This window comes from Homo sapiens, chromosome X, assembly GCF_000001405.40.
Source record: "Homo sapiens chromosome X, GRCh38.p14 Primary Assembly".
NCBI classification, from domain to species: domain Eukaryota; kingdom Metazoa; phylum Chordata; class Mammalia; order Primates; family Hominidae; genus Homo; species Homo sapiens.
Window position 1 is genome coordinate 109,361,138 of NC_000023.11, and position 144,179 is coordinate 109,505,316.

At 39.5% G+C, this 144,179-nt stretch overlaps 1 protein-coding gene across 1 annotated transcript, besides 3 other annotated features; it reads right to left on the reverse strand.

Annotated features, from left to right (window-relative positions):
- On the reverse strand, nucleotides 11,769–120,949 carry GUCY2F (guanylate cyclase 2F, retinal). The gene is made up of 20 exons (NM_001522.3): nucleotides 120,729–120,949; nucleotides 114,070–114,884; nucleotides 104,005–104,306; nucleotides 92,368–92,722; nucleotides 90,886–90,970; nucleotides 86,932–87,028; nucleotides 80,214–80,345; nucleotides 69,170–69,259; nucleotides 47,855–48,031; nucleotides 43,191–43,347; nucleotides 37,412–37,561; nucleotides 34,204–34,352; nucleotides 31,755–31,918; nucleotides 30,774–30,966; nucleotides 27,352–27,526; nucleotides 24,047–24,145; nucleotides 20,981–21,075; nucleotides 14,942–15,030; nucleotides 14,761–14,849; nucleotides 11,769–11,862 (listed from the first exon to the last, which is right to left on the reverse strand). Exons 2-19 carry the CDS (start codon nucleotides 114,797–114,799, stop codon nucleotides 14,762–14,764), a joined length of 3,327 nt encoding a protein of 1,108 aa, NP_001513.2. The 5' UTR covers nucleotides 114,800–114,884; nucleotides 120,729–120,949; the 3' UTR covers nucleotides 11,769–11,862; nucleotide 14,761.
- Nucleotides 13,301–14,006: an enhancer, noted in NCBI's record as "OCT4-NANOG-H3K27ac hESC enhancer chrX:108617667-108618372 (GRCh37/hg19 assembly coordinates)". NCBI's record gives its function as "activates a minimal SCP1, AML or CMV promoter by ChIP-STARR-seq in naive H9 embryonic stem cells {active_cell/tissue: H9 hESC(naive)}" and the evidence as "EXISTENCE:reporter gene assay evidence [ECO:0000049][PMID:30033119]".
- Nucleotides 110,958–111,459: an enhancer, noted in NCBI's record as "H3K27ac hESC enhancer chrX:108715324-108715825 (GRCh37/hg19 assembly coordinates)". NCBI's record gives its function as "activates a minimal SCP1, AML or CMV promoter by ChIP-STARR-seq in naive H9 embryonic stem cells {active_cell/tissue: H9 hESC(naive)}" and the evidence as "EXISTENCE:reporter gene assay evidence [ECO:0000049][PMID:30033119]".
- Nucleotides 111,763–112,057: an enhancer, noted in NCBI's record as "tiled region #8383; HepG2 Activating non-DNase unmatched - State 24:Quies, and K562 Activating non-DNase unmatched - State 24:Quies". NCBI's record gives its function as "activates a minimal TATA promoter and a strong SV40 promoter by Sharpr-MPRA in HepG2 and K562 cells {active_cell/tissue: HepG2 | K562}" and the evidence as "EXISTENCE:reporter gene assay evidence [ECO:0000049][PMID:27701403]".

The following is a 144,179-nucleotide window of genomic DNA, read 5'->3' on the forward strand; positions in this document are numbered from 1 at the left end:
GGCTGTTTCTCTGGATCTGATTAAGAAGGTATTCGTCAGATCTCCTTGCCATATGTGTCAACCTTGCCTTGATTCCTTGGCTCTGACATGGGATTGGAAGAGAAGCAGAAAAGAAACTCCAAGTCTTGCCCATCTGGCACTACCTCTTTGACACTGTGATTTAAAATAAGACTGGAGAAACTTCCAAGCACATGCCAAGGACTGCCAGGCTATATGAATACCCAGCTGGTCTTCATATAGCATGGAAGGATGCAGATTAGCCAATGAGTTACTCCAGTGAATAACACCTTGGACAGAATCTAGAAGATAGCCTATTCCAAATTATCTCATTGCAGTCAGTTAGGTGGATGGTCTATTAGGCCTCTGGTTAGTAGTCTGTCTCGCTGGTTAGCATTCCATGTATTAAATTATCCTTCTGAAACCTAAGCTTATCTCTATGTAACTGACCAGAGAGAGAAACAGGTAGAACAGGTCAGAACTAAAGTTCTACTGAAGTTAATGTTTTCATTGCCTACAGCTGACTTTGAATACATTCAGTTTTCTCTTTCCCAAGATAGATGACACCACTCTGGTGAATGTCACAATTAAGTGAATTAGCACTCATTGATATAAATACAACATGGAATTTTAAAATCAGTTAACCTAATACAATGAAAGCATTATTTAAAAAAGTTAATCTGAAAAGCTGTTATCGAGTAGATCTGGCAGTTCTTAGTAGACACTTGTACTAATTGTGACTTTTCACAGTCAAAAGATTTGGGTCAGAGGAAAAGGAAACTAGTTGGTCGATATGTGATCCTAAAGCTGATCCATAGATTGGCAATTTCACACCTTTCTCCCATGGGGGAGGAGAAAGCTGAATAAATATATTATTCACATAAATAAGTGAATAATATGCTTACTTCCTTGTAAAGTCTAAAGACTAAGTCCATTTAGAAAATATACGTCAGGACATTCTTAAGAGCGTAGACCAAATAATGAAAAGTTGAGGTCTTTCCTTTCTACTGATGTGATATAACTAACCAACTAAGCTCGTCCAAAAAATAGTCTGTGTGGATTTTTCAATCGAAGCCAAAGAGGAAGAGATAAAATGCAAGATCAAGGAGCAGACTACAAATGATACTGTCACATGAAGACCTAATTAGTCACTAATGATTCATCAGTTTCATAATGGAAACGGTTTGGAATATATGGAACTGAAATACAGAAGTTATTAAGGACACTTGGTGCATTTTCAATAGTGGACACTCTGCTGACAGCCAGAGTTGGAATTTAACTATGCACCTGAAACAGGGAGAAAGGAAGTTCTAGTCCCAGCTCTGCCACTAGCAAGCTGTGCAAACTTTGAAAGGGTACTTTCTTTTCTGGGATTAGTTTCCCAGTCTGTGAAATAAGAAGGTTGAAACAAATGATCTTTGAAATCCCTTCCAGCTTTGAAATTCTATGACTCTATTTATTGGGACCATAAAAAGGAATGACAAGGTACAAAAACTGAATATTTGAAGGCCTATCAGCAGGACATTTTGGTAAATGACATTTTGTCATCAACCACCAAGAATTTCTGTCTGTTAGCCAGAATTCTTGTCAATTGAGAAGAATGGTGTGATTAGTTATTGAAATGTTTACATTTGGCCTTATAATTTGGGGTTGCATTTTTATTTGAAAAGGTGCTCCTAATGCTTCAGGACTTCACACCATAAACCAGAGATAGCCATGTATCACTTAACAATGGAAATACATTATAAGAAAAGCATCGTTAGACAATTTCATCATGTAAACATCATGGGGTGTACTTCCACAACTTTTGATGGTATAGCCTACTACACACCTAGGCTATAATGTATAGCCTATTGCACCTAGGCTACAAAACTGTACAGCATGTTACTGTACTGAATACTGTAGTCAAATGTAACAATGGTAAATGCAGTTGACTCTTGAACAATGTGGGGGTTAGAGGCACTGACCTCCAATGCAGTCGAAAATCCACAAATAATTTTGACTTGCCAGAAAATTAACTACTAATAATCTACTGTTGACCAGAAGCCTTACTGAAACATAAATGGTCATATATACACCGATTATGTATCCACAAACATTTAAAAAAGATTAAAACAGCCAATTAACACTTATTTTGTATGTTATATGTATTATATACTTTACTATTACTATAAAGTAAGCTAGAGAAAAGAAAATGTTATTAATAAAATCATAAGAAAGAGAAAATATATTTACTATTTATTAAGTGCCCTTGGATTATCATAGAGGTCTTCATCCTCCTTGTCTTCACATTGAACAGGCTCAGGAGGAGGAGGAAGAGGAAAGGGTTGGTCTTGCTGTCTCAGAGGTGGCAGAGGCAGAAGAGGTGGAGGAGGTGGAAGGGGAGGCAGGAGAGGCAGGAACACTCAGTGTAACTTTTATTGAAAAAATCCACATATAAATAGACCCATGCAGTTCAAACCCATGTTGTTCCAGGTTCCAATGCATTTGTGTATCCAAACATAGAAAAGGTACAGTAAAAATGTGGTACTATAATCTTACGGGACCACAATCGTATATGTGGACAGTCTTTAACCAAGTCATTCTTCTGCGGCACATGACTGTATTGAAGCTGCACTGTAGAGGGCAGATTTAGGAAGCATTGGGAAGTCCAGCCAGCCCCTCCTTGTTCCCTCTCTGCATGCCGAAGATGGCACTCTTAGAATGATTTATACCAACAGTCTAAAAGAAGTCCCAATCTTCCCACCAGGCTTGCTATCTTTTCTAACCACATTTAACATAAGGTTTTGCCATAATTAACTATTTGTTTCCAAATATATTTATATTTCTAATTCTTGTGGGAAAGCCTAGTTTATAAATTGGAGTTAAAAAAGAATTTGTGTTAATAACAAAACAGGCTTGAAATTGAGTGATTCTGATAATTCATCTGTCCAAAGAATAGACTAAACTTCTATGACAGTGTGATGGGGAGAAAGTTACAAATGTATTTATGTTCACAGCCTTTTCCCTGCCCGAGTGCATCAAGGAGAGTTTGGTTTTTGTTTTTTCAGATTCTCACAATTCCAACCACTCTCTCCTATTATTGGCAAATTTGATTCTTTACCTCTTGGGTGCAGAATCAAGAAGAGAAAAAAAGAACACATGAGAGGTAGGGGGAAAAGATTTAAGCTACAATCTAAGTCAATATGCATAATAAAGTGCTCAGAGAGGGGAGTATTGAGAAAAGTAATTGTTCAATCTGAAAGTACAGGAAAAGTTGGAGGGTGGCAATGAATTGAAGAGAGAGGCACTAGAAACCCCTGGAATATGATGCAAAAAAAAAAAAGAGAGAGAGAGAGGAAAGGAGATTTTAATGAGTTCTCCAAGATTTTTGCTTAATGCGAGAATTTAAATTGTTTTAAAATTACTTTTGGTTGCTAGACTATGTCTTTGATCAAGGCACTACTCTGATACTCATTGAGAAGGGTCCTTACTCCATAAAAGTTTTATTAATTTCATAAATTCATCTCTCTGTGAAGTTGAGTGCCTTGCCCCTGTAGACATGCAATGACACTTCATAGCAGATCTGGCAAATTGGCTTTTCCCAATAGCTAATCACCAAAGCCAGCATGTAATTGGCAGAGACCACACATTCTCCTTGAGGCAACCTTCAGGGAATTTGACAATAAATTTTCTGTGACCCAAGAGGATAACTTGATACAGAAGACACTTGAGAGCTGATAAGGGTCATGTTAACTGTCTATTCTTGTAGGTTCTCTGTGCCAGGTCCCTATAGTAAGACAGATCAACAGAAAACAACTTACTGGAGCCATAATACCTTAGCTTTCTGGGTGGGGGAGACCCTTAATGGCTTAAGATTTGACATTTTACAGCCTTTTATTCCTTTTTGAAGAGGAAGAAAAGATATTTCCATTTGAAGATTGTGTCTATATCTTTTATAAAACCAAGTTGTCCATTATAATAAACAATATCTATTATACAGGATTCACATGATAAATTCCTCCTGGAATTCAGTGGCAGGAAAAAGAAATCTCTCTAGGCAGATGATCGCACAGGCATGTTGCTGTTGTTGTTGTTGTTTTGGTTTTTTTTTTTACTTGACAGAGAACCATGCAACTCAATTTTGTTGTTTTCTTCCCTTTTTGCTTTAACTACCAAGAAACTCAGAGTGAGATTTAGTGGGCAAATACGGTGATTTATAATGGGACTGTCTTAAGCTTCTAGTTATGTTTCTTATAACTTTTTCTGGTTTGGGGTTTGAACTGACCTGTTTTCACGTGTTCTTAACACTTGAAAACCACTTAGGTCTGTTTTAAGAAGGTGTGTCAAGGAATCGTAGAACCAAAAACTCTCAGAGTGGGAATAGAACTTGAAATATCATTTATCCTAACTCCCATACAATGCACAAAATATCTACTCTGTTCCCATTACACCATCATTTAACTTCTGTTTGAATATCTCTAATGACAGAGAACTCACCATCTCTCAGACTCTAACATTCATTTTCAGATATCTCTGACTACTAGAAAGTTCTGCCTTATGTTGATTTTATGTCTCCAGCTTCCATCATTTGATTCAGATTCTGTCTTCTGAAGCAACATAAAACCTGTTCTCCATAGTATCCCTTCATATCTATTAAGAGAGCTATCTTGCCCTTCCTTTGTCCCTTAGTGTCCATTTCTCTTGGCTAAGTATTACAATTCATTAAATTGACTACCCTCAATGCCACAAGTTAAAACCATAGTAAACAATAACTAGATTCTTTTCAATGCACAAATGAGGAATGTTTTCGCTATCAAAGGTTACCGGTCCTCAAGAAAAAAAGTTAACCAATTATGACATACTAAAAATGTGACTTAATTTAGCTCTTTAGTATTTTATGAAGGAAATATAAAAACACTCGAACACTTTTCAGATACAGAGCAAGGTATCTAACCTCTAATAAACACAAGAAATACAAAATATACTTTGTTTTTAAATAATAGCTATGAAGTTAGATATATATGAGTATATATGTATATATATACGAGTATATATATATACTCGTATATATGTATATATATACGAGTATATATATATACTCGTATATATGTATATATATACTCGTATATATATACTCATATATATACTCGTATATATGTATATACGAGTATATATATACTCATATATATGTATATACGAGTATATATATACTCATATATATACTCGTATATATGTATATACGAGTATATATATACTCATATATATACTCGTATATATGTATATACGAGTATATATATACTCATATATATACTCGTATATATGTATATACGAGTATATATATACTCATATATATACTCGTATATATGTATATACGAGTATATATATACTCATATATATGTATATACGAGTATATATATACTCATATATATGTATATACGAGTATATATATACTCATATATATGCTCATATATATGTATATATACATATATACATATATATGTGAGTATATATATACTCACATATATATACTCATATATATGTATATATATACATATATACTCATATATATGTGAGTGTATATATACTCACATATATATATGAGTATATATATATACTCACATATATATATGAGTATATATATATACTCACATATATATGAGTATATATATATACTCACATATATATGTGAGTATATATATACTCACATGTATATATGTAACTTCATAGCTATTATTTAAAAACAAAGTATGTTTTGTATTTCTTGTGTTTATTAGAGGTTAGATACCTTGCTCTTTATCTGAAAAGTGTTCGAGTGCTTTTATATTTCCTTCATAAAATACTAAAGAGCTAAATTAAGTCACATTTGTAGTATGTCATAATATATATATAGTATGTCTCATATATATATAGTATGTCTCATATATATATAGTATGTCTCATATATATATATAGTATGTCTCATATATATATATAGTATGTCATATATATATTTATAAAAATATATATATATATCTCCACAGGTGGTATGAGAGAGGGTGATAGTAGATAGACAGATGGGAACACAATAAAAACGTTAAATAACAAAAGAAGGGGTAAAAGTGCACAGAAAAAAGATACATACACAGAAAGACATGGAAATATTCATTTATTTATTTAACATATATTTATTGAGTGCCTGTCATATGCATCAGGCACTGTGCAGAGTACAAAGATGAATTAAACATAGTTCCTGCCTTCAAGAATCTTGTAAATTTTTTTTAAATCTAGGTCAAATATAGTTGCGACAAGAAGACAAGTAAACAACCATAAAATAAGTTAATGTTACATAACCATCAAAGAAGTATAGGTAGGAATTTAGAAATGGAGACATATGATTATAGTGAACAAGGAAGGCTTTTGATGAAAAGAGATATTTGACTAGACTTTGAAGAATGGGTAGAATTTGGACATGTGGTGGTAGGAGACAGAGAAGGAATTTTAGGTAGAAGAAACAGCATGATTAATGGCATAAAATCAGAAAATGTCAAAGGAAAGAGCTAATAATAGATTTTGACTAGAGAATAAATTGCAAGAAGAAGAGTAGAGAAAGCTAGGTTGGAAATTAACTAAGGAATTTATAAAACTAAAGGAACATTGAAGTTTCTGGAGCAGGAAAATTACAAGAGGTGAACTGTGATCCCAGAAAAATACACTTAAATACAGAAAAGATACATACAGAAGGAAAAAAGTTATTTCTCTGGAGTCGCATAATCATCTTATGATATGGTTTGGAACACTGTTACTAAAAACCATTAAAATAGTGTTGTACTTTCTAATTATAAGCCTAAGTGGGGGTATTTTGTGTTAATGTTTGTCTTGTGGGGTCAGTGACTAAATCAACCCAAATCTGACCAATGAGGCAGGTTCTACAGTTTCACAACCATCCAGAAAATTTAATCTGACCTTAGATTGCTCCTGGACCAAGGGATGTCCCACAAAACAAGTTGGACTTATTTCTAAACCACATCAAAGATGTCCCAGTGAAGTTAAAATACTGCCACTAATAGTGAACCAAAGTGAGTATATAGGTTAATGGTCACCTCTACCCCCAGTCTCTCTTTGAAAGAGATTCATTATTGCTTGGCCTACAGCAAACCCAAACTAGCTCTATCAGCTAGTCCCTGAGAGGGCTCATTCTTATTACCAATGCTGCTTGAACAATTGTTTTTCCGATGATCTATCATTCCAGGAAGCCATGTCATGAGAAGTTCACCTGTGTCTATTCCCCATGATGAGCTCGATCACCCCTGAAGTAAAGCTCTTCTTTGGCTAGTCTATACCCAGTGGATACAAAATTGTACTCACAACTCAGGAAATTTCCTGTCTCTGGAGGAGAAAGTTGGTGTCGACAAGTAGTAATCAGATTCAGTTCTTATCTTGCTTTAAAGTTCGCAGATTTTGTTCTCCCCTGACTTCTCTCACTATAGGAGCTACCATTTGGATATTGGGCACATTGAAAATATTCTTGGTGTTCTCCAAAGTCAGGCATCTCCTCATGTATTTCTGAGACTTTAGTTCTATAGGACCTGGGTCCTGTGCTAAAAGCTACAAATGAATCCATAGGGCCAGGCAGAATTAGAGGTTTATTCTCCATCCACTTGGGCCAGATCATCTTAGATAGGGGCATATATGGATTAGATCCTGTCTGCATGGTAAAGCCGATTTAGTGATCAAGGAATCTGCTATCTTCCTTCTGTACTCTATTTCTTTCTGGATTGTGATGTCAGCAGTCACCTAGCTCAAAACACCCCAAACCAGAGTATTCCTGCCAAGCCCATGCTTGTACATACACAGTTAGGGATCTTACCCCCAGAATTTCTAAGAAGTATTCCTAAGGGTCAGAGGTTTTCCTTGATAATTCAGATCTATTTTTGACTTGGTAAAGCAAGTTCTTATTTACTAACTAGACGGTAACTTTAAAAGGATAGCTTCTCCTCTCAGAATCTTCATATTTTCCTTCATACTATAACAGGGTTGATAGTTTCCAAAGGCCCTGCCAGTTCTATGATTCTATGTGTATATTCATTTGCTTGGAATTAGTCACCTTTGAAAGCTCTTTAGTGGCATCTGGAGCCACTCTAATTTGTAGTGAGCCAAAGTGAATATATAGATTAATGGTCACTTCTGCTTCTCTCTTTGAAAGCAATTCATTATTGCTTGGCCTACAGCAAATCCAAACTAGAAAATAAGTAAGATTGCAGGGGTTTTACAAAGCATTCCAGGAGAAACACAAACAACACACAAATAACAGACATATAATGTCTTATAAAAGGTAAGTTGTGTCTATGTCTATGGTCTACTCGTCAATTATCTTGACCCGAGAAGAAGGCGTGGACCACAGAAGGGGTGAGAGAGAATTCTATTGCACAGACTCCACTATTTTAATGGGCTATAATCAACCAGTCAGATGGGAAATGCATTGATTAGGTACACCAGCTTTGGCTGGAGAAGAGGTTAAAGTAAAATGGTCAATCCCCTGTGGCCTTTTGGCTAATTAATGCTTACTTGATTCAATTGAGTGTTTAAGTTACATTCAATTATTTGATATCACATAGATGTGACCACCCAGTGCATGAAGTATTACTGTTTGGCTGTTTGCCACCTCCTACTCCTTGCAAGTTGATTCCAGTTGGATTAAGGACAAGAATGTAATTAAATGAGTAGTTTGGTAATAAAGTTGTTTATACTATGTCTAAGACAAGGTAGGAAAAATGAGAGTTCTTGCAACAATACTTCTTGTTAGAGTTGCTTTATGTAGTAAACCAAGTTATGGCCCTCTGATGAAGTAGATAGCCATCTGCTATCTCTTCCTGCTTCGCTATCCCAAGTGCAATGAAGAATGACTGGATCGCCTGGGCGATAGAGCGAGACTCTGTCTCAAAAAAAAAAAAAAAAAAAAAAAAAAGAATGACTGGATCACTGAAAGCTGCCCAAAATCTAAACAGATTCAACTTCTACCATCAAAAATATGAATAATATTGCCAACAATAAAATAAAATAAAAGCAAACTGGGTTAATTTCAGAATCAGCTGAGTTCAGGTATTCTTTGGCTAGGTAGATGCTATAATAACATGCAATAATCTATGAAGTGAAGCCAAACAGGGAAGATAGAATAAAGGATCTAAAGGAATTTTGAACAATCCTAACTTCCTGTGTGCCTTTCTGTGTTTTTCTAAATTTTCTACAATGAACATATATTGCTATTGAGGTCCGTAAGGGAAAAAAAATCTAAAGAAAAGGACTTATATAATTCCCCATGGGATGATCATTTTATTCAGTTATGTTGTAAAGTACAGTAAAACCTCAAATAAGCAAAACCTAACTTGCAGTTCTTTCAATTTGGCTTTGTTTTTCCAATAATTTATTTTTAAAAGATAAATCACAAGAAAACAAGCAGATATGAGGGATGTGATAAAACAAATTTAAATTTGTTTGAAAACTTTATTTAAATTGTTTTCTAAATATTTTATTTTATACAAGGAATATAAGGGTACTTAGGAAAACAACTGGGGAGAAATTTTTACTCCCTCTTAATGACCAACTCAAGCCAGTGTGCTAGTAGCAACAGACAAATAGAGAAATAATCAGTTGTATGTGAGAATCATGCTATACCTCACTAAATAAATCAAATAGTATATGAGAGTAGGGAATGGTTTTTCTTCTGATCAAATAATTAAAGCACTAAGAAAAACTGAAGAAAACTTAGTTTTGGTCAATGCAGAAGGCCTTAATGAAAAAGAATCTAAAAATGGATGGACTCATTTTACAAAGGGCCTCATGATAAAATCAAGCAAAGGATGATGTGATCATAAACAAGACAGAATTAGTAGGCTTGACAAGATAAACTTGGTTGACATGCTGGACTAGAGAAATACTAAGGAGGGAAATAGGGGATAGGATCAGATACAGAGTTAGGAATCACTCTCAGTGGGTTTTGTTGCTTAATAAAAGATTTTGGCTGAGCACTGTTCATTTTGCAGGCCCACCCTGGAGCTATAGGTCCTAGGGCTAAATAACTGAACTGTGTTTGGGAGAATACAAATTCATGGAGGCTCTGGAGCTGCAGCCCCACTCCCACTCCCTTGCCCTCAATTATCCTTCCATATGTATTCTGCAGGACAGTGCTACCATCTCTGGAAGAAGTGAAGCTTTTTTATTGCCTCACCAAGAAAAGATTCAAATCTTGGAGCCCTTTGCCCTAGAGCGAGAGAAAGAGAAAACAGTAAGCATGCCTTACATATCCTAGGCCTTTCACAGGATTTCAATACGAATAATTCCAAGCCCCCGCGCCACTACTATATTCCATAAACAGCTTGCAAATTCCTCAACTTTCCTGGATTGTTAAACAAATAAACATTATCACATTTGTCACCCAAACTTCTAGTTAGGTCTTAAAAGCTCAGCTTTTGACTGAGACCTTGTTAAAAATAGAGGATGATATTTTATGTGTCCTTCTCTGGCATGTCTGGAAAAAGGAGTTAGAAACTCTGCTCAAGGAAGTTGAAAGGCAACTTAAGCCTTTTCTGCATCCTCTTAAACAGCTTTGGCATAGCAAGTAGACCACCTGAGGCTGGCAGAAGTTGGATTCTGTTAAGAGATAAGTAGTCCAAGGGCCTTTGACTGAAGGTTGAAGGAAAACTGCTGGGAAGAACTTTTCACTCTAAGCTCAGATTCAGGGTGAGTTGATAGTGGAAAAATTAAATAATAGTGAGAAAGGTATCAAATTATACCTTAGGCATTTATTTCTTTAAAAGGGGTTGTACTAAAAAGAATTAACTGCTTTACTAGCTGATATGTTTGGGTTCAGCTGTTTTAATAAAGAGATTTTTTTAAATATAATAAACGAGAGGAAAAGCTTGCTTAACTATTTTAAACATGCCTGAGACTTAAGCCTTATTGCTTTGGTCCACGTGACTGTGGCAAGCCACTGCCAATAACCCCTTGAAAGTGGAATCTGGAAAACTAAAAGCATAAAGTAAAAACAAATGTTCAAAGGGATTTATTTTAGGAGAAGGGGTAGAGGGTTGAAAGGCAGGGTGGGCAGGAAAAGGGAGGGAAAATACAAAACTTTAAGGGAATCGCTCAGTTCAATCTATGATTTTTATATCTTTTACCCTGACAATATATCTTACATTTATTCTGTCATGTTTAGAATACTACCCTGAGTCCCAGTTAAATACTCATCTAGCAAGGACAATCCAATTATGTTGCCTAACTTAGGAAAAGAGACAGTGACAGTTTTGGAAAGATTTTGAAAAATGAGCAATAAGAAAACAAAGAAACTTCTTAGCCTTCAGTTATCCAAACAACACAATTAACCAGACTCTTCTCCCTCTTTCTTCCTTATGCATTCCAGCCAATTGAGGTCACAATAGACTGGGATTCAGATGTATGTTTGCTGGAAGGCTTTTTTTTTCCTGGAACTAATCTTATAGTATCTGAGTTATAAATTATGTTCATTAAATACTTTCTAGAGATTAAAACGAAATGAAAAAGAAAACATACTGCCTCCTACTTTTTTTCTGTGAAAATAGAGAGCTTCTCATCTTAATCCAAGTTGGGCCTGCTACTTTGGAATGACTAAACTTGGAGGTGGCTCTCTACTCTTCCATAAGGTTCACATCTATTGCAGTTTACATTCATACGGCCTTGCTAGTGATAGCTGGGTATTGAGCAAAACTTTTAAAAATTACTTCCCAAGGTCCTGCTCACACTGGAATTAGGTCATCCTCAGAGGTGTAGTCATTCACTAATTTCTTGCCCAGGCAGAACAATTTCTTGAACTGAAGTGAGCTTTCCCATTGCCTCACCAAGAGAAGATTCAAATCCTGGAGCCCTTTGCCCCTGGGCGAGAGAAAGAGAAAACAGTAACCATACCTTATATATCCTAGGCCTTTCACAGGATTTCAATATGAATGATTCCAAGCCCCACACCACTACTATATTCCATAAACAGCTTGCAAATTGCTCAACTTTCCTGGATTGTTAAACAAATAAACATTATTACATGTGTCAGGTTTGCAAAATTAGACATTGCCATTTACAAGGGTTTTACAAATTTAACAAAAAAGAGAGCATGTTAATATACAGGTGGTCTTCAACTTACTAATGAGGTATGTTCTACACATTTATAAATCAATGATTTGGAACTTGGAGTGGCTTCCTCCATAGTAACAGTGCTATATGTGTGGTGGTCAGGTTTCTAGCCAGTCCACAAAGGCTGATTTAACCCACATGGAGCAGAGTTATATTAAAGCTCTGGTGGGAGTCCTGGGTCCTGATAGCAGAAGGAAAATGTGCTTTCTCTCCATTCGTTGAGTCCAATAAAGACTCAAAAGGTTTAAAAGAGGTGGAATCTAAGCTAACTTTTCCACCTTCATACTTATTTTCACCCTTCTTCTATTTCCCAGGGATCCACTGCTTTTGTGTTATCCCAAGCCTGCCAGTGTGACCCTCTATTCTTCAAAACTGCCAACTTCCCCATTTCTCCTTGTCCTAATCAAAACGAAACTGCCAAGTCCTCCTGAACAGTTAGCTCAGTTCACCTTCATTATGATATGGGTGATTAATTGTTTCTCACCCTCAAAAAAGCACATCTATGATTAAAAGAGGGGGCTTGTCAGCCCAAAATTAACCTCAGTAGGTGAAATTTTATGGAAAGTAACCAGATGATACAAAAACCAGGTTTGAGAAGTAGTGGATATTTGGGGACACAAGATAAGAGTTATCAGGTGACGTGTAGGGCCCTGCTTCAGAGGCAGCCCCTGTAATCACTTCACCAAAGCTGTGCCCCCTTTCATAGCAGTTTTTCTTCCTCCCTGGCCAACCCCACAGGGCTCTCTTAAAGGTTTCAAGTTTTTCCTCAACATCTCTTATGATGGTGGCAGCAAGTCAGTGGCATTCATAGGTATCATAGGTCTTTTGTAAGTTGGGTCTATCCCAGTAAGTGTCAGCCTGTAAATTCACAGAAAGTTGGAAACATTCTGGAATAGGTGGTGTTAGCAAGTAACAGCAACAGAGGAGTGCTTGGACTTAGGACAAGCCTTCTGAAATTTGTCAGGGATGTACTTCTTGGGGATTTTTGTGATTTGTATAGGCCACCAAGGCCATGTGGTCAGTTAACATGCTGATTGAAGTACATGTGTTAATGAGGCCAGGACCAGGGATGGATTTCCTCTCTTGACCCAGTGGCTTCAATCTGTTCCATATATCTACAGTACACAGAAGCTGGCCCTCTGTCAAGGGGTTCCAGATGAGTGAATTTACAAATGACCTAAGCAACATGCATCTGCATGTCAGGAAAGCACTACCAATCACACAGCCAATGATGGTAAGTGAGTTGCAGTATTTTCTGCTGCAAACTCCAACACATTCTTAGGAATGGATGGATTCTTGTACAGTGCCTCCAATGCCACACTACCCTTCCAAAGGGATAAATCCTTCAAGAACTTCCAAACACTTTCCTACAGAGAGAGAGAGAGAGAGAGAGAGGCTAGAGAGTATGTGTCTGGATCTGTGTGTGTGTCTGTCTGTGTCAGAGGTTGTTCCTGTGTTTCCCTAATCACAGGAAAGAATGTTTCTGGAAATTGGAAGACTGTAGAACAAATCCTGGCCCCAGGTGTCAGTGAGTCAGAGGGTGATTCAGGAGGCTGCAGAAGAGCCACACACTCAATACAGAAGCCTTTGTGATGCATAAATGTTTACGACTAGTTCAGAGTACCTGTTATTGTTGTAGAAATGAAGATGCATTGGGGTTTCCTTAGGACAGAAACAGTCACAAAGAATCAACAAAGTCATCAGAGGCCAGTGGGAGAATATGAAAGTATGTGGATGCCTTTAGTAGTGGCTGCTAGAATTGTGATTATTTTGGGACATGTTAGAGAACAAGGGAGCAGGAGTATGTGGAGATGCCTTAATGTTTACCTTAGAATCTTGTGATTTCCAAGGATATGTGGAGGGAGCAAAGTGTTTCAGGGCCAAAGTTTCCATGGAAGAGAGAATAAGAAAGCAAGATTTAAAAAAAAAAAAAGCAAACACGATAAAGAAGAGAAGAGATACTGAAAAGAGCCCAAGAACACAATGGATTCCTCAGAGATAAATACCGATAAATATGTGGAGAGAATTCTTGATAATTAGATGGTTGTTGCTGCTTCAGAATTGTACCATCCTAGTAGGGGAGGAAGGATGGGAGAAATTGTCCTGAATACAAGCCAGGCAGTCAAAGAGTAGCCAGTCTTATTTTGGTTGGCAAAATTGATCCTTTGAAAGGGATCAGGCAGTGCCTCCGGAGGAAATGACATAAACATCCCCTCCAAGGTGGTCTTGTCAACAGATCCCAGGAATAGCCGGTAGTCCTACTGCTATTGCCTAGACAGATGTAAGTCTCTAAAGATCTGATGTGGCTCACCATGTGGCCCAGGTGCTCAACAATAAAAGAGACAGGTGTACCTGCCTGATAATTGGATAGCAAGGCCAGCTTTGTTAGCATTCAAATATGTTGTCAGGGCAAGAGGTAAGGGTCTCTCTCGGGCCAGGGCAGACAATTTCCCACAGGTGCAGCTCACCCTGCAGCAGGCCTCCCCACAACAAGGTTTTCACCCATTTTATTAGAGCTTGGAAATTCTCCAGCTCCATCACACTATGCCAACAGAGTATAGGCTGACACTGGCACGCATGCCAAAGGAAGCCCCAGATTTGAAAATTTGGCAAGCTGCTGTGCTCTGTTTTCCTCCTGGCCATTACCTTATGGCTTGTTTCTCACCAACTGCCTTTCTGCTTTTCTTCTTTGGAAGGCTGCAATCTCCACTGGTTGCAGGCCATGGCCCACTTGCCTGCAGGGCAGGGGAGACATCAAATAGGTAGTGAAGAAAGTGTGGCAGAGTATGGCATAGGAAGACTCCAATTAAATGTGAACTCCACTTACCCATCTTTGTCCACTGGTGGGGGCACAGGAAGGGGCTTCATGAAGCCTTTTTTCCCAATCAGCCAGAAGGTTTCCTCTGTGCCTTTGCCCTTATTATAGAAAACATAAAAAATCTTAAGCCTGCTATAATCAATTTTCCAAAAGAATATAAGCATTCAGGTTGGCTCAGAAATTGCCTCACCACTCCCTGGAGTCTTCCTCCCTACGGGGCTGAGCCAGAGCAGCCAGATGAAAAGTGAACACTATATCAAGCTGTCATCCAGATGTTTTGTCTACCGCCACCATACAGCTTCATCATTGGGAATGTGTGGATGTTTGGCTTGACAGCAACCAAATGTCTGGATGCTCAGTTGAAGATTTTGCTTATCATTTGTGCCCTGATCTTTTGGCATTAGGTAAGCCATTGTCTTCTGTATCTAGAGTACATATATTCAGATTCTACCTACCCGCTTACCGTCTCATTCAATGGCTCTCACCAAACCCAAAAAGAGAGTAGAAATGGAAAACAGGCTGTTAAATTTTAAGCCTAAATTATCCTGGCTATTTTGAGAGGTCTACATTTGTGCAGTGTTCTTTTCTTCCAGCCAAGGGACTCTTACAGGTAGGGTAAGACTCCAGGTTGGCCTCCATCTATAGGTCAGTTACTTGGTTGTCAAGAACCACAAGTCTCAGAAGAGAAAAGGAGTGTAAACTCAAGCTAGTCACCCCAGGGCCTGAGTGATGACCTCAGAGGAGTCAAATTTTCTGCCTCTGTTCTGCCTTTCTCTCTTTCCAGTAAACTTTCCTCTCAATGTGCTTCTCTCTCCTCCTTTCAATTCTCTTTCATCTGTTCTCTCATTTCCTCTAATCCATAAGAAAAAAATGTGTTTACCAAGACTGAGAAAAGTAATGGGATGTGTTTCCAACTCATTAATCTGAAATATGGTCTCACTCACAGCAGCTCTCATTTGGAGCAGTTCTGAATTGTTTAACTTAGAAATTCCAATTAGATTTACCCCTTTAAATATCAAGTCCACTGTTCCCTATTTTATATCACATATATTTATCCCTTAACAATAATGACAAAAACCATAATAATTAGCACATTTAATTGGAGAATCTCAAAGCATTTTGCAAATATTTGATTCAAGGCTTGAACAAGCCTTCTATGAGGCAAGTAGAAAGAGCATACCACTATAGTCCAACCTCCATTAACTGGCATCAGACTCTCCCTAAGCCTCAAATAGTTCAAATAATTGGACTATTTGAGCCCACTCTGTTTTCAGAAGAGGTAAGCAACTTGAAAATATATTCCATCACTCATTCTTTCATTTATTCCACTCCTCCTGTACTAGGGCTGGGAATACAGAGATGGTTCCATCCTTAAGGAACTCACAGTACAGTTAAACACAACCATTAGGCCATGTTATAGGTTCTAAACACATGAAGCCCAACTCCTCTGATTCCAAAGCTTTTTCTTTTTACACAGTACCTAGTGTAGTGTCTTATACAGACAGTTGCCCAGTAAATAATCAGACTGTTTCATTAATTGAAACTCTCAGCCCTTGTGCACTTGGAATACTCAAGACACCACTGGATCTTATTTTGGAAAAACATGCTATTAAAGTTCAAACTCAAGGGCCCCCCACCCTCAGCCATATTTGACTGTTTGTCTTGAGATCTAGAGGCTAACAGAACAGCATGCCAATCCCCAAGGGAGCTTTGTAGAGGGATTGTCCAAAGATTTGGGTGGGTCTTAGGACACACTGGGATGCCAAAACTAATGGTTGCAAAAGAGGATAGAAGTGTTATGGACTCAGGCAAGCTTCCAAATCAAAGAGTATGCAGGGGAGCTCCAGGGGCTCTCTGAGGTTTTGGAGTCCATCCAAAAGAATTCTTAGAATCCCAGTTCTCTGTTTACCTACCTGACTTCCACAATTTTGCTAAAGGGAGAAAAAGAGAGAAAACAAGTATGGCAACAACTAAAGCCTGAACCAAACTCTTTGACCCAATATCAATCCCCAAGCAGTCCTAGAGATCCCCCATATAAGAGCATCTTACTTTGGCATGATGCTTATGAGACATTTTGGTATCTCCTATCTTATTTAATCCTCACAAAAATCTGGAATGTAGGTTAATTATTAATCTCATTCTGCGAATGGGGACACTGAGATTCCTGGAGATTAAATGACTTGTCAATAAATAGGCACAGCTGGGACTTGAAACCAGCTCTACTAGACACCAAATTTTAAATGCTCTTCCTTCCATACCACAAAGCTTCTCCAACACACTGGAGTCAAAAGGCAGATCTAGAGGCCAAAAAGCAACTATTGGGAAATTTGAAGCTTGTGAGATTAATGAGCTTCCTGATAACCACAAGTCAGATGAGGCCTCTATGTGGACAAACGAAAGCACAGAGAGAGGGTGAAATTACTTGTCTGATGTCAGACATTAAGTCAGTGATGGGGCAAGAATTTGAGGCAAAACTTTCTGACCTTCATGGATCTGTCAGTACAATCTCACTATTTCTTAATTGCCTGTCTGTGTGCATGTGTGTGCTCATAGACATGCTCATACACACACTGCTTGTGTGTGTATGCTGGGGTTGGGATATGAGTGGGAAAGACTGGGGAAAATAAAACAAATACTAATACTTAGGAACCTGAGAACCAAATACTGTTTAACCCCAGAATTCAAAGACAAGTTCAGAAAGTGCCCACTTCTAGAATGTAAATTAGTACAGCCATTATGGAAAACAGCATGAAGATTCCTCCAAAAAGTTAAAGTAGAATTACCATATGATCTAGCAATTCCACTTCTGGGTATTTACTCAAAATATTGGAATCAGTCTGTCAAAAAGATATCTGCACTCCCATGTTCATTGCAGCACTAGGCACATTAGCCAAGTTATGGAATTAACCTGTTTATCAACAGATGAATGGATAAAAAAAATTTAGTGTATACATACAATGGAATACTATTCATCCTTTAAAAAGAAAGAAATTCTATCACTTGTGACAACATGAATGGAATTGAAGAATATTTGCTAAGTGAAATAAGCCAGGCACAGAAAGGCAAATACTGCATGTTTTCACTTATATTTGGAATCTAAAACAATTGAATTAATAGAAGCAGAGAGTAGAATGGTGGTTACAGAAGCCAAAGGTGGGTGAAATGAACAGATGATGGTGTAAGAACACAAAATCTGTTCAGTGAGGAAGAATATGTGTGATTTTTTCAGCTCTATTGCATATCATGGTGAATATAGTTAATAATGCTGTACATTTCAAAATCACTAAACGAATGCATTTCAAATGTTCTCACCACAAAAAAAAAATGTTAAGTATTTGAGGTGATGGCTATGTTAACTAGTTTGATTGAATTATTCCACATTGTATTAATAAATCATAACATCACTTTGTACCCCATAAAGTACACAATTATTAATTGTCAGTTTACAATAAAAAATTACAAAATATTTTTAAAGTGTCCACCTCTGGCAACAACATAAACTGGCTGAAGAGCAGTCATTTGAGAAAGTCTCCCCAGAATGTAAATCTACCTAAAAGTTTCTGGTAAATACAGCTGATAAGCCTAGATATATACAAAAATCTCAGCAAGGAGCCCCACACTTGTCAGAAAAATAGTGACTGAAACAGGACTCATGTACGAGAAAAGGTAATACAGTGATTTATCACTAGCCCACAAGGCGAGAAATATTGAAAAAGTAGAACTGGCCAGTTAGGCATTGATAATTTGTTGCCTGTATAGTACAAGAGGGGCTTGAAGTGGGCAATGGGCAGTGGGCCCAAGAGGCTGAGCTTCTCATCTCTAAATGAGTCCTCCCCCAAGCTACTTCAGCTTCCTCACTTTGGTCTCTTTCTTTGTAACCTCAACCCAGCCAATTACTCAACTGCCCTATGTTCTCCTCTCTCACCCAATTAATCCATGTTTTTGATTCCACTAAGGGAAATAACGTAAAGTGTCATCAACCTAGTGGAGGAGATGGCGTGGAGGGAAGAAGGTTCTTACTGGATATAAACCTTGAGCCCAAGAGAAAAGGCTTTAATGGAGGAATTTCAAACATCAGTCAGCTGGAAGGAAAAGACATTTCTAGCCATCAACTTTGAAATCACACCGGGCTCACCATCAAATGTGATATTTCTGCCCCATGTACTAGAGCAACTCTTGCTTCCAGTAGCACAGAGTGGATGAGGAGTGAAAATATTGAATCAGAATTTCTGAAGTGTGCTGGCGACATGGTCTTATTGGGGGTATATTGCATGTCCCTGGTGGACCAGAAACCCCATGTGCCCCAGCCCTTATGATGCAAAGTACAACACCTGTTTCTGGTGGGGAGGTAGAGGGTACAGACACAGAAAGGATCTCTCCTCCTCTCCTGACCTTTCCTTGGGCCTTACTTCCTCTCCTCTTCCTTGTTCCCTTGCCCCTTCCTTTCCTCTGAGGCGCCCTCTTCTCTTCCCTCTTAATGTCTCCTCCTCATAAGGACCCTGCCACAACAATAATCCAGGCCCAATGTGGCATCAGAGAAAGGCTCTTCTTCCAACTTGCTGTGAAATGTTCCCAAATTCCCTGGGGTTGGGGAAACCATGAAGCTGCAAAGGGCCCTTTTGAAGTTAAGTCCTGATTTTGTACTTGAAACACCCAAAGATGTGAGTGCTCCTGAATTGAATTTGTGGGACAATAAAAACCATTGGGACAGGGATGCATTTTCGTTTTTCAGTTTCAAAAGTGGCAACCCTTCAGCTTTTAAATGAGGGGCCTCTGCCCAGCAATGCAGAGGAAAAGGTCTTCAGGAAACCAAGCTGCATTTCTACTCCTCTGTTGAAATATGACAGAATGTATAGAAGGATCACAAAAGCTTTGGACAGTTAGATTCGCTGCCCAAGTAATATCCCTGTCCCCAACATTTTACTGTCTGAGTTCTCTGCAAGAGGTGGGAAAGGAGCCTCTGTCCCCTTGTAAGTGACTCATCCAACCTCCTGGAAGATACTAATGACCTATTGGAAGGAAAAAACTAGGACTAGCCATAGGAGGAAGTTGTCAACTAGAGTTAGACCTTCCAAACTTTAACATCTGAAATCTAGCTACATGTAACTTGCCACTGTTTAGAAAAGGAATGCCAAAGTCAGAAGCTAATTGTGCATCACTTAGTGCCCTGCTCTTGCTTTGCCCAAAAATAGTCACTGAGAAAATCATCTTTATGCAGCATGGTGTCATGGAAAGGTCACTAAAAAGGAAGTCAGGCTTCCTGAGTCTTGACCTGATTCTGCTATCAGTTGACTGTGTGACCCTGCTCAAACTACTTCACCTCTCTGGACCTTGGTTTTCATCTGAAAATGAGGGAGTTACATTATTTTATCACTGAGCTCTTTTACAACTGGGTCAACCGGTGGTCTTTGGTCATTCAGAAATAGATAAATAGAACACAGTGGAAATGGCAAAAAAAGAAAACTAAAATTATTCTAATCCTATATCTCAGGTCTAGTGATAACTCTAACAGGGAAAAAGGGGCTACAAAATGTTTGCCTTTCATAGAAACTGACTTTGTTCCTCCTGGTTTCTTAGGGAAAGAAAAAGTCTCTCTGCAAATAGTGTGCCAATGGGTGCCTTTCACCCAGGAAGGGTGGCCACTGAGAAAGTGAATAGAAAATCCAAACTCACAATTACTATGGCTTATTGAACAATGTCTGGCACTGCCAAAGAGTGAAAAAATGTAGGTTAGAAAATGTAAATAATAGTGCAGCTCATTGGAAAGCCAAATTCTGTGCAGTTCTTTAAGAGAGAAAGATACAACTTACAGTCTGAAAAATGCAGAAAAAATCTCAATACTCCTCCCCACTGTAGCCATATTTTAAAGAGAAGAAAATTGAGGCAAAATGGAGCAATCTTTTGGGAACCCCAAATGGGGCTGAAGATTCTGCCCAAGTTATAGCTCTGAGTCTCAGACTCCCAGGTAAACTCTTTCAGCAGACCATGACCTCTCCAGAAGCAGGTGTATCCAAGTAGTCTGGCTCAAAAAACAAAAAGACATTATACCTTGAGCTCTGTTCTTCCTCGAAGCTCCACTTCATAGCCCTCACTCAGATTTTGAAGAATTGTAACAGTGCTGAGACTGACATGAATGCGATAAGCTGCAAAAGAAGGAGAGACATGATTTGGGCTCCTTTCTCACTGGCAAAATTAATGAGAAAATGTCAATGTAATAAATGTCTTCACTTGTAAATGAACTAGACCATTAGCAACGTCCTGAGAGAGGTTTACTTAGGGTTTCACAAGAGGAGGAGACGGAGTGATGGCCTTCTTCACCAGGCCGAAATAAGGCATTAGTTGTAGCACCTATCAGCCTCCTAGACACTATCTTAAATGAAAGGCCATGCAATAGAAAGGTGTTAATTTAACTCAAAGGTTGAGATGGAGAAACCAGCATCTACTGTGCTCTCAGCTGAAACGTGACGTCATTTGAAGAAAGCTTGACTTCAGCAGCTTCTTTCACAGGCTGCTACTATGGCTGAACTCTCATGCTTTACATATCTTAGGCAAAATGATGTCTTTTCCATATGCATTCTTACAACTCTCTCTCAACATTGCTACACTTAAAAATAAAACATCAATGAGAAATATCCCAAGAACTCTTTCAACAAATATTTTATGAAGACTGTACATTTATAGCTGACGTTTGGGTGGGGGCACCTAGCTGTGTTTACACATGAATGTACTATTTTCTAACCAATGATCTCAATCTGGGATAAGAGATTTACATAGGGAACTGCCACGTTAAAATTTTATTTAGAACCTAAGGGTAATTATTTGATTAAGAATAATCACTTGTTCACTCAGGTAAGATCCTTGACATTTCTAAAAACTGTCACCCTATGAAGTGAGACCTTGTTGAGGTTGAGTCTTAAATAAAAGTCCAAGGCTAGTTTTCACACATGCTTGAGAAAATCATTTTTTTTAAAAAAAAAGCTGATTACAACCTGAGTAGGAAGGCATGGCGGGAGAGAACTGCAAGGAGTTTCTGCTGTGTATACTCACAGTGACTTTCTTTCTCTTGATAGCTCAGTACTGTTGTTTGTTTGTGCCTTCCTCATTAACTCATGATCATCCAAAGCCCTTACTCAAAAAAGGTTGACCTATTCCTAAAATACACATGCCCAGCCAGTATATTCCTAGCCAGTCCTATGTGTGCATCCCACAAGCATCTGGTCTTCAGGGAGCCTTTCAGTAGAGTAATCTTGATGGTAGGGAACACACAGCTTAAAAGAGAGATAGCTCATACCAACCACCATCCACTTGTATGGTAGGGAGAATCACTCCAGGACTGGGTCACGAGTCACTTCCATTCCAGAATCTCAGTGGTTTCAACTGAGCACAAAGGAGATATTGATGAAATAATTTTTTTATTAATAGATATGTGACATGTCCTGATTTCATATCCAATGTGAGGAGAGGCTACCTCTCTACAGATCTCCATTCAGTTGTGGAGCTTAATGTCATATTTGGGTCATAGTCATTAGCTTTTAGAAAAGCACATTAACCAGCTCCTTTAGCACAGAGAGCACACGCGTATACTTCTTTGTATGCTTCACAATAACTTCCTTGCACAGTCAGTGCTTAATAAACACCTGCTGTGGGTGATTCACTCCATTTTCTTCGTTCTAGCTGATCACTGGGCAAGGTGCTGTCTACATCTCAAAATTCAATTTCTGGTCTCAACTTTGTATTTCCAATGTGAAATGTGTGGAGTTTTCCCTGGTTCAGACCAGAATATGACTTCAGCCTTCTACAAGCTTACATCAGTCCAGAATACTGTGCCAAATCTGCATTGCAGTTCCATGATAAATTTCACTTCATCTTGGGTTGCACTTCAAGAGTAAAGTCATATGCAAAGTTATATTAATGCAGCAGTTCCTGGATGACTACTTCCATGGCCTCTGCCATATCTAAGGAGTTTGAAGACTTTCCCAGATGTCAGAAAATTTATTCTGACAACAGCTTCTAAGTTCCATACTGCCTCCTTAATCATGGCAGCACAGGCTAGATTGACTAAGACTGGACCCATTGTGTAAGCCTGTTTCTACACATGAGTGATGGGAAGTGGGGTCAGACAGGGCACCACCCACTGTGATACAGTCCACCATAACATCAGGGACTAGTTTGAGTACAGTGCTGAAGCTTGGGAAGAACTCGTCTTGCCAGAGTTAAGCCCTTCTAAGGGCTTAAGTGGTTTCTTCCCTTTTTTGGTACAAAATCCATGAAAAATGAAAACTGCATATAGAATTTAATGTTATTCTCTATGCTTTTCCTATAGTAGCATAAAAAATGCTTTGCTCAACCATGATATAAGCAAAAGGCACATTGTGATTCTGTAGTGGTAGTAAATAACCGAGTAAGAGTTGAGCCAGCATCTTACAAACAACAGACAAATGGCATATGGTTTGTACAGTTTTCTTTTCAAAGAAGCAGAGAAGAAATGGTATCTTTGATAGTATGTCTGTTTTGATAGAAGCTAAGGGTTTTATATACAGGGAAGTTGCAATAAATTATTTCAGAATTCCAAGCTACTTGGATTGAGGGATTATTGCTAGCTAAATTGTAGAGGCTATTTGATGAAGCCAGAACTCCTGGGGTCCTAACTGGTTCAAAAAGGGGACTGCAACAGCAAACAGCAGCCAGCTGGGAGGCAGCTGGCTTCAGTGCGTCTCCACAAACTAGTTGAAAAATGGAAAATATTAGTCCCTTATGTAGTTCTTTTCTCAACATGACTCCCACAAACCCACAAGCCCGGCCAATTTTTTTCTTTACCCAAAATACTATTTTAGCTGTTTTTATCAAATTGAGTGGCTGTTTTGGTGTCACTTAGCTACAGCTTCATTTCTAGAGAAAGAAAGGTACATGTTCAGTCCAACATCACCCCCTACTGGTTTGCCATTAGAGACCAGGAAAATCCGTGATAAATCTTAATCTTCTCAAATTATCTTTTATTTTTCTTTAAAACATTGAAACATCAAGTATCCTGCTCTCTTTCACCTCTCTGAAGAAGAATCACCTTCTCAATAGCAGAGTGGTGCCATCCTATCCATCTCTCTATTAGGTACTCACGTAAGCCTGTAGATTCCATCCGAGAAGCTGTGTTCACAGTGTCTCCAAACAAGCAGTATCTGGGCATGGTGAGGCCCACCACTCCAGCAACAACCGGCCCTATAGAGTATCAGGGGGTTGGAATTACAGTCAACAGGTATGCACCCAATGCTAATAGAGGAATAGTGCAAAGAGGAAGGAATGTATCTTTGTAAAAGAATAAAAGTTGCCATCATATAGCTCTGTGAATCTGAAGAAAGACACAATGAGTAGTGAACTCTTTGCCCTACAAGAAAGCAAATTTATAACAATGCAGACATGACTGCCCTTCTGATGTATACCTTTGTTCCACGTAACAGTTACACCTGAGATGCTTATATTTGTCAACAGGGACAAACAAGTATCAAACCCAAACCAGAAAGGCCTGGGCAGGGATTCAGGGTCCAAACATGTTTGTTGTAAGGAAAAAAATGTGACTTTTTCTTGTGCCTTAGGGTTGGAAGAAAGGCTTTCATGGGTTTATCTGGTTCCCAAACTGTGTCTATCAAGAGAATTATTCTAAAACATTTCAAAAATCTGAAAACAAATAGAGCTGACTTTCAATTATCTGTGTTGGGGCATGGAAAAGCAGTATGTATATATAATCAAAGGATATTTTGCATTTAGCATTTTTTGTTCTTACATTTTAATATGGCTGTGTTAAGTGTTCAAGGTAATTGAGAAAACTTCAGCAGCCGTACTGAAAAGTCAGTTTGGGAGTATCCAGAAAGTTCTTCACCTTCAACTTTCTGGTTTCTGCTCTGATTTTGTTTTCCTAAAAAGAGATAGGGGGTCTCACCATATTTCCCACGCTGGTATCGAACTCCTGAGCTCAAGTGATCCCCCCACCTCGGCCTCCCAAAGTACTGGGATTACAGGCATGAGCCACCATGCCTGGCCTTCTGCTCTGTTTTTACGGCTAGGCACCAAGGGGAATAAAAAAGAAATGTAACACATAGTCTCAGTTCTCCAGGAATTTATAGTCTAATTGAAGAGAAGATACTATCAAAGAGGAAGCAATTAAGCAGTAACCCAAGACAACATATGGCTGAGGCAAGAAGCACAGACAGAGGTGCTATAATAACTCAGAAAATGGGAGGAGGTGCTTATTAGGACCTGACTCAATCAAGAAGGGTCCAGTGGAGAAGGTAGGATTTGATCTAGGTCTTGATGGGTGAGTAGGATTTGAACAGTGGAAAAGGGACATAAATCAAAGGCTTGTGGTTGGGATTGTACAGGGAATTTGGGAAGCTCTTAGAGAGAACAGTCTGCCTAGTTCACATGGCTCACGAGAAACTGGAGACAAGGTTGGATTAAGTGGGTTGTACAAGATGGAGGATCTTGAACCACTAGAGAATTTTGAGCAAGGAATTGCATGATCTTTTTTCTCAGATCAGTGTATAAAATGCATTGAAAGGGGAAAATGTAAAACCAGGAAAACCCTCCAGATGGCTGCTGCAGTAATCCAAGCACAAAGTACTTAAAAGGAGGCAATGATAAGAAGTGGATGGCCATGAAGAAGTAATAAGAGAGACGTAAAAGAATCAACAGATTTATTGGCTGTCTGATTGACAACCATGAGAAAATTGCCATGAGCTTGTGAGTTTATGCTGATTTGTGGGAAAAGATGACTTGAAGTTTTAAATATGTTAAATTTGAAATAATGGTGAACCCTACAAGAAGAGGTATGCTGAGGGGGGTTGGAAATGTGAAACTGAAGCACAAATGACAGATGAGGGCTTTTCTCTAAAAGAAAAAATCAAACGCCTGCTATGTGCTAAGAACTCTGGATACAAACATGAGTAAGATATGCTTCCTGCCACCAAGGAGCTTAAAGCCTAATGGAAGGACAGACAAGGAAACACAGATTATGCTGATGACTATGAGAAGGATGGATGGTAAGAGGCAAGAGTGAAAGCAAGAAGATGCTATTGCAGTGATCCAGGCAAGAGATCTTGGTGTCCCAGGCTTGGGTTGTGAGAGTGAATAAGAGACAAGAGAGATCAATAAATATTTAAAAGGTAAAGAGTGTTCAAGACTTAGTAGTTAGTTGAACGTTAAAGGTCAGAGTAAGGGAGGAGTCAAAGAGAATGACTCTCAAGACTAACTGGAGTAACTAGGTCAATGGTGGTACCACCAACTGAAATAGAGAATAAATATAAGAAGAGCAGGAAGTTTGTATGGGTAAAAAAATAATTGTTTTAGATGTGTCGAGTCTAAGGTCCATGTGGAACATTCAGGTGGGCATATCAGCAGGAATTTTGATATAGAAGGCTGAAGCTTAAGGGAGAAGACTGCACTAAAGCTGTGGAGTTGGAAGTCATCAGCGTACAAGTGGTAGTTAAACCACAGATATGAATGAGATCACCCATGAGAGTATGTAGGAGGAGAAAAACAGTGGATCCTGACAGAACACTGGAGAAGACCAATATAAGGGACAATTAGAGACAAAAGGAATTATCAGACAGTGGTAGGAAATGAAAGTCAGGTTGCTGTGGGTTGAGTAATAAATTAGAGGTGAGACATGCAGACAGCAAAAAGATCACAAGACTGAGAGCTTTGCAGAAAATGTTAGAGAACAGGAAGAGTCAAGAGAACCAGTAAATAAAGTGAAAAGCAGCATTCACAGAGTGAGGAGCATGTCATAAAAGCCAATTGAGGAGCATTTTAGGGAGGCTTGTCATGAATTCCAGATGCTGCAGAGGTAAAGGCAGACAAGGACCGGGGAAAGTGGTGAGAACTGAAGTCAGATTGCAAAGGGGCTAAGGAGGGAGTGGACAGTGAAGAAATGGCACAGTGGATGTCATTCATTTTTTTAAAGAAGTTTGGTAGGAAAGGGGTGAAAAGGATGGGGGAAGGAAAGGAGCCTAGAAGAGCAGAGCAGAGAGAAAAAGGTGGGGAGTGGATACAGAAGCAAGAGGAGCTAGTAGGTAATGAATGTGGGAGGAAAATAATTCAGAAGTAGGGATTTTAATTAATTAAATGAATTATCCTAACTACAACATATACCTGTTGATCTTGTAGCATAGTCAAACATGGAAATATTGCCTCTAACCAAAATGGTAGATTAAAAGAGTTTAGTACCTGGAACAAGGAGCTGCTGCCCACTGTGTTAGTGCAGGTACTGGGAGGAGAGTAAATTTGGGTAGGCATAAAGGAATTATGCAGCCCGGACACCTGGATAATCCGGTGGCCAGGAATCAGGGGAGAGCTATCTTTTTCCCTTTCTTTTTTAGTCTTCCTAGAGGCGCATTAGAATGTTTCCTCTTACTTTAACTGGTTATTACCTGAGTGAAGGCCAATTCGAATTCGGACCGGCACTTCTGGCATGTGCCGCATCTTGAAAGTGCCCACAGAGCTCAGGATATCTAAGGACATGTTTGCAATCTCAGCTGCATGCCTACTGCCATTCCTCTTTGGGAGGCCTGAAGCCACCATGTAGGCATCTCCAATGGTCTCTACCTGGGAATTAGGAAAAATAGAATTAGCAAACAACTTATTTGTGCTTCTTTTTAGCACAGAGCTGTAAGGGTATAATGGAGGCCAGGTGGTCTTGTTGTAAAGTGAGAAAGGCAGAGAGGGACTGTCAATGATCCACAAGTCTGGCTGCATGTTAGAATTGCTTAAGGAGCTTTATTAAAAATACTGAAGTCTAGGCCCCACACCAAGAGATTCTGAAATAAGTGTAGCTACCTCACAGGCTCCTGATTGACCTTAGAAAAATACCAGGCTCTGAGACATTTGGGGAGAAGAGAAAAGGGAGATTTCTGGGACTGTCCCTAGGGTGTCCATGGGGGAGCATCTTAGGAGAAAGTGCCTATGATGCTTCCCAGCAAATGTTTCTATAGATTATTTGGGGTAAATAAGCTAGGGTAGCCTTAAGGAAAATATAGGGAAGGGGAAAGGAAGAACATTCCCTCTGCTTTGCCTTGCTAATACGATGAAGTTAGTTTTGCAGGCCTATTGGGTATGAGAACTGAGTCTCTTTCCACCAGTTACCTCCTCCTCTCCTACTGCTACCTCCCTGAGGAGCAGCAGTACTGGCCCTCAACTGCTTTGCAGGGGACGGTTAGGGCTGGACACTTGGAAATAAAGCCAAATCTATGTTCCTCACCTTCCCCACAGAAGTGTGCTCACTTTTAGATAACCAGTAAGTTGAAACTTTTTGGGTAAATCCAAAAAATAACTAAGCTGAAGGGACTTTTTATGAAATGCGCCAGTCAGACTGTGTTACTACAAGTTTGAATCCAGTTAAAACCCATGTGTTCCCAGAGAACTGCACTCACAGAATACAACAGTTAAGAACATGAAACTCTGAAGTTATACCATCTTGATTAGCATTTAAGATTCAACACTTACAAACTGTGTGGCCATGGGCAAATCACTTAATCTCTCTGTACTTCAGTATCCTTATCTGTAAGATAGTGATAATGATAGTAAAAACTTCGTAGGGTTTTCTAAGGAATAAATAATTTAATATATGTCAAAGCATTTAAAACCTGCCTATTGGATGATACTATATAATTAGTTCAAGCTATCACCATCATCATCATCAACATTATCATCATCATCATCATCATTATCAAATAGGTACATCTTGAAACCAGCCCTGGAACTGTGGGTATGATTCAGCTCCAGAGAAAGAAGTTTAGCAATCAGCAATAGGCTCCTCATCATGAATTACTATAGCCAATAACAATAATCCTTTCAATCTATAGGACTTTCTGCCTCAACATGTTTCCATCCAAGGTCTCCCTTACCTTGTGCAATTTGAGGAAAGGATACCTACCCTCAGATAGGCATGCCAGCCTGCACACAGGAAGGAAGGATTACAATGTAAATGCTACATGCAAGGGGAAGTCAGTGGCTGGCCATTATCAGAGATTAGTTGTTGACCCTTTAGCTTTGATGAGTCAGTCACCCAGGAGGCCCCAAGGATATGGATGAGGAGATTAGAAGAGCAGGGAGTATGGGCATGCATGGTCTTGGTGTACAGACTGCTGTGGAAAATTGTGGGTTGTGTCAGTCAACACAAGGGTGCTGAGGGAAAAGGAGGTTTAGAAAAGGGTGCGATTGGGATGCAGATAGTGGCAGGAAAACTGAAACTGAATCACTAACTTCATAATTCTACAGTAGCCTTCTCACTTCCATTTCAGATTATCAAGTACCAGGGGAGGTGATTCAAATTTTACAGGTAAAGAAAATAAAAACACAAATGAGTTTGGTCATTTGCTGCTGGTTCAATTTTTATTTCCTTTGCACTGTGCTGTTTTTAATAAATAGGGCTGAAAAAAATAAATTTCATTTTTGGATTTATATAGCCCTGCTCTGTTCTGAGAACAGCCCATTAACTCCCTACTGCAACCATTAAGTACCAAAATATCTAATGGCCTATTGCTAAGACCCCCAACAATTGTCTGAACAGAATCAGCTGGATTGATTAAACCAGTAGCTGTGTTACAGCCCACGCTGAATCATCTTTGATTTTAGTTTCAACTGAATTAGCTTTCAGTGATTTGTTTTTCTCTTCAGGCTGCTTGAGTTCAACAAGTTAAGACAGGTACTCTGATTCCATGGATTTTTCCTGCATCGTGGTTTCCATGTGTGCTTCTTGATTAGCTTGCAGCTCCTGCTGATTGACAGGTATGATGTTTATTTCTGAGCCCTATTTAGGTGGCTTGGCCTAGCCCTGAGGCTCTCTATCTGACCTGAAAAGGCCCTGTCTAATCTGAGATAAACACACTTTCTTGTGTGTGATTTGAGAGCTAGAACATTTCAGACTACTGTGAAGAATCCAATGAATGGAGCTACTCATTCTCCAGCTCTACTTTGGTCCTGGGACAGAGAAGCTGTCTAAAGTTTAGGATGCCTGGGGCATCTTTCTCCATCAATAAGACAAGTATCCATGATGCAGACAATGTAGAAATGTCCCTGCACAGCTATGAGATTTTTCGTCATTTTTGCCTAGAGACAAGACAACATATGTAAAAAAAGGTAAGGAGGCATGGCATCAAAATTAGTCAATGCAGTCATTTTGCAAACTCTAATAGAAAGAGTGAAAATTCAAAGGCTGGAGGAGTGAGAGAAGGTGGGAACAGGGGCTTGCCACCCCACAATTAATCACTTCCCCAGACCTCAGACCAATAGGCAGCTTTTCGGTTACCCTGTAGCAATCCCAAAGAGCCTCGAGTCTAATATTTCCCTGCTATAATGTCAAGTTCTCTCCATATAAAACAGTACCTGAAGGAGGAGACCAAATTTTTATAGCATGTATTAGATCTACACAAACCTTACCAAGATGAACTCTGTAGCAGTCACCACCTATGGGCAAAACACCAATACTTCCTCTTTATCCCCTTCAGTGCCTAGTACAGTACTGCCTACACTATTAGTACTCAGCCACTGATGTGCAATAACTCTCTTGGTCCCAACATCTTCTTAGTCCCAATTCTAGAAAAAAAGTTCAAAAGAAATCTGACTGGCAATCTTTTGCTGGGTTGAAAGTTGCTATTTTGTAAATTGGGAAATTACATGCATTCTACCCGGCTCTCATTTCCAGTGATATACCAATGGAAGGGGTGTACTATTTAATTTGTTATTCCTAAATAACAATATTCCATAAATTTTATTCTTCAATTTTAGAATACATATGGATGGGCCTCATATAAAAATTTCACTATGGAATATATTTTCCTGCTAATTAACCTACCTTGTAGACATCATGACTGCCAATTATTGCATCAAAGAGTGTGTACAGGTCATTCAGAAGATCCACGACCTCAATGGGCTCACTCATGGCTGAAATGGTTGTGAAGCCCACAATGTCGCTGAAGTACAAGGTGACCAAGTCAAAGCCCTCAGGTTCAACTGTGCAGCCCTTTTTGAGAGATTCAGCAACTGATCTGAAAAGCAGACACAGCTATTCCTAAGATGACACTGGTCCCCCTTCATGCCACATACACCTGCTAAAAATACACCAAATAAACCTCTAAAAATCACTGCTAATAAATGATGAGGAAGAAAGTGTTACATGGATGAAAACATTAATTCGTTCATTTATTCTACAAATAAGTGTTAAGTGCTTACAATCGGTCAGGAACTGTGCCAGGTGCTGGAATACAGCACTGGACAGACCTGGTCTGTGCCTTCATGTGGAGGGTTTTCATCTCTCTATACTTCTAACTCAGACCCCTGGGGAATGCTCCCAGGTGATTGCCCTTTCATGAGGCTAGTTTCCTTAATTATCTCCTAGAAGATCATGTTACAACATAATAAGTAAGGTGCCCTGGAAAACTTGGAAACTGTAGCAACAGATAAGGTTTTCAGCTAAGAGAGGAAAGACCTGGAAAAACGACCTTGCTACTTTCCTCTAGGAGCTCAAAGAACTGCTTTCTTTTAATCGGTCAACCTCCTAGCAAAGTCACGAAGTGACACACAGAAAAAACAAGCACAAAAACTTAAATGACCAGCATGATCTACAGGTAGTGGAAAATTAGGATGTGTGCTCTGCTCCCTTGGTTTCCAATTTTACTTTGATTTAAAGGTGTGACTAAAGCCCACTAGGAGAAGAGAAGGTGCAGGACAAGGGGAGGCAGCAGTTAGTTGATGGGTAATTTTTTTCTTTCTCTTTTTTTTTTTTAACAGAACACACTGTTATAAGGATTCACACTCCTCAGGTGTTCTCACATACGGTGGTAGCATCTGTGTTAGAAGCTTTTCCGTTTTCTGTTTTTCAATTTCCAGCTCTTCAGTCCGCTCCCGAATCAAATCTTCCAAGTTGCTAGAATATTGCTCCAACATCCGAAGCATAGAATCAATAATATTGGTCTTCTTCCCTTTATTAAAAGTTTTAAACTGGAAGTAAAATAGAAAAGGGAACCAGAAAATGCTTACTCATCAAACTCAGAGATGATGGAGCAGGTCCCCTTATCACAAATCCATTCCACCAAAATGCCAGGGCAGGAAAGGTGAACCCAGATATAAATAGGAAAAGTCACCACCCATCCTCACTGTCACCCTGACCCATTTACAGGGCACTACCACTGCACCTCTTCCCCCACCCCCGACCCCACCAGTTCTTCCCCTACCCTTCTGGTTCTTTCAAGCCTGAGCAAAGGTGTTCTGAGCCGGCTCCTTCAGTTCTGAGATGCTATCACGTGAATAGTAGCCACTTCTAAGACAACAGGATTTGGTCTTGAGCCCAGGCCAATTTTGTGTGAGGTAAGGGGAGAGAGGGCCCAAAGTACCATTTTACTCTTCTGGATCATCAGTTTACTAAATCATTCTTATCCTCAAATGCCACTATGTTGCCAGTTTTTGAACAATGAGAGGTTCCTTGACCTCTTACAGAGGGCTCAAGATCCACGTGATAAAATCAACCCCTATTTCTTACCGTGGAGTCCAAGAATAGTGGTGTCCTCTAGCACCTGTCCTTTGGTCAGTCAGAGTGATGTAAAATTCAACTGATTTTGCCCCCATTCTATGCCCTGATGCCTTAGAGATGTCTGCATGTCACAAATTTTCAATACGCCTTTTTGGGACCTTGTCTATCTACAGTAACAGGGAGCTAGGCATAGTATTAGAATCATGAGGGGTAGCCCCTCTGTACTGCTATAGTCAACATGCACATGACTGTGTTCACAACAACAAAAAATCGGAGGTGGTTTTGCTAAACAGACATCTAGGGCTCTGTCCCAGTGAACCTCTTATATATAGCTGGGCCACACATGCTCCACCTAGCACCCAATGCCCCAAGGCCAACACTAGGAGTTTCCCTTCTGAGCCTGGTTCACATCTGCAGGTCCATCAAAGTCCTGAGGATAACCTCGTAGCCAGTTTAGATGCTTTGGGCTCCCCCTATTGCCTAACCCAGGGAACCTCCCTCTCCTCCTCCTCCTCCCACTTAAGTTTTATTAACTGCAGGAAGTTAGGTGGCTAGCCTTGTCATCAGACAGCCTAAACTTCCACTGAAGCATTTCAGTGAGGGCAGCTATAGCAATGTCTTGTTTGAAAGTCTCATGATGTACACTCCCCCTATCTATCACTGGCTTCTCTGCTGCCTTCTGAAATAACATCTCTAGCATCAACACAGGGGCAAATGCTCTTTCTCCTGCCTCATGGTAAGGTTTTAGAAATTTGACCTTCATGGTCCTTCGCCTCTTCCATACTATTGAACACCTGTTTGAGTGTCCTCAAGAAACTCAGCCGGGCTAATGGAGGCATTGTTAGCTGGGGACACGGATGACTTCATAAGCAGGGCCCCTCAGGCTTTCAATCCAACTCTTTCTTTCTTTCCGCCTCAGATACCTGCCACTCATAAAGCATCTCATTGCTGTACTCCAGCCAGGCACAAAAGCCTCTCTGCCAGAGCTGACACAGCACTCATGGTGAGCACCCTCAGTTTTGGTGTCCTGTAATTTCAACAAAGCCTAAACTGCATGCTCCAACATTGGAATTGCGCCTTAGCTTCCACAGCAGGGCTCACTCTGTCCTTTCCTTCACTCCCCTTTCAATCCCCACCTCTAGGGAGAGAATCACCCCCTTTAGAAATTCAGTATCTTAAGGAGGAAGGTTATCACTTTTCATGTACCCCATTGCCTGGAAACTTAAGGAATCTCCTGCTTTTGCACGCCACATTTGCACTTTCTCTTTCTTCCATCTTGAACACCCTTTCAAACACTCCATATTTTTCCTGACCTTCCAAAAACAACCTGAAATTACCTAATTGGTACACTCATGAGAGTTCTCTGGTATCCCCAAAGTAAACATGGCTCTGTGAGGAGCCCCATCTATTCCATGATACCCATCATCTAATAGTTTCAATGCCATTGCCTTACAAATGCCTGATGGTTCAATTCCATCTCTGAAAGGTTGATCAGGTCAGATTGTGGATGGTCTGGAACAGAGGTTCAGACACAGAAGAACACTAGAACCAATCTTTGGGCTCTTGAAGGATGTGCTGATGACACTCCAGCACCAAGAGCCTCAAAGTAGCCACTCCCAGGCTGTTCCTCCAAGAGGAGTGCCCTTACCCCTTGCAAGAGGTTCCTTCCACAATATGACAAGGACCCAAGGAGTTAGCCTTGTGTAGGCTGACTTCAGGAAGGCTCCTGGGCAATGATAAGATTCAGAGTCCTTACCTGGTTAAATATTTCATCAAAAGTTGGTCGTTGTTCTGCAGCCTCAGCCCAGCACTGCTTCATCAGCTGGAGACATTCTGGAGGGGCATGCTCAGGAGGAACTACTGGTCTGTACACAGGAGGAGGCTTCTTAAGTCTGTTTATGATTTCTGTCCAGATGCGAGAAGAGAACCGTTTACAAATCATGGAAAAAATGACCAAGATTTGGCAAAGATAACTGACTTTTAGCCAAGAAGGGGGTAGGTTAGGAGATAACACAGAAGGGCCATCTCCTTTGCTCTCTCCTTAGGTGGCCTGAATATAGACTATATTTGAGCAAAAGCTGCATTAGGCAATGGGGGAGGAGTGAGAAATTAATCAGTTGGACTCTTGGTATCATTTAGGCACTTTATTCTGCTTCTGCTAGGTTTTAGATACTGCCTATCTGATGGCAATTCTAATGCTCTAACTTCAGGGACCTGGCTCCCCTCACCCATCCCCAATCATCTAAGCCTTCCAATCCCCACAATAGACCCACTTAACTCTTCTTACAAGCCCAGGCCCAGCCCAGGTCCAGGTCTCTACCTGGTGTCTAGGCAAAGGGAATTAAGAACTGCAGTAAACAGTTCAAGGCCTCATCAAGATCCTCCTGGTTGACGGTCCATGAACTCCACTTCCAGTGGAATATTTACTATATACCAGTAATGTGCTGAACGCTTTGCATGCATTATTTCACTGGATTCTCACATACAAACAAGTGAGGTAGGCACTCTTATTTTAATTTTATAGCTAGGGAAACTGAGACATGAAGAGAGTAAGTAACTTACCCGAGGTCACATGGCTAGTAAGTGACAGAGTTCAAATTTGAACCCAGACAATCTCAACCTGTTACACTGTCCTGCTTCCAAATGTCTCAGACTTCACGTGGGAATTCTTAGACTCCCTATTCAGACCCAACAGCCATTAGTGACAAAAGGTCTAGAGCAGTCAGACTGACCTTTTTACAAAAAGAAAACTCCCTGGCAGCAGGAAAAAAAAAAAAATCATTATCTCTCAATATCCCCAGCAACCCACACTGGGGCCTCAAACTGATCTCTCTGCTTCCAGCCTACCCTTCTCCAAACCTTTCCTAAAACACAGATCTGGCCGTATCACTTTCTTGCTCAAAAGCCTTTTATGACTCCCCATCACCCACAGAGTAAAATCCAGGCTCTTGTCCCTATCTCTTCAGGCTCATTTCTCATCTTTAATCCCCTCCCCACCACCTCCAATTCTAACTGCCACATCAGGAACCAAGCTTTGCTTGCCCCACCAGTGTGACCTTCCCACCCCTGAATTGGCTATAACACTCCAACAGTGCTGCTTTATCCCTAATACGAGCCCCTTGCCTCCATAAAAGAATTCCAGTTGTTGCCTCTGACTTCTCAGCTCCTTGTGACATCACACATTCTGTTCCTTTAACCCAGGTCAGGCTGTACCAGTAATGATTTCTCCATTACAGCATCGTGCTCTCAGTACAACAGATTCCATGAGCATGTACTCCCTGAAACTTGACTGCCTCATCCATTCTCTGGCAGATGAAGTCTTTGTCCCTTTCTCAGAACACCATCAAGTTGAATGGGCCACCTCTCTGCTTAGGCACAGCATGATTCATGCCCTTAAGGATCTCACAGTCCAATTGCAATAAACAGTGGCAAACAATATAAGTGCTCTAGCTGAGATAGGCACTTGTGAGTATAGAAAAGGCAGCTGACCCACACTAAAGAAGTCAGAGAAGGTTTCCCAGAGAAGGTGACATGAGTTGGATGAGGCAAGATTGGGAGGAGGTGGAAAAATTCCACCTCCTAGTATGTGAAAAGGCACAGAGATGGGAGAGACCATGATACTTTCAGGGCCCGGCCAGTCATGTGGTTTAGCTGGGATATAGAGAGTGACAGAAGATAAGCCTGGAGAGGTAGCTAGGGGCCAGATTGTAAAGGGCCTTGTATGTCATGGGAGGAGTCTCACCTTCACTTAAAAAGTGATGAGGAACAGTTGGAAGGCTTTAAGTAGAGGAATAATGTGGAACCCTGAGTGGGACAAAGCCTAGCTAAGTGGTTCTAGTTTTTCTTTCTTTTTCATTTTTAAAAGTTTTTATTTTGAAAAAAAATTAAACTTCCAGAAAAGTTGTAAAAATAGTACAATTGCCTGTACACCTTCACTCAGCTTCCCCTATTGTTAATAACTTACAGAAAAATAGTACAAAGGAAATTAACATTTGTACAATAATATTACTAGGGTTCTTATTTGAATTTCATCAGTTTTCCCTTAATGTCCTTTTTCTGTTCCACAATCCAATTCAAGATCCCATATTGCATGTAATTGTTGTGTCTTTGTCTCTTTCAGTCTGCGATAGTTCATCATTCTTTTCCTGTCTTTCATGACTTAGATGCTTTGGATTAGTCCTAGCCAGTTATTTTGTAGAATGTCAGCTGGGGTTTGTCTAAAGTTTTCTCATTATTAGATTGAGGTTATGTATTTTTTTTTTTTTGTCAAGAATAACACCGAGGTGACATTATGCCCTTCTTAGTGTATCATGTCAATGGGTACATAACATGGGTGTGCTGTATTACTGGTAATAGCTTATTATTGGTAATCTTGATTGCTTGTTTAAGGTGGTGTCTACAGGATCCTCTACTTGTAAACTCTGTTTTTTCCATTTGCAATTTGTAAGTATCTTGTGGGTTCATACTTTGAGAATATACAGATATCCTGTTTCCCCTCAAAGTTTTGTCTACTGATTTTGTCATTATTGATGGATATTGCCTAATAGCCAAGTGTCTTGGTGGGAGATTTGGATGGAAGCCTGGAGCATGTCACAGGGAAACAGTGGTAAGGCCTTGACATCCAGAAGCATCATGAGGGATACTAAAATACTTGGCAGGGAGTGTCTCAAAGGAGTAGAGGGGACTGTGAAATTAAAAAGAAAAACAAAAGGGACTGGCATCAGTCCTGTAGGCCCTTGTTTTACATCACAGTCTGAAAAAAGGCCAGCTTCTTGGGTGGCGAAATTTCTTCCAGATGCCTAAAGCTGTCTGGCTATAAGTCCCACCTGTACATAACTTGAGCTGCTTGCAGACTATCAGGCTGTTAGCACTAACACTCTTCTGGAAAATCATGACAGCCTGAGTTGGTCTGATGATCTCGGTCATGGTGGACCCCTGGGGCCCTTTTCTCACCTCCCGCTTACCTTGAGCTGGCAGATCCATCATGCAGAATGGGGTACCCCGGACCATCACTTCTTGCATGATGATGGCAAAGCTATAGACATCTCCTGCAAAAGAACCTAACCTGCTGCCTCTTGGAGCTCTCAACAGTTCAGGGGCCGTCCACAGCAGCTCTAAAAAGAAAGCATTGTGTAATGAATGCAGGGAGGATTAACTGACAATATCTGCAATGCCCTCAAGGGCTCAGAGGGTACTGTTTTATTGACTGCCTTATATTTTTATTAGACAGACTGCCATGCTAGTGCCCCCCATCCCCCAGGGTCTGAATCTATTCTTCTAAGGAATTATGAACAGAGAAAACATACTACTCTCTCCACCCCAGGACCACGCAGGCAGACACAGCAGCGATGTGGGAAAGGGCACAGAAGCTCAAAGTATAGAAATTCTCTGGTGCTTGCTTTCTTGAGCCTGCAAGTAGCAGTTGGCAGGTTTCCAGGGAAAGGCAAGTGTGCTACCACACTGGTTGCCATGGATTTGCTGTTTGCTGAGATCTATATGTGTCTGGTAATTTGATTGTGCTGGGGCTAAGAGATTCACAAGTTGCTTTCTCCAGGTCTCCTCTAAAAGGATTAGAGTTACCCCAGCCTTCCTATTCCTTGCAGTGCAAAAAGGTGCAACAATTCCTTCAACTCAGTTCTGCAAATATTTATTGATGGTCTACTATGTACCATGCCCTGTGCTAGGCACAGAGGTGGTGCTAGAGATGAATCAAACTTGAGGAGTTCACAGACCAGTCGGAAACACAGACATATGCACCCCTAACTGCAATAAAAGAGAGGGAATGATGAGGGCCACTACATAGTAAAGGGAAATGAATCCATTAAAGGTCAAAGTTAAACACCCATTGTGTGCTCTGCTGCATTTCAGGCCCCGTCAGGGACAAAACATTATTTCTGCATTCAGAGTTTATGGCAGTGAGAATGTCAGAAATTTTTCTTGGGTGGGGGGCACTGTAAGCAATGTATAAAGAAATATAATTTAACAATAGAAATACAGTACTCAAAAGCTGGAAGAAGAGTGTTTTAGATTGAATTATATAAAGTTACCATTTCTGTGAATCAAAAACAGTTAGATATTGGCAATTTCATCAGGTTCAAACTAAAAAAAAAACTGAGCTGATCAAATTAATCCAGGAAGACTTCCTGGAAAAGTTAAATTTTAAATGTGCTTGTTAGGAAGGTCAAGGATGCAACTTTCTGGAGCTGAGAAGGTAAGGGCTTTTTTCTCCCTAGAAAGAACAGCATGTGCAAAAGAACAAGAGGCAGAAAGGAGCAAATTGCGGGTGGGGGGATGCCGGGTGGTGGTAAGCAGATTAGCTTGACTGAAGAGAAGGGCTCTGTTAAGGAATAATGAGAAATGAGAAGTGGGGTTGATGAAGTGGGGGAGGGCGGGTGTCTGGAAGAATGGGGGCAGAAGGTGAGAGGCCCTGAGAGCCAAATGAAGGCATTTGGAGTGAATACAAAAGGCAGTAGGGGTGCTGGAGCTGGAGAGGGATTTGATGAAAGCCCTGTTTGGGAAGATTAATCTGGCAACCTGCACAAGCTGGATTGAAGGAGAGAGGCTGGAATCAGGGAGATCAGCTAGGAAGTTATTGCAGTAAGAGCAGGTAGTGAGGTGAGAGGGGCCTAAATGGGGGTGGGGGTAGTAGCAGCAACACAGTCAACCAGATACACTGGAAGGCTACAATGGAGAAGGAAGTGACAGGGCTAAGGATAGGCTCCCTGTGCCTTGAGAATGAGAGGGAGTTGGAGTAAACAACAAGGTGACATCCAGATAGTGAGGTTGGAGACAAATGTCTGCTAAGAGTGAGGGTATCAGGGAGAAAGTAATGGCTAACTTTTCATCTTGTTAAATTTTGGGTATTGGGAAGAGAGTCCAAGAAACAAAGTCCTATGAAATAGGAAGAAGGGTGAAAGGTGAGAGATTATTTTGGTTTGTTAGCAAAACCCAGGAAAGAGAAATCCACCATGGAAATTCTTATTTTCAGCCAATCCTGATCAAAATGGTGAAATAAGAAATTCCAGTTTCACCACCAATCATGTACCCATCTTCTCTCTTTGCTCTTTAAGTGTCCCCAGGCTTTGTCCCCCAACCAGACCCCTCTGAGCTTCCACCCACCATCCACCACTCACTCACACCCATGAAAGTCTCCAAAACACTCACTATAGTGATTTTGCCCCTATGTCTCCCTGCCTAGGAAGATTTATATTTACAAATCAAACGGAAAACAATGAATGATACTTGAATGATTGAATGTCAAAGGAATACATTTATAGTTGCGGGATTTTAGGCACCATGGTTTTGGAGAGGAGTGCAAGGATGAATATTTGAGAGCAGGAAAAATGGCATGTGGCTGCTTCTTTTTGGCATCCTTTCTCCCTGCACATTTAAAAGCACAAGATGGAAAAAGAGGGCAAAACTCTCTGGTAAAAGCTGGGTGATTAAATACAATCATTACAAAATAGTATTTCCAAAGAGCACTTACATGTATGTTGTTAATGGCTATAATGAGGCTTTTCTGCACTATACTTATATAATCGAGAGTGGACAGTAATGAATACATTTACAATCCGCCCCCATTTCCTCATCTCCACTCCAGAACCAAGTAAGAGCCACTAACTACCATTAGAGTTGAACTCTCGGGAAAACTAGAGAAATTACTTTGGTTTGTTTTTTATCTGCTGGAGCCACTATTAACTCTGAGCTTTGCTAGGGTGATAGAATTGACTTTGGAGAGCTACTGTGGTATAGTATAAAAGAACACAGAACTGGAAGTCTAGAGACCCGGGTTCAAAATCTTAGCTTGGTCACCAAGTAGCTACCTTTCTGAACCTTGGCTTCCCTATCTATAAAATGGAAGTTGGGTCAGATGACATCCAATGGCCTTTCAATTATGAGATTCATTTAGCCTCATATCTAAGGTAGGGAGACAAGTTCCTTTATTTCATTTTATTTTGTTCTTTTGTTGATTCAACAAATATTCTGTCAGGAACTGTGAAAGGCACTGAGAAAGGCAAACCTGTTTCCTGCCCCCACAGAGCTTGTAGTTTGGGTGGGGGGAGACAAGGTTAATTGAATGAGTAATGCTAATGAACTATGGTATCACAACAAAGTTCAGGGCCCTGAAGGATTATAAAGAGGGCAACCTAGCCCAGCATAGGGGTCATGGAAAGCCTCTTGAGGCAGTGGTACTTAAGTTGAACCCTGAAGAAATAGAATTTAGCCAGACCCAGATGAGTATATGAAAGAGTGGGAAGAGAAGAGTGTCCCAGGCAGAAGACACAGCTTGTGTGGAGATTTAGTAGTAAGAGACAGCCTGGTGTAATGTAAATAAACAACTAGAAGCAGTTCAGCATGGCCAGAGCATAAAGCAGGGGGGTAGTGGTTAGCATGAGAGGTCAGCAAGTTCCAGGCCATGCAGGGCTCAGCTCGTAAGCCATGTAAAGGAATTTGATCTTTATCCTTAGAGCAATGGGAAGCCATTCGATAGATTTAGGCACAGCTGTAACATGATCAGATTTGCAGTTTAGAAAGCTCCTTCTGGCTGCAGTGTGTGAAGAATGGACTGACCATCCATACTGCCACTGCAATTTGGAGAATGGAGTAATATGATAAGAGGGAGAGACAGAGACAGAGACAGAGGAGACAGACAGACATAGTCCACCCAAAAGCACAAAACCAGAAAAGAGAGCCCTGCAGCTATCCTTTACCCACCCTAAGACTAGATTTTCTTAAGTTTCAAAGTTGCCCATCTGGAAATTAAATGGAACTCTGAGAAGCTAGGCGTTTTGTTTTTTTTTTTTTTGAGACAGAGTCTCGTTCTGTCACCCAGGCTGGAGTGCAGTGGCGCAGTCTCGGCTCACTGCAACCTCCGCCTCCCAGACTCAAGCGATTCTCCTGCCTTAGCCTCCTGAGTAGCTGGGATTATAGAAGCGCGCCACCACGCCCAGCTAATTTTTGTATTTTTAGTAGAGATGGGGTTTCACCATGCTGGCCAGGTTGGTCTCGAACTCCTGACCTCGTGATCTGCCCACCTCAGCCTCCCAAGGTATTGTGTTTTATAGAGAATTGATTTTGACAAAATACTAAGTACTTGCCCTCTCTACAGGATAGGGGCTAGAATTCAGAAAACCTGAATTTGAAGTCCTAGAACTGCTGCTAAGTCACTGCAGGTTTGGAGCAAATCATGAGCTTCAGTTGTCTCATCTGTAAAAGGAGGGAATTGGACTAGATGACTCCCTAAATTTAATAACCCACAAGTCTTATAAAGAGCAAAGTCTTATAAAGTCCAGATACCACCAATGACTGGACTCTCTGTCTATGCATGTGTCTCTCTCTCTCTGTGTGTCTTTCATTCTTCTTTTCTTTTATGTAGTAAAGTCAGCAGTTTTAAAACTTACGCCAAAGGTAATTTTAAGAATATGGATATATGATGTAGTTTTGCATCTCTCTGTCTCTGTCTATCTTTTTTTGGGCTGTTTGCTTTTCTGTCTTTTGTGTCACTATCTCTCTTCTTTATGCTTGCAATATTGGTTAAAACATTTAATGCCCACATTTCCTATACGTATTTCATCATATTTGTTCTCTTTCTTTTTCCTCTTTCTCCCCCTCATCTATCTGCTCCTTCTTCCCTGGTTCTCACCCACCCACCCCCATCTCAGATTTCTCCTATTTCTTTGATCTGTTATAACTCCTACTGGCATTGTTTAGTGCTACCACTGGTGCACTAGACAGAAGACAAAAACACAAAATGGACGTTGTTGGTGTGAAAATTGATGATATGAACTGGAGTTATCTTATTATATCCAATTAAATTGGAGTCCAGAGACCATGGGAGAAAAAGAAAAGCACTTGGGGCACAAGTGCCTGCCCAGGGATAATCTTGCAAGCCAGATACCGAAATGACCTTCTATAATCTTAATATCAGTTTTACCTAGTAGCTGATGAAAGAAACTGTCATGACTCTAAGACGAGTTTTACCTACAGCCATCACTTACCAATCGGAGCTTTCCTGCTCCCCAAAACTTTGGTAGTGCCAATGAGTTTTCTTTAAAAACCATATATAACATTTCTCTTTCCAATAAAACCCCCAACTTTTCTGTGTTCTTTGGACACACCAAGGACCACCCTGGTCTATGTGCATGCCACAAAATGAAATTCTGTTTTCCCAAATAAAATGTTTCATTTAAAGATTTGTCCCTATATTTTTATTTGACTTTGACACAGGCATGGCTACTTATTTGCTAGAAGGCCACAGTTCTGCCTGAAGCCTTCCCACATAAACCACAGAGCATTTATTTGCTGAGAGATCACTCCTCGCTTCTTCCTCTCTGACAGAGACTGTGCTGGTATGCTCTAGTGACGTCCCATTCTAAAATGTACGTTGTGGGGGTCCAGCTTCCAAATTACTCTCCATTCAACTTGACAAGTATTTATTGAGCACCTACTGTGTGCCTAGTGCTCAGCAAGTTTTTCCAGGGACTGCTGGGGTCTCCAAACAATACATCCTAATCCTGCCACAGCAGGAACTGAACATTATTACACTGGCTTTGTTCAGAAAGCTTGGCTGGGCCGAGGTTACAGCAGGCCTACTTCATTCAAGTCCCTTGGCTTGGAAATGAGGCTGGATTTTCAACAAAAGTGGAGAGTTGAAATCAGCCTGAGGCTTTAATTCAGTGCATATTTTCATTTGAACTTTGGAGTTACCTCGTGTGCATCAGAAGGGTACAATTCATTGCTTACCTTCCATAGAAGATTCCTCTTCAGAGAGTCTCAGCATTTCTAAGATGTCGTTAAAGCCATAATCTGTCACTTTTAGTACAAAACGCCCATCTACCACACAGTTTCGAGACTTTAGCCTCCCATGAACAAACTCTCTGTGGTGTAAGTACTTCATGCCCTGTAGATGACACAACAGGATTTATTTAGCAACTCATTTAACTATTTTGTGCTTTTAACACCAATTTCTGAGATTGTTAATGGCATGAGCTATTATGATCCAGAACTCAGCTTTTTTCTCTTCTATGCAGGCAAAGTAAACCTTTGACAACCTGAGTCAGTTTTCAGATCCCTCGTAGCTCTAAAATTTTATGCTTTGATAAAGAATGTTATCTTGTGTGTGCAGAGAATTATGTGTTACTAGATTTATTAACATTTCAGATACAGAATGGATCCATATACATATAATTACCAGGAATTTGGAGATTTTGATTTTCCCCAAAAGTTCTAACCCACTCTCACCCATTATTGGCAAGAATGGAAACTGGGACAAACTTGTGCATGGGCAATTTGGCAATAGCTATCAAAATTTAAACTATGTGTACCCTATGATCCAGGGGTTCTACCTCTCCTCCAGAGAAATGCTTGCATGTATACACAAAGAGACAAAGATAAGAATGCTTGTTGTAGCTTTGCTTTTATAATAGTATATAATTGGAAATGCACTAAATATCAATAAGGGACTGGCTAGAGTGTGGTACATTCACACTAGGGAATATTCTGCAGCACTTAAAAAGAATAAGATAGATCTGTATGTAGCTGACATAGAAACAACTCTAATCCATAAAGTAAGTGAAATATAGTAATTACAGAACTATGTGACAGCATGTATATTTAACAAACAAAAAAGTCATCTGTAATGCATATAAATACACAAGAAATTAATTACAAGGTGGGTTGCCAAATTGTTAGCAGTAGTTAACTTTGAGGGGGAGTATGAAGAAAGAGGGTTGAGTAAATGCGAGTATTTTTCCAATATATGTCATTTGCGTTTTACACTTAATATATTATTTTTGTAATTAAAAATAGGCAACCAGAAAGAAGAAAGCTGTCTAGTGCCGATCTCTGCACTTGCTTGGCAGCCTTCATATGGTATTCAAATGTGACCAGGACTCTCGTTCAGATGGATTTATTCATTCTGTATATACATACATTTATATTCTAGTACAGTCATTTCAGAACTTTGTTTGCTAAAAGTCTTTTTAAGTATCTGGCTCTTTTGCAGTGTGACACCCCTTTGTACTTGGAATTCTTTTCACCCTGTGCTCTTGGATAGTCTGCACTCTTCAGTACTTCTGAGTAGAGTCTACAGTGGGCAAGATTCCCCCCATGTTGTCTAACGGTTGCTTTTCATTCATCATGGCCTTGAGGGGATTGTCATATAGAGGCTCCTCCCTTAACTCACTGGGCTTAGCTTACAGTGTGAGCAGAAAAAGTACTAGAATAAGAATCAGGAGATTTGGATTTTATTATCAGCTCCGCCACCTAATAGTTGGCTGAGAAATATTTATTGAGTACCTACTATATGTGCCAGACACTCTATAACAACGAGTACCTCATTTAACCTCCCTGAGCCTCTGTAAAAGGAGGCTAATCACACCTATCTTAAAGGGAATTGGCATGAGAGAATGTCTTTCCCTTTCAAGGCCCCTGAAAAAGGATTAGGCTAGCAGAAAAAGGTCAAGACTATGATCAGTATGCAGGAAGCCCAAAAAGTCATTGAGTATGCAGATCAGCCCTGTAAAAAATGCACATATACACAATTTGCATATCATTCCATGGCGTTCATGGGATCCCCAGAAGCTCCTCCATGGGACTCATCTATGAACCCTACCTTGGCTGTCAGGAATCTTTGGCTCAGAGAATAAAGGTGATGCCTGATAGATCCACTGGTCTTTTGGTTTTCCAGTGGCACTGAGTTCCACATACACAGCCATTGTATGTAAAGACCTCTCACCTAGTTCTAGACTGAGCCACCATTTAGAAGGGTGAAAACTAGGAGGTAGGGCTAAGTAGCACCAAATAATCTGGGAATGAGCACTTTCCCACATCCACAAAGCAGAGAAATTGGATGAAAGAAAGGATCGCTTAAGGCAGAAGAGTGCTTAATGGCAACAGGAAGTAAAGAAAAATCTGGACCTCAAACTGGGGAGAGGACAGGCAAACCTTTTCCATATCTGTATCATATAACAGATATGGACAAAAGGACTGTGAGAAGGGTGGTGGGGTAAAAACTTGGGAAGGAAAGTGATATGGTTTGGCTGGGATCCCACCCACATCTCAACTTGAATGGTATCTTCCAGAATCCCCATGTGTTGTGGGAGGGACCCAGGGGGATGTAATTGAATCATGGGGGCTGGTCTTTTCCATGCTATTCTCATGATAGTGAATAAGTCTCACGAGATCTGATGAGTTCATCAAAGATTTCCACTTTTGCTGCTTCCTCATCTTCTCTTCCCGCTACCATGTAAGAAGTGCCTTTTGCCTCCCATCATGAATCTGAGGCCTCCACAGCCATGTGAAACTATAAGTCCAATTAAACCTCTTTTTTATTCCCAGTCTTGGGTATGTCTTTATCAGCAGCATGAAAATGGACTAATGTAGTATGTTGGTACTACGAGTGGGGCATTGCTGAAAAGATACTCGAAAATGTGGAAGTGATTTTGGAACTAGGTAACAGCCAGAGGTTGGAACAGTTTGGAGGTCTCAGAAGAAGACAGGAAAATGTGGGAAAGTTTGGACTCTCCTAGAGACTTGTTGAATGGCTTTGACAAAAATGCTCATAGTGAGATGAACAATAAGGTCCAGGCTGAGGTGTCTCAGATGGAGATGAGTAACTTGCTGGGAACTGGAGCAAAGGTGACTCTTGTTATGTTTTAGCAAAGACACTGGTGGCATTTTGCCCCTGCCCTAGAGATTTGTGGAACTTTGAACTTGAGAGAGATGATTTAGGGTATCTGGCAGAAGACATTTCTAAGCAGCAAAGCATTCAAAAGGTGACTTGGGTGCTGTTAAAAGCATTCTGTTTTAAAAGGGAAACAGAGCATAACAGTTTAGAAAATTTGCAGCCTGACAATGCAGTAGAAAAGCAAAACCTATTTTTTTAGGAGAAATTCAAGCTGGCTGCAGAAGTCTGCATGAGTAGCAAGGAGCCTAATGTTAATCCACAAGACCATGGGGAACATGTCCCCAGGCCACATCAGAGACCTTCATGGCAGCCCCTCCCATCACAGGCCTGGAGGCCCAGGAGGAAAACGTGGTTTCATGGGCTGGGCCCAGGGTCCCCATGCTGTGTGCAGCCTAGGGACTTGGTTCCCTGTGTCCCAGCTGCTCCAACTGTGGCTGAAAGGGGCCAACATAAAGCTTGGGCTGTGGCTTCAGAGGGCGGAAGCCCCAAGCCTTGGCAGCTTCCATGTGGTGTTGAGCCTGCAGGTGCACAGAAGTCAGGAACTGAGGTTTGGGAACCTCTGCCTAGATTTCAGAAGATGTATGGGAATGCCTGGATGCCCAGGCAAAAGTTTGCTGCAGGAGCAGGACCCTCATGGAGAACCTCTGCTAGGGCACTGAGGAAGGGAAATGTGGGGTCAGAGCCCCCACACAGAATCCCTACTGGGGCACTGCCTAGTGGAGCTGTGAGAAGAGGGCCACCATTCTCCAGATCCACCGACAGCTTGCACTGTGCACCTGGAAAAGCCACACACACTCAATGCCAGCCCATGAAAGCAGCCAGAAGGGAGGCTGTACCCTGCAAAGTCACAGGGGCAGAGCTGCCCAAGACCATGTGAACCCACTTCTTGCATCAGCGTGACCTGGATGTGAGACCTGGAGTCAAAGGAGATCATTTTGGAGCTTTAAAATTTGACTGCCCCACTGGATTTCGGACTTGCATGGGCCCTGTAACCCCTTGGTATTGGCCAATTTTTCCCATTTAGAACAGCTGTATTTACCCAATACCTTTACCCCCATTGTAACTAGGAAGCAACTAGCTTGCTTTTGATTTTGCAGGCTCATAGGCAGAAGGGATTTGCCTTGTCTCAGATGAGACTTTGGACTGTGGACTTTTGGGTTAATGCTGAAATGAGTTAAGACTTTGTGGGACTATTGGGAAGGCATGATTGGTTTTGAAATGTGAGGACATGAGACTTGGAGGGGCCAGGGGTGGAATGATGTGGTTTGGCTGTGTCCCCACCCAAATCTCAACTCAAATTGTATCTCCCAGAATTCCCACGTGTAGTGGGAGGGACCCGGGGGAGGTAATTGAATCGTGAGGGCTGGTCTTTTCTGTGCTATTCTCGTGATAGTGAATAAGTCTCATCAGATCTGATGGGTTTGGCAGGGGTTTCCACTTTTGCTTCTTCCTCATTTTCTCTTGCCACCACCATATAAGAAGTGCCTTTCACCTCCTGCCATGATTCTGAAGCCTCCCCAGCCATGTGGAACTGTAAGTCCAATTAAACATCTCTTTCTTCCCAGTCTCAGGTATGTCTTTATCAGCAGCATGAAAATGGACTAATACAGAAAGTAAGGAGTGAAATGATCACAACAATCTGAGGAAAATAAAATATCCCAAAACATTAAAGTTCTAATCTACAGAGAAAATCCAAGATTTCCTCAGTCTTCCCATTAACCTTTATGAGATCCAGCAAGAGTGATGATTTAAACATCCAGTCAAGTTTCACATCTTGATTTGTCAGTATGTCTTCTAGGCTCCCTCGGGAACAGAATTCTGTCACAATGGCAAACATCCCCGAATCATAGAAGAAACCCAATAAAGGGTTAATATTCTCATGACGCAAGTCCTTCATCTGGAAATGAGAGACAGAAATGAGAGTCACAGCTGTCCTGTCTCAACTGGGGACCACAGTTGAGGGCACATAACCTTCTCTTGACCCTTCTTATGATTGGTTGTGTGGTTGACAGAATTTTGACTCCCATGATGATCTCCAACCCCTAGTGTTACTCCTGTGATTGTGTTTTGTTATACAACAAAAAGGAGATTATCAGGGTGAGCCTAATCTAACTAATCACGTGATCCCATAAAAACAAAAGAAGAGTGCAGAAGATAAATCAGAGAGATTCAAAATATGAGGACTCAACAGACCATTGTTGGCTTTGAAGATGGGGGAAGGAGGCTATAAGCCAAAGAATGTGGGCAGCCTCTAGAAGCTGGTAACCACCCTCAGCTGACACCCAGCAAGAAAGCGGGGACCTCAATTAATATAGTTTTGCTGTGTCCCCACCCAAATCTCATCTTGAATTCCCATGATTCCCACATATTGTGAGAGGGACCCACTAGGAGGTAATTGAATCATGGGGGCAGGTCTTTCCCATGCTGTTCTCATGATAGTGAATAAGTTTCACGAGATCTGATGGTTTTATAAAGGGGAGTTCCCCTGCACATGTCCTCTTGCCTGCCACCACGTAAAACATGTCTTGCTTCCCCTTCACCCTCCCCTATGATTGTGAGCCCTCTCCAGCCATGTGGAACTGTGAGTTCATTAAACTTCTTTCCTTTATAAATTACCCAGTCTCAGGTATGTCTTTATTAGCAGCATGATAACGGACTAATACATTGATCCTATGACCCCACTGAACTGAATTCTGCAGGCAACCTGAAGAAACCTAGAAATGGTTCCCCCTCACCCCAGCCCTGCCCCCTGCCACAGGTCTCCAGATAAGAGCACAGTGCAACTGACACCTTGACTTCAGAGTTTTGAGATGCCAAGCAAAACACCCAGCTGAGTCGGCATTGACTGCTGATCTACAGAACTGTGGGATAATAAATTAGTGATGTTTTACGCCACTAAGTTTGCACTAATTTGTTACAGCAGCAGTAGAAAACAAATTCAATGGCCAAAGGGGAAAATTTCAGAGAGGGATCTCTTTTAGCATAATTATAAGTGAAACTCAAGCTGCAGATTTCTCTCTGATTCCTTTGGGACTTTCTGGAATGGAGCTCAGTGGCTCAAGAGGACTAAAGAGAGATGATACCGTAAAATGTAGAATAGGTTGTCTTTCTATGAATACTCATCTACCTAGCATCTATTAAAATAGCTTCCCTATATAAACATCAGGCCAGAGCTTATACAATTTTTTTCAGAAGAAACATTTAGAATTTTGGCCACACTTTCTCTTTGCATTCATTCATTTTATTTCACTAATGTGAGAAGCATTTAGTGCATGTTCACAACATCCAAGACACTGGAATGCATGCTAGAGAAAAAGAGACAAACAAGATAAAATCACTGTCCCGAAAAAGCTCACATTCAATGAAGGGTGATAAGCAAGTAATCCAACAATTGTATTTTGTTGTGAAATGTGTTCTGAAAAATGGGGGCATGGGATGCTGTAAGAGCTCAAATGTTAAGTATCTAATTCACCCTAGGGTAGTCAGAGAAGGCTTCCCTAAGGAGGTAATATGTGGACTCTCTCAAAGGACAATTAAGAGTTGATCAGGTGATGATGACATGATGAGAGGGGTTGAGAGTGATAGCACATTATGTGGAGAAAACCACAACAGGTTTAGGGTGGCCACAGTGGAGTGTAAGGAAGAGAATATTAAATACCAGACTGGAGAAATGGACAGGAGCCATATCCCATGAGACTTTATGAACCATGCTATGGAATTTGAAATTTATATTGTGGGCACTCAATAATTATCATTTATTATTATTACTACTTAAATGAGGGATGAGAGAGAGGAAAAAAGACTCCATGATCACTCCCAGATTTCTACTTGGATACCTGGGTAGACAGTGGTGCTACATATTAATATAGGGAATTCAGGGATGAGGTAATAGTGGATATGCTGGTGCCCCACCCATATGCCTTTAACCATGCATCCCCCAACTGCTGTGAATGTTGACTGATAACTCATAGTTACTCCATTTTCAAAAAAAAAAAAAAAAAAACTGTCCTAGAGCCCAAATTAATGGTGAGCCACCTTACCTGAGAGGTTAGGTCCCACCCACAGGCCTCAGGCAGTAATTTACTCACTGAGGACAGTACAAAAGTCCAGCTTCCTAGCCTCAAGGTAAGATTCATGGTATAACTTGTGCTCCAGCATTTCCCCATAAGATCATACTGTTGCTAGTTTCCAGCTGAAATCAAATACTTGCTTAACTTTTACCCTGTCCTATCCTAATTCCCTCACTCTTTACCTGAAAGCATTTTCTCCATAAATAATTTGAACAAGAATTTCCATCTCAGGCTCAGATTTTGGGGAATCTGACCTAAGACAGATGGAAAAGCACATTTGGGGGTGGAAAGGCTGATAAATTCAGTTGGAGACGTATTGAGAATGAGGTACCTACAGAACATCAAGGGGGAACTATTTTAAAGACAGTTGTATATTCAGGGTTTGAAACTAAGGAATGAGTTCTGACCAGTATAAATACATGTGGGAATTGTAAGCAATTAAATTTTAGGTAAAATCAGTGGGAACAAATGAGATTACCCAAGGAAAGTATAAAGAAAAAGAGAAAAAGGAAACATCAACATTTGAAGAGCGGGAAAAGGAAGAACAGCCTGCAATAATAAGACTTAGAAGAAAGGCCAGGAAGTAGAGAAAAGCCTATTTAAAACCATATTGTTAAAACCACAGGATTAGTTTCAGGAAAGTGAGAAAAATGCCTGCCAGAAAGAATTTCAGGAAAGTGTGATAAATACCAGAGAGGTCAGGTAAGATGAAGAAAAGTGTCTGGTGAATTTCACCATTAAAATTTATTAATTATAGAAACTTACAACATGTTTACACAGATATGTATATCTATATCTATCTAAATAGATAGAGAGATAGGCTTAGAATGGTAACAGTGTACATGAACAGCAAAAGGCAGATCTGAGATGTATTTTGGAGCTATAAATCACGTGACTTCTTGTGTGGGGAGGGGAGGAAAGAATGAAATAAAGAATTATTCTATTTTGAACACGGAACGGATGGTGGGCCATTTATTGAGATGAATTACACTATAGGACTTAGAATATGAGCTTGCTTCTTAGAATATGATCCAAGCAAAGGTTAAATTATCCCTGGTGGGAATGTCAGCTATTGACCACCAAGGTTGCCTTCTAAGCATAAGGGCCTGGCACCCATGACAATTCTCTTCATCCACTGCAACCTAAACCAGTTAAGGTGGACAGAAACTCAGCCCACAAACAGCAAAATAGGCATTGCTCCTAAAGTTCTATTTTCTTATGAAGCAAGCAGCCAAAACTACTGGGCTCTGGAACTCTGTTGGAAGAAAAAGTAAAAAGTTGTCATATTCAATGCTACTAGCTGTTCAACACAAATGTATTTTCTCTTCTTCTTGGGCAGAGAGCTAATCCATATTTTCCAGTCTTTCTTGGACCTAAGTGTAGCCATATGACTGAATTCCAAGCAATGGAATAGAAGAGGAACCGATATATGCCCCTTCCTCTAGGCAATAAAATGGGAGAGGAAGTGAGACGTGCCATTTCTAGGCTAAGGCTTTTATACCCTCTTCCATATTATTTTCCCACTTCTATGGGTGAATGCAGATGATGACACGGCCCTAAGACATAGCAGAGCCATGAGATGGTTATAGCCTGGGTCCCTGAGTCATGATATTGGAAGAGAGTCACCTGCCAACAGTACAGGAATACCCACCTTGTGCTGTTATTTGGGTGAAAATTAAACTTCTGCTGTGTTTGAGACATTACATATTTGAAGGTCTATTTGTTAAAACATCTAGCATTACACTAATGGTACTAGCATGGGAATAATTCTGTCTAGATCTTTGATAGATCTTTATAGGCATCCATCCTCAGCTGTAACCAACAGAGAAGATCCCATATAAAGAGCAGGTAGATGCCTACATGCAGTCATGTCCTACCAAGATTCTGGACAACCCCAGGATGCAGAGAAAGTTTGCAACATCAGCTTTAGCAAGATGAGCATTTACAGGGTAGACATATACTTTACCTCTTCCATAATACCTATCTGGCTGGCTACCATCAAATGTTTAAGAGTTGAATGTGTCCTGTCTCTCAAGGATTTTGTTAGCTTCATATTTGACAAGACACCTTTTTTTTTTTCTGAGATGGAGTCTGACTCTGTCACCTAGGTTGGAGTGCAGTGGCGCAATCTCGGCTCACTGCAACCTCCGCCTCCCAGGTTCAAGCGATTCTCCTGCCTCAGCCTCCTGAGTAGCTGGGATTACAGGTGCATGCCACTACACTCAGCTAATTTTTCATATTTTTGGTAGAGACAGGGTTTCACCATGTTGGCCAGGCTGGTCTCGAACTCCTAAACTCAAGTGATCCACTCGCCTTAGACTCCCAAAGTGTAACACGACACCTTTAAGCATACAGCCACCAGAGACATCTGTTCCTAAGTCAAATACTGACCTAAGTTATCTGAAGGACTCCTTCACCCACTTGAAAAAAGTTCCTAGGATGTCATAACACCAGAATTAATCTCTACGTGTCCCTCTTCCACAGCAGCTGAAATCCCATCCTAGAGGTGGGTATGTATACCTTTATGAAAATGTCATTCTCCACATAAGTGCTCACCCGCAGCTATATCAGCAATTGCTGTCTATTTTGACAAGAAAATTTTCTTTCTTCTTTTTTTTTTTTGAGGCAGAGTCTCGCTCTCGCTCTGTCGCCTAGGCTGGAGTGCAGTGGCGCAATCTCAGCTCACTGCCACAACCACCTCCCAGTTCAAGTGATTCTCGTGCGAATCTCCTCCCAAATAGCTATTTCTCCTCCCAAATAGCTGGGATTACTGATGCGTGCCACCATGCCCAACTAATTTTTGTATTTTTAGTAGAGACAGGGTTTCACCATGTTGGCCAGGCTGGTCTTGAACTCCTGACCTCAGGTGAGCCGCCCACCTCGGCCTCCCAAAGTGCTGGGATTACAGGCACGAGACACTGTGCCTGGCCTCGACAAGAAAATGTTGTACCTCCATGAGTTAATTGGTGATTCATGTCTGTTTCCTGCATTTCTTTTTATTTTTATTTTGTTGTAAAGAGCTATTGTTCAAGACCTCCTATCCCCGTATCAACCTACCCACTATCTAACACCCAGAAGTCAATGGTCATATAGAACACATTAACCAGGTACTAGTGAAAGACTTCTGATCCTATATTTCCCACTAGCAATATTTTATTCATTTAAAAAACTTTTTAGTACCTATTATTTGCCAGTCCCTGAGAGACAGACCGGGGACAAATGATGAACAAAATGTTACATGGTTTCTGACCTCTTGTTTTAACCAGATGATTACACAATGATACAAAATTTGCGACTCTGACAAGTCCTATGGAGGAGAGTTACATAATGTGAGTATGTATAATTGGGGCTTTGACCAATCAGAGAAGTTGGGACAGGCTTCATGGGAAGTAAGAATTGATCTGGGAGTTAAAAGATGAGTGGATTAAACCATGCAAAGAAGGGAAGGAAAAGTATTTTAGGGGTTGTAATAGAACAGGTAAAGGCTTTGCGCTGGGAGCATATCACAACCCAAACACTAAGTAAAAGCCAGTGTGCCTTAAGCAGAGCGGTTGAGGGAAATATGATGGTGATATAAGACTGAAGAGACAGGGAAGAGCCAGATTATACAGAATCTAATAGGTCATTTTAAGTAGCTATTTATTTATATTAAAAATGATTATAGGGACATTGAATACCAAGTAGGGTGTAGTAGGTTATGGCAGACCACCATTCCTGATGCTACAGCTTTTAACAGCTAGAAAAATTGAAAAAATATATTAAAAAAAAAACCACTGGGGACATGTAGGTGCAAAAAAAGAATCTAAAACTCAAAGATGCAAGAGCCCTTCTAAGATAACCAGGCTGTTGTCAGCCATTTTCTTCCCTGAGGACATCTGCTGATTTCCAGCACAAGCCAAAGATTGGGCTTAGCCTAACAGAAAGAATTTGCTGGGAAAATGCAAAAACTGGTAATGCTTTTGGCAATTGTAGAAGACTGGTATCACAATTAATAAATTTCAGGAGGCCTAAATGTGAGCTAGTTTTCTCCCCACAGCATATTTTCTGAGTCTGGGGGCTATAGAGGAGACTAGAAAGCTTCTGTAAAATTGTTTGAGATCTTCTGTAGTTTCCAAATATTTAGAAGACAAAGTCTCACTGAAGAAATAGGGCCTGCAACAAACATTCGGTTGGTGTCTTCCTCAAGAAATTTGCCAAATTTGGAAGCAGCATGGATTGAGAGTAGAGGAAAAAGGTTATGAAGTACAGTCTGAATATCCCAATCTTTCAAAGTGGAGGAGAGAGACTTGTAGACTTTTGGAAGGATATGCCTGAGAAACAGTAGAATTAGTGGTGGACTGAGTCTAACTAAAACTGCAACACAGCTTCAATCCTGCTCAATCTTTGATTCGATTAATGTGATTAGTTCCTTACCCAATCCACCTAACAAATGAAAAGAGAAAAGTCCTTGCTGGTAGAAATTATGACCTGGAGCTTCTACCATTTATTTACATAAAATATCTAGCATAAAATAAAAAACATTAGATACTTGGGAATGCATAACAAAGTCAGAAGACAATTGAACACTGTCTTTAAATACTCAGTAGACAAAGAAACCTATAAAATATGAATCAAATATTCTAAAAACCATTTGAAGACAGTGAAGAGTGACCGAAAGCAGAAATGGAGGTAGAACTATATTTGAAAGACAACTAAAATGAGTAAAATTTGGGTTTACCTACAAGAACAAAAAAATAGTTCTTTAGAGCAACACCACAGGATCCAGAGTTTCTAAAATGTATTATTGATAATATTCAGTAATGAACCAAAAAGCCTTAGATGTACAAAGAAATAGAAAAAAATGTGACCCATACTCCAGGAAAAAAAAAGGTCAATAGAAATTCATCCCAAAATGACACAAATCTTGCAATTAGCAGAAAAGGCCTTTAACACAGATTTTATAAATATATTTGAAGATTTAAAGGAAAATATATGCAAAATGAATATATGGGTATAGAACATGGCAGAGAAAAAGAAACTATAAATATGAACCAATTGGAAAGTATATAGCTGGAAAATATAATAACTGAAGTAAAAAAATTTGCTAGGTGGGCTTAGGAAATGACATAAGAGTAATGAACTTGAGGAGAGATCAATAAAAAATACCCAGTCTGAAAAACAGAGGGAAAAAGGATAAGTGGGGACAATATCAAACAGACTAACACATAGGTAACTTGAGTTCTAGAAGGATATAAAGAAAATGCAGCAAAACAATTTTTTTTAGAAATAGTGGTCAAAACCTTTGTGAATTTAGTAAAAGACATCAACTTAAAATTCTAAGGAGCTCATTGAACTTCAAACAGAATAAACACAAAGAAAATGCCCTGCATATATCATATTCAAACTCCTACAATCCAAAGATGAACTTAAAGATCTCAGAAGTTCAGTGACCCACCAAGGAGATTAAATACAAAGAAAGCAATACCTAGACATTTAACAGTCAAAACCCTGAAATATGAAAATAAACTTTTGAAGGTAGTCAGAGAAAAACAGTACACACTACATACAAAGAAATGAATAATGGCTGACTTCTCATCAGAAACAAAGAAATGCAAAAAAAAAAAAAAACCAATGAAACGAAATCTTTAATATGCCAAAAGAAAATAAACACAGATAACTCATAATTCTGTACCAAGCAAAAATATCATTCAAAATCAAAGACATTATCAAATAGACGAAAACTGAGAAAATTCATCATCAGCAGGCCTGCAATACAAGTAATGCCTAAGGGGAGGATCTTCAGGTTGAAGAGAAAAGATGCTAAATGGTAACTTGGCTCTATTAGGAGATAATTAAAGTTATCAGAAATAGTAAATATGTTGATAAATATAACAGAATATATTTTTATTTCATTCTCTTAATTTGTATGAAATGCATATGAATGTTTAAAACAAATTTTAACACTATATTATATGGTTCACAATAAATGTAGGTATACATATGATAACAATAGGGCAAAGAATAGTAGGCTAGTAAATGGGACACTGCTGTTACAAATTTCCTATGTTTTAAGTAAAGAAGTGGAATATTAATTCTAAGAAGACTATGATAAATTCAAGATGCATTTAAGCAATTCCTAGGACAGTCACTAAAACGTGCAAAAATGTATCGCTAAAATGCCAATATAGGAAACAAAACGGAATATATGAAAAACACTTTTATCCCAAAGGAAAGCAAGAAAAGGGAAACAAAGGAACAAACAGAGACATAGATGAGTCAAATAGAGAACATATAGCAAAATAGATGATGAGAAATCTAACTGTATCAATAAGTGCCTTAAATGTAAGTAGCCTAAACATTTCAATTAGAAGACAGATTGCAGAATGGGGAGATAAAAAGCAAGACACAAATGCCTGCTCCCTAAATAAGATGAACATTAATCCAAAGACACAAATGCATGGAAAGAAAAAGTACAGAAAAAGTAAATCATGCAAAAAACTAATTAGCTAAATTGGCTATGTTATTATTGGACAAAATAGAAATCAAGAAAAAAGTATTATCAGACATAAAGAGGGACATTTCATAATGATAAAATAAGACATAATAATAAAATGTATATGTGCAAAGATGTGCTGGATCATAAGAAGAATATTTGATGTGCTGGATCATAAGAAGAATATTTTGCATATTTCTTACCATCTCTGTGTTCAGTGACATCACATGGGTAGCCCCAGATTAGTTACAATGGAGGTACTCACAGCACAGAAATCAGAAAATGCTCCAAATTAGGGATCTTTTTCAGAAAGCCTGTTGTTAAACATTTACTAGCACACCAATATGTACGTACTTAATAACAGAACTTCAATGCACCTGAAGAAAACACTCACAGAATTAGAAAATAGGAAAATTTTACGGTAATTGATAAAGCATATTGACAAAAATGCAGTAAGGATATAGAAGATCTGAATCACACTATCAACCATCTTGACCTAATTGATATTGATAGGACTCTATACCAAACAACTGTACAATATGCATTAATTTCAAATGTATGTGGAATGTTCAGTAACACAGACCACATGCTTGGCTATGGCCAAAGTTTTTGATAAATTTCAAGATTAAATTTGCAGATAATATTCTTTGACCACAACAGAATTAAATGAGAAATCTATTAATTATGATATCTAGAAGGGCCACAAATATCTGGTAATTAAGCATATATTTCAAAATAATACATGGGTCAAAAAAGAATAATGAAATCATAATTACTTCAAGCTGAAAGGTCAATGAAAATATAACATAAAATTTTGCAGGATGCAGCTACAGCAGAGCTTAAATGTAAATATGTCGCTTAAATTAAAAAGAAAGAATGTTCAAAAAATAAGAATGAATAAACCAAAAATAAGCAGAAAGAAGGAAATAATAACAATAAGAGCAGATAAAAATAGAAAATAGCCAAAATGTGGAGAAAATTAACAAAATCAAAACATTGTTCTTTAAAACAAAGTAATAAATTTAATAAATCTCTAAGAAGACTGATCAAGACAAAAAGAAAAAGAAAAAATTATTAATATCTAGAATGAAAGATATGGTATCACTACAGATCATACGGATATCAGTAAGATGATAAAGGAATTTTTAAACAACTTTATGCTAATAAAGTCAATAACGAATTTGACATTTCTTGAAAAACACAACTGATTAAACTTGGCACAATATGAAATAATAATCCTAAGAGCCCTATATTTAGCAAAGAAATTGAATTTGTTTTCAAAAACATCCCCACAAAGAAAATCCAAGGACCAAATGATTTTATTGATGAAATTTATTAAAAATTTTAATAAATAATACCAGTCTTACAGAAACTCTCAGAAAAAGGCAAAGACTTCCAAACTTGTTTTATGAAGCCAAACATAACCCTGACAAACATTAAAAGTATAGACTAATTCTTCTTAAAAACATAGATGCAAAATTCTTTTAAAAGATTAGCAAATATCGTCTAGCAATATATTAAAATGATAATATATCGTGACCAAGTGGAATTCATCCCGGGGATATTAGGATGTGCTTAATATTTCTTTCAAAAACTATGTAATTCACCATGTTAACAGAATAAAAGAGCAAAACCACTGAATAATTGCAATAGGTAGCAATATAAATATAAAACCTCTTTATGATTAAAAGAATCATAGAAACTCAGAAATGTGAAAAACTTTCAGGTAACATCAAACCTAAAAATAAAACATTGATTCCTTTTCCTCTAAGGCCAGGAACAAGGCAAAGATGTCTGCTCTTACCATTTCTACTCAACATGTATAATAGTATCAAAACTTTGATAAGAAAAAATAAAGAAAACTTAAATAAATGGTGACATATACCACATTAATGGACTGAAAGACTCAGTATTATTAAGATGTCCATTTTACCTAAATGTCTCTATAAATTCATTGCAATCCCCATCAAAAATTACAGAAAACCTTGTGGAAGTAATAGACAGGCTGATTTCAAAATTTATTTTAAATTTAAAGAATTTACAATGTCCAAAACAATCTTGAAAAAAAAAGTTAGAGGCTTACACCACTTGACTTTAGGAGGTACTCTATAGTTATGATAACCAACGGAGTGTGATATTGGCATTATGGTTACACTAATGAGTGAAGGAAACAGAACAGAGACTCCAAAAATATATGCACACATATATGGTCAGTTAATTTTTCACCAAGTTACAACATTAATTCAATGGAAAGCTTTTTAAAAACAATTGTTACTGGAACCCTGGGTATCTATATGCAAAAAATGAACCTTGATCATTGTCTCAGTCTCTACACAAAAAGTAATTCAAAATGGATCATAGGCCTAAACCCAGAATCTTGGACTAGACAAGGATTTCTTAGGCCACCAAAAAAAAAAAAAGAAGAAGAAGAAAAAGAAAGAGAGAGGGGGAGGGATGGAGGGAGGGGGAAAGAGAGAGAGAGAGAAAAAGAGAAAGAAAGAAGAAAGAAAAGAAGAGAGAAAGAGAAAGAAAGAAAGAAAAAGAAAGAGAGAGAGAGAGAAAGACAAAGAGAAAGAAAGTAGGAGGGACAAAGGGGGAGGAAAAAGGGAGAAGGAGAGGGAAAGGGAGGGGAGTTGGAGGGGAAAATAAAATGATAAATTGGACAATTGGACTTCCTTGAAACTAAAAATGTTGCTCAACAGAAGACATCATAGACAAGCCACAGATTGAGAAAAATAATTACAAAATAAATAGTTCAGCAAAGGCTATTCAGGATATATAAAGAATGTCTGTAATTTAAAAACAAAAATACAAAAAAGTCCCAATGTTTAAGACTGGGCAAAAACTTGAACAGGCTCTTCACACAAGAAGATATACAAGTGAATTGTAAACACATTAAAAGGGTGCTCAAAAACTTTAGTCATCAAGAAAATGCAAATTAAAGTATAAGATACCATTTCACACACACTAGAAAGGCAAATATCAAAAAGACAAATGTTAAGAATTTAGAGCAACTGGAATATTTCCGATGGAAATGTAAAATGTCAAAACTGATTTGGAGAACAGTTTGGATGTTTCACATAAAGTTACACATACAACTACTCTATGACCCAGTTTTATTCTTATGTATCTACTCAAGAGAAGTGAAAATATATGTTCACAAAAGACATATATAAAAATCTTTATAGCTTTCTATGAAAAGATGGCCAACACCACCAATTAATAGAGAAATGAAAATCAAAACCTCTAGGAGATATCACCTTAACCCCATTATGATGGCTACAGAAAATAAGTGTTGGCAAACATGTGGAGAAATTGGAACACTTGTGCACTGTTGGTGGGATTGTAAAATGGTGCAACTGCTATGGAAAACAGTATGAAACTTTATAAAAATATTAAAAATAGAGCCATCTTATTAGCCAGCAATCTTACTTCCAGATATATGTACAAAAGAAGTGATAGCACAGTCTCAAAGCGGTATTTCTACACCCATGTTCCTAGCAGCACTATTCACGTTAGCCAAGAGGTGGATGTAACCCAAACATTTAACAATGAACAAATGAATAACATACAATGGACTATTACTCAGCCTTAAAAAGGAAGGAAATCCTGTCACATGCTACAACATGAATGAACCTTGAGGACATTATGCCAAGTGAAATAAGACAGTCACAAAAACACAAATACTATATGATTACACTTACATGAGATATCTAAAGTAGTCAAATTCATAGGAACAGAAAGAGTGGTAGTTACCAGGGGCTGTTGGAAATAGAAAAGGGGAGATTTTCAAGATCAGATTTGCAAGATGAAAAAGCTTAAGATTTGCAAGATGAAAAAGTTCTGGAGATATGTTTCACAACAATGTGAATATGCTTAACACTACTGAACTGTATACTTAAAAATGGTTAAGATGGTAAATTTTATGTTATGTGATTTTTTTTACCATAATGAAAAATGTTTATAGTTGCCTTATTCATAAAATTGTCAAAAAAAACTCTTCTAAAAAATTAGAATCAAGCCAAATGTTCAACAGGAGAATGATAAATTGTGATATAGTCATAAAATGAAATACAACTAGGCAATTTAAAAAGTGACCTACAGGTATATGCAAAATCATATGTTAATCTTAAAAAGCATTGTGCTGACAGAAAGAAGACAGGCACAAGACACTGTATCATTCCATTTACATAAAATCAAAGAACAGAAAAAAATACTAATTTATTTTAATAGATATCAGAATAGTGATTGCCTATGGGATAGGATAAATTACTGAAAAGGAGGACAAATGAACTTTCCGGTGTAATGAACATATTAGTAACTTTTTTGGAGAATGGTTACATAGATACATGCAATTGTCAAAATTCACTGAACAGAACATCTAGCATGTGTACATTTTATTTTATGTTGATTATACCTGAATAGAAAACATATTTTATAAACACAATGAAACATTATGCTAAGTTAAATGAGTGAGTCACAAAATGACAAATACTGTATGATTCTACTTATATAGGATATACGAAGTAGTGAAAATTCATAGAAAAAGAAAATAGAATGGTGTTTACCAGGAACTTCAAGAAGAAGGAAATGGAGAGTTGTTTAATGGGTACAGAAATTCAGTTTTTCAAGGTGAAAAAGTTCCAGAGATATGTTGTACAACAATGTGAATATACTTAACACTACTTAACTGTACACTTTAAGGTGGTAAATTTTATGTCTTTTTAGCAGAATTAAAAATAAAAAACACTATGAGATAACCTCATCAAGTCACTAGAATGACTAAAATTAAATTAACTGACAACATCAAATATTGGCAATGATGTAGACCAAAGGGAATTCTCATAACTTGTGTGCAGGAAAGTAAAATGAGAAAATATTTCACAGTGTGTTATAGAGTTAAGTGTATACTATTCTTTAACCGAGAAATTCCCTCCCTGGTATTTCTAGGAGAAATTCTCAAGAGAAATTCAAATATGTGTCCATAAAAAGACTGGTTCAAGAATATCCATTGCACTTATATTGACAATAGCCAAAATTGCAATCAACCCAAATGTCCATCAGCAGGAAAATGGATAATTAAATTGTGCTATATTTATGCAATGGAATACTACTTAGCAATAAAAAGGAACAAGCTACTTATACATGGATGAATATCACAGTCTTTCTGTTGTCTGTTTCCACTTATATGATGTTTTAGAAGGAGCAAAATTAATGCAAGTTAAACAAACAAACAGAAAAACAGAACTGTGGTTGCCTCTGGTTTTCGGTGAACACAAATTTTCTAAGGGACACAAGTGAAATTTTGGAGAGAAGGGAATGTTTTATATCAGGGTCAGCAATCTTTTTCTATAAACTACAGATAATAAATAACTTGGACTTTGCAGATAATACATGGTTTCTGTTGTTGTTTTCTTTTGTCATAACCCTTTTTAAAATGTAGAAAATATTCTTTGCTTCCAGTCTGTAAAAACAGGCTATGGGCCATAGTTTGCTAATCCCTATTTTATATCATGATAGAAGTCTAGATTGTAGGGGTCCTTTTATCAAAATTATAGAGAAATGATATGGGCATTTCAACGTGTGTAACTGTACCTAAAAATACAGAATTGAAAATTAATAATAACCACCACCAAATTAGGGATGTGAGAAATGGGTGAAGGTATAGATGAAAAAATACAGGATAGTGATGATTGTTGAAGGTGAGTTTTGGACACATAAATGTTATACTATTTTGTTTATTTTGCATATGTTTCTTCTTTTCCTTTTTTTTTTTTTGGTTTGGTAGCGATGGGGTCTCTTTATGTTGCCCAGGCTGGTCTCCAACCCCTGGGCTCAAGCTATCATCCTGCCTCAGTCTCCCAAAGTGCTGGGATTACAAAAAGTGGTTTTTATTAAAAAAAAAAAAGAAAAATTTCTGGGTGGTAGCTGAAGCAGTGCTTAGAGGAGATTTTCTAGCCGTAGGTGACTAAATTAGAAAATAAGAAAGGTTAAAGTCAACCATCACAGCTTCCCACTCAGAAAACTAGTAAAAGAGCAACAAATTAAATACAAAGTAAGTAGAAGGAAGGAAAAATAAGAATATAGATCAATGGGACACAAAGCAGGCATACAATAGAGAACAATCAACAAAGTTCAAAGTTGATATTTGGAAAAGATGAATAGAATTAATAATCCTCTAGCAATGCTGATTAAGAAAAAAACATAAATTATCAGTATCAGGAATGAAACAGAGAACATCATTACAGATCCTAAGGATATCTAAAAGACAGCTTGAGCATATCATATACAACTTTGTGCCAATAAGTTTGATAACATATATGAAATGAACAACTTCCTTTAAAGCCATAACTTACCAAAACTGGCACAAGAAGAAACAGAAAGTTTGAATAGTCCAGTATCTATTAAAGAAATTGAATCTATTATTTGAAATCACCACACAAAGGAAAGAACAATAGGAATCTATTAAAGAGATTTAAGCAGAGAAGTGATAAAATCAGACTCAATTTTGAAAAGAGTAGTTTGCAATGTGAAGAATGGATTTGAGAGTGGATGTGATTAAAATACTTAAAAGACAATTGCAAGGTGCCAGGGGTTAGGGGGAGAGAGGTGTGAACAGGTGGAGCACAGAGGATTTTTAGGGGACTGAAACTATTCTGTATGTTGCTATAATGGTGAATACATGCCATTATACATTTGCCAATGCTCGCAAGATATATAACACCAAGAGTTTACCCCAATGTAAACTATGGACTTTGGGTGAAAATGATGTGTCAGTGTAAGTTCATGATTATAATCAGTGAGCCACCCTGTTAATAGTGGGAGAGGCTGTGCATAGGTGGGGACAGGAGATACATGGGAACTCTCTGTGCTTTCTGCTCAATTTCCTGTGAACCCAAAATAGTTCCAAAAAATTAAGTCTAGATGTTGGTGTGGATGTAGTGAACAGGGAACACTTTTTTTTTTTTTTGAGATGGAGTTTCACTCTTGTCACCCAGGCTGGAGTTCAATGGCATGATTTTGGCTTACTGCAACCTCTGTCACCCGGGTTCAAGCAATTCTCCTGCCTCAGCCTCCAGAGTAGCTGGGATTACAGATGCCCACCACCACACTCAGCTACTTTTTGTATTTTTAGTACAGACAGGGTTTCACCACGTTGGCCAGGCTGGTCTCGAACTCCTGACCTCAGGTGATCCACCTGCCTCGGGCTCCCAAAGTGCTGGGATTACAGGCATGAGCCACCATGCCCAGCTGAACAGGGAACACTTCTACACTGCTAGTGGGAATGTAAACTAGTACAACTACTACGGAAAACAGTGTGGAGATTTCTTAAAGAACTAAGAGTAGAACTACCATTTCATTCAGTTTTCAATCCCACTACTGGATATCTACCCAGAGGAAAAGAAGTCATTATGTGAAAAAGATACTTGTACACGCATGTTTACAGCAGCACAATTTGCAATTGCAAAAATATGGAACCAGCCCAAATGCCCATCAATCAACGAGTGGATAAAGAAATTGTTGTGTGTGTGTGTGTGTGTGTGTGTGTGTGTGTATAGATATGATATATATGTATATATATATATTATATGTGTGTACATATATATCACATCATATATACATATATTTATATATATGATGGAATACCACTCAGCCATGAAAAGGAATGAATTAATGGCATTTACAGCAACCTGGATGGAACTAGAGACTATTATTCTAAGTGAAGTAGCTTAGGAATGGGAAACTCAACATCGTATGTTCTCACTCATAAGTGGGAGCTAAGTTATGAGGATGCAAAGGCATAAGAATGATACAAAGGACTTTGGGGACTCGGGGGAAAGGGTGGGAGGGGGGCGAGAGATAAACGACTACAAATTGGGTTCAGTGTATACTGCTTAGGTGATGGGTGCACAAAAATCTCACAAATTGCCACTAAAGAACTTATTCATGTAACCAAATACTACCTGTTCCCCCCAAAAAACTATGGAAATAAATTTTTTTAAGAAATTAAGTCTATGAAAAGAAAAAAAGACAATCTTAGTAGCTCTAGTGGGAGATGATGGTGCTTGGACCAGGATACTAATAGTAAAAATCGAGAAAGAGAAGGACATTGGAGCTTCAAGGAAAATGGAGAAGCTTTGATGTATGGGTGGTAGGAAGTGAATTAACCAATGAAGTATAATGGAATTATGAGGTAGTAGTAAGGGACATTTAAATATAAGAAACCATGAATTTATAGTGGAAACAATATACTTTGCTGCATAACTTTCTGCTACAATATTTGGCTGTTCAAGTGCAAGCACAAAGAAAGTTAAGAGTTGGGATCATACAGAACTAGAGTTTTGCAAGTGTGTCTGACCAAAAAGACAGAAATATTAATAAGAACATGTTCAAATGATAGACTATAGACTCTGAATTGGACAATAAAGTAAATAAAACAAGGGCTTGTGAGTTTGGAGAAAGCAGAGGTCAGTAGACTGGAAGACCTGATATAGTCAAATATAGGCACAGTTGGGATAAAAGGAGGTTGTAATCAGAGAGTGTGATGAATTCATAATTTGGGAGGTGAAGCATTTTCTTTTTTCTATTTTTTGAGACGGAGTCTTGGTCTGTCGCCCAGGCTGGAGTGCAGTGGCGTGATCTCGGCTCACTGCAAGCTCCGCCTCCCGGGTTCACGCCATTCTCCTGTCTCAGCCTCCTGAGTAACTGGGACTACAGGCACCGGCCACCACGCCTGGCTAATTTTTTTGTATTTTTAGTAGAGACGGGGTTTCACCGTGTTAGCCAGGATGGTGTCGATCTCCTGACCTTGTGATCCGCCCGCCTCGGCCTCCCAAAGTGCTGGGATTACAGGCGTGAGCCACCACACCCGGCCAGGTGAAGCATTTTCAGTAGCAGTTATAGAAGATGGAAAAGCAGAAGGTATTAATATAATGGTAGCAGTGTTTGGCCAAAGTAGAATGGAAGAGAAGATTATTAGGATGATATGGCAAAGAATGAAATAGTCAAGATATATAGTTGTCCACAGTCCATGTCCAATTGATGTCACCAGCATAACAGCAGGTCTTGGAGTAGAGAGGAGGACCATGATACATATCCCAAAATATTCAATAAATTAAGGGTAGCGAATATGGAGAGTAGATGGAAGTAACAGGAGGTGTAGAAGATGCTAAAACAGAGAATGGCATTAGCCTCAAAAGCTTGTGAATGTGTTTAACAAAGGCAAAAGAATCATTGTTTGGGAAGCGTCATCAGTAAGCAGGGGATACAATTTCACCACATGGTCATGATCTTGAGGTACTGAGGCATAATAACAGCCCCACTGGAGAAGAAATGGCTACAGGGAAGATAATATTCTCAATAGAGGCTCTAGAATGGCCCCAAATATTTTTTCACAAAGTAAACACTTTGTTTCACAGCAACTGCAGTTTCCTTCTCTTCACATTTCTTAAAGAAAGAGACACTCTCTAACAACTGAGAATTTCCTTTAAAGAACTCCAGGATACTTTCCATTTGCCTTTATAGGAGTACAGGGAATATGCCAATCAGTTCCACATTATGGGGAAGAACATGAGACTAAGAGATACAGCCTAATTTTCCTGCACGCAATTTTGCAGAAGTTGTGATCTTAAAAGATGTTGGAAATTATCAGCTCTGTGGCCTTCTGACTCCAGCTGTTTGTTTTTCAAGGACATCCATCCCATTGTGCACTGCTCCTTTCTATATCTGGCTCACAAAGATCTGCTTTCCATCTGGATCCTGGTACCCAGCCCTAACGTTTTGAGGTCATGAATACACATAAGTAGTCAAGGCAGTGCTGGACTCACAGTGACACTATGATCAGATCCACCTCCAGCTTCAAAAAAGCATTCAACTAAAAAGCATTAAAGCACATCTACATGGTAAATTCTAGAAAATCCTGGCTTTCTAAGTTTGAGTTACACTCTATACCTGACATGGCCACCCAAGTCAGTGAAGGAAACACATAAACAGATGTCATGAGGATAATGGGAAGGCAGTTTTTTCACTGTCAGAGAAGGAAATTACAAATATGGAAAAGTTAAAAAAGAAACGGAATTAACACTGTGGCACTGGATTAGAATTAGAGAGTTTAGTATGAATTTATGGTTTTAGATAGACAGATTGATTGATATGAATATTATAGATACTAATTGAATAAAATAAAAATCCATATGTGCACACTGATATAAATAATTGAATGAATAAATAAATGAGGAAGAAGAGAAGATTCTTTCTTATAATAAAATGTCAACCAGTAAATGCAGAAACAATGATGGAATACGACATTTATCAATGGATGTCAAAATTATTGGGTAAAACTTTGATGAAGAACAGGATATTTACATAGATTAAAGTATCTCCCCCAATGTTATGTATTAATTACAATGAGATAAATACAGTTACTCTCCAGTGGAGGAACTTGGCAGACACCACCTAAATTAAGTAATCAGGTTAACATCACCAGTAATGGGATGATCAACATCATCCTGATAAAGTGCCTCCTGATAAAGTGCACTGAAAAAGACACATAACTTCTGTAGTATTCCGGCTGAAGATGCATAGTCTAAATCGATCTTGAGGAACACAGGCAAACTAAAATTGAGGGACAGTCCATGAAATAATTGATCTGAATTCATCAAAAATATCAAAATGAAGAAAAACAAAGAAAATCTGAGAAACCGTTACAGATTAAAAGCAACTAAAAAGATATGACAGCAAACTGAATGTGTGAGACTGGATTGGAAACTGACCTGTGGGAATATTAGCTGTATTGTATAAGACCATTAGTAAAATTAGAATATGGGAAGTAGTTTAGATAATAATATTGTAGCAATGTTAAATTTTCTGATTTTGATCATTATACTGTAGTGTTTTTAGGAAGTACACACTGAAGTATTTAGAGGTAAAAGGGCATAGGGTCTACAACTTACTCTCAAATGGCTCAGAAAAATAATGTGCATAAATATATAAATAGATAATAAAAAGCAACTAGGCAAAATGTACACAATTGCTGAATCTTTGAATTATTATTGAAGCTTTTTGTAGGTTTGAAATTATGTCAAAATTAAAAGCTACCCCAAAAAAGATGTCATGGACACACTCTACCTTGGGTCAATACTTCTAGTGTATCAGCTGTCTCAGGTTTGGCCTGTTTTGGCACCATAATTTGGATTACGAAACCAGTGTAGAATTGTCTATTTTAGTTCTGACCTTGATCCCCCTTCTGGACTCATGTCTCATTATCTTGCCTTCATCTCCAAGCATTACAATCACGTGTAAGAAAAATACCAAATTGGCTGGGCGCGGTGGCTCACGCCTGTAATCCCAGCACTTTGGGAGGCTGAGGCGGGCAGATCACCTGAGATCAGGAGTTCGAGACCAGCCTGACCAACATGGTGAAACCCTGTCTCTACTAAAAATACAAAATATTAGCCAGGCATGGTGGTGGGCACCTGTAATCCCATCCACTCAGGAGTCTGAGGCAGGAGAATCGCCTTGAACCCAGGAGGCGGAGGTTGCAGTGAGCTGAGATCGCACCATTGTACTCCAGCCTGGGCAACAAGAGCGAAATTCCAGCTCAAAAAAAAAAAAAAAGAAAAGAAAGAAAGAAAAATACCAAATCATAACATCTCTTCCTAACCTATAGGGCATGTCCTATCTTCCACAGGCCACATGTCTTCCATTTCCTTTGTTTTCTCACTTGTTCAGTGCTCTGGAAGTAGCAGTTGCCTCATTCAGATTTGTTGGAATGATTTGAAATTGCTCACTTCATAAATGTAGAGCAATCTGTGATTGCCTTTTAAAATTGCACTTTCAAGAACCTGAAGGGACCCAAGATAGTATTCACAAGTCTTGTATGGACTCAGTCTAAGGAGGAGCCAAGATTTTAAAATGGCTTAGGAAGGATCATCAGTATCCCTGCCTTATCTACAGGCTGCTTTCTTAAGCAAGCCATCCAAGGACTCCTTGAACATAATTAGTGGGATTAGGGAAATAACCACTTTTCAAATAGAAATTACCAGGTGACTGGAAAATGAAGATTTGGAATGGTGATGGGATATTTACTTGATAATAATCATAATAGCTACCACTTGATAAAGAAGCTATGTGCCAGGAAATGCGCAAGATGCTTTACGTGTATTGTCTCTTAAAATCCTCATCCAACCTAAAGGGTAGACATTAATATAACCCTTTTGTAAATAAGGAAACTAAGACTTAGGGAGTTTAGATGACTTGCCCAAGTTATTACAGCTCTTACATGGTAGAGCCGAGATTTGAGTGCTTCATGTCTCTTTGACTCCAGAGCACATACCTTTGCCATTGCATGATATGATCATACCAACCCATTAGCAACCCTGCAGTTTCCCTGCACTGATTTGTTAAGGGGTCTTCCTAAACAGCTCTGATGTTAGTTACTTTGGAGAACAGATTTATTTTAGTGGGAATTTACATAAACGAAGATTTCTCATACCATTTCGAACACATCACTTGCTCTTGATTTGATGGACTTAAGGTCTCCAAAATCTCCAAGGGAGAACTTTTTCAGCCACACCCAATCACCCTAGAAAGAAAAGGAGGAGAATGAATAGTGATGAAACTTAGTTGCCAGCAGTTTTAGAAAAATGTCCCTTCCACATAAAGGGTTTATACCTATACCAGCAATCCAAATAGACATTTTCCTTCTCTCCCACCCTCCACCTCACAGACATTCTGCATTCTGAGCTGAAATGAGGTCATGCACAGAAGTTAAACTTAAAAATTACAGTTACTCAAGACAGGGAAACAATTGCAAGTATGTAGACTCCAGAAACGGAATGATACCACTCTTTGCAAAGCCTTTCTTAACTAACTGCAGGAAGTGCTAGGTCATTTCACTTTTTCATAGCTAAATGATGTAGCACCAGGTTCCCTGCGATTAATGGTGATAGTTAGTGGTTGCAATTCCCACTGCCTTGAGGCGTCTGTAGAGGGAAATGTAGGGTGGGAGATGTAGTGCAGCAAATGTTTCCTGCATTTACCTTGATCCATTTTTCTCTCGTGGGACAGGCCATTCGTGTGTGTGTATGGAGGGGGGGCTGTCTTATGCTTTAGTCACAATCCAATTGTCTTTAATCTAGATTAAATATTTTTTATTTGAGTGCTCAATGTACTACCATAGTAATGTGAGTAATCTAGAGTCTTCCAAAAGTCTATTTCTGACTTATTAAGTAAAAAACTGCTATTTTAAGGCTTCTGTCAAGTTAAAAACAACAACTATTTTATTGTTTTCACTTCAACACCAGCGCCTGATAGATAACCTTTTTCTACGTGCATAGCCTCAAGGATTCATCAGTCATAAAGCCCTATTTAGTTTCCGTCCAACCCAAATTGTTTTAAAAAAAATATCAATATAGATTCTTTTTTCTCCATAATAGTAATAATGCCTTACATTTGCACAATGCTCTCTACTTTTCAAAGTGCTTTCACATCCATTACCTACAGCCTGGAGATTCCATTTCGGGCTGCACCAACTTGTCATCAAGTAGAGATAATAAAGCAGAGGGCACTGTGCAGTCAAATTCCAAAAATAAGAGTGTAACCGGGCCGGGCGCGGTGGCTCACGCCTGTAATCCTAGCACTTTGGGAGGCTGAGGCGGGCGGATCGCGAGGTCAGGAGATCGAGACCATCCTGGCTAACATGGTGAAACCTCGTCTCTACTAAAAATACAAAAAAATCAGCCGGGCGTGGTGGCGGGCGCCTGTAGTCTCAGCTACTCAGGAGGCTGAGGCAGGAGAATGGCGTGAACCTGGGAGGCGGAGCTTGCAGTGAGCGGAGATGGCGCCACTGCACTCCAGCCTGAGCGACAGAGCTAGACTCTGTCTGGAAAAAAAAAAAAAAAAGAGTGTAACCACTCTCTTATTAAGGAATATATCCAGCTATGGCACTGCATCTGGAAACCTGCCAGAGGCAAAGGCTAATGGAAGCTGCAGGCTTCCGAGTTACCTGCCAGCACTTTGTATTAGCATTTACTAGCCAAGGAGCTCAAAGTCCTTTAACTAAGAAATGGCCCTCAGAGACCTTCAGCAGCTGGAAAAAAAAAAAAAAAAGAAAAAAAACTGCACTGGCCAGGCTCAGTGCCCAGAGAGTTCAGAAGGGTAGTACCGGATCAGTGCCTGCCTGCAGCAGAATGGTCAAAGCATTTGATCCAGTAAATCTCCAAGTGTGGTCCCTGGACCAGCTGCATCAGCATCACCTGGAAACCGGTTAGAAAGGCCAATTCTCAAGCCCCACCCAACACTTAACGAAATCAGAAATCGTAGTAGGGTGAGGTCCAGCAAACTGTGTTTTAACAAGCCCTCCACGTGACTCTAATACAGGTGAAAATTTGTGACCCACCATCCCAGCCTTTGCCTTTTCCTCGTATTTATGGAACTCTCCTCACTCACACTCTCTTCATTTACCTCTTACTACGTTTCCTTCATCAAAATCTGCTCTCAGTCAGGGATCGAAAAGTCATTCACAGAAGTCAGGAGGGCCTGACACAAGCTTGAAGTTTTACCCTTCAGAGAACTTTGTCCTTTAGCGGGATCAAAGGCTACCTATTAAGCTGAAAGAATAAAACTCTAACCGAAAATTTATGGAATCAGCCTATGTGTGGGAAAGACTGGTGAACAAAAAAGCCTTCCCGGCACCTTTGCAGCTATGTTACTGAGCCCATGGTCACTGCTAGCCACTATGGCACCTTTGTGCTAGTTAGAAAGGGTATTTTCTCTCAAATTTAAAAAATCTTAACTTTGTGAGTATATCATCATACAGCCTGTGGCAGCCCTGTGATGTTAGGCAGCACACCCTGGCTGTATACATACAAGTACCATACTCTCATTTATGGATACATCCCCCAGACACCAGGGAGCACATTCCACTAGCAGCATGGATGCTCTGCACATCACCAAATTCTATCTGCCCAGTGAAGCCTCCTTGTCACCTTTGGAGTCAGGCTTTAGGAGAGGGGGTGAGAAGTCGAAATTGGTTCTCTGAGAATATTAGGCAGGAGAGAAAAGCAACCTCAAGAAACTTCTGGAACATAGTCAAGATAGTACATACCCAGCTACACATGAGTTTACCAGTGATGATGTATGTGCATAGCTGGGAGTGCCAGTATAGATGTAGATGTGAGAAGGCTCTTCTACCACCTCATTCCAGAACTAGGCTGGGAAGCCAGAATCTCTGTGCCCACTTTGGTACCACTCACGCATAAATTGGCATATGTTACAATGTGAATATTACCCTCTTAGATGTAGTTCCCTTTTGCAGTACACAACCTGAACATCAGTACTCGCAGTCCTGACTCTGCCTCAAACCTGGTACCTGATACCTTCTTCCTAGAGCCAGCCCTATTGCAAACATGGGCTAGCCTTCTGTCTGGCTTATTAAGTGCCACGAGCAGCTAAGCAGAGCTTTTTCATGCCAAATCAACAACTGTGAGAGCTGGAAAGGGTCATAGGTATCCATAACACAATCCCTTCATATTTTGATAAAGAAACTGAAAACTTAAGAGATTAAGTGACTGTCCCAAGGTCAGAAAACTAGGTAGTAAAAGAGCCGCAAATTGACCCAAGGTCTTCCATCTCCTACTTTGTTGCTCTTTCCTCTCGTTAGGCTTTCTTTGGTTTGGGAGATTTGTGTGTGTTTGTTTTAAGATTTAAATAATTCTCACAAACTTTGTAAGCAAATTTTTATTGAGTCTGTGTGAGTTCTACTTCATGAATAATGAGGAAAAGGGAGGAAATGGGCAAGTTTTATCTTCACCACACATGCACTATTTGTTTTGTTTTTTTCTTTTAAGAGAGAATGATAAAATACTTCACTCATCACTCACTTTTTAATTAAGAGCAAGAAACATCAAACTCTATTCACTAAACTTTTTAGAAGTAATTTAAAGTCCATCAGTTTTGAACTAAAGCCACGGTGTATTAATAAGGGGAAAGAGCACTAGATCCTAGACCTGGCCCTGCTTCAAACTCAAGGGTGGCCTTAGAACAGCCACTCAATCTGCCTGAGCCTCAGTTTCCTCACTGATAAAGCTAGACTTACTAGATGATTCTTTAGGACTTACTAGGTGATTTCTGGACTTACTAGATGATTTTTTAGCTCTGATGATCTGCGATTCTGTGATAAGAAAGAAAAGATGGTTGACGGAAGGGAGGCGGCAGGGAGAGAGCTACAAGGGATATAGAATGTGAGAAGACAGAAAAAATGATCTGAGAAAGAGAGATGAATGGAGAGAGAGAAAGATGAGACAAAGAGGAAAACACAGGGAGAAGCAAAGAGGAAAGAGTAGTCAGAAAATGAAGAGGGAAGATGAATTCAGTGGGTTCTCTCTGAATGTGTCAGGGTTACACTGCTGCCCACCACACCCCATCTCACCCAGACTGTAACTATTAGAGCAGATCCTGACATGTCCCCACTGCATCTGCCATTCACAGCTCTTTCTGCCTGGCAGTCCGCTCATCTGGCTTTCCTTTCACATTTCAAAGGCTATCTGTGAAATAAGGGCTGATTTTCCCACACAATTCCAAAGGTTATGCATCTGTGTGTACAATAAAAGTGTGAATTTGTGTGAGCGTAGTACAACGTGATGGCATGTCCTAAACCTGTCTTTTGCTATATCTGCTACTCCGGGCACCTTATCTGGAAATTCCAGGTCTTCCAATGACAATTCTTATGAAAATTTAATTTATTTTCTCCCATTTTGCAGGTTGCCTGTTCACTCTGATGGTAGTTTCTTTTGCTGTGCAGAAGCTCTTTAGTTTAATTAGATCCCATTTGTCAATTTTGGCTTTTGTTGCCATTGCTTTTGGTGTTTTAGACATGAAGTCCTTGCCCATGCCTATGTCCTGAATGGTAAAGCCTAGGTTTTCTTCTAGGGTTTTTATGGTTTTAGGTCTGACATTTAAGTCTTTAATCCATCTTAAATTAATTTTTGTATAAGGTGTAAGGAAGGGATCCAGTTTCAGCTTTCTACATATGGCTAGACAGTTTTCCCAGCACCATTTATTAAATAGGGAATCCTTTCCCCATTGCTTGTTTTTCTCAGGTTTGTCAAAGATCAGATAGTTGTAGATATGTGGCGTTATTTCTGAGGGCTCTGTTCTGTTCCATTGATCTATATGTCTGTTTTGGTACCAGTACCATGCTGTTTTGGTTACTGTAGCCTTGTAGGATAGTTTGAAGTCAGGTAGTGTGATGCCTCCAGCTTTGTTCTTTTGGCTTAGGATTGACTTGGCAATGCGGGCTCTTTTTTGGTTCCATATGAGCTTTAAAGTAGTTTTTTCCAATTCTGTGAAGAAAGTCATCGGTAGCCTGATGGGGATGGCATTGAATCTATAAATTACCTTGGGCAGTATGGCCATTTTCACGATATTGATTCTTCCTATCCATGAGCATGGAATGTTCTTCCATTTGTTTGTATCCTCTTTTATTTCATTGAGCAGTGGTTTGTAGTTCTCCTTGAAGAGGTCCTTCACATCCCTTGTAAGTTGGATTCCTAGGTATTTTATTCTCTTTGAAGCAATTGTGAATGGGAGTTCACTCATGATTTGGCTCTCTGTTTGTCTGTTATTGGTGTATAAGAATGCTTGTGATTTTTGTACATTGATTTTGTATCCTGAGACTTTGCTAAAGTTGCTTATCAGCTTAAGGAGATTTTGGGCTGAGACAATGGGGTTTTCTAGATATACAATCATGCCGTCTGCAAACAGGGACAATTTGACTTCCTCTTTTCCTAATTGAATACCCTTTATTTCCTTCTCCTGCCTGATTGCCCTGGCCAGAACTTCCAACACTATGTTGAATAGGAGTGGTGAGAGAGGGCATCCCTGTCTTGTGCCAGTTTTCAAAGCCAATGCTTCCAGTTTTTGCCCATTCAGTATGATATTGGCTGTGGGTTTGTCATAGATAGCTCTTATGATTTTGAGATACGTCCCATCAATACCTAATTTATGGAGAGTTTTTAGCATGAAGGGTTGTTGAATTTTGTCAAAGGCCTTTTCTGCATCTATTGAGATAATCATGTGGTTTTTGTCTTTGGTTCTGTTTATATGCTGGATTACATTTATTGATTTGCGTATATTGAACCAGCCTTGCATCCCAGGGATGAAACCCACTTGATCATGGTGGATAAGCTTTTTGATGTGCTGCTGGATTCGGTTTGCCAGCATCTGACAAAGGGCTAATATCCAGAATCTACAATGAACTCAAACAAATTTACAAGAAAAAAACAAACAACCCCATCAAAAAGTGGGCAAAGGATATGAACAGACACTTCTCAAAGGAAGACATTTATGCAGCCAAAAGACACATGAAAAAATGCTCATCATCACTAGCCATCAGAGAAATGCAAATCAAAGCCACAATGAGATATCATCTCACACCAGTTAGAATGGCAATCATTAAAAAGTCAGGAAACAACAGGTGCTGGAGAGGATGTGGAGAAATAGGAACACTTTTACACTGTTGGTGGGACTGTAAACTAGTTCAACCCTTGTGGAAGTCAGTGTGGCGATTCCTCAGGGATCTAGAACTAGAAATACCATTTGACCCAGCCATCCCATTACTGGGTATATACCCAAAGGATTATAAATCATGCTGCTATAAAGACACATGTACACGTATGTTTATTGCGGCACTATTCACAATAGCAAAGACTTGGAACCAACCCAAATGTCCAACAATGATAGATTGGATTAAGAAAATGTGGCACATACACACCATGGAATACTATGCAGCCATAAAAAAGGATGAGTTCATGTCCTTTGTAGGGACATGGATGAAATTGGAAATCATCGTTCTCAGTAAACTATCGCAAGGACAAAAAACCAAACACCGCATGTTCTCACTCATAGATGGCAATTGAACAATGAGAGCACATGGACACAGGAAGGGGAACATCACACTCTGGGGACTGTTGTGGGGTGGGGGGAGTGGGGAGGGATAGCATTAGGAGATATACCTAACACTAAATGACGGGTTAATGGGTGCAGCACACCAGCATGGCACATGTATACATATGTAACTAACCTGCACATTGTGCACATGTACCCTAAAACTTAAAGTATAATAATAATAAAAAAAGAAAAAAGAAGAAAAAAAAGAAAATAAACAATAATGAAATAACAGCAAAAAAAAAAAGAAAATTTGATTTATTTTAAACAGAAACTAGACAATGGGTCTTCTTTAAAACATTCCTAATAGAGTACTGTTTCAGAAGACACACTACTTCTTTGTTTCATCTGTTAATGCGATTGGCTTATGTTCCCTCTTTGAGTCCTCTTTAACCTCTTTAGTCAGTCCTCTTTAGTCAGGCCAGTTTTCTAGCCTCAGCTGCCTTCCTTCACACCCTGCCATCAGCCTAATATTGACTTCACCGTGTAGGTATTATTCTCATAACACCCTCCTTTTGTAAAAATAAAGTCCCCATTTGGCCTACACGATTTGGCCTACACCATTTAGAAATACTCATGATCTGACTGACCAATAGTCATTCTGGGAACTAACTTAGCTCTCTGCCTCCTTCCAAAATGTGAAAAGATCTGACAGACTCTTAAAGGCCAGTTACATACAGATGTTTATTTTTTCCCCTTCTCAATTCTACACTATAACCTTCCAGCCCCACCAAGTAAAACATACCACAATTTAACACATAAATTATTCCACAGAATCAGAGAATGATAGCATATTCAGCCAGAAAAGGCCTTAGAGATCTGTTAGACCAGCAATTCTCAACCCAGGCTGCACATATCAGAGAACTTTAAAAAAATACCAATACCTGGCCCCACCTCATGCCAACTGAATCAGAATTGCTGAGGGTGGGGCCTGGGAGCAGGTATTTCTTAAATTTCTCCAAGGAGATTCCAGTAAGCAACCAAGATTGAGAACTTAGTTCAACCCTTCATTTTACAGATAAAAACCAAGGTTATGGAGATTTACTTCAGAATCCCAGAGGTGTCAATACATTTCTAAAGCCATCAGCTCATTCCATTTGACATTCAAAAGCCATCTGATTACCCTATCTTAGGTCTTTGAGAGAGTAGAGCTGACAATTCCCCAATACCTCAAGTTTACATTTGAAGCAGTTCTCCTCTTTGATTGAATTAAGTCCAAGGCAAGATCCAGAGGTTTCCTGCTACTAATTTAAGTCAAAGCCCTCACATAGACTGAACAAACATACACCATGCCAATGTTGGTGTTGAAGGCCTATAGTCCATTTGTGCTGCTATAACAGAATTCCTATGACTGGGTAATTTATAAAGAGAGGAATATATTTCTCACAGTTCTGGAGGCTGGGATGTCCAAGATCAAGGTACCAGCAGGTATGGTGGTCTGGTGAGGTCTGTTGTCTGCTTTCAAGATGATGCCTTGTTGCTGCATCCTCTCCCAAGAGGAGGAACACTATGTCTTCGCATGGCAGAATACAGAATAGCAAGCTAGCTGAAGGCTGCATTAAGCCTCTTTTATAAGAGCCTTAATATCATTCACAAAGTAGAAGCCCTTGTGGCCTAATTACCTCTTAATGTCCTCACATCTTAATATCATCACATCAATCTGTGAAATCAAACAAATCATGTTCTTCCGAAATACAATGTTGGGATATGCACAAGATAAACATTTCTATTCCAAAAATGAGAAGTAGGCAAGAAGAAAGAGGTAACAGGTCCAAAGTAATTCCAAAATCCAACAAAACAAACAACATTAAGTCTTAAGTCTTGAGAGTAATCTTTGACTCCATGTTCCAATTCCCAGACACACTGGGGTGGGTGTTGGGCCCCCAAGGCCCCAGTGGATTCCACCTTCATGGCTTAGCTGGGTGCAACCCATGCCACAGCTCTCACAGGTTGGAGCCAGTATGACTGCAGCTCTCCCAGACTGGCATTGCATTCTGGTGGCTTTACAGGTCTGGGGTGTCAAGGGTGGCCATGTCCCAAAGCCCCACTAAGCATTGTACTAGTGGAGGATCTTTGTGGTGGCCCTGACTCCACAGTTCTGCTGAGTATTGCCCTAGTGAGGACTCTTTGCGGTGGCGCAGACCCCAAAATTCCACTGGGTATTGTTCTAATGGGGACTCTCTGCAGTGGCCCTGCCCCTGTGGCAAGTCTGTGCCTGGGTCCTGAAGCTGTACAAGACATCCTTTGAAATCTAGATGGATGTATCCATGCCTCCATACCTCTTGCACTCTGAGAGCCTGCAAAGTTGGCACCGCGTGGATACTACCGAGATGTATGGCTTGCATCTTCCAGAGCAGTAGGCCAAGCCACACCTTGGACCAGCTGAGTCACAACTGGGAAGGCCAAAGAGCCCTGCACTGAAATATGGGAAGCAGAGATTTGAGTCAGCCCCAGGCAACAAGCCCTGGGATCTCACAGGTGCCCTGGACCGCATCAGTGTCCTGGGCCTCTACTTTGAAACCAGTTTGACCCTCAAGGCCCCGGCACTCTGGGCCTGTAATGGACATGACAGCTTTGAAGATCCCTAAAATGTCTTTGGGGTCATTCTCCCATTCTCCCGTCATCTTGATGAATAGCATCTGGCTTCCTTCTATCCATACCAATCTCCTTATCAAACTTTTTTTTTGTCACACTCTTGGTTTTCTCTCCTAAACATACTTTTTCATTCTTCACATGGCAAGGCTGAGAATTTTACAACTCTGTATGTTCCGATTCCCTTGTTTTTTTTTTAAATACATTCTGTCTTTAAGTCATTTCTCACTTTTTGCATCTTACTATAAGCAGTTAAGCTATTCAGCACCCTGAATGCTTTGCTGCCTAGAGATTTCTTCCACCAAAAATCCTCATTCATTGCTCACGAATTCTACATTCCACAGGGTCCTAGAACATGGACATAATTCAGCCAAGTTATTTGCCAATTTATAAAAAGAATGCTTCTTTTCCAACTTCATTCCTCATTTCCATCTAAGACTTCCTCAAAATTGTCTTTAACGTACATATTTTTACCAATGTGGTCATTCTGTTCACGACCACTTAAGTAATCTCCAAGAAGAATCAGGCTTTCCATACAGTTCATCTCTTCTTCCAAATCCTCACCAGAATTTCCCTTAGCACTCCACTCACAGCAATCAAGACTTTTTCCAGCATTCCCTTCAAAAGTGTTCCAGCCTCTCCCCATTACCCAGTTCCAAAGCCACTTCCACAGTTTTAGGTATTTTTTTGTAACAACCCACTGCTCTGGTACCAATTTCTGTCTTAGTCTGTTAGTACTGGGTAATTTATAAAGATCAGAAAATTATTTTTTACAGTTCTGAAGGATGGGATGTCCAAGATCAAGGTGCCAACAGGTTTGGTTGTCTAGTGAGGGCTGCTCTCTGCTACAAAGATGGTGCCTTGTTGCTGCACCCTCCAGAAGGGAGGAATGCTGTGTCCTCCCAGAGCAGAAGGTAGAAGGGCAAATTAGCCAAACACTGCATGAATCCTCTTCTATAAGGGTTTTAATTCCATTGATGAGAGAGGAGCCTTCATGGCCTAATCACCTTCTAAAGGCCCCATCTCTTTATACCATCAATTGGCCATTAAGTTTCAACACCTGAATTTTGAGAGGGACACATTCAAACCATAGTAAGGTCCCTGTCAATTATTTATCTAATGGAGAAGAGTATTCACTTGAAAAATCCAATGTGGTTGACAATCTAAAAACTCATTCTGTCCTGTTTTGGACTTTCTTTGTAGTTACTGTTAAGTTGAGAGTGTTTGCTGCTCTTGGGAGTATCTTCAAACAAAACAAGGAAACCACACTGAGAAGGCCTCACTTAGAAGGAACAGAAAGGCAGTCTAGTTTCCCTTTTACCCCCTGCTTAACTCATTCCTGCTGAGAAGAAACAGTTCATCTCTCTGATGCAAGATTTGTTCTGGTTGCCAAATTCTAGTATCTTAGATCAGGTGGTACAGGGTGGCCTCTTAAAGCTTGAAACACAGAAACCTCAGTGGAATAAAAAGGATTTCTATTTTCAGCAGCAGAAAGTAACCTGTTACTCCAAGAGGCAGAACAGGTGAAGAAAAATAAATAACTGAATAAATTTTAAAGTCTCAGTATCAGAGGATAACAAGTACAGGAAGAACAACTAGAATTTGAAGAGAAGGGTACCCCAAACCCTGCCATGCACACGCATGTCTCTAGACATCTCATTACAAACAATAGACTCAGGGAGTCATTTCTTCTATTGTTATCTATATATCTTCTGGAGTGACAGACACATTTAAATGTTTGGGTCTCAAGAACTTTTTTCTACATGCATAGTAAATACATGGAGTTGAAAGATCAGTGAAGTTATAAATAAGTAGATTTGTTGCTGAGGAAAATAATTGCTAAGAATGTCAACCAAACGAGTCCATAAGCAAACACAGACACCAAACTGGAAAGACTTGCCAAAAGCCCCAGTATTTTTACCCAAAGACTAATTACTAAATCATTGCCTCATTTTGAAATCCAAGAAAGCAGTAGATTAGACAGCTGTTGAATATCTTACCTCATAAATCGCTATGTTGGAGTTTTCATAGGTAGCTGGAGTTAGACTCCCTGAAGAAAAGGAGAGTCTTGGGGACCTCCCACTTTGGACCTCTGAGGTAATCTGGAAGCTTACACTGGCACGACTTCCTCTCTGTGAAAGGATTAGGAAAGAAAAGTTATGACCAAAATACTCATGATTTGGCACAGAGCTTATCTGAATTTTCTTTTTTATTCCTAAGAAAATAACCATATGAGTTGAACCCTGTAAACATGAGATTGATTCATTTTCCCTATCCTTCTGAACTTTTTTTTTCAGTTCAGTGTTGGTACCCTGTTTAACCACCATGCAGCACCAAAAAATTATAAAGGTGCTTCCACCTCCTAGAGAGGATTAAAATACAGATGGGGGCAAGAAAGAATGCCAGTCATAATTTAATCTGGGACCCTCACTTTATAGACAAAAAAGTAAGACCAAAAAAAAAAGATGAAATAAGTTTCCTAATATCATATAGCTAGTCAATTATTTAGTTACAAGATTATTGTTTGTAAAAATCTGACATTTAAAAAAAATCTATAGCAGACCTAGGACAGCATCCCACCTTGCTGACTCTCAGGAGTGGCTCTTTTTGTGATACTATGCTGAATGGCATACTTCTTTGTGCAGATAAGATTAACGGCAGAGGGTATCCCAGAAAGCAATAATAGTAGAGAGTGAGCAGATCACATGCCTATATATAATTTATGAGTCTGATGCTTAAATAGGTCACATTCTCTATTTCTTGATTTTTGAACTTGCACACATAAGTCTGGTAGGAAAGGGCTCGGAACTGCACAGTTGAATGACAAGAGGAAGAGTTACCTGCAATCTGTGTTAACCTTTAAAATTGAACCTCTGTATCTTCAATTGAACCAGTAGACTTATTTCACATGAAGACATATAAGTCAACAGGTTCCTCATATTCTCCATACCTCCAAATGTGCCTTTCTTAGAATTAAAGCAATCCAGAGCTAGCCGTTACCTTTTGGTATTGTCTAGGAGTGCCCCTACCCTCAACTCCAACATCCTTATTTTATAATTAGGAAACAAAGACCTAGAGAAGTACATCGGGACTGGGACAAGAATCTTGGTATTATATTTTCTAGTCCTGTGCTCTCTCTACAACTACATTATGCTTTATTTTACTTTGCTTGCCAATAAAAATTAATCTTAACTACTTCCCAACACTCTACCCCTTAATAGTCTTTGATCAACTAAAGATTACACCTTAGTAGTCTTTGATCAACTAAAGATTACACCTGAGTTAGCCCAGAGTTAAGCTCCTTCTATGAAGACTATCACAAAGTTCCAAGACAGTGGTAAACTCTACCCAGCCCGCAATGTGCTGAAATCTCAACAGCTCAAAATTCAGACAAGATGTAAAACTTGACTCTTCACATAACCTCTGTATCAACCTGAACACTCCCCAACAGAGCAAGGTCAGGGAGGAATCTATTTCCCTTTCATTCTTTATTTTCATATCTCAGCAGGAGTACCTAGATCTGTATATTGAGATATAGACCTCTCCATGAAGGGCAAAGGAGAAAGTGAGAGAATTGCCAAAATCCACACACATTTTGACTTCAGATTCATTTTCTTCTAAAAACTTCCTTTCTTAACCTGACTTCTCCTAACCTGCCAATTTTTCTAGACAGAATTAATTTTATATTCACTAAGAGTTTACACTTTCAGACATTCCGTTTGGATGGAATTCTTGGCTTGGCTTCTTGACTGATTAGGCACAGCCAGCTGCAAGTTTGTGACTACACAGCAATTAAGGAAAATGTATGCTTCCCCTATCTTTTCCCATCAGAACCTCCAATACAAGCCAAATGCCAAAAGGGATCTGGAGGCCAAGAGCTATGTTCTTCTAGGGTAATGCCATCCTTTTCCACCTCGGCCAAAATAGTAAAAAAAATAAAATGAAATAAAACAATTTATTTTTTTTTATTTACAAAAGAACATTCCCTACTATAAGGCTACCCATCCCTTATAAGAGTATACCAATCCCTTAGTAACGGTAATAGCCCTCTTACTATTCATTTTTCTCACTCATATGGTAAAAAGTGATGACTTTTTATTCTCATGTCAAAATTTATGCACAAGTGAAAAAAACTATCATGGTGAGCAAGATTTTAAAGCCCTAGGTACTTTGTTTACCTGAAGGTAGCACTGCTTAGCTATTTATGGTAATTTTGTGAGGCCTGGTATGCTTTAGTCACCCAAATATGGTTTATGTCCCAGTATAAAAAAGAGGAGGCATAGGTGGAGGTCTTATAGACTACACTGGACTATTGCAAAGCCTATACAAATAAAAGCCTCATTCAATCCAAAATTGAGCTATGTGTATCATTTTGATATGTTAGAGCTAAAACATCTAGGCAATTGATATGAACTGTCATTTTGACATGGATACCACCAAAGAAGTGGGGATTTTACAAATAGGTTTATTGCTTTTGACTGAAACTTTACTATATTTTGCTACATTTAGACAATAACTTCTAGTCATCTACTTTTACTACTAAACATCCATTTCTCGATAAAACATCCTGTCACAAAAGTGAATACTTTTTTCTTAGTATTGGGTTATATATTAGGATTGCTTCCTAGCTTGTATTTTAACATCTATACTTTCTACTTAAGGCAGGAAATTTTATACAAGGCATGTTGAGTATGGCAAATCCAGACAAATTCCACTACCATGAGTCCTAGGGTCCTTTGGTGTCTCCAAAAATGGGGACTAATATCAACAAATTTTTATGTCACAAGGGTGGAATGTAGGCTTCAGCCACAGTGACAGTTTTGGCTTTCAGCAATATGTTTCCAGGAACACAATATTAACCTTACAAAAAGATCTGATGATTTAAATAAGTAAGAATTAGGGTTATAATTGAAAATTAAATCAAACAGCTGAACAATTAATTTGACTCCAACTGCTCAGGGTAGTACCATGTAAATCCATTCTCACCCAGCCAACTAATTAAATATACCTTTCAATTTCACATTCAGGCAGAAGAGCAGTTTGGTCACTGAGACAACAATTAATTCTCAAATCTGGCACAGTTGTGTAGCAAGAGTAAACGGCACATGAAGACAACATAATGTATTTGTATACTTTTCCTACATCCACTACCATACTATAAATTACAGTCTAGTGTCTTTACTGTGGCCACATATACTAGCACAAGAAGACACACTAGCTAGCTTTGACAGTACTCTTCCCTACATATTCTCTTCTCCAAGCTTCTGTTTATACTGTTTCCTCTGCCTAGGACACCTCGCCTATGGGGCCAGACAGGTAATATAAAGACGTGAAATATGCTGAGTATAAGACAATATAGAGTGGTGGGAATTGTATCAAACTGCAAAGAACACGCCTTTTCCACAAAACGCAACTACTACTGAGTTATAGCCGATTGTCATGATGAGATCCAAGGTTGACAGATCTTAAAACTTTTAAAGAAAACTCAGAAATCCAGATTTTTATATGTAATTTCACAATTTCAAAATTCTGGCTTTTTTTTAAATAACTGTGAGGGTGAAACAAAGGTGGTTACCAGTTTGTGACCTAAATAAACCCTATCATTCCTTCATTGACTCAGTTTTTGTGCTGAGTTTCTGAAAAGCCTCCCTCCACTGATATGCCTCCTCTGAAGTCCTACCACATTCTAGTTTCTTCGTACAACATGGTGCTCATTGTCTCTCTTGTGTGGTATGATTTGTCTCTCTAACTTAACTGTAATCCTCTTGAAATCTGGGACTACATGTCATCTTTCACAAGGCCTAGCCCCAGGGGTAGGACATAGAGGCACACCTTTAATGAAGATCACCAATTACATTACAATCACAACCAGAGAAGACCTTTTGGTGAAATCCAACTCTTTCACTAGTTGTTTAATTCACCAAACCTTCACAAGCACCTACTATATTATAAGCATTATGTCAGGCTAACATTTTAAAAAATATATTGTTGCCCTTGAAGAAATAGCCATCAAATGTTGAGTCCAAATAAACAAAGAACTACATAAAGTCAAAGCTAAACTATTGCTCCAAGTGCACTGCATTCACTTCCACAACACTGTTCTAAGGCTGCACTATTTAATAAAAGTGTAACATGAGCCATATATGTAATTTTAAGTTTTCTAGTAGTCACAATTAATAAACAAAAGGAAACAGGTATCCCAGGGATGAAGCCCACTTGATCATGGTGGATAAGCTTTTTGATGTGCTGCTGGATTTGGTTTGGGACATATCTCAAAATAATAAGAGCTATTTATGACAAACCCACAGCCAATATCATACTTAATGGGCAAAAACTGGAAGCATTCCCTTTGAAAACGGGCACAAGACAGGGATGCCCTCTCTCACCACTCCTATTCAACATAGTGTTGGAAGTTCTGTCCAGGGCAATCAGGCAGAAGAAAGAAATAAAGGGTATTCAGTTAGGAAAAGAGGAAGTCAAATTGTGCCTGTTTGCAGATGACATGATTGTATATTTAGAAAACCCCATCATCTCAGCCCAAAATCTCCTTAAGCTGATAAGGAACTTCAGCAAAGTCTCAGGATACAAAATCAATGTACAAAAATCACAAGCATTCTTATACACCAATAACAGACAAACAGAAAGCCAAATCATGAGTGAACTCCCATTCACAATTGCTTCAAAGAGAATAAAATACCTAGGAATCCAACTTATAAGGGATGTGAAGGAACTTTTCAAGGAGAATTACAAACCACTGCTCAACGAAATAAAAGAGGACACAAACAAATGGAAGAACATTCCATGCTCATGAATAAGAAGAATCAATATCATGAAAATGGCCATACTGCCCAAGGCAATTTATAGATTCAGTGCCATCCCCATCAAGCTACTGATGACTTTCTTCACAGAATTGGAAAAAACTACTTTAAAGTTCATATGGAACCAAAAAAGACCCTGCATTGCCAAGAGAATGCTAAGCCCAAAGAACAAAGCTGGAGGCATCACACTACCTGATTTCAAACTATACTACAAGGCTACAGTAACCAAAACAGCATGGTACTGGTACCAAAACAGAGATATAGATCAATGGAACAGAACAGAGCCCTCAGAAATAATACTACACATCTACAACCATCTGATCTTTGACAAACCTGACAAAATCAAGAAATGGGGAAAGGATTCCCTATTTCATAAATGGTACTGGGAAAACTGGCTAGCCATATGTAGAAAGCTGAAACTGGATCCCTTCCTTACACCTTACACAAAAATTAATTCAAGATGGATTAAAGACTTAAATGTCAGACCTAAAACCATAAAAACCCTAGAAGAAAACCTAGGCAATACCATTCAGGACATAGGCATGGGAAAGGACTTCATGTCTAAAACACCACAAGCAATGGCAACAAAAGCCAAAATACACAAATGGGATCTAATTAAACTAAAGAGCTTCTGCACAGCAAAAGAAACTACCATCAGAGTGAACAGGCAACCTACAGAATGGGAGAAAATTTTTGCAATCTACCCATCTGACAAAGGGGTAATATCCAGAATCTACAAAGAACTTAAACAAATTTACAAGAAAAAATCAAAAAATCCCATCAAAAAGTGGGAGAAGGTTATGAACAGACACTTCTCAAAAGAAGACATTTATGCAGCCAACAGGCACATGAAAAAATGCTCATCATCACTAGCCATCAAAGAAATGCAAATCAAAACCACAATGAGATACCATCTCACACCAGTTAGAATGGTGATCATTAAAAAGTCAGGAAACAACAGGTGCTGGAGAGGATGTGGAGAAACAGGAACACTTTTACACCATTGGTGGGATGTAAACTAGTTCTACCATTGTGGAAGACAGTGTGGCGATTCCTCAAGGATCTAGAACTAGAAATACCATTTGACCCAGCCATCCCATTACTGGGTATATACCCAAAGGATTATAAATCATGCTGCTATAAAGACACATGCACACGTATGTTTATTGAGGCACTATTCACAATAGCAAAGACTTGGAACCAACCCAAATGTCCATCAACGATAGACTGGATTAAGAAAATGTGGCACATATACACCATGGAATACTATGCAGCCATAAAAAATGATGAGTTCATGTCCTTTGTAGGGACATGGATGAAGCTGGAAACCATCATTCTCGGCAAACTATCGCAAGGACAGGAAACCAAACATGGCATGTTCTCACTCATAGGTGGGAATTGAACAGTGAGAACACTTGGACACAGGGTGGGGAACACCACACACCGGGGCCTGTCGTGGGGTGGGGGGAGGGGGGAGGGATAGCATTAGGAGATATACCTAATGTAAATGACGAGTTAATGGGTGCAGCACACCAACATGGCACATGTATACATATGTAACAAACCTGCACGTTATGCACATGTACCCTAGAACTTAAAGTATAATAAAAAATAAATAAATAAATAAACAGGTAAAATTAACTTTAATAATATACTTTAACCCAATATATCTAAAATATTTAATTTTGACATTTAATTAACATTTTTAATTTTTTTAATTTTTTTTTTAAATTTAATAAGATATTTTACATGTTTTTATACTGTTTTCTAAACCCACTGAGTACTTTACTCTTATAGCACATCACAATTCAGACTAGCCACACGTCAAGTGCTGAGTAATTATTTGTGGCTTGTGGCTACCATGTTGGACAGGGCAGCAAAAGAAGAGGATACTCCTTACCTTACTGCCAAAGTGGGGATTGATAAACGTTACATCCTCCAAAGTCAGTAGAATTCTATTGGGTCCTTTGATCAACTGGATTTTATTTATACGACGCCTAAAACAAACATGAAATCAGAGGGTCACAAGGGACTGGGTGTTTTGGCAAAGCCAGGGTTAATTTGCCCTAAGATAGCACTTAAAGAATATACAAGGTATACAAGGTAATTGGGAGGATAATCACACATGGATTTTTACCATAGTACCCACAGGAAAAGAAGGAAGCAACCCTGGCCCGCACAACTTGCAGTTACAAAGACCAAAAAAGAAAAATTAAAATGCTCTTGAAGAGGCACCAAAAGAGAGGTGCGAAGGCTCTGCATGGGAATGGTATCTCAGGCTAATAAAATGGTGATCCCACATCAAGGACACATTCAAAACAACACCTCTGAATACATTTAAGGAACTCAACACCCTTTCTCATATGCCATAGTATTTATCCTAATAATACCAGGGCCAAGAATCATTAATCTCCATTTTATAGACAAAAACACATTAGAGAAACAAAACAAAATTGAGCAAATTGGCATGAGATCTCCTAGCCTGAGGCAGAGCTGGAACTTGAATCCTTACTCCCTGGCTGTGGGCCCAGATTTCTGCCCATAAGACACTTGTCTTGTAAAGTTGCATCTATGTGTTGCCAAAGCAACAGGTTGAAAAGTGGAAAAATTCAGTCAGTTGGTTGCTTTGTCTACATGATTCCAAACAAGTAGGCTGACTGAGTTTTTTTCTTTTACTGAATTGGTCTCTTGTCTGAGCATTACAGACACAGTTTAAACCCGATTCTCTCTAAACATGCCCATTAATTTGTAGTGAATGTAATTATTTTCTACAGGTCAATTACTAGACATATAGGAGTTTATGATGTGTATTCACGCAGTCAGGTAGGTCTGACTGGGTAACTTGAAGACCTGGAGGGAATCTTGATTAGTCGGTATGCTCGTTTTGTTGTTTTGTCTTGGGGGCTCTGACAGCTACAATTTGGCTTTGCTTTTTCCATAACCCCATAATGGTTACTCTGTGGAATGTGTTAAAGCCAAGAGCCATGGTGGAGAAAACAACCACTGAATCAAAATGCTTCGTCAAGTTGCTTTAAGGAGAAGTTTACAATGTCACTGCAGCTTTAAGTATCAGCAACTCAGTTTTTCTCAGTGATTCCACTGGTTTGTAAACAAACAATTAACGTGTTTCTAATTGTCTGCCAACAAATATGTCCCTTATCACTGTGGGAGCTGCTGCCCTGCAGAGAAAATTAAAAGAGCCCTGTAGTGGATTCTTGGGTAGAGCACATGAATCTTTTGGCAAAGTACAGCATCACTCCCTAACTGATCTGTTTCATATGTGTGGTGAATTGTCTTAAAACAGGCACACCTGTAAAAATAATCATGCTACAGAGTACACTCTAGTAGAAAGCAAACTGGACTCCCAATCCAGAGACCTGGGGTGTGGTGCAGATTCTGCCATTAATTAGCCAGGTCCAGGTGACCTTGGATAAATAATTTATCCTCTTCATGGCTCAGTGTCCTCATCTATCTAGCAGGATAATAGTCCTTGCATTACCTGCTTTATAGAGTTGTTTTGAAAATCAAATCAGATAATGTATGTGAAAGTGCTCTGAAAAGCATAAAGCATTATAAAAGTATGAGGGATCGTTATTATCATTATCATCATTAGTATAACAAAGCGCGGGAGAGCTTTATAGAAAGGCGATGCAATCTGGTTCCAGAGGAGTAGAGAGAAAGGAGGAGTTCAAAGAATCCTTTGTTTTGGGGTGGTTGGGTTCTTTGCATGTCTTTCTTTCTGAAAAAAAACTTAAACAATCAAAACATACAGAAAAGGAAGGAACAGAGAGTTACTCTCCTGCAAGTAATCACCGTCTATTACAGAATCTCATCAGCTGCTCAGCTCTTCTGATTGCAGCCGTGGTGGGCAGAGAGAGGGAGGAAGGCAGCAAAGAGGGGGTATCTTTTGTGCTTTGTTAGCTGAAGAACCAAGGACCAAGTGAGTCTGGGAAATGATGTACCTCTTTCCCATCTCTGAGTTTTCTGTGACCATTTGAAGTACGAATTGTCTCAAACTCATTTTCCTCTCCAATCATTTTCCTCTCTAATCATGTCCCTCTCCAATAATTTTCCTCTCCAATCTTTGCCCTTCAGCCCACAAGCTTCAAACAAACCCCTCCCCACTGTTTTTTTCTTTTCTTTTTTCCTTCCTTTTCCAAGAATTGCAGACTAGGCTCACTCAAAGCCCAAAGAACCAGTCCATACAGTGGGAAAGACCAGTGAAAACTGTCAGTTGCGGCGGTTGACAAGTAACATAAACAGCTGAGTGATTCCATTTCCCACATTGCCATGGGATGTTTTGGCATTAGGTAGACAGAGTCTGTCACTCCTCAAATCTCTCTAGAGAGGGAAGCTTTTTGATTGGATAGAGTTTATTTTTGCTAAGAATCTAATGATGTTAATTAAATACTTTATTCTTTGGCAGCAGCTAAGTTAAAGATATTAAATTTCTGTTCTTAGCAGGAATATGTCCCAGTTACAGAAATTAAAAGAAAAACTTCCTTTGAACTAGTGTCTTTATCAAGTGTTTTAACAATTCATAAGTTACCTACGACTCTGTGCGACTTTATCAAATTTCTAATACTGGGGAAATTGGATAATAGAAGTTTTCACAGCTATGCTAACATTTTAAACACTAAGAGTAACAACTGTTATGGTTTCAATCCAGGATTTCCCAGACTTATTAAAATATCAGAGCTGGGAGGGCTCTTAAACATCATCTAATCCAATTTCTTCATTGCGCAAATAAGAAAATTCCGGCCAAGAAAGGTTAGGGGGCTTACCCAAGGTCACACAGCTATTTAATACACTATAGAAATTTTTTTCTTACAACTCACCAAAACAGCCTCACTCCATTCCCTACCAATCCATGACATATTGTTGTCAGGACCACCCTTACTAAGAGGTGACAATGATGTGGTTTGCAGGGTAGCAATGGGAAAATGGGATGGTTATAATTTATTTTATTTTTCACTTTCCCCCAATTATTCCAGTATGGAGAGGGTCCAAGTGTTAAAATGCAAAGTTTATAGGAAAGAGGTGTCATGTTAGGCCATCTTCAGCCACTTATCCCTGATTCTGAAGTAGCTCATTAGATTATTTGATCATGTACTAAGGGATCTGAGAGAGGAAGACAAAACTTGATGATAATAAAGATGTTGATGATTAGACAGGATAACTTTTGCCCAAGGAAGCAAGATGGTAGAAATCTAGAATGTGATACCCTGGACAAAAGGCATGAGTATCAAAGTGAAGATCCTGAGCTTCCAACAATCAGCAAGAGAGTTCCTTGTGTCTGGGAAGGGGTTGAGATTTTACCATTTATTGAGCACCTACTATGAGTCACATATCGTTCTAGGTGCTTTACTTATTTTAGTTTACTTAATCCCCATTATAATCCTATGAGTTCATACCATTATTGCTAGAGCTTGGATTCTAGCAAAATCTGCCTAATTCTTGGAATTCATTAAAATATCTCAATTCCATTCCCTATCATCACATATCATTTGGGCAAGGAGATGGTTATAGGAGACTCTGCTAGGAGAAAGGAGAACAACGATAGGGAGTAGACAGGCCCTAAAGTACTAGTTCTCTTATTTCACCATTGTGTTGAGAGCCAGATCTATTCACAGGCAACAACACTGACAACACAGCTGAGGAAGTTATTCTTGGCATCATGAAAACACTTCACTCTAAATGGGGCCTGTAGGAATGGTAAACCACTGTGGAAAAAAGAAAATCAGTGGGTCATGTAATGAGGCAATTGTACCGAAACAGGACTTCCTGGAAATCAGTATTAACAAGGCTAATATGGGCTTGTATTTTTTATATACAAAAATAACAAAAAATGTACCTTATAAAGTAAGCAAATCCATTAATAGACAGCAGGGCTATAAGCAAAGTAAGGCAGACCATCATGGCAAAGGCAGGGTCGATGCCTGCAGAGAGTGAGAGGAAGAGGAAGAATGGCATTATCAGAGAGAGGCAGTAAATAAAGGGCACCACAGAGTGACTCCTCATGCTTTCTGGTGACTCTAATATCAAGCCACATCTACCTAACCTAATTCCATTTTTTCTCAGCACAGTCTGTCTTGTTGACTTTATGGACACAGAAAGCAATTTCACTGTTGTGAAGCAAAACCACTAACCACTCTGACAATAACAAATCACATGAATTAAGGCTGACCAGAGTGTTTCTTTGGAGGAAAGAGTCCACAAATGGAAAACTTTGAGTACCTTAATTTAAGTTGGACAGCAATAGAGTTCTTGAGAATAAATATGTTATCTCACCTGTGAAAGTTAAGTATTATCTTGCCTTCATAAAATAAAAGGCCTTTTTAATTCACCTGAGCCCATATGAGTTATAGATGAAAAACGTGGTACTTCTCCTTCAAGGGTGAGGGTAAGTCTGGTTTTGATAATTAGTGTTTTCATCAGAATGTAAATTAGTCTCCATAAAATCTAAATATTTGGATAGATTAGTAAGATTTTTTAGGGAAATATGATGTGAGTGAAGAGGTAGTTGGGTATATCATGTTAAAGCAAAGTAGAAATCAAAGCCCCTTTCAAATAGATGCATTTGGTTTTAAAAGTGTATGGTATACAGTTGCATAATAACAATATGGGTCCTTCCAATGATCCCCTCTGGCTCTGAGAGATTGGACAAAGTTTCCCCTCTTCCACAAGCTAGAGGAGTTCCACCAGTCAATCAAACTGCAAGTATTTACTGGATACCTACTGTGTTGGGCAGTTGGGCAGCATAAAAATTATTAGCTATGGTCCCTACCCTCAACAAGCAATATATTTGGGAGTGGAAGTGGAGAGACAATCAGTACACAAGAAACAATTGAAAAGCAATTTTGTGCTAAGCTGTGAGGTACAGACTTTTACTTCAATGGGAGTTCAGAGAGGAGAGAGTATAGGTACGGTATTTCTGTGGTAGGACCTGATTGGCAGGATTTGGAAACATCAAGGGATGGATAGGGGACCTTGAAAGCAGGAGAAACAATCATAGGTCATAGCCTACAAAAGAGCAAGAAGAAGGCTAATGTCTTCCTCTTTTTAGAGTAAGCTCTTTGGGAAAGAGTGGGATTCTTTTTGAAAAGAGTGGTGGGGAGGCTTTTAAATTGTGGATGGTTATTCAAGGCTGCAAAGTACCTCTCATTGTTCTTATTATTTTAAATTAACTAGATAGAGTGCCAAGAAGTGTATGTCACTCGAATGCAAATAACTGATTTTATGAGTGTTTCAATATTAAAATGTGCCTTCTCCTAAAGAGGTTCCCTTGTAACCCAAGCTGAGCCAAATTGACTACTAGTGATTTTGCATTCCTTACCTCCATGGCAGATCTTCCCTTCTGCAAACCAGCATTTTGCATCTGCTCTAGGGGGCCTGCCACCAGGGAAGTGAATAGGGGTCCCTCCGAAACGTAGCAGCTCCATTTCCATGTCCACAGTGTAGGTGCTATGGAGTTCCCATTCTTTCAAGTTGGTGTCCAGGATTACATATTCTGAAATTCCATTTCCATTTGAATCTGTCCTCATCAACTGGTTGAATCCATGGAACTGCATGTTTCTGGAATGCTGAACCAGGCTGGCAGCACCAGCCTGTCCATTTTCTTTCATAGCATTATTCATGGCTTGTGCGATAAAGTAAATTGAATTGTAGATGGTTCCAAACAACGGTGAAACCTATTTTTAAAAATTACAATTATCTTGAGCCCTGGTCGCCCTAGAGCGATCTCAGAGTATATTCCAAGCCTGTGTTCATTATTATGGTCTGCACATCTGAGTGAAGTAGAGCTATGAAGACCCAGAGGAAAAAAATTGTTTCTAAGGACTTGCTTGGTTTCTCCCCTGAATTTTTCTGTTTTTTTTTCCCCCAGGCTGTCACATCTTTAAATATATCAAATATGACAATTTTATGAGCAAACCAAGTCATACATAATATATTTTTATGCTCCTAAACTAAGAAAATGATTTGGAATTATAAAGGGCACTTAAGAAAACAAGTATAGAATAGACAAGGGGAGTTCAAAGTAAATATGCCAGGTTAATTACTGGTGCACTATGCATGGTAAAATCATTTTGCTGGCACTACTAGAGTGGTAGGTGTGTGTGGAAAGACTGTAAATAATGTGTCTCCACAGTCCATGTCTGTATCCTGTCTTAGTTCAAAATGGCTATTTTTCTAGACACATGCTCCCCAGAGAAAGTGAACATTAGAATTCAGTTTTAAACACATACCTACACATACACACATGTATGCACACGCAGACATCCACCCTGACACATACGCACCCAGCTATCTAGAGCCAAAGTTTGTAGAGTATAGAGAATGTGAATTTTAGTCAGAAAACCTATTGGTGTGCAAAGTGGCAAAGCTTCAACAAGAAGCCACTTTAAAACAGTAAGACTGCTAAGGTGGATAGCATAACTATGCCTGCTAAATAAATATGGTAAAAGCAACAATGTTTTTGTATACTATGCCCAGATGCACTGCCCATTAACCTTGTAAGTTTATTTTTGGATAAAATCTTGTATCTTTTTTTCCAAAAAGGTAGAGAGGATGAGCAAACAATTCCTCCCTTCTCTGTACCTCCCCCGACATGGCCCCTCACACACGCGGCCATGGCTTCATGGTTTTCCATGTCACTTCACTTCTAGGATGGAGTTCAAGAAAGCTATGGTCATGCCATTTTACTGAGCATCAGGGAAAGCTGATACTTGCTACTTTGGTTTCACAAGATCTAGAAAGCTAAGCTCCTGTAACAACCTTCATGTGAAAAAAAAGGGCTTAAAATTGAGTGAATCATTTTTTATTAGAAATAAAAGTCAAGATGCAGAGAGGTGTAGCAGATAGCAAGACACTGCCATGTCTTGTTAATGTAGAGTGGGAGTTTTCAACACCAGCTGCACATTAGAATTACCTGAAGAGTGTCAAAAATAGCAATGCCAAACCGAACCCAGACCAACAAAAAGAGATGCTTTTAGTTTGATACCCCAGTAATCAGCATTATTAAAAGCTCCTCAAAGATTCTAATATGCATGCAGGATTTTAAGACATCAGTATAGAAGATGATACCCTGTCCTGTGATCAGTGCCTAATGCCAGAATGTTTGAGAAAGTCATTTATCAGCTTTCTCTGTGCTTCCATTTCTTCCTCTGTGAAATGAGAATACAGAATCATGAATGTCTAAACTTTAGAAGTCATCTTGTCTAACTATCTTACTTTATAAGTAAGAAAGGGAGACACAGAGAAGTTACATGACCTGTCAAGTTCACCTACCTGAGCATAAAATAAGGAGTAAAATCCAGGTCTCCTGTTTCTTAGTTTAGCATTCTTGATTGGAATATATGTCCCCTGTGGTCCCTTCTGGCTCTGAACTCCTGTGAAAATTCCTAATACTTGGTATAGTTCAGGGACAAAATTTAGCTTGTAGACATTTTTATAGCCTGTTTAAGGGTTCTTCATCTCGCTGACGTCTCTCTTCATACTGGAGTGCCCCACAGCTCAGTCCTTGGTCCTCTTCTCTGTCCACACTAACTTCCTTGGTGATCTCTTTTGCTCTCATGGCCTTAAGTACTAGATCTATGCCATAACTCTCAGATTCATACTTCCAATTCAGACCTATATCCTAAATTCCAGATTGATATAGTCAATGGCCTACTTTTATATCTCCACTTGGATGTTAAAAATCAACATACCCAATGTTGAACTCATGATATTCACCCCAAATCCTCCTGATCCATCTACAACGAGTCTTGTCAGTCTACGTTAATAGCTACTCCATTCTTCTAGTTGTTCAGGCCAAAAGCCTTGCCCCACATAACAGAGTTAACTACTAGCAGAGCAGAAATCAATACCTCAGTCTCCAGAGGGTTTTATTCCAATGATCTTCCTTCATCACCCTGTCTCAAGATGTACTCTGTAGAAACAGATCATGAATGGATGGCATGTGCTGCCACCAAGGTATCCACACTTAGTTGCCTAGCACATGCTGAGCTCCCTTAAGAGGTTTTCACTAATTCCCTCTCCTGACATTCTTGGATGCTGTATTTGATTGTCTTTGTAATTTCTGCAAAACCCTGACTGTTTTCTGGGGGCTTTGGTAGGTTATGACAATAAGTGAAGGATGGAAAGTGGAGTATAAAATCAATACTAGTAAAACAAATAAGTGAAAACACACACACACACACAGGGCAGCAAGCTCCTGAAAGCAAACAGAATGCTAGTGTTCTGTTTTGAAAGGCACAGAGCCTTCTGAGAAAGAAACTGCATCTACCTACAGCCAAAAGTGAAGATTAAAACTCAAAAACAACATTCCCACCTCTGAGTTGATCCAACACACTGGGTTTTCAGCTGGCCAGGCTGTGCTGGTCTTTGTGCTCTGATTGACCCATTGGAGCTGACTGACAGAAACTCCCCAAGACGACTGAAACCTGAAGCCTGTTCTTCAGGATTCTCTAGCCTAGACAACACATGTACTCACAGCCACAAAAGTATGGTAGAGAGACTTATAGCATAGCTATAGCAACAGCATTGACTTGCAAAAGAGGGGCTGTCACGATGGTCCACTGTCACTTCAAGGCCTTGGAGTTGTGCTGTAGTTGGTTTGAGTTCCTGCTTCACCCATGGTGCCCTTCAGCAAAGGGAATTGCCTCTTCCCAAACATCAAGGGCACACAATGTTAGCATCACTCACAAAAGGTCTCTAGTTGCACTTGCCACAAATAACGAGAAAGAGAAAAGGTAAAGGGTGGAACACAGGAAGAAGAGGCATTCTCTACAGGCCTCTATCCAGCTTCTCACTACAGCTCCAAAAAAGTAAGACAGAATTGGTAAGAACTTCTGTCAGAGAGATGACCTTGTTGACATCACAGTCCAAAATGGTGAGACCACTGATGATTAAGCCCATTGTTTTTGCCTACTGTATAGACCTGAACCTGAAAGAATTAGTTATGAATGATAATTAAAACATATCATTGGTTTTTATTCTGTTACTTTAGATAGCTCTACCTGAGGCTTTTAAAGTTTTTATCCAAGAGAATAAGGTCTGGATCAGGAACAGTAATATATGAATTTGTTCAGCATAATGGTTCGTGCTGTTTTTAAGTTGACTACCATCAGTTCAGATTTACTGTGTCTGAGAAGACACAAAACCGCCTTCCAAAGAATTTTATCCTCAGAAGTGTACATTAAAACATGCCTAGCTTGAAAAGCCATCACTTGAAGGACAAAATGGCACATCAATTTTGAACAAAAAGTCAGGCACATGCACAGATCAAGAAACCAAAGGATAATTGAATTCTTGTTATTAACGGCAGTACCTCCAATAATGCATGATCTCAACCCTTGGGCATAGTCAAGAGATGGATAAAAGACCAATGTGTTTGATGTGATGCACATCAACACAAAACCCTTATTTTGTATAGAATGGGGTAGAAAGACAATCTTAGCCACTGTGAGCTGCAGGCAACCTTTTCTGACAACCTTGTTTGGTGGGCCCCATTCTGGAATGTTCCAGTCCTAACCACATCTGCTGCAGCCTAGAATTCCCCTGCCAGGCACCCATATTTAGGGTAATAGAAAACAATAGCAATAAAGAGCATAAGGTCCCCAAGCTTTCTAAGAAATCCTGAGGATTTCCTTTGCTTAATCAAATAACTGTACATTTGGAAAAATATCCAAAATATGTGTTCCAGCCATATACATTTGTGGCCAATAGAATTTAACTGAAAACAAGCATTGGGAATACAATGAAAAGGAAGAATGTAGGCATCAAACCCTAATTCAGAATTCTAATTTGGCCAAAATATAAAGGTACAAAGTTATAATCCTTGCCCAATCATCCTGAGACTAAATTAAGAAGTTCATCACTGGTGTCCCCACCCCTCAGATCTCCCTATTCTGATTTATTGTTCTCTTTTCACAGGTTCTCATAAGGCCCTAGTACCTCCTATATTACAGGAAAACAATTCAATAAATCTATTCAAATCAAAGTATTAGTCACTTAGCAATGTTACTTTGCCTGAGTAAAGCATTGGCATTAGATATTATTAGCACAGTGGAATAAAACACAACAAGCCTAATGTGTGGTTAAATGATCAGGATCTGGTAGCAGACTTGGGTTGGAATCCCAGCTCTGCCACTTCCCAGCTGTATGACCTTGAGCAAGTTACCTTGAGCCTTAGTTTCCTCAACCACAAAATGTAGATATTAATATCTAATTTGTAGGTGTTGTCTGAGGATCCCATTGGATCATTTATGTAAACGACCTGGTACAGAGTAAACACTGAATATACAACAGCTGCTATTATTTGTATTTCAGAAGAGGAGCACAGGGCTCTGGAAACATTATCCTGGAAGTATAATGTTCAAGTCCCTTGTCCTAGTTTTGAACTGGTGATCAAGAAGTACTAGAGTCCCAATTTTAGATCCAATTTCCTTAGCACCTGAAATGGAAAAACTGTTCTCCTTCATTGGGGGAAAGATCTCATTTCTATTTTGATCTCTATTATATCCCCTGCAGAGTGCCTGACCCACAATAATAATAATAACCACAACTTTAATAATAATAATGGCTAACATTAATTGAGGGGTTATCAGGTGCCAGGCAAACTATTTAGTGTGTTAATTCATTTAATCCTCACAAGAACCCTATTAGTTAGGTACTATTGTTATTTTCAATTTTAAAAATGAGGAAAAGAAGACATGGAGAGCTTAAGTAAACTTAAGGCAGTCTGCCTTCAAAACCCATGATCTTAACCTTCATATTAAATCTGAGCTTAATAAATACTTACTAACTTAATTAATAGGCTTTGGTGAACTCACCAGTAAAATAATATCACATGCACCCTTTTGTGACTTATTTTTTCCTTCATGACTTTCCATAGACTTCCTGATTAAAAATAATGAAATCAAGATTTTTTTTTACTTCACTCTCTTTCTCCTCTCAAACATCACTCTCAAACAAAGAGAACAAGGAACAGAAACACTAAATCTCCATATCTAATGGTATTAGGAAACATCTGTAACCCTGTACCACAGAATCTGAAAATAAAAAGTTGCTACAAACATGGCAACTGATTTAGCAAAGTGGGGAACAGTCAAACCTAAGTGCTTGCAGAGGGAATTACTGATAAGCAACAAGCAGATCTGCCCCTTAAGAATCCTGGAAAGAGTAATTACAACCACCAAGTACTGTAGAAGTGAAGGTGAGGCCAAACACTAAAAGAGCGAGGGCTCTTTGAATGTCTGTGTAATAAACATGTAGACATCCCCCATACCCACCTCTACCAGGAGGTGCAGACGTCTATAGGAAACAGATTAAATTGATTCAGAGCAGCTCCAGAGCTGGGGCACTAGACGAAAAGGAAGTTGGAAATGAGGTGGAGCACAAAAAAACAGTGATGAAGTTAAAGTTTTCATGCTTAATGGTGAGAATCCCAGTCTCCTCCCAACATTGCTTCCGGAATACTGACAGCTATGATTATGACTCCCAAGAAGATTAGAAGACTCTTCTCTGAAGAAAAAGACTAGCTCAAGAGCCAAGGCCTACAGATATTGACCAAAAGAAGCAAACAAAAAGCAACTGTTTAGCCAATTGCCCTGTACTGAAGCCCACTTGTCAACATATCCATCATGCACATAAACCTTCAAATCTGCAGACATCTAAGGAAAACTTTCAACATGAAATAAAAACATGAAAAATTAGGAACTGAGGAAAAAACGGATAAAATAGAGAGCAGAAGAAAACTTCAAAAAAACTATAATGAGTACCTCAAGAAAATAGGAAAAATACTATATTGATAACAACAAGAATGAACTCTTGGAAATTAAAAATATAACTAAATCATTCTTAAGAATTAGTAAAAGTGTTAGAACACAAAGATGAGAAACTCTCCCAGAAAGGAAAACTAAAAACAAAAATATGGACCATATAAGATAAATAATAAGACAATTAAAAGATCAACCAAGGACATCTTATATCTTATATATCTTATAGTATTTCCAGAGAGAAGAAAGACAATGTTGTTGAAGAAATTATCAAATAAACAATAGAAGAAAATTTCTCAGAAGGAATCAGCTTCTAGATTGAAAGGCTCCACCAATACAGCATATCATGTGTCAAAGACTCATACATCATCATGAAATTTCATAGCATCAGAAATAAACAGAACATTTTAAAAGTTTCTGAGAGGACAAAGAGGAATGGAAATAGGTTGTATCAAAAGATTAGGAATAAGAATGACATTGGTGTTCTCAACACCAACAGTGGAAATTGGAAGACAATGTGACATGTCTTCAAAGGACTGAGGGAAAATGATTTCTACCCTAGATTTGTATACTCATTCAAACTATCAATCAATAGTGAAGATGAAATAATGACTTTTCGGACATGCAAAATCTCAAAAATTTACCTCCTGTAAAAAGCTACTACAGGATGTGCTCCACAAAAATGACAGATTAAACCAAGAATATAGGTCATGAGATTCATAAAACATAGATCCTGCAGAGAAGAGAAAGAAAGAGGCGTTTAAGAATTATGAAAATAGAAAACTAGCATAATATTAATAGCTGTGCAGCAGCCTTAGGGAGCAAAATGTTTAGATTGGAATAGGAAGACAGAGAGCCCCAGCAAAAACAAATGAAATTCATAAGGTATTTAATAGGCTTTACTATGCATAAAATTGTTTTGACAGGATTTTACAGCCTTATCAGAAAGTATGGAAAGACTTAGACATTCAAATTAAGGTAAACAAATTAAAAATTGAAGTAATTATTAACCCCGGTAAAAATGAAGTTACATGTGACAAGAATTATAACCATATTATTTCATGTGGATTAGCAATAAATGATATTTACATAGTTACTATGTTAAAAATACTAAATATGGATTTAACTATAAATTGGGACATAACCATATTTAAGGTTTAAAGGAGAGTAAGGAAGTACAAAAAGACTAAGAGTGCTCCTCAACTATAATAGTAATACAACAAATAATGCTCAAAATTGATTAATCGAGAGTCACCAGTAGCAGCATAGCATTTAGAAACATAGAAGTAAATACCAGAATAAAGAGCTAAAAAAATATGAAAGTGGTTGCTTCTGATGAAGGGAAGAAAGGAGGCCTTATAGACTGCTTTGTTATTGATATAAACCTTTTAGCATTTCTTGACTTTTAAAACTATGTGTTTGTATCGCTTTGATAGCTTTTTGTTCATTTCATTTTTTACTTGTTAAAGAAGCAAGGGTACAAATTAAGAGATGTTGCAGACCACTGCTGTAGGCAATGCTCCTTGTACATAGAAATCTCTATTTCATTGAAAGTTATTGGGCAAGGGAGAAATACAGCCATCTTGTTAATGCATTTGCTTAACCATTTATTATCTGTCTCTCTCACTAAAATCTAAGGTCTATAAGGGTGGCAATGAGTGATGTGCTAGTAAGTGTTTGACAACAGCTATATGGAGAGGGAAAAAAAACTCTTATTTGTAGCATTTGCCTGTTTCTGCGGTGTAACTACTACTATCATGCCTGATTTCAAGCTACCAATTGATGTCACTGAATGGAGAGCTGGGAAAAGATGCACAGAATCAACTTTTCTGGACTGGCTCTAACATACCATTGCTAGAAACCCTGTCTGTCTTGTATAGTGTTCTATCTTGGGTTCAACATATTGCCTAGCACATCAGAGGTGCTCAATAAATAGTTGTTGACCTGTTGACCAAATAGGGAACAAACAACAGAAGCCCAGGGATAGGCAAATATCAAACTACATAATTTGATCTGAGAATATGCCATTTATAATTTTGAAAGCTGGAAATATTGAGAGACTCTCTGCCAGTAATCAGAAAACTTCAAGAGAGTAGGAAGCTAAAGATTGTAACTTAGATGCTAGGTCACCACCAATCAATAAGGTCATCCTAGCCTCAAAGGAGAAAAAGTGGAAAGAAAGGTAGCTGTGAGCCAGGCACTCTGACAGTCACTTTTTACATGTTACTTTGTTTAATTTTCACAGTAGTCCTAGAAGATATAGCTCACTTACCCATTTTACACATAGAGAAACTGAGACTCAAATGTCTAAGTAACTTGCCGAAGGGCACACAGCTAGTAAAAGTGAGAGCTTAACATGCAGTTTCTGCTATACTGGCTGCCTTCTAAAGTACCTTTGAGCAAGATAATTTAAGGAAAATTGGGGTTTTGTTTATCAGAGACATGAAGATAATTATCTCACCCTTTTATCATTCTTCAGTTATGAAGGTCCAGACTGGGCACCTGCAAACTGAGGGGTACAAATGCATCCAAACAGGCTTTTTCATAAGCTCTGGATTCTTTGTTGTAGCTATTCTATTTCCTTGTGTAAAGCAGAGTGCAGGCTGCCTAGCAACCAAGCTAATGGCGTCTTTTTTTTGCCTTAATTACCTTATGTTTTCCACAAGCTCAAAAGGATTGATGCAAATATCAAGAGAAGAAGGTCTGAGTTTTTATATCAAAATACCTGTTCATATATATGAACAATATACATACACATACATACATGTGCACACACACACACACATACACCCTCTCCTTCCTTCCTTTGATCCTTTGATTAAAATAGAAATTTGACTTTAATTGTATCTATGTGATGCCATATCATTGGCTAAAAAGTACAAAAAGTTACCATCTTGTTGCTTGCCTATAAACACATCAAACAACTGGTTTGACCGACCATTTTTAGCAATTTGAGTTTTGCAATTCTTGACTAAACTGACCAGTTGTTTTCAGTTATGTGTGTGTGTGTGCATGTGTGTGTCTCCTAAAAGACAGTAATACTTATTATAAACTTATCAGTAACAATAAAGTCCAAATCCAGCATTGTTAATATCTCTGTTATTAATTTTTTTATTAGAACAAGAATCAGCAAAATATTTGATATAAATCCTCCGAGCAGAAAGAGATACATAAACCTAAATTTCATTTGAATCACTATTCAGACAGAGAAGCAGCCCACAGAATGATGAAATAAAGGACAGATAAAAAAGAATATGAATATCAGACACAATCAACTGCCTACCTAAGTCTTCTTTCTTGCTAACAGAATCTCAATTTTGTTCACATTTTTCCAGCAGCTATATATTTTGTTCACACTTTTCAATCACAGTTGTCACATTCCTCCTTCCAGATTATTGGTTTAGGCATGGGCATGGGACACAATCGTGACAAACAAGGTATGGGAAGAAGTCTACTTGGGGAGATTCTGGGAAAGATTTCCTCACTCTTTTTTTTTTTTTTTTTTTTTGGAGATGGAGTCTTGCTCTGTCGCCCAGGCTGGAGTGCAGTGGCGCCATCTCCGCTCACTGCAAGCTCTGCCTCCTGGGTTCACGCCATTCTCCTGCCTCAGCCTCCCGAGTAGCTGGGACTACAGGCGCCCGCCACCACGCCCGGCTAACTTTTTGTAGTTTTAGTAGAGATGGGGTTTCACCGTGTTAGCCAGGATGGTCTCGATCTCCTGACCTCGTGATCCACCCGCCTCAGCCTCCCAAAGTGCTGGGATTACAGGCGTGAGCCACCATGCCCGGCCGATTTCCTCACTCTTAAAAAGAGACACAAGGGAAAGACAGTCTCTACTTTCACCTCTGGACATTGCCACCCGTATGTGATGTCTGGAACTGTGGCAGCCACCTTGGGACCATAAGAGGAACCAGCTCATGAGGGCAAGCTTAGCATGCTATGGCTTGTAAAGTGGAAAGATGAACATGTTTCATTGATGACATCATTGACTGCTGAATTAACCAACCCTGAAGCCCTATCTTCAAATTTTGAAAAAGAATTATTACTTAAACCATTTTGTATTGAGCTATTTCTTACAGCTGGAAGCAATATGACTAATGCAGTATTCTAGCAAATGCCAGAGCTTTTAAACTTATGTGTATGTTGTTCTAAGTACTTTTGAAAATGTCTGCTTTCTACATCTGACCTCCAGTGTACAGAAACGTCCCTCTGTATTTTTTCCAATCTAAATGGCTTCTTTTGTCTCCCCATCTTCCTCTCATATTCCTCGTCTTCTTTGTATTCATCCTCTTTGTTTTTGTCTTTGCTCTCCATTGTTTTCTCTACTTTCTTCCCCTCCTCACTCCTTTTTCTTTCTCTAAGCCTTCAGTGGCTATGATTGGAATCTGAAATATGCCTATACATACATTTATCTACACACATATAAATACTATTTCTTGTATATCAGAAGGGAGGACTTCTTCCCCATTCCAAGTGGCCTGTCTTCACCCACTTACTCATTCCTCCCCACAAAGGAAAAATGAATTAATCTGACTGGTTAGTTTGGAAGGAGAAGTAAGTATGTGTAGCTCAGCCCCTCCTGTCTTCTTTCTCTTGGGAGCAGACTACCTAAAAGAAGCAAATGCTCTGCTGTTCCTCTCCAGACTACACATTTTAAAAAAGACCTGCCCTCATGGGGCAGGACTGCAGTGGTCCAGCAATGCCATTGGCCAGATGGAGAAGTTTGTTTAATCCTTGGGTTCAGTATTGGGAAGCTCAAATGCCTACAGGTAGAAGCCGCATCCTCCAATACCAGTGTTATCAAAAATAAAGGAAATAGTTTCTTATATACTAGCTCTTTTGCCTTATTGTTAAATTAATTCAGAACTTACACCACAAACAGGACTTATTTTTATTAGGCTCCCTTGAACAGCACCAGTATATATTAAAGTTTTGTTTATCTGTTCTTAAATACATTTATTCTTCCTGACTATATAATGTCATCGTGGGCTGCTTAAAGATAAAAGAACAAAATCTCAAATAATATGCCTTTGTTTCACAAATGTTTTCAGCAAACTAAAGATGTTTTTAATTTGTCTGTGGTTGCCTGCCATTGACTGGGCCTCCTATGGAATTGAGACTGTTGGTCTGAAAATAATTTACCATGCTGATGTTTTAGGTTCTCAGCTCATGACAACCTATGAATGTGTACTTACTTGATCGAACTCCAGCTTCTCAGGAATTTCACCTCTTGCTGCTGCCTCTGTGAAGGCTTGATAGAAGGTCTTTTCTTGGGACTCCACTGTAATGGTCAACACTGCATCATAGGCTTCCCGGAGCTTTGGGTTGTTCCTTAGGACCCGGTAGGGGGTGTGCTTATAAGGTAAACTGTAGAGCAGGGCATCATAAGGAACAAAGACGTAGGTTCCATCAGTCATTTTCAGATCATGAGCACATTCCAAGAGATGCATCTGAGTCTCTCCCCCAATCAAAGCTGAATGCATACACATGATGATTACTGAAACCAACAAAGCAAGGAGGTTATGGAAGCAAACTGTTAGTAAAGCACAGTACCAAAAACTACAGAGAGGAAAAATAAATGTGTTCTAACCAATTTGTAAGTGGTTTCTTATGCCTCCAAGATAAGCAAGATGTTGTCCTGAGCTGAGGCTGAGGTATGCTCATGGACTCTGGATTGGGGATAGTGACAAGAGAGAGATGCCTACAGGCTGCAGAGCCTAATACTCAGACAGGAACAAGAACTAGTATAATCAATGGGGAGTAGCATAACAAAAGAGGCTTTAGGGTTGGAAAAATCAGCTTTACATCGTAACACCACCAGTTTTAACTGTGTACCCTTTTTTAAATTACTTAACCGCTCTCTGTCTCGTCCATAAAATGGAGATAACAATATATACTTATGGGATGGTAGTGATGATTGAAGAAAGGAGACAAGTCATTTACTTAGTACATAGCACACAATAAATAGTAGCTACTATATACCTAAGAATTAGAAGAGAGAATAGTAAGAGAGGATGGGAGATGTTACCACAGCCACTATTGCTTTTTATTGTCCATCTCCTACAAACATGCACTCTAATACATTTTGACCAATTGTTCTCATCCTTACCAAGGTCATTATAGACAATGAAAAGCACTAACTCACTCACCTATAAATGTTACTACAGGTTGAGTACTCCTTATACAAACTATTGAAGACCAGAGGTGCTTCAGACTTCAGACTTTTTTTAGATTTGGGATATTAAGTATAATATTTGCATTATACTTACCTGTTGAGCATCCCTAATCCAAAAATCTGAAATCTGAAATACTTTAATGAGTATTTCCTTTGAGAGTCATGTTGGTGCTCAAAAGTTTTCAATTTTGGAGCATTTCGGATTTCAGATTCTCAGATTAAGGACGTACTCTGTGTAATATTATGGGTGAGATGTCCAACTTTTTAAAATCTAACTTCCCTGTAATTGAAATTACTATGGACTCAATTTAATTCTTCCTAGACTTATGAAACTATGTTGTTTGGCAAGGTTATGCTAGAATAGAGTGGATTCAAGGGGGCCACGGTTGAAAAATGGCAGCTAGATCATGAGACTGAAAGTCTTATATCCAATTTTACCCTTGGCATGCTAAATAAGTTTAGTTTAAGCCCACTTGTGCTTCAGTGCCCACATCTTTAAAATGTAGATTCCAATGCATTTTACAGGTACACTGAGTAGTTTAATTAGATAATGCCTGGCAAGCATTCTGAGCTCCTTGAAGAAAGGCAAAGACTCTATTGCTACTGGTAAATATTAATTATACATGTTTATATGGAACCTTTAATCTCAAGAACTAAGGGTGCTTAACTACATTCAATGACTTGTCTTTGGCATTTGCATATTGTTTCATCTATTTTCAAACACCTTTTTACACTTGCTAAGCACCCCTAGAAAGTTTCCCTTTGAGCTAGAGCTGGTACCTTTTAGTTTTTAAAGTGTAACTAATAAGTTATGAAGTTTATTTAAACATACCACACACATATGCACACACCACAACATGACATGAGTTTTCAAATGACCATTAACTCCTTCAAAATAATTACGCTAAGAGGTTCTACATGTATTCTGATGTTCAGACCTTCCTTAGAATTCTCGAAGGATATCTTTGGAGCTAGTTCATGAGCCCCACAAGGAATTCAGCCTCACTTGTTTATAATCACACATTGTATCATGGGAAAATGGAGTGCCAGAGATGTTTGACAATGCAAGAGTTGGATTTAGAAAAAGAAAGTAGAACTGAAGACCTCTCACTCTCTACATTTGGCTGAACCATTAAAAGTAAATTAGTTTGGTCAAATTAGTATAGTCATAGGTCCATTGAGGCGGGGAAAATGAGTTTAGTCAGAGGCTTCGGTTGGCCAGTTTGTCCAACAGTATCCTCAGCAAGTAGATCAGTATTAGCATCTTTCTTCTGCAAATCAGAGATTGAGTGATTTGTTCAAGGTTACTCAACAGTGATACAATTTGATTTAATTTACTTAAAGGAATATTAAAATGACTTTACTGCATGGAAAATGTTAAATAGAACTAGTGTTTGGTGCTGATTGCAATACAGCAAATACTTTAACATACATTACACGTAGTAGGTGCTATGGTGATGTGCCATCAAGATACACACTTCAGCACTGAAGCACTCATTCCACCAGCTGCTGGGTGTGTTAGTAGCTGATAGGTGACTTTTCTCTGAGAGTTGGCCTCAGCTAAGGAAAGGCACCTCTCTCAAGGTTACATCCTCTCAGTAGTGTGCTGGGGTTCGCTTTTGCTGGTTCAACTTTCAGAGATTTTGTGAGCCAGTTAACATCATGTTATTAGCTTGAAATTGACCACTGTGGGAGTGATTACACTATGGAAATCAGCAAACACTACAAATCAAAACTTTTTTCCATCTGAAGATCTGACTGTTAAACAATTATTATTACACACTGTGCCCCTTTCTGTGGGTGAGACTGAACCTAATGACAATTCCACATGGAGGTAGAACAGCCCAGACTCCTTATCTCAATTCTGGACAACTCTGAAGGGTCATACCAGCTCTAGAGCTCCCCTCTAAGACTGGCTGAGGCCTTTGTTGTGGCTGCACTGCAGTTCAGTTCTCTCTGCCCAATCCTACTGTCTTCTCTTCCTCACAGGTGTTCTCCTTGAAAATACTCATTCAGTAAGCTTCCTGCACTCAAAGCTCCATCTAACAGGCTGCTTTCCAGGGAAACTGACTTGTGACACTGGATTAGAGCCCCCACCTTACCCTGAGATAATTTTTATCCTGGCACTTACAAGATTTATTGCTGTTATTTACCTATATCAGCTTCTACTACCAAACTGTGAGCTCCTTGAGGTCAGGAACTGTGTCTTATTTATTTCCATATCCTTGTACATATTATGCACACAATGAATGTTGTTTAGATGAATGTTTGTAAACTAACAGCCTCTTCAGGAAGAGAGCTTGTACACTTGGGTATTTTTTGTGGGTTCCTTGAGATATGAGATATGGGCATATATTGATTGTTAGGATGGAGGAACAATTGGAAGTGATATTTGCTGGGCAGGTAGATACTGCCATGCCTGTTGTTCATGCCTACTATCATTAACTATGCCCAGTACCTTACCCTCAACCCTAAATCTCTCCTCTTTATTTTTCTTTCATTGACCCATACTGACCATATTTCAAAGGGTCCGAATTTTTATAACTGAAAAGACCCTTTAAGACCAAGTAGGCCAACCTGTCCCCATCATTTTATAGAAGAAGAAATAGGAAACTCAACAGGGAATAATCACAGGCTCCTCTATTTTTTGCCTGGCAAGATCTTGCCATTGAACATGATTAAAGTAGAAAGCATAAATACTGAATTCAAACAACAGCATCTTAATTTAATAGATTGAGTGCTTCGTGAACAGGGATTTGTAGATACATCTGTTCTACAAGATAATTTTACTAAATAGTTTTATTATGTTAAAATTACATTCATTAAAATGGGATTTGACCTGTAAGTTGTTGTCAGGAAAGGATTAGTGTACAGAAACCTTAAATCCTAAACAAGGCCTGGGTCAACAGGTGGTCACTGAATAATACTAATTTGTAAGTTTCCATCCTATCAAGCTACTTTATAGTCAAAACAAGGACCAGGAAATACACCCTTCTGAGATCGCATCTCACCAGGATATGACACCAGCACTTTCTCTGAGCTACTTGAGCTGTCTAGTGTCTATGTCTTTATATTGTGGCACCAACCATAGCAGGCTGTCTAGGACCCTTTCTTTCACTAGCAGCAGGAAATGCCATGAAACTCCGGGAGAAGCCAATTTCCATGTCACTCAATTCCTATTTCTCTTCCTAAATTAAAATATTATATCAAATATTTTCTTGAGAGAGAGTAACTGTGTTTCTGAAAAGGCAAAGGTCACTTATTTCTCTCAGATTACTGGCTATGGTGTCCTCCATGGAGGAAACTGGGCCCAGTTTCACACCTTGCAAGATGGAAATGATTCCACTTGCTGCTGCTAAAGGAGTCCTTAGGAGCCATATTCATATTTGTGAGCCATCGATATTGCTCACAGTCCACAGAGACACCCCCCCATTCTACTGTCTTTGCTCTTTATTGTAACCCCTTTGTGATATTTCCTGCCACTGTCATTCATTTGAACAGTTGCTAACAGGGCGGGGAGGGGAGGCAGACCAGAGGAGGAGGGCAGCATGCAGATTTATCCCAAGTCTCATCTTCTCTCAGGATTCTTTCCTATCTGGCCATATTGTGAAAGAAGCACATTCCTACACTCTCCCTCTCAGTTTTCTCCCACCCAGCCTAATAAATGGCTGTGTAAGAGGAAGGTGGGAGGCTCTGGAAAGTGCATGTTTCCCAGGCCCCATCCCCAACTGTGACTCAGTGCAGGAGGCTCTCAAAGTAGACTTTTGGAACACTATACTAGGTGATGTGTGGCTATCTCTATCAGCTAAGGATACCCCACACGTTTTTGGCCATAAGTCCTGAAGCTACCACTTACTTAACTACCACTGGTGTTGAACTGGTCCAAGTAGCTCAGCATGATGGCACACAAATATAACATTCAAAGACTATTCCATCTGCATCAGACCATGTTTTTTTCCACACTCAAACTTGTATTGCAATTTGTACAGCAATGTTGCCTTAACATTGCTGCCCAGCTTGAGATAAGGTTTTATATTTCTCCATACCTTGAAACATATGTTTCCTCCTGTTTTTCCTAAACTGCTATGTACATAAGGCCTCTTAAATGCAAGAAGTCTAGATGTTTAGAGATTTCCTCTTGTGTCAAGCCTTCAATAATTTGATCATTAGTGATCATTTGCCATTCATGAAAGCCAGTTGTCCTCTTGCCATTTATATTTACTTACATTTGGTGTTACATTATACCAAATCCTATACCAAATTCCCTATTGATGCTAAGGCTCCTAGTCATAGTATTATCAGTATCACTGTTGTTATCAGTATAGGAAAACAGGGCTGACACCTGGTACGTTGAGGCACATAAAAGAATTGTATCTATGGGTCCAAAAGTTAAGAAAGAAAGGTGGAAGGGCTGAATTATATGCCACATATAGAACACAGGATCTCAAGTGAGTATGCTTCAGGAGGTAGTATAGTATTGGTCTATCAATAGACCAGTGGTTCTCAGTGTGGTCCGTGGACCAGCAGCAGCAGTGTCACCTGAGAATGTGCAGTATTAGAAATACAAATTCTTGGGCCCCACACCAGCATTCCTGAACCAGAAACTCAGGAGGAGGAACCCAACAATCTGTGTTTTAATAAGTCTTCCAGGGGATTCTGATGCCCACTGAGATTTGAGAGCCACTGCTTTAGACTACTCCGAATATATATCCTGGCTTTCTCATTCACCAGTTGTATGACATTGGGTAAGTTATTTAACCCCTTTTAGCTTCGGAAGTCTTATTCATAAAGTAGGTAAACAATAATTGCCCTTACTTAATAGGGGTGATGCAATAATTGGATGACATAGTCCATACAAAGCCCTTGAAAAATTACTAGCACATAGTAAATTCCCAATAAATATTAACTATTACCATTATTTTTATTGCTATCTTTTTCTTATATACAAGAATCTTCAATAAATGAGAAGAAGCCATTCTGTCCCAGGCAATAAGATAGCAATCAGGTACCTAATTTTGGAAGAGCAAGAGAAGGCTATTCCAATGGTGTCATATTTACTTAACATCATGTTGTAATGAAGCATTCCCAATTTGGAAGGATTGAAAGGAAATCCCAAATGGTCCAACATCCCGGTAAGCCCAGATTGAAAGGATTATACAATCAGCCAAGCACAGGGCTGATCAGCAAGAAGGCGAGGAGAAGAGAGGGCTTAGAATAGCCATTTGAAAAGTTCTCTAAAGAGCTGCAGGTAGGGCCTCCTGCTAACCTTCGCAGGAATTAGAAGAGGAACCCCTCCTGAATGAATGCAACCCTACAGGTGCCCTGCTTGGTAAGTAAATGACCTTTTGTGCCATTGGACAAAAACTTCCAACAGGGTTCATGGTTTGAGGAGCAGAGACTGGACTGGATTTTGGCCCTCAAGTCCAATCAGCTAGGTTTCCTTGTGCAGGGCACAACCTACATAACCACACACAGCAGCCCTGACTATAAATTAAGGCCTTTGTCTTTGATTAATAACTCTCCTATTTGACTTTGTCAAAGCAAAGAAATAGTTGCTCCCAAGGCTTAAGAGAATTGAGTTGAGAATCTGGGAGAGGCTGAATCCCCCTACTCTGAGACTTTATTTATTCCTTCTTTAGTGTTGATAGTGCTTACACATATGTACTTATTACTGTGAGACTCACAGGTATTGTAAAACTTGAAAGAAAATGCCTATCTCCTGGATAATCCTGAGAATTAATTGAGATCTATGTGCAAATGCCTTGTAAAATGTAGAGAGCTGTTTACACGTAAAGTAATAGTATGGTTGCTTTTATTGTCTCTATGGCAGCATATAGTAACACCTCTGCTGTTTTCCCACCCAAGAGTGCATGGCTATTATTATTGCTATTATTGCCTACTATTAAATCTATCATTGCATTGATATTATGTAAGTGCAAATTAGACCTGTTTCTGAGAAAGGCGCTTCCTCTAACTCCAGTAAGTTGCCAATGAGAGTTCCTAATTGGAAATATTAACTTATAAGAACCAGAAGTGTCATACCAGCCAGTAATAGGCTGCTCTTCTCTCCCCTCCCACACCATCACTACAACCACCACTGCTACGGCCACGTGGCAATGCCATCACTGCTTTTGCGAACAGATCAGGAAAAAAAAAAAAAAACCTCCCAATTATTCCTACTACTTCCAAATATTTCTAGGCCCCTCCAAAGGAAGGGGTCCCTTTCCACTGTATTTTGTATGTCACAAAGTGTCCTCTCTGAAGGTTTGCTTGGGGGTCCACAGTGTTAAAAAGTAGCCTCAAATCCAGCCAAGTAGGGAAGAAGTCAGGCTCTGCCTTCCTCAGACCTTCTCAGCTGAGATCACACAAAAAGTTTGTTGTCTTTTTAGTTCTTCTCAGTCCAGATAGATAACATCCAGGAATACTTAGCAGCCTCAGTCCCAGCAGTTGAGAGGAGCTGGAAAATTAGCTAAAGATTTGATCCGGTATGTGCTACGGATGGTGTGTTGCAGTCTTCCTCACTGATGTGTTGACCCAATCTGTACTCACTGGCTTCTGGCTTGGTTTCTCACCAAATCTCCAATTTTCTAATGGGACAAAAGATGTGGCCTGACCCTTAGGCCACTTAGCTAAAGCTCTGATAATCTATTTTTGTTCATTCTCTGGATCCTGCTTTACATGTTCCCATGGGTTGGGGCATTGTTTCCAACAAATGATCAAGTGGACAACAAGGGCAAGGTCTATCTTACTTTAACACTCACTCCCCTTCCACCATTCCCCCTGTCACACCTCACCCACCAGTTGGCATGCCCTCAGATACAGACATGTGCCTGTACCATGTATGGGTATTACACACTCCTTTGAACAAAGCACAGTGAGCTGCCTGAGGTTGTACTCAGGCCACAGCCCAACCAATGGCTCAGTTCCCCTGCCCCCACCCCACCCACATTCTGACTCATGTCACTGAGGTCCCAGCATGCCTCATCTGAATCTGCCTATGTTTTGTCAAAAAACAAAGGAAAATCCTGCAGTGCAGAGCTTTTGTCTTCACTCCCTTTAATCTCTCTTTCTGAATCCCTCCTCCACTTCCTGTTGCTGTCCTTGCTATTCAAGGTCTTCGTTTGCTCCATAACCATCCTCTCTGGGTTTTTTTCTCTGCATCCTCAAAATTTCCATTCCCTTAGTGAGCAGATCTGTACTGTAATAAAGAAAACAATCTGACTAAGCGAAGTCATATTAAAACAATGGGAACTTAAAGCAAGAAATATTTATTTGATTATTATTAAGTGAAAGCAGCATTTCTCAACTCTGGCTGCACGTTACAAGCGCCCGGGAAGCTATTTAAAATACCTTTGCTGGGACCCACCACAGACCAATTCTAGTAGAATTTCTGGAGGTGGCGCTGTGGCACCAGTATTCTTGAAAAGATGTCCAGGTAATTCTAGCATGCAGCCACACTGAGAACCCTTGACGTAAAGGAATCTCTAATGGTAGGGCAATAATATGTGCATTTGCTCCCTCCCTGCCTCAAAGGGGTTGTGGGTGGTTAGCACTCAATCCTAATTCTTCTCAGTCTGGCAGCCCAAAGAGCTTCAGGGCCTGGATTTATTTAACATTTTATGGTAGAGGCCAAAATGTCATTTCAAAGTATACAAATGGGTGGGATGTGAAACATTCATGGAATATAAACTTGCAGGAGACATTGGGCTTCAAGAAGATTTGTAACCTATTATAAAGTTATGATACTAAATATATTAGCCTGTTTCTGGCATGGCTCCTCCTGCAAATGATTTTATGTCTTTCAAAATAATTCTATGCTCTGCTTTGAAAGTATCAAGCTCTATTATGAAGTAATCAGAGCCATACTGATTGCTAAACATCACGGAATCTTGTCAACTGGAGCTGGAGGCAGATTACTGTAGTTCTGGAACTAAAAACTCCTCTTGCCCTCATCCTCTTGTGATCATCATAATTAAGGTCCAATACTGAAGCCACTTGAAACTTAAAACAGGCTTCTGATTATAGGCCAGGCCTAAGCTGGACCATTCTCTAACAAACATTTCCTTAACAATGGTTAAGGAAATGACTGGGACCAGGACTAATCCTTGAAGGAATCAGTTTGTCAAATAGTTTCTGAGATATCCATCCTAAAGTGGTGGAGTGGCTGCAGTGGGGGAATGAGCAGCGTTCCCATGAATCATAGCCATCTCCAGAGGAAGGTAAAATGGAGGTTAAAAAATTGGAATAGAAAAAATCAAAACTAGGTGTCACAAGGGCTTGCCATAAGTGTGAGTAAAAGAGATCTGATTCAAGAGGACCAGAAAGGGCCCCCTTTTGCCAAAATGCACCCAACTAACTTTGAGAATGATAGCTTTAGTGGGTCAAGTCCTTTGCTTCACATTTTGTCTATCGTCTCTGCAAGAATCGTCTTTGAACATTAAGCTTCCATTGGAAGGGGAAACTTAAAATTTAGACAGTCTTTTCATTTTAATATGCTTTCATTCATCAGCTAGGTGCCCCCCATATCAACTAACTGTGTGCTGCAAAAAGAAAAGCCCTGCTTTGAGAAAAGGCAGAAGGTATGGACATTTCGGAGTCCACAGAAGACAGATTCTAAGTAAGTGTCCCACAAGGACACTGGGTACCGTTGAAGGAAAGTATCCAGAAGGGAGTCAAAAGTAAATCTCTCCTCAGTGACTAGAACAAACAAAAATGAAGCCATAAGAAGACCCGCGCCTCCCCATACCATTTTGGCACTTTCGAAGCTACCAAGGTCCTAAGGGCAGAAAGAAAGGATGTATGGCTACAGTGCTCTTGACACCATTCTTCACTCAGGCGCTAAGAGCAGGCACTAGCATTCACAGGCATATGAAGCACAGAGTTCTTTGTACTGTTATTCAGTTCATAAAATAGGCTCTGTTGAAGCAGGGCAGTCTTGGGACCTGTGTGTGAGTGAAAAAGGGCAAATGTGTAAAGAAATGGGAAGGGATGTGCTACCCTAGGGTGTGAGGGTAGGAAACCTTTTGGAGATTGTAATCTCTTTCCCTGAAGTCACGTTTAAATTTCAGCGGGAGAAAGCACTCACTGCGAATTCTGTCTGCCTGGTGAATCCTCTGGAGGGCTTTCCGCATGCTTTGGCTGTCTTGTCCTGTGGTCAGGACGACCCCTACAGGTAAGCCGTGGCTCCGAAGAGCACTTGCGACTCGATTGGCTGTATGCACCCAAATGTCTTCATCTGAGGAAATGACTCCAGCATGAGCCCACTGGAAATATTTCATGACAGTTACAAGCACCCGGATGGGAGAAGGGAGTGTCCGAGAAAAGGTCGGGTAGCTAATTTTATTGTCTAATTCATAATTCACACAAGCCCAAGAGAAAATTCCTTTGTCCCAGCTGTTTCCCAGGAGCGAGGCTGCCTCGCAGTAGCCAGGGTTGGTAGGTCCAATAAATCCTGAGGCCATCTGGTGGTGGGAAATGAAACTGGAGAGAGCCCTCGAAGTCTGGCAGTCTTCATTGAGAATCACGTATTCAAAAGAATAACTCAGGTCAAAAGATGGGTCCCGGTTGATTCGCTCAATGGCTAATCGCGCAGCAACCTCAGGCAGGGCCTTTGAAAACAGCGAATCACAAGCCCAAGGGCCCACCACCCCTATCTTGTAGGGGAGTGTCCACACCTGCTGCGGAAGGGACATGACAGACAGAAGGCACAAGCACCACAGGAACTTGGCAGATGCAAGGCCATGGTGTCCCAGCAGTTTCCTGAAAGCCGCAAACCAGAGAACAAGGCGAGAAAAGCGCCCGAGTCCCAGGAACATAGCCCTCCTGCTTCCAGCAAGCTAATGACGAGATACTGGAGAGTTATTCTGCTTTCCCGACACAGACGGTGGTGTTTCCAAATGCCTGTCAATCAGAGGAAAAGGTTTGTTACTCACATTATTTCTGAAGCTTCTGGAAATCATCGGTTGTGAAAGAATGGCAAAAAAAAAAAAAAAATGGCAGTGCCCAAACTAAAAGTTTCTTTCCCCCATCCTGACAAAACTCCTCCTCTTCCTGTACCCCGTATCTCAGTACATGGCACATCCATCCACTGTTTGCCCACTTGCTTCTTTCAGAAAACTGGAAATCACTGAGACTCCTTCTCTTCCCCCACATTCAATCTATCACCAATTCCTATTTATTCAACTTCAGTAATAGCTGCCCACCTTACAGTGTTTTGAAAATTACATGAGTTAACACACGGCAAGTGCTTATAACAGAGCCTGGCAAGTCATTGGCATTATATTAGACATAGTATCATTATTATAGTTTTCAATATGTCCATTTTTCTCTCCCATACAGCTCTCTTGGAGAGAAATAGATGTAAACAGATAATAACAATGCAGAGTAAAAAGTGCTATGATTGAGGTAGCCCAAACAGAGAGACAGAGAGGATCACCTAAACCCAGATTTCAGGGGAGGAGAGAAGGGAGGAAGAACAGTCTCTCTGGATTGAGTACTGAAGAAAAGTTAGCCAGGTGAATGAAGTTGCAGGAGTAGTTTGGTGCTAAGATGCTAAGAGCCTTCCAAACAGAAGGAACAACATGCAGAAAGACCCAGAGGTAAAGATAGATAGATAGATAGATAGATAGATAGATAGATAGATAGATAGATAGACAGACTATATATATATGTGTGTGTGTATATATGTGCGTGTGTATATATATGTGTATATATATATGTGCGTGTATATATGTATGTGTGTGTGTGTATACATATATATATGGATTCTTAGAATTCTAAAGCATTTGTTCTGCTTGAGTCTGTGATGTCAGACAAGGCAAGGGCCAGATCACCAAGATATGCCATGATTGAATACTGTACCCAATGGTTTTAAGCAGGGAAATAGTATTATCAGATTTCCATTTTAAAGGATCTCTCTAGCAACAATGTGGAGAATGAGTTGGAAGAAAGCAAGACTGGAGGCAAAGAGACCAGTTTGGAGTCTGTCACAATAATCCATATGAGAAATGATGACAGACCAAGAGAGTGGTAGTGAAGACCTAGAGGAATGGGATCATCTCCTCCAAGATTAAAAATATCAAGATTAAGAAAACAGAAATAACAAGAACTTGGTGACTGACAAGATATAGAAGGTAAGTGAAAAGAAAGGAGGACTCTAGGATGATTTTGAGCTTTTCAGACCTAGGAAACTGATTGGAAAATGGCACAAGTCTCTGAGATAGGAAACACTGGAGGAAGGAGGTGGGAGAGACGATGCATTCTGATAGAGATCTTGAATTGGCCAACAAGTGGCAATATCCAGTAGATAACAGCACATACTGGAGGGCCTAGGAAAAAAATAGAAAGCTGAACAAGAGTTATAAATTCTTAATAGAAAGCTGAATAAGAGTTATAAATTTGAGTGTAATCAATTGATAGAGGGTAATTTAAAACATGCCTTTTGTGGAGTAAAGAAAGAAGACAAAGGACAAAACCCTGAGACCCCACAACACTTAAAGATAGGTCACAGAGATGTTAATAAGGAGAATCCTTAGTAAATCCTTAATTCTAATCAAAGATCAAAATAATGGCATAGCTTTCTTCAGGGCTGATAATCAGCGCTGGTGTGCACCAATCAGGCCAAACTGGTTGTTTATGGGCAGCAACAATTCTGTCTGTGCCAGCCCTGTTGGTTATTATCTTGACTCTCACTCCTAATTTTATGAGAAACCTTGACTCCTGAAGAGACCAATCTGAGGCATATCTAGTGAATCTTAAAGACCTACCACAAATAGTATGCCCCAACATTCGTATATTGGTGAAAGCTGATTTGAATGAGAGTCAAGAAAGTCTTGGGGGAGCAAACAGTTCACAAAACAACATAAGCCAGTGGCTGAGGGGTGTGTGGGATGGGGGAGGACTTCTAACTTTGCTTTGGGGACAGTGGAAAGATGATTCTGAGCTGATTATATGCATAAGAGCCTCAAATTTATTCCTAGGCCCTCAAAGATAATCCAGTCTAACCTGCCTCCAAAAAATTAGATCTATTCTGTGCACTATGTTGAATGCATGAGAGTGAGATACAGGATGGATGAAGTGTGAGGTGTTGACTCAGGCTTCAAAGAGCTCCCAACCCAGAGCTGAGCTCTAGTCAAGAGCCACAAGCTTCTCTTCCAGCTTCTTCCAGCCTCCCTCTTTTCTCTGCCATGGCAAAATTTGGGAGGCAGGACACTGTAGGAGCCACTCATCTGGAGTAATATGGGAAGGATCTCTATTTCTGGTCTGTATTGTGACAAGGATATTGAACTACATTATCTCTCTGTCCTTATAGGCCTCACTCTTTTGACCACTAGGAATGTGCAACAGTGAGGACAGCTCTATATGGGAAACAAAACCCTATTCACAGCAACAGGGCAAGAAAGCCGACATACTGCCTCTTCTTCCCCAAACACACTAGTTTCATGGGTTCCTTCCCAGTATCTGTGCATTTAATCCAGAAATTAGCACTTAGACTAACAAAGTCTAAGATATACTGAGTTCTTGCTGTGTGTCAAATGCTGGGCTACACTCTTTCCATGTATTGTCTCATTTTAAAAACTGAATTTAAAAAACTCATCACAGTCCTTTGAAGTAGGTGTTATTATCATCACTATTTACAGATGATGAAACTGAGGCTCAGAAAGGGTAAGTAACTTGCCTAAGGGCAAACCACGGTAGAATGGAGATTTGCACCCCAGTTGATTGAGCCCTGTGCTAGATAGAAGTTCTGCAGATAGCCCCTCATCTATGAAGTCAATGAGACTACCATTATTATACCTGCTATGTTACTCAAACTGAGTTCGAATCATTCATTTGCAGTTTAAAGAAGTTCCCCAGTCACCCATGAAAGAATAAATTAGGTAGAGTTGGGGAGGGGCAGAGTAAATTGGGAGGAGCCACCAAGAAATTCATTATCCAACCAGAAGTAATTTGCTACTAGTGTTCAAGCCTAGCCCTGGGACTGCCCACTGACTCCTCACTCAGGGCACAGTGCTGCACAGCTGGGGGTGGGGAGCACCAGTTCCACTGTATTCTATGTAAAGCTAATCCTAATCTTTGAGAATGGAAATCTTGAGGGTACACCCTTCAGCATATTAGCCCCAATTTTCAACTTCCTCATCTGCAAAGTGGGGGTAAATTTAATTTAATCATTTTGAGATAAAGAAGTAAATAAATTAGAATACTAAGTGCACAGTTGTCTTTCAATAAACACTGGTTCTTCCTCCCTATTTGGAAAGAGGACTGCACTGGGAATCAGAAGGCCAGGGTCCTGGACCCAATTCTGCACCAACTCACCATGTGACCTGAACAGATTGTTGCCTACTCTAGGTCTCTCCTTTTTCCCCTTTAGCTGGACTAGCAGATCAGCAAGTCCCTTTATTCTCTGACCTCCATCCATCCTGGGATTCTGTACTTTGTCTAGGCAGTTACTTTTCTAAACCTCTGCACTTTGAAACTGCTGAGTTCATTCAACATTTTCTAGCCTTTGCTGCTCTAATTAGCTTCTCACTGGAGTTGGATTCCCCCAAAGTACTTGCTTCTATCTGGTAGATCCAGTTCCTGATCATTTTTAATTTTGGCCTGGAATCCTCTGTCAAGCTTCTGTGATGTGAAGACCCCACTCCCCGACAATGCTGGAGTTATGCTACACTGAAAACCTGGGCTCCTAAAATCACTGGTTATCTTATTATCATTAATAACAAACACACGTTGAGAAGTTGGTCTGTGCTAAGACTAACTACAAAAAAAAAATGGGAGAGTATAAGGGCCTGGCCAAGAAATCTAAACAAGAAAAGCAAGCATGTACCTCAGGAGGGAGAAAACCAAGTTAGTAAGTTCCCTGCTTGCTTTTGCTTAACATTAAATCTCCAGTGCCCTTCGCAGTGCCTGACACATAGTAGGTGCGCAAAAAATATATGTTGAATTAATACTGAAGAGGAGATATGGAGCACAAATAAAATGTTTTGTATTACCATGTTATTTAAAATGCTCTATTTTAGGCCTTAATCAAGACCCACCTTTGGCAAAATTATCAAGGGGTAAAGTTTGTCTTCAGACTTCTAGCACAGCTCTCTCTGCCCTCTCGTTAATGGAGAGAAAACAACTCTAAAGAAAGAAACTCTTTAAATGATTTGCACTAATATGTAAATGAATGATAATATTTGACACTTTCCTGTATTCCTCCCCAACCAGTGGTGTTTGTTCTCTCTTAAGGGCTGGGGAGAAGTTTATGCCAAAATAATTAATCTCTAATAATATAATGTCTATTTCAAGCATCAGTTGCAGGTAGGCAAAGGAGGATGGACTACTTTTTGAGCAAAAAAATGAAGAAACTTTTGGTGCCCCTCAGATCAAAGTGATTAACTGTCCATTCTAGGTGTAAGGCTGGCATTTTTGTGTTATAATCCAGGTAACTCCTAAGCACAATGCCCACCCCAAATTCTAAAAAGTTAGATTTTTTATACCATTTCTAAAATTCATACAACACGGGTCCCTCCTCAGGCCACATGCCACAAAGTGTCCCTTGGCATTCACTCTCAGTTTTTGTTGCTCTTTTCCCTTTGTTAACTGCAAGATAAACATTTCCCAAGCTGAAGGTCTGCCCTTACATTTTTTCTGGTACCGATGTGATGCATTTGGTGATATTTCTAACTCTGTTAGGACTCCCTGGACAACCAGAAAGTTTTATGTTGCTGTAGGATTTAGTCTTGATCCCCCAACTCAAGATTTTACAGAAGGAAACTTATTCTTTAAAAAAGAAAAAAGAAAAAAAGAAGGGAAGGAAGGAAGGAAGGGAGGAAGAGAGAAGGAAGGAAAAGAGGAAGGGGGAGGAAGGGAGAGGGAAGGAGGGAAGAAGAGAAAGAAGGAAGGAAAGAAGGGGAGGGAGGAATGAAGGGAGAGAAGAAGGAAGGAAGGAAGGAAGGAAGGAAGGAAGGAAGGAAGGAAGGAAGGAAGGAAGGAAGGAAGGGAGGGAGGGAGGGAAAGAAAGGGGCAAGATAGGGGGAGGATGCCCTAAACCTCCACCTGCTGATTTTGGTTTAAGGAAAAAAATTAGCTCACTAAAGTCTTTCCTGGGGTTAATGGGAAATGTGGATATAACTAAAACAAAGTTTGAAGGTATGAAATTTTGGAAATAGAATACTACTGGCCCACAGTTGTTCTGGGGCCATTGCCTAGGTTACTCAGGTGTGAACACCTGCATGGGATCAGACTTCCATGGAAAGCGGCTAGAGCATAGGGATGCATAATTTCATTTCAGGTAGTTTTTACAATCTGATGGGAAGCCTGGCTTCACACAGAAAACCACCGTTCGTTAAACATGTACAAAGAAAGACTATGACAAATAGCTCTGAGGGAAATGGCTCCTCATACCAGCTTGTCAAGCCGAGGACTTCTATGAAAGATTGATTTGTCTTTCTAATTACAGCCTGAATCAAGTTAACAGCTTGTATAAGACAACATCAGGAAGCAATAAAAAAAGAATCATGAGAGAAACTAAACGAAAGCTTGGATGAGAGCCTTTGAGCTCAAATCTTGACTTAAAGTATCTCGAAGGCTCTCTTTAACCCTTCTTTCCTTCTTTCCTTCATTCTTTAAATTTTTTTTTTTACTACATATTGCAGTAAAACTAATGTATCTCAATCAGCGTCTCAGCTCCCAGGTGGGCTGTGTCTTTTTTCCCCCCATTACAATCTTTCTTATAAACAAGAGCTGTCAACTACTCACCAAGTAATTCACCGCTCAAATGTCTTCAGTTTACTGCCTGCGCATGCAGACCACTGGCATAGCTACCTCAGTGTGTCCATTTCTTTGCATCCTCTATGCATTCACAATCCTGTCAAGGACTCCAGTCTGTTGACAAATTCCATTAATGGGGTAAATAATTGAAAGCGTTAGTAAATGTTTTGAAAATCACTCTTCAGCATCCGCAGACCAAGACTTGGATTAGGATTTAGAGTGACACTTCTAATCCTTTAAATTGATCCCACCTGTAGCAGAGTTAGTGCTGACCTAAATGCAATGACCCAGAGATTAACAAACAAATAGAGTCCTCTGGATAAATACGTCCTCCACAGACTACTGCCTTCTTTTACCTTTCAAAGTCAGACACAAACTCTCAGATTTTGCCTCTGTGTTCTTCCTTGTTCCATTCTGTCTAATAACCACCAATCGCCCTTTCTCCAGGACAGTTCTAAATGCCAAAACATTCATCAGCTGTGATTCCAGCCCAGAATATAAAAGGTGATCCAGGCTGGCTCCCTGCAAAATTCAAAGCAGGTGAATTTTGTCTCCTTCTCCTATTCCCCTTAAGTGCCTTCACTGCCTTTCCTCCCAAGAGAGACTCCCTACTTCCCTCTACACCTTTGTACAGAGACATTGTTTCCCCATACTTTAGATGTATTCCTTTTCCTTAAGAAGTCCCTCTCTGTCCTGGGCATCATTCACTCAGGGCCCTGTTCTGGATTCCCAACGTGAGAACTGAGGTGTTAAGGGCTAAAAATGACTTATATTAAATGAGAAATGTTTTTTAATAATAGTTTTATTGAGATATAATTTATCTACCACAAAAGTATATAATTTAGGGTTTTTTTAAAGTATATTCACAAGCTTGTGCAACATTTTCATTATTCCCACAAAGAAATTCCATTCTTGTTTAAAAGTCACTCCCCATTTCTCTCCTCCTCCTAGCCCCAGGCCACCACTAATTTACTTTCTCTATGGATTTTCCTATTCTGAACATTTCATATAAATGGAATCATACAACATGTGATCTTTTGCGAGTGGCTTCTTTGTTTGAATGAAAGAAGGACATGGATGAAATTGGAAATCATCATTCTCAGTAAACTATCGCAAGAACAAAAAACCAAACACACTTTGTTTGAAAAACAAACCGTTTTCAAGGTTCATGCACGTTCTAGCCTGTACCAGTACTTCATTTCTTTTGTGGCCAAATAATATTCCACTTTTTTGGGTATACCACATGATCAGTTGATGGAAATTTAGGTTGTTTCCACCTTGGGCTATTATGAATACTGCTTTTATTACTTTTGTGTAAAAGTTTTTATATGGACATATTGTTTTTATTTCTCTTTGGCATATACCCAGGGAATTGCTGGGTCATATAATAACTCTATGTTTAACATTTTTTGAATTGGCAAACTGTTTTCCAAAGTATATGCACCATTTGGCATTCCCACCAGCAACATATGAGGGTTCTTTTTTGCCTACATTCTTACCAACACTTGTTACTATCTATCAGTTTTTTATTTAAGTATGACAGGCATTTTATATGTACATTATACTTATATGTACATCTTTATGTTCACAACAACCATGAAGGTGGATATTACCCATTCTTTCCATTTTGTAAATGAGGATGCCAAGACTGAGATAAATTAGGCAATAATCATACTTACTGAGTGCCAATGATGTGACAGGCATTTTTGGAAGCCCTGTCTCCTTAGATCTTCACAGTGACCCCACGAGATAGATACTATTTGAATTCCCAGACATCCAGAGAGGTTACAGTAACTTACCAAAAATCACACAGCCACTGGTCAGTAGAGACAGAATTTGAACTCAGACACTCTAATTCTAGTAAGTAATAGAGCCAGAAAATTTAAACGCAAGACTATTTGGCTCCAAGAAAGCTCACGTTTATCCTTGATATATTCCACTAATGCACCCTTGTGCTATCCCTCCAAAGACTGCTTGCACTCTAATAGAGTCTCCAGAAACACACCGTGACTACCCAAAGGAAACAATCCCTAATTGTAGAATTTCAGGTGACCTGATGGAAATACTGGTGCAAGTGAGGGCCCCAGTTAGCATTCTCTATGTAGTGCTGCATGGTGCCATGAGCAACCCCAGTATGGATTTTATGAGAAGGTTCTGATGAGGACTAGGATGTTCAAGGGACCATCATTCAAGGAATGTTCCAAAATCCTGAATAGACATAAGATTCTAAATTTATAGGTAGAAGTAGCTGGGAATTAGCACATAAATAAAATTTCTAAAGTGAATTTGCTTCTTTTGATTAAGAGTTCCACAAACACTTGTTGCTCTACGGACTTTACATATACTAGCTCAATGGATCATCACAACTGTCCTATGGGGTAGGTATTATTATCATCCACATTTTATAGATGAAAAACTGAGGCACAAAGAGATTAAGTAATTTGCCCAAGCGCATACAGCTAGTTTCTGGTGGAGCCATCTGTGAAAATAAGTACTCTAGCTTTAGAGTCAGGACTCTTAACCACTGCCTCTTAATCACAGTATGGGGGTCATTGGATTTATCCATACACTCAAGAATTCCCATTAGATCTCTAAGTTTTAGTTATAGTATAATTAAAGATGATTTTAGAACAGAAATCTAAAACCATTTGGGGTCCTCATGAATCTAAAATTATACAGATACTTCAAATCCATTCACGAGTACAAACTTAAGAATTATTCCTATACACCTTTTAGAACTGCTATGTCAGAAACATCAGCACACTGTATGATTAAGTATTGACCTTAGTGTTCTCATGGACTTACAACACCAGAATGTTCACGGATTCTACTACATGTTGTTGGAACTCGTATCAGTTCCTGTCTATGTTTCCAATATCAAAGCCTAACAATTTACAAAATTTCATCTTCTCTGTATGATCTTTACTCCCTAAGGTGCCATGGAATGAAAGAATCCAAAATAGCACCCTCTCCCTCCACAAAACTGTGAAGCCAGTCACATCGATTGAGCTTTCCTCTTAACATTAGTTGCAAAGAAAAAAAGTAGCGCTTTTACATTTTATATATACATATATTACTACTAAACACTACAGGGAACTCCTAATTACATACATCATGGGAAATGGCCTTACATAATATTAGCCTAGGATCCTTGCATTCCTTTGGAGACTAAGATGCAGGGCTGGGGCATGAGGTATAAAAATGATTCAGAATGGTGTGCTTCTAGTTAATCATCCAGAATAAGGCTTGGACAAGTAGCTCCTTGTCCTGGGGGAAGTGAGAACCTGGGGAACAAGGGAGGTGATGGACAAAGATAAATTAGAATGAGAGAGGAAAACTACAAGAAAGGATGTTAGGCAAACTTACACATTTTGCTTCATTCCAGTGAGGGCTCTGAACTGTGATTCTCGACCTTCCTTTAGATTTTTCACCTAACCCTACCTGACAGAAAGTTATTTTTCTGATTCAGTAGTAATAACAAAATTCTCCGTCTGCTTATAGTACTAAACAAATACTTATAGTACTCAACAAGGCATATATTGTTTCATAAAAGTAGAATAGCTTTGGGCAACAGGCAAAATGATAATTTCCAATTTTTGAGCATCTCCTTTCAACTGGCACTGTTAGCCTTACTTCATTTATTTCTCACAGCATCCCTAAGAGGTAGGGAAAATTCTTATTCTCACTTTAGAGATACAGAAAAAAAAAATAAAGTACAGGAAGTTTATGTGCTCTGGCCAAAGTCACACAGCTGATACATGGTGGAGCCATGATGCAAATTCAGGTAGCATAGTTCCTGGGCCTGACGCTGAATAACTTTGCTATACTGCTTCAGGATGCAAAGAAGTTATTGAAGTGTATTACGCTGTATATTTACAGTATACGTTATTTTGTTGACATATATGTGTGTGTATTTATGGCATTATAAATGAGTTTGCTTTTCTTCAGTTTTGAGTGGAGAAGTGACCCAGCTTTCTGCCACATTCAGCCCAGAAAACGTGACCCGAATAAACCTCAGTGCTGCCCTCTAGTAGTCAGCTCCCACACTGAAAGTAAAGCCAAGGTTGTAATGACACCACGCGGCCGCAAGATGTCAATATTTTAACATTATTATCAAACTCCTCTAAGATCAATTTTTTTTAGAAATTAATACGGGTTGCCTGATTGTTGTAAAACTATGTTAGAAAATTCAGAACAGTAAAAAACAGAAAAAAATTTTTGCTTTTATTGAATCCTGTATTTTTCCAAAGTTATACTCAAACCAGGTATACAATTTTGTAAACTTATTTTTTTAATTTGACATGGAAACATACCTATGTTCTCACTAAGGGCACAGGATTTGGAGTCAAGCTGACCTGCCTTCAAACCCCATCACCATATTCCCTAGCTGTGTGACCTGAGGTTAATTACTTAATTTCCCTAAAGCCCTAGGTTTCCTCAAATGAAAGAAATTATGATAAACAGAACTATTTCCCAGCACTGTTGTGGGGATTAAAAAGAATGATGTACATTAAGTGTCGCACACGGTGGGTGCTCAAAACATGGCATTTCTTTAGACCATGCTAATCCCATGGCACTCTTGTTTTTAGAAGCTCCACTCTACATTTTATCACATATACTTTGACATGTACACACCCCATATCCCATGTCAAATAAGTATATATTTTGCTAAAAATTTGAGACGATTTTAAAATTTTGCCTTTGAAATTTATTATCAGTTATGCTTCTTAGCAGAGATTATATATACTAAAGAATTCTTACCAACTGATACAATCTAACCAACCATTTTTCCAATGTGTCAAAATTGTTCTGAACACAAAATGAAATAATCTATAAAAATGATGAGTTACATTTTTTGACATTTACTTAGACATTTATAGACTTTAATTTTGCAGTTATCTTCATATTTTGAAGCCAATAACTTTTGTCAGGCTTCAAACCCCTTTGGCAGATCCTTGGGAAGTTCATAGGTCTTAGGCATTTTCCTTGTAGTGCTCAATGGATTAAAATAAAAGAATCTGGTAAACATTATTACCACTTCACTTATGCATTATTTTATGGCTACAGAATATTTAATTTTGTATATGTTCCAAAATGTACTCAATCATTCCTCTAGTACTTAGGTTGTTTCCAAATTTTCCCTATTATAAATGATGCTACAATGCATATCATTAAATATAAACCTCTTTTCAATATAATAGGATTATTAATTTATGATAGAGTCCCAGAAGTAAAATTACTGAGTCAGAGTGTATGAATATCAGTAATGGTTCTTAACATGTATTGTCCAATGACTTTCCAAAATATTTGGACCAATTTATGCTCTCACCAATGGTCAATAAAATAAAAGTGTCCATTTTATTGCCCTGTCACCAGCTGCAGATTGTCTCAAATTTACATTTGTCAATTGTATAGGCCAGAAAAAGATATTTGGTATTAACGTCTATTTTTCTATTACTATTGAGTTATTTAAAAATTATTTTCTCATAATTTTATAAGCCATATGCATTTTCTGCTTTGTGAATCTTCTCTTTGTCTCTTTCCCTGCTTCTAAGGTCCAGTGGTAGACAGAGGATTCCCCAAAATTAGTGTCTTTGCACAGTCTTATGCAGAATCAGGTAGTTAATAATACTATATAGTGCTTATAAACTGTGCTAATACTATGGATTGGCTTGCTTCACTTCCATTACACCCCGGAATCTTCTGTACCTAAGATTTGCCATGTGGATTAGATGTCACCAAGTAGATGCACTCATATGAAGTTTGGCAGTTAAAAGTGGGCTGAAAAACTATGTGTATATATGAGGTTTTCTGCAGTGCTCATTTTCCACCTTCCTAGGTCTCAAGAGGAAGTGATGTGCTACCCCCACCAAAGTCAACAACAGCAGCGTCCCCATCTGGTTTCTAATCACTGGGTCACAGCTATTGGATGCTCTTCATCTAGATCCGTAGGTATTCAGAAACAGCTGCAGCAGCTGCAGAGGAGAAAAGAGCAGGTTTTTGATTCTGGCAGAGCTCTACTGGTGACATCAAAGATAGTAATTCCCTTAAAGTTTCAGTTCTGTATTTTTCTGGAACTACGCTTGTGAAATAGACCGTTAGACCTTCCAGCAATCTTGTAAGTACTCAGTACCCTGTTTTAAATTCCTGCCTGTAAATTGTTAGGAACTTTTTGGAACATAATCTAACTGTATATATTACAATATAAAAATATGTATACACTTTGACCTAGCAGTTGTACTTGGAAAAGTCTCTTGCACGGTAATAAAAGCATTAGCATGTGTTTTCACAAAGATATTTATTGCAGTGTTATTTTAGTGGCAGAAAACAACCTGGAGAAAACCTGAATGCCCACCAATGGGGGGGTGGTTACATTCATTACAGAACATCCATGCTGTGGAATACTATAAATCAAACTAAAAAATTTAAAATTTTTTTTAAAAAGGAAAGGTTGTCCATTTATTGATCTGAAAGTATGCCATGATACATTTAAGGAAATGGTCTGTATAATTCCATTTTTGTAATTAAAGAGGCAAGAGCATTCCCTTCTGCTTAAGAAACTTACAGTGGTTTCTGTTTTCTGCCCTGAACCCTGACTGGTACACACACTGTCATCATTATCATCATTAAACGTTATATATCTGAGGTGGTGCAAACAGCCGGTTTCTCATCCAGTAATGAATCTCATAAATAAAATAAATATACAAGAAAATTCTTGGAGGCCCAATACTTATTAAAATATTGTACCACACAAGGGACTTCTGTTTTAAGATAGAGCAACTTGTAGCAAACTAATGCTGTTGCTGCAAACAACTAGAAAAATCAGGTGAAATACTCCCCAAAAAGTTCCTTTTTGAAGGCATCAGAGAGCCAGGCCTTGAGAGGTAAGAACCCAGAAAGAAGGGAAGCTCATGAAAATAAGCCCAACTTTCTGCATGTTGTTTTTCCCTTAGGGTATTTCTCAATTCTTGGTCCAGAAACTGGGTAGAGGGTGACTCCTATGAGGCAGAGAAGTCAACAGAGCTTTAGGTAATATCACAGAACTCGGAGTATAAAAATTGAAGTTTAAGGTCTGCCAAGGCCAGCCAGGATTTGAACAGCCATGAAACTGCAGAGAGAAGCAGCAAAGGAAAGTGAACCTGACACAGCACAACTTTTCCACTCCAGGAAATTGCCAATTAAGTTGCACAGGGCAAAAGATTATAAAGATTATAAGCCCTGCAGAGTGGCTAAAAAGTAGAGCGGAGTTTCAGGAAGATTCACAGAGCTGAAGATGCAAAAATTGGAGTTCAGAACTTCTCAAGGAGATGTGTCCCTGGGAAACATCTATCCCTGGTTCTCATTTGGGACCCCTGGAGAGCTATATCCTAGGAATAGAGCAAACTAGAAATAGGTTGAGTCTAGCAAACACTGCAAACCAGCCTCAGGTCAGCTCAGTGGCTGAAAGGATTAAGATAATTTGCCCTTCCGCTGCCTGGCAAAATATAGGGTGAATCCGCTCTGGAGCACATAAGATCATCTAGAGTCTATATACTTTTTTAGGCACAAAGTCTGGCACTCAGTGAAAAATTAACTAATGTACCAAGAAACAGCACCAAGAAGAAAAAAAAAAAAAAGCAGGCAACAGGAACAGACTTAATGACCAAGTTATTGCAGTTATATGACATGGGCTATAAATATTCAAGAAAATGAAGAACAATGTGGAGAATTTCACCAGAAAACTAGAATCTATAAAAAAAAGAATCAAATGGAAATTCTGAAAATGAAAAATACAATAAATGAAATTAATAATTCAATAGTGGGCCACATAAAGTCTAAGGTTCACCACTACTTTGTTTTGTTTTGTTTTGTTTTGTTTGAATTACATAGTCTTCTTAATTGGTGTCTTTTTTTTTTAATTATACTTTAAGTTTTAGGGTACACGTGCACAATGTGCAGGTTAGTTACGTATGTATACATGTGCCATGCTGGTGTGCTGCACCCACTAACTCGTCATCTAGCATTAGGTATATCTCCTAATACTATCCCTCCCGCCTCCCCCCACCCCACAACAGTCCCCAGAGTGTGATGTTCCCTTTCCTGTGTCCATGTGTTCTCATTGTTCAATTCCCACCTATGAGTGAGAATATGCGGTGTTTGGTTTTTTGTTCTTGTGATAGTTTACTGAGAATGATGATTTCCAATTTCATCCATGTCCCTACAAAGGACATGAACTCATCATTCTTTATGGCTGCATAGTATTCCATGGTGTATATGTGCCACATTTTCTTAATCCAGTCTATCATTGTTGGACATTTGGGTTGGTTCCAAGTCTTTGCTATTGTGAATAATGCTGCAATAAACATACGTGTGCATGTGTCTTTATAGCAGCATGATTTATAGTCCTTTGGGTATATACCCAGTAATGGGATGGCTGGGTCAAATGGTATTTCTAGTTCTAGATCCCTGAAGAATCGCCACACTGACTTCCACAATGGTTGAACTAGTTTACAGTCCCACCAACAGTGTAAAAGTGTTCCTATTTCCCCACATCCTCTCCAGCACCTGTTGTTTCCTGACTTTTTAATGATCGCCATTTTAACTGGTGTGAGATGGTATCTCATTGTGGTTTTGATTTGCATTTCTCTGATGGCCAGTGATGGTGAGCATTTTTTTCATGTGTTTTTTGGCTGCATAAATGTCTTCTTTTGAGAAGTATCTGTTCATGTCCTTTGCCCACTTTTTGATGGGGTTGTTTGTTTTTTTCTTGTAAATTTGTTTGAGTTCATTGTAGATTCTGGATATTCACCACTACTTTGTATGATATTCTGAGTACCGGTTATGTTATTCCCTCTGGAAGACTCCCTTCCCGCATTGTGTGTAGCATTCAGGGACTGCCAATCAATATGCCCTGCACCCCTCTGATCAAGAAAGTGGCGGGTACTAGGTCCAAACCAAGTCCATTGGATTTGCCTAAGAATCTGAATCTTGAGCTAAGCAATGCAAAGATGAAAAACAGAGCTGATTCATAATGCCAATGGTGCCCTGGTGATATGGTTTGCCTCTGTCTCCCCACCCAAATTCAACCTTGAATTGTAATAATTTCTTCATGTCAAGGGCGGGACCAGGTGGAAGTAATTGGATCATGGGGGTTGTCTTCCCCATGCTGTTCTCATGATAATGAGTGAGTCTCATGACAGCTGATGGTTTTATAAGCATCTGGTATTTCCCCTGCTGGCACTCATTCTCTCTCCTGCCGCCCTGTGAAGAGGTGGCTTCCGCCATGATTGTAAGTTACCTGAGGCCTCCCCAGCCGTGTGGAACTGTGAGTTAATTTAACCTCTTTTCTTAATAAATTACCCAGTCTTGGGCATGTCTTCATTAGCAATGTGAGAAGGGTCTAATACACCTGGAAAAGTAGCTCATTAGTTCCCTCCATATAGATCCTGGATAATGTCATGATTTCCATCTTTTTTGAGACCTGCTGGTTTAATTATTCCTTCTGCAAGCTAACTCATTGTCTTCCAAATAAACTCCTTGACTAGCCAGTGTATTAATTTGGGTAAGTAATACATCAACTGCCAAATTTCAGTGGCTTTAAAATATAAGCCATTTCCCATTCATGTCCTACCCAGAGTGGGTCTACTAAGGGACCCAGGCTCTTTCCATTCTTTGGCTCTGCTCTCTTCTAGGTCTTAGAAGTCCTCTGCATTCAACTGGCAGGATAAAATGTGGGAGATTTTTATGGAAAATGGCACATATCACTTCTGCTCACATTCCATTGCCCAGAACTTAGATACATGACCATACCTTGGTGCAAGGTAGACAGGGAAATGTAATCTAGATGGTTGTCCAAACAAAAGAGGAGAACATTATTATGTATGAGCACCTGCAGTCTACATACCACAGCCAAGGTCAGTTCTGTTACTTGCTAACAAAGGACCATAATCAATACAGATAGATAGGATTTTAACAGAGCTTAAAGAGGAGAACAACTCAGAGAGAGGAACTGGTGTAAACAAAGAGAATAGAGCATCATGTGGTTTGGCTGGAATGTTGAATGCATGATTGGGAGCAGCAGGAGACCAGCGTAAGAGGTAGATAGGGTCTTGAATGCCAAACTGAATTCTGTAGGCCAGGAGTTGACAAACTATGGTCTGTGGGGCAAACCGAGCCTGATCCCTGCTTTTGCAAGTAAACTTTTGTGGGAACACATTCACATTCATTTACTTATGCATTGTCTATAGATTATTTTCTTATGCAATGGCAGGACTGAGTAGTTGCAACAGAAAATACATGGCCCACAAAGCCCAAGAATACTTACTATCTGTACTCTTACATAAAAAGTTTGCCAACCTCTGCTACAGGCAATTGGGAACCACTGAAGGAAATTGATTAGATGAGTGGTACGTAATATTAGAATGGCACCACTGCATAGAGGTAAACTGGAATGTGTGAACCAGTTGTTTGGTTTGGCATAAGGGATCAGAGAGAGGGGTAACGTAAATTACTCAGGGAACTACTACAACAGTCTAAGAAGTAAAAATAGTAGTTACCGTTAATTGGGTGGCTACTACTTGACAAGCACTGTGATATGTATTTTGCAAGCATTATAAAATTCTATCTTCACAAGAACCCCATGAACCACATACTTTTTATTTCCATTTTACAGATGAGAAAACTGAAAATAATACAGATTACATTACTTCTTAGTCTCTTTTACTGGCTCTTCTTCCTCTCCCTCCTCTTGGGAGGGCAGCATTCTGCATGGTAGTTAAGAACATGGATTCCAAAACAAGACTGCCTATGTCCAAGCCTCAGTTTTACCATTTGCTTTCTATGTGAGCTTGGGAAGTTATTTAACCTCTTTGTGCCTCCGTTTCCTTATTAGTATAATGGTGGTAAAGATCAAAATGATACTTCCTAGTGTTTTGGTAAAGGATTCAATGAATTACTCTATGTCATGCACTTAGGACAGTGCCTGGCACTTAGTAAGGCCTGTAACACATTTGCTATTATTTTTCCCAACCTCTGAATCTTGGCATATTCCAGGAATTGGTCCAGGACCCTCTTTTCTTCTCTAGCCACACTTCTGTCATGACTTTGTCTAAGGTTTCCATCTCCCATGACACTTACTTTCCCACTACCCTGTTTTGTTTTCACTGGGGCACAATCTAAAAATACCTTATTTACTACTTTGTTAACATATTTATAATCTATCTCTCCCACTTGAATGTAGGCTTCATGAAGGCAGAGACTTATTGTTGTTTATTGCTGAATCCTTAGGGCCTAGAACAGTACCTGGTGCTGTTAATGCCCAATAAGTATTCATTGAATGAGAAAATGAACTCAGCCAAGTAAGTGGCAGATATAGAATTGAAATCCAGGTCTGACTGAAGCCAATACCTATCCCTTCATCACCATGCTATATAGTATAGTAACCATAAAAACAGGAAAGGGTGGATTCAAGAATCATTTAAGAGGTAGAATTGAACTAACAGTAACTGATTTGATGGCAGTGGAGGTGGGAGCGGAGGAGGACTTGAGATTTACACCTGGATGACAGTGACAGTAGTGTTTTAAAATGCCTTTTCTTTGAGTGTAATTGACTTTTACTCATGAGAAGAGGACCCTTATCCCTGAAATATCTTAGAACTGAGTTAGGAACATGGCAGGAAGCACACAGTCTTGGGGAGACAGGGACAAATTTCATTTTTGGAAATGTTAACTTTTAAGTGGTATAGTAGGGAGATGCAAAGGCAGAGTTGAAGCTGAGAAGAGAAATCCAGGCTACAGCTATAGATTAGGGGTTAATCAGCTTAGAGGTAATAGTTGAAATCCTAGTAATGGACTCTAAGTAAGCACCTACAGTTAAGGGAATTAGAGAAGGAAAGGGGCAACATAGAGAGGAAACAACGAGAAGGGACATGTTAGGGTCCCAGCAAGAAACAGATGACATATTCAAAATAGGAAGATTCAAGAATGGCTTAATAAAGAAATTGTTTACAAAGGTGTGGGCAGGGTGCAGCAAAACCACAAGGGATAACACTCTTAACTGGAGATATTAAAACCCTTAGGCTGGAAGGACTGAGGGAAGGGAGTAATTACCAGAACTCAAAAAAGTCATGTAGAAAGGACCACTCGGAAAAGAATTGTGACCTTTTAACAAAAGGTCCATCAACAAATGGACACAGCCATCTCACGGTGACCCAACAAGAAAAGAGCTGAATGTAATAAATAGCCTAAGCTCATTATTTTCTTTATGATATCCTGCCATGGTCCCCATGGGCAAACAAAAATAGAAACTAACTAAAGGAAAGGAAGCCTGTTGATATAATCCATAAAGATCACCCTCTCAGGGATGAAAGCAGAATAAAAAAAAGGTAGAGAGTGGCTCTGGAGGAGTAAGTGATACATATCTAACATAGTGCAATCCTTTTGCCCCTCAGTGTCCACTATTGTTGTTCACCTAGGTGAAGAGTTTGTTTCCCTTGCACAGGACACACAAAGACCCATAGCTATTGCATGATCAAAGGATGATGTCAATTGAGTTGCATTCCCAACTGAAACCTAAAACAATCACACTAGTGCTCTTCACATAAGGCAGAGGGTATAAAAATAGGACTTTTAAAAGTAACATAAAAAGTAGCTGCTATAGTATCTGTTTTTGTAAACTGCTTAAGTAATCAAAGCTACCTTCTTCCACTACCCGCCTCATAATTCCCTTATCTTCTGCCAGCATACAGGCTCGATGGGGCTCTTAAACTGGTGGGAAAAACAAACTCTTTAGATCAGTGGCATATGAGTATGGTCATATCTATATTATTGGGTTGTCCCATTTCCAATTTGACCAGTACTATGGGGCAAAGAAGTACAGGAGACACCCCAGTGAATACGCTGGGTTCCAAACATACTCTTATTTTTCCCATGTGTAGCAGGAACCCAATTTTCCCCTAGTAAATGGGATTAGTCACTCCAGACAACACACTGACCTGTTGGTTCAATAGCACGGTGTCTCCAAAATGACCAAGTGATATCGCAGCTCCCAATTAATTGGAAACATCCTGACCATGTATCCTGGTGTAAGCAATCCTCTCTTAGCACTTTAGCTCCCTTGGTGACTCCAAACACACCAAGTCCAAGCTTGCAGATACAGGAAGATAACATTCTTTAAGTGAATTATTGGATATTATACTGAGAAGGGCCACTCCTAATTCCACTCCTTGGTTATCATACCTATACATTCTGGCCATGGGTTGCTTTTAAGCATAAACTGTCCTGCAGGATAACACCCCAAGCTCACAAAGTATTGTCTCTCAGAGGCTGCCATAAATGAGCCTTCAGCAGGCCATTACACATTTTATGAAGACAGCTATTTCTGGATGAAGGAGTACATAGTAAGACAGTGAATTCCATGGGTATGAGCCCACTGCGTTATTATTATTATTATTTTTTGCCATAAAGTGAATTTCTGGTCAAAGAAATGTTGGGTGGGTGTATTAGTGAGGGTTTTCTAGAGAAACTGAACCAACAGGATATGTATACCTAGAGAAGGAAAGGTTTATTTTAAGGAATGGGTTCATGTGATTGTGAAGATACAAGTCCAAAATCTACAGGGTAGGCCAGCAAACTGAACACCCAGGGAATAGTTACGGTCCAAGTTTAATGGCACTCTGCAGTCAAGAAATTATTGCTTGGGGTAGGATAGTTTTGTTTTATTAAGGCTAATTAAATTTGATTCACTCGTACAATGGAGTGTAATCTGCTGTACTCAAAGTCCACCAATTTAAATGTTAATCTTATCCAAAAACACATTCACCAGAAACATCCAAAATACTGTTTGACCAACTCTGTGAGCAGCATGGCCCAGCCAATTTGATACAAAATTGTTTTAATTTTTGTGGGTACCTAATTTTTTTAATTTTTAATTTTTGTAGCTGTTTATATTTATGTGGTACATGAGATATTTTAATACAAACATGTAATATATGATAATCAAATCATGGAATATGATGTAACCATCCCCTTCAGAATTTAACCTTTGTGTTACAAACAATCCAATTATATTATTTTAATTATTTTAAAATGTACAATTAAATTATTATTGAATATAGTCACCCTCGTGCTATCAAATAGTAGGTCTTATTCATTCTTTCTAACCATTTTTATACCCATTAACCATCCCCATTTCCTCTTTCCCACTAATTTCCCCCCGCTACTCTTCCCAGCCTCTGATAACCATTATTTTACTCTCTATCTCTGTGAGTTCAATTGTTTTAATATTTAGCTTCCACAAATAAATGAGTACATGCAAGGTTTGTCTTTCTGTGCCTGACTTATTTCACTTAACATAATGACCTCCAGTCCCATCCATATTCTTGCAGATGACAGAATCTCATTCCTTTTTATGGCTGAATAATACTCCATTGTGCATATAAATGTACCACATTTTCTTTATCCATTCATCTGTTGATGGACACTCAGGTTGCTTCCAAATCTTGGCTATTATGAATAGTGCTGTAATAAACATGAGAGTGCAGACATCTCTTTGATATCCTGATTTCCTTTCTTTTGGGTATATACCTAGCAGTAGGATTCCTGGATCATATGGTAGCTCTATCTACAGTTTTATGAAGAACTTCCAAACTGTTCTTCATATTGGTTGTACTAATTTACATTCCCACCAAGAGTGTACAAAAGTTGTCTTTTCTCCACAACTTCTCCAGCATTTGTTATTGCCTATCTCATGGATAAAAGCCATTTAAACTGGAGTGAGATGATCTCTAATTGCAGTTTTGATTTGCATTTCTCTGATGATCAGTGATGCTGAGCACCTTGTCATATGCTTGTTTGCCATTTGTATGCCATCTTTTAAGAAATGTCTATTCAGATCTTTTGCCCATTTTTTAATTGGATTATTAGATTTTTTCCTATAGAGTTGTTTCAGCTCTTTATACATTTTGATTATTAATCCCTTGTCAGATGGGTAGTTTGAAAATATTTTCTCCCTTTCTGTGAGTTGTCTCTTCACTTCATTGATTGTCTGTTTCACTGTGCAGGGGCTTTTTAACTTGATGAGATCCCATTTCTCCATTTTTGTTTTGGTTGCCTCTGCTTGTGAGGTATTGCTCAAGAAATCTTTACCCAGACCAATGTCCTGGAGGGTTTCCTCAAATTAATAGATTCATAGTTCGAGGTCTTAGATGTAAGTCTTTAATCCATTTGGATTTGATTTTTGTATATGGTGAGAGATAGGAATCTAGTTTCAGTCTTCTGCATATGGATATCCAGTTTTCCCAGCACCACTTATTGAAGAGACTGTCTTTTCCCCAAAGTATGTTCTTGGAAACTTTGTCAAAAATGAGTTCACTGTAGATGTGTGACTTTCGTTTTGGGTCCTCTATTTTGTTCCATTGGTCTATGTGTCTGTTTTTAGGTTAGTACCATGCTATTTGGTTACTATAACTCTGTAGTAAAATTTGAAGTCAGATAATGTAATTTCTCCAGTTTCGTTCTCTTTGCTCAGGACAGCTTTGGCTATTTTGGGTTTTCTGTAGTTCCATATAAATTTTAGGATTCCATATAAAATTTAGGAATAAGACCTACTATTTAAGACCTACTATTTGAAGCCAGCACATATCCAAGTTTCACACGAGACCCATAACATTACTCCCTGGGTATCACTGTTGGTTATTCAGGGCCCAAGGACTCTTTAGTCAGCAGCTGATGAATCTTGCCCAGACTGGGTCCTTCCCTTCAAGGCAGCAGGTTCCCTTCTGACCCAGGGTGTGTCTAAAAATGTCACCCAGGAGCTGAAGCCTGGGATGGGGGTCTCACGACTCTGTCCAGTGCCATCTTCTACTGTGGCTGAGCGAGTATCCAAGATGCAAGACAAAGTTCTCTTTATGCTTCTCTTTCCTCTCCACAGGCAGAAGGAAGGACTCACTTTTGTTGATCTGAGTTGTGTTGCCTGGCACTGGGAGAGGGGTAATATAAGCACTCGCCCAGCCACACCATCTGGTGTCTCCCTAGGTCACATGCAGACCAAGTCCACTGACTCTAAGCCCAGCACAGCATCAATGCTTGCTTAAGAATTGCAGTCCTTGTGTCCTAGACTGTCTTTCAAGTTCACTTAGGACCCTGTGATGGTTAATACTGAGTGTCAACTTGATTGGATTGAAGAATACAAATTATTGATCCTGGGTATGTCTGTGAGGGTGTTGCCAAAGGAGATTAACATTTGAGTCAGTGGGCTGGGAAAGGGAGACACACCCTAAACCTGAGTTGGCACAATCTAATCAGCTGCCAGCACAGCTAGAATATAAGCAGACAGAAAAATGTGAAATGAGAGACTTGCCTGGCCTCCCAGCCTACATCTTTCTCCTGTACTGGATGCTTTCTGCCCTCAAACATCGAACTCCAAGTTTTTCAGTTTTGGAACTCTGACTGGCTCTCCTTGCTTCTCAGCCTGCAGGCAGACTATTGTGGGACCTTGTGATTGTGCAAGTTAATACTTAATAAAGTCATATATATATATAAATATATATATATATTCCATTAGTGCTGTTCCTCTAAAGATCCCTAATACAAACACCAAAGCACTTTATTCCATGGTGGCAAGGCTTGCCAAGAAACTCATGTTCTGACCACTGGGATGGGCACTTCCCCTCAAGCTAGATGTGGTCCAAATGCTCCCTCTGTGGGTGGGCACTAGCTAAGTTCAGCATGGTTTTACTTTATGCTGAGACACAGCAGCACTGATTTCAATCACTGCACTCTCCCTTCCCCAAGTGCACAGATTATCTCTCCACAGCACACAGCTGCCGCTGGGGGTTGGAAGAGGTGTGGCATCAGTGATTCAAGACTGTCTTTCCTACCCTCTTCAGTGCCTCTTTCAACAATATGAAGTTAAAACCAGATACTGTGATTGCTCACCTTATTTTTGGTTCTTATAAAGGTGGTTTTCTGTGTGCAGATAGTTGTTAAAATTTACTGTTCCTGTGGAGGAGGACGATTCACGGAGGCTACTATTTGGCCATCTTGCTCCATTCTTGACACATAAAGTTTACCATCACAATTGTTTACTCTTGCATAGACTAATCATTCTCTAAATCTATGAATTATGGTGACTGGGAAGAAGCCCTGTAAACGTTAAGGACAAATCTCTATCAGAATATGTCTATCCGTGTGAGGACCAAGTACTGTCCCTTTCATAATGAAAAAAGTCTGATGTTATCAACCTGCCACCAGGTAGCTAGCTGGTCCTCCCAGGGAATAGTGCCATATCAGGAGCTCAACATTGGCTTATGCTGTTTGGAGAATGGACACCCAGTAGTAATCAGAATCAACCTTAATGAGTTTTATGCTGCTGGGCACAGACTTAACGTCTATCCATGCATGCATGTCTGTTCTGTTCATGGGTCTATTATACAAGCAGTGGAGTGGCAGAAGAGAGGGTCTAGCTGACTTCCACAGGCTGGGTCATCTTTCTCACCTGATCATTGAGAACCTCCTCTGGACTAACTGGCCTCTGGTGAGCATTTATGTAAGGCATAACTATCTTCACACTCTGCCCATTCCAAGAAGTCCATCTACATATCTTTCCCCCTAGATCTCCTGCCATCAATTGTCGAATTATGTTATTTCCAAGTCCCTGACCAGCAAATACATACCTCAGGCCATCTCTTCTTCCACATGAAATGGACAACTGGATGCTCCTGAAGTTCACCTCACTGGAAGGAAATTCTTTCTCCACTGTCTTTCAGAGCCATCCAGAGGGGCTTGTAGTGCAAAGGCCATCCACTTCTAACTAGTGATGGCCTACTGTGCAGATGCATGCCTAAATCAGCCATACATGTCTCCTTTCTCCCTTAACTGCTGTCTTAGTCCATTTTGTGCTGCAATAACACAGACTGGGTAATTTATAAAGAACAGAAATATATTCTCTCACAGTTCTGGAGGCTGAGAAGTTCAATATCAAGACACCAGCAGGTTAGAGCCTGTTCTCTCTGCTTCCAAGATGTCAACTTGAATGCTGCATCCTCTAGAGGGGAGAAACACCATGTCTTCACCTGGCAGAAAAGCAGGGGAAAGCACCTGCTGTCATAAGCCCTTTTTTTGAGATGAGGTCTCACTCTGTCTCCCAGGCTGGAGTGCAGTGGTACTATCTTGGCTCACTGCAGCGTCTACCTTCCGTACTCAAGCAATCCTCTGACCTCTGCCTCTATAGTAGCTGGGACTACCAGGACATGCCACCACACCCAGTTAATTTTTGTGTATTTTTGTGGAGACAGAGTTTTGCCATGTTGTCCAAGCTGGTCTCAAACTCCTGGGCTCAAGCAATCCACCTCCCTTGGCCTCCCACAGTGTGGAATTACAGGCGTGAGCCACCGCACTGGCCTCATCAACCCTTTTTACAGGAGCGTTAATTCATTCATGTGGGTGGAGCCTAAACACATCCTATTGGGCCTAAAGACATCCTAAACACATCCTATTGGGCCACACTTCCACACACTGCTGCATTGGGGATTACATTTCTAACACATGAGTTTTAGAGAGGACAAAAACATTCAGGCCAGATGCAGTGGTACTTGCCTGTAATCCCAGCTAGTTAGGATGCTGAGGTGGGAAGATCGCTTGAGCTCAGGAGTTTAAGTGTAGCTTGGGCAACATGGTGAAACACTCCATCTCTAAAAAAAAATTCCAACCATAGTATTCTACCCCTGTCCCTTTAAAATTCATATCCTTCTTATATACAAATAAATTAATTCCATCTCAATAGCCCCAAAGGTCTTAACTTGTTCTAACATCAACCCAAAAGTCTACAATTCAGAGTCTCAACTAAATCAGATATGAGTGAGACTCAAAGCACAATTCACTCCGAGGCAAATTTCCCTCCAGCTGTGAGCTTGTTAAATCAAACAAGTTATGTGCTTCCAAAATACAATGGTAGGATAGGCATAGGATAGACACTCACATTCCAAAAGGGAGCAGAAGGAAAGAAAGAAGGAGCAAAAGGTCCCAGGTAAGTTCAAAACCCCATAGGGCAAACAACATTAGATCTTAAGGTTTGTTTATTTGACTCCATGTCCTACCATCCAGACACACTAATGTGGGCAATGGACCCTCAATGCTCCTTAGTGTCCCCACCCCCACAGTTTTGCTAGGTGCAGCCTGCATTACTCTCATTGGTTAAAGTCAGGTGCCTGCAGTTTTCCCAGGCTGGTGTTATACACTGGTAGCTCTACAGTTGTCATCTTACTGAACCTGGGTCTGCTTGCTCAGTGCACAACAAAGCCAAACACTGATACTGGGATTTGCAGCAAGAGAAAGTAAGGCATTTATTGCAGGGGGCCAAGCAAGGAAAACAGGCAAGTAATGCTTAAGACCTGAACTCCCTGACGGCTTACAGTCAAGGGTTTTTAAGGCAGGGATAGAGGAATTTCCAAAATGAGTTAAGGGGTGAGGAATCTCTAGAACTTCCTTATACATTTTCTCATTTCAGTTTGTCTGACGTCTATATGACAGTGGTTGGCATTTCCATCTGGTGGAGTCCGTGGCTTCTGAAAAACAACTCAAGGACATATGTCAATACATTCTCTCTAGTTTCTATAGGGAATGAAACATCTTGTGACTCTGACTTACTTGGGTGACTATTGTTTATGCTATTATTACCTTCTTACTTAGCAGGTTATTCACTTACTTCCCTAATTGCTGGTTACAGTGCTAGCTAGGTGCCTGGTATTTCCCTTGAAGGGACTCAAATCTTTCTTTATTTCCATGCCTTTAAGGCAGTCAGCGGTGGGGTTGGGGGGCACCCAGCAGGCCCCTAAAAGGGGTGCCTGCTCTGTCTCACAGTTATGGAGTCTCAGAGGCAGCTTTGACCCCACAACTCCACTAAGTAGTGCCCTAGTGGGTATTCTCTGTGGTGGTTCTGCCAGCCACTGTGGTCTTTACAGTGGTCCCAAGGCTGTTTGAGACATTCTTTGAAATCTGGGTGGAAGAGGCCATGTCTCCAAGTTGCTGCATTTTGTGTGCCTGCAGAATTAGCACCACGTGGACACTGGTGAAGTTCACTGCTTGCACCTTCCCCAGTGACAGCCTGAGCCGCTTTTGGGCCCACCTGAGCCACATCTGGGGTGGCTGATGAGTGCTGTGCCAGAATGTTGGAGCAAAATCATGAGGGCGTCCTGAACAGCAAGCAGCAAAGTCTCCCAGGCACCTTGGGCCTCTCTCTCAAAACAATTCTCCCCTCAAGGCCCTGGCATTCTAGGCCTGTAATGGACATAGCATCCGCCAAGATCTCTGAAATGCCTTTGGGGTCATTCTCCCATTGTCTTGATGAATATCATCTGGATTCATTCTATCCATACTAACCTTATCAAACAGTAGCTTGGCAACACTCTTGGTTTTCTCTTCTAAACACACTTTTTTATTGTTTACAAAGTCAGGCTGAAAACTTTTCAAATCTTTATGTTCTACTTCCATTTTAATTAAAAATTTCATCTTTAAATTGTTTCTCTGTACTCGCTTCTTACTATAAACAATTACAAGAAGCCATGCAGCAGCTTCAACATTTTCCTGCTTAAAGATTTCTTTTGCCAGATATCCTAGTTCATCACTCTTAAATCCTGCTTTCCACAAAGCCCTCAGACATGGATACAATTCATCCAAATTTTTTGCCACTTTATAATAAGAATGACCCTTCCTCTAGTTCCCAGTAAGATAATCCTCATTTCTTTCAAAGACCTCATCAGAATGGCCTTTACTGCCCATATTTCTATCAATATTCAGTTCACAACAACTTAGATAATCTCTAAGACTGAGTTTCCCTCTATAGCTCTCTTCTTCTTCTGAGCCGTCACCAGGGTCACCCTTAATGCTTCCTTCATAGCAATATAGGCTTTTCCCAGAATTCACTTCAAAACTTTTCCTCTTCTACCCATTACCGAGTTCCAAAGCCACTTTCACATCTTTAGGTATTTGTTATAGCAACACTCTACTTCCCTGGTGCCAATTTCTGTCTCAGTCTGTTTTGTGCTGTTATAACAGAATACCACAGACTGGGTAATTTATAAAGAGCAGAAATTTATTCTCTCACAGTCCTGGGCACAGAGAAGTCCAAGATCAAGGTGCCAGCAGGTTTGAGCCTGTTCCATCTGCCTCCAAGATGGCAACTTAAATGCTGCATCCTCTGGAAGGTAGGAACATTACGTCCTGACCTAGCAGAAAAGCAGGAGAGAGAACTCACTCCCAGCAGCCCTTTTTATAGCAGCATTAATTCATTCACAAAGTCAGAACCCTCATAACCTAAACACCTTCAATTAGATCCTACCTCTCAATACTGTTACAGTAGGAATTAAGTTTCCAACACATGCGTTTTGGAGGAAACAAAAACATTTAAACCACAGCAATTGTTCATAGGGAAATTTCCATGAGGCCATAGGAGTATGTTTCAGGAGAAATTGGTAAAGTACCAGGAGCAAGTACCATAGGAGTCTTGAATAACCTGCTCAAGTGGATGCCTTTCAGACCTGCTTGTGCCCAGTCTTGTATATATCACTTCAATTTTATAGCAGGACACTGATGAATATATTCATTTGATGATTCAGTTAATCAGTTAACACACCCGGTTTATAAGGAGAAGTTCAGGTCATATAGTTTCCTTATGTCACGTAGTCAGGAATTCAGTTCCTGCCAGGGTCTAATAGCAAGCTAGGAGCTGACTTTCAAACAGAGAATTGTTGTCAGTCAAGGAGAGCATGGACTTACTCCAAGCATTTGGTCTGCAATGTGATATTTTTATTGGAGATTTCCAGAGACATCATTCAGAAACTTTGTCTTCTGTAGACTCGTCCTTATTATTATTCTTCTAGTCATAAGGTCAAAGTGGCAGCACAGCTTGCCCCACTGTTGGGACCCTTTTCTGCACTGGGCCTTTCTTTAGTACCTAATTAAACATGCTCAAATATAGTGCATATTGCCTTCAAAATCTGAAAAGGCCCACCAAACATTAAGCCTTTTTCTTTACGGTGAGCCGTGTAAAGTGCAGCAACTTTCCTTTTAGAAGGATATCTCAAGATGCTTGAAACGGGACCCCTAGAAACTTCATCTACATGGGAGGATCTTGAACTATGTCCCACCATATATATGAACATATCTTACTAAGGTATCTAGTTTTATTTCTACTTCCTGATCATCAAATCTGATTAGCATAATATTGTCAATTTAATAGAACAATAATGATCTGTGAGATATCAAGATGGACAAGATCCCTCTCAACTATATTATGATAAAGAATAGGAAAATTAGAATAGATCTGGAAACAATACAGTCATCCCTACTTCTGATTTTCATTACTGAGAGGAATGGGAATAGGAAGCAATTTCCAAGTCAACAGCTGTATACAACAGGCCAGAATCTGTGTTGATTTGCCTTAGTAAAAATACCACATCCAGAACTGGAGCTGTGGTTGGCATCATCACCAGAATAAGTCCGTAACAATTTGCTGTCATTATCCACAACCTATCTCACTTTTGTACCAGTTAATTAGATGAGTTAAATGGAGATGAGGTAGAAGTTATCACCCCTGCATCTCTCTAGTCTTATCTCTGCAGTTCCTCCAGAGATATGGTATTGCTTTTGGTTTATTGTCTTTGAGTGGGATGAAGGGAATTTCCAAGGGCTTTTACTTGGCCACTGCCCACCGTAAGAGACCTCATCCTTCAGGTGGGGACAAGGTAGAGATTCTGCCAGTTACTAAGTATATATGTTCATACTATACGTTTAATGTCTATAGAAATAACCACTGAATGGATCCCTTGTTCCAATGGATCAGAGCCAGTACATAATAGATAATTTTAAAATTCTGGTATGTTTCTTTCCCCACTGCACAGTCCCCTTAGTACATGGCTGAAGGCCACTTTGGGAAAAGCTTAGGGTAAGATTGACAGTATATACATATGGCCATATTATAGGGTGCTTCTTCAAAAGGATGCAACCACCTCTCCATTTAAGAAGCTCCAAGTCTATTAACAAGCTTAAGTCTAAGAACTAGGCAAGAGGCTGTGAATTGCCATTGTTTTGATTCAAGTTAGATTTTTGTCCAACAGACCTAAAATTTTTCCACATGTATCAAACAAGCAGCATTTTAATAGGCTGCCCATATATTTCACTTTGAGGGATCTGTTACCAATTAGCTACCACAGTTCTCTCCATTCCAGAATATTCGAGTTGCCATTATGCCACTGTGGCTTACTGTGATAATTGTATTCCCTTATTTCTAATGGTTAGGTGTCACCATCTGTGTTCTATAATTCCAAAAATCCATTATTCCCAAAATGATCAGAGAATCCAGTTCCACTACATCATGGACTCCTTCTACAGTGCATTCAGGATGTTCAAATATTTTTGCCTTATTAACTAGGCCATGATTGATATACTGAGATTAAGCTTTGATTA

Excerpts from the sequence above, each read along its gene's own strand:
- GUCY2F (NM_001522.3), bottom strand. The coding sequence starts at position 114,799 with ATGTTCCTGGGACTCGGGCGCTTTTCTCGCCTTGTTCTCTGGTTTGCG. Across the intron at positions 31,919-34,203 it reads TTGATGAAATATTTAACCAG|TTTAAAACTTTTAATAAAGG; the intron begins GTAAGGACTCTG and ends TTTTACTTCCAG. Across the intron at positions 24,146-27,351 it reads TCGAATTGGCCTTCACTCAG|GGCCGGTTGTTGCTGGAGTG; the intron begins GTAATAACCAGT and ends GATACTCTATAG.